At 43.2% G+C, this 144179-nt stretch overlaps 1 protein-coding gene across 1 annotated transcript; it reads right to left on the bottom strand.

Annotated features, from left to right (window-relative positions):
- Nucleotides 1–13061: 13061 nt before the first annotated feature.
- Nucleotides 13062–104650, bottom strand: LOC126199213 (myrosinase 1-like). Its single transcript, XM_049935992.1, has 11 exons — nucleotides 104481–104650; nucleotides 89071–89204; nucleotides 74111–74245; nucleotides 68875–68997; nucleotides 68612–68795; nucleotides 55619–55713; nucleotides 50659–50806; nucleotides 49074–49189; nucleotides 35976–36110; nucleotides 35776–35882; nucleotides 13062–13264 (listed from the first exon to the last, which is right to left on the bottom strand). Exons 1-11 carry the CDS (start codon nucleotides 104614–104616, stop codon nucleotides 13138–13140), a joined length of 1440 nt encoding a protein of 479 aa, XP_049791949.1. The 5' UTR covers nucleotides 104617–104650; the 3' UTR covers nucleotides 13062–13137.
- Nucleotides 104651–144179: the final 39529 nt, after the last annotated feature.

A 144179-nucleotide genomic window follows, 5' to 3' on the forward strand; every position in this document is an offset into this window, starting at 1 on the left:
GATAGATACTGCCTACAGGAAAATTAAAGAGACCTTTGGAGAGAAGAGAACCACTTGCATGAATATCAAGAGCTCAGATGGAAACCCAGTTCTAAGCAAAGAAGGGAAGGTAGAAAGGTGGAAGGAGTATATAGAGGGTTTATACAAGGGAGATGTACTTGAGGACAATATTATGGAAATGGAAGAGGATGTAGATGAAGACGAAATGGGAGATAAGATACTGCGTGAAGAGTTTGACAGAGCACTGAAAGACCTGAGTCGAAACAAGGCCCCGGGAGTAGACAACATTCCACTAGAACTACTGATGGCCTCGGGAGAGCCAGTCATGACAAAACTCTACCATCTGGTGAGCACGATGTATGAGACAGGCGAAATACCCTCAGACTTCAAGAAGAATATAATAATTCCAATCCCAAAGAAAGCAGGTGTTGACAAATGTGAAAATTACCGAACTATCAGTTTAATAAGTCACAGCTGCAAAATACTAACACGAATTCTTTACAGACGAATGGAAAAACTGGTAGAAGCTGACCTCGGGGAAGATCAGTTTGGAATCCGTAGGAATGTTGGAACACGTGAGGCAATACTGACCTTAAGACTTATCTTGGAAGAAAGATTAAGAAAAGGCAAACCTACGTTTCTAGCATTTGTAGACTTAGAGAAAGCTTTTGACAATGTTGACTGGAATACTCTCTTTCAAATTCTGAAGGTGGCAGGGGTAAAATACAGGGAGCGAAAGGCTATTTACAATTTGTACAGAAACCAGATGGCAGTTATAAGAGTCGAGGGGCATGAAAGGGAAGCAGTGGTTGGGAAAGGAGTGAGACAGGGTTGTAGCCTCTCCCCGATGTTATTCAATCTGTATATTGAGAAAGCAGTAAAGGAAACAAAAGAAAAATTCGGAGTAGGTATTAAAATTCATGGAGAAGAAGTAAAAACTTTGAGGTTCGCCGATGACATTGTAATTCTGTCAGAGACAGCAAAGGACTTGGAAGAGCAGTTGAACGGAATGGACAGTGTCTTGAAAGGAGGATATAAGATGAACATCAACAAAAGCAAAACGAGGATAATGGAATGTAGTCAAATTAAGTCGGGTGATGCTGAGGGAATTAGATTAGGAAATGAGACACTTAAAGTAGTAAAGGAGTTTTGCTATTTAGGGAGTAAAATAACCGATGATGGTCGAAGTAGAGAGGATATAAAATGTAGACTGGCAATGGCAAGGAAAGCGTTTCTCAAGAAGAGAAATTTGTTAACATCGAGTATAGATTTAGGTGTCAGGAAGTCGTTTCTGAAAGTATTTGTATGGAGTGTAGCCATGTATGGAAGTGAGACATGGACGATAACTAGTTTGGACAAGAAGAGAATAGAAGCTTTCGAAATGTGGTGCTACAGAAGAATGCTGAAGATAAGGTGGGTAGATCACGTAACTAATGAGGAGGTATTGAATAGGATTGGAGAGAAGAGAAGTTTGTGGCACAACTTGACTAGAAGAAGGGATCGGTTGGTAGGACATGTTTTGAGGCATCAAGGGATCACAAATTTAGCATTGGAGGGCAGCGTGGAGGGTAAAAATCGTAGAGGGAGACCAAGAGATCAATACACTAAGCAGATTCAGAAGGATGTAGGTTGCAGTAGGTACTGGGAGATGAAGAAGCTTGCACAGGATAGAGTAGCATGGAGAGCTGCATCAAACCAGTCTCAGGACTGAAGACCACAACAACAACACAGGTGATGGCTGATTGTGAATTATCACACACATTAGATAGTGTGTTAGTTAAGGTCGTGAGAAACGTACACTGGCTTTTCAGATCTCTGGTAGAAATGCCGTCTGGAAATTGGAATCAAGTCCTTCCATTCAACCAAATACCCGTGCTGTGTTCTACTTAGAAGTCTCTTAATGATTACAGCCACTAGTGAATCGTATTCGTGGCACTCACATATCTGGAAAAGAGTCACCTTTTTCGCTGTTAAGTAAAATTCCAACGTGTTTTTAGACAGTCCCTGTGCATCTTTTAACTGCTCCTCAGACTCTGCCTGGCCATCCCTGCAGCTTTGGGCATGTCATCGAGCCAATTTAAGGTGTACCTCAGCAGAAGCCAGAGAGAGCTATATCTACCACATTCTGCAATCCATGTAGAAACAGAATGAGCTGAGTTAATGCTATAGGACCAGGTTTTGCCCACTTGTTGACAATGGGAACGTGTTGTCGTAGCTCTGCCAAACGTATGCGATGTGTGAGGTCAGCGCTAAGCGAAGTCTGCTCCTGAAACACGATGTACCAACAGTTATGGTGGTGTTTGTTATCGGGAAAATTAGGACGACTCACCATCATATAGGTACTGTAATCAAAAGCAGATCTGCGTCCCTCAGGGTCCATTCACATCTATCAGTCAAACATTCTATCATCGTTATTTTGTACCATCCCACAAAGAAAAATCTCGAAGTATAACAAAATGGTTCAAATGGCTCTGAGCACTATGGGACTTAACAGCTGAGGTCATCAGTCCCCTAGAACTTAGAACTAGTTAAACCTAACTAACCTAAGGACATCACACATATCCATGCCCGAGGCATCATTCGAACCTGCGACCGTAGCAGTCGCGCGGGTCCAGACTGATGCGCCTAGAACCGTTCGGGCACTACGGCCGGCGAACTATAACAGCTCCGCTAAGTTCACCTGATGGATTTTTGCTACATCATTTTAAGTTACTTTTTTCATTCATGTATACATATGTTTTGCAGAATGAGACAAGGTCTCAGATAGGAGAAACTCTAAGAAAACACATTTATAGTATGTATCAACTTTCAACCTTTAGAAAACTGTTGTACTCGGCTATTTCTCGACAGGGTATAAAAATCAAGATAATTCAGCTGACAGATAAAAAGCATTACATTGAGAGAACTTGTAGCTTTCCCACAATGACTGAGCAAACAGTGCTTGCTTGTTACGAGTCTGATACGAGTGTGTCAGAAGATAACAGTTATCTGCTTCCTGTACGAATAATGAAATGACTTGAAAATGGACTGACATAACAAGAGACCTTTGCACATTTGTTTTCAACTTATGGATTTCCCAATATCTTGTCATAGGTCGTCAGATAGATTGTTAAGAACATTTGCACACTCATCTTCTCTGAAACTTCGTTTAGAAAGGAAGAAGAGAATGAGCTTCTTTGAAGAGTCTACTGGAATACTTGCAGTCATGCATTTTACTTAACGTTTCTATTGCACGCCTATAACAGAATAAATACTTTTTCTGGGTTCATCTGCAGTGTCACATATTATAATTCGGTTTTCCAATACAGACTGAAGTTAAGCAAAATGAGCTAGTGTTTTGTCTGGTCCTAAAAAACAATAAAAGGTACTGATTTATTAGTGAAGAATATTCTAAACCGAGATTCCAGATCACTTCGTCATTTTATATTTCCATTTTATTCACAATGATACTAAGAAAAATGGCCGTTGACGTCTGTCATTGATTAATACAGAAAATTTTCATTTGCTAGAAACTGCACAATATAAATTCGTATTACATTAAGTCCAACACTATTTACTGTGTAGCAGAGCGGTGTAGCCGCGCAGTCTTAGGCGCCTTGCACGGTCCGTTCGTCTCCCCACGTCAGAGGTTCGAGTCCTCCCTCAGGCATGGGTGTATGTATTGTCCATGGCGTAAGTTAGTTTAAGTTAGATTAAGTAGTGTGTAGGCTTAGAGACCGATGACCTCAGCAGTTTGGCCCCATAAGACCTTACCACAAATTTCCAAAAAATTTACTGTGTGAGAGGTATAAATTTATTCTGTTGTCTTCTCCTATAAACAAGATGTTGATTTTCCAGTAATCATGTTCACTATGTCTTTTATAACTGATACTGAATCATTGATTAAAAACTATTACATTGCGTTATTTGAATCACACCCCATCGATCGCACAGAAAGAAGAATTTGGGACGTAAATATGTAAGGCATGCAATGCCTTGAAATCTCGGAAGATTAAGGTATTACGATGTTAATATGAGTTTCGTTATAGTTAAATACAGCTACATCTATATACATACATACATACTCCTCATGCGACTATACGGTGCGTGGTGGAGGATGCCCTGTATCATTGTTTGCCGTTCCCTTTTGTTTTCCATTCGCAAATGGAGCGAGCCATAAACGACTCTCTTCATACACCAGTACGAGCCCTGATTTCATTTGCCTCGTCTCCGCAGTTCTTGCGCGAGACGTACTTTGGTATCAGCAGGATAGTTCTGCAGTGTGTCGCCAGTGCCGGTTCTTTGAACATTTTCAGCAGTGTATCACGAAAAGGAATTCTTCACTACGGGTATTCTCGTCTGAGCTCACGGAACATACCTTAACGCTCGAGTGTTGACCGAAACTATCGGTATCAAATGTAGCTTCGATGTCTGCCTTTATTCCGAGCTGGTGGGCATATCAGGCACTGGAGCGGTATTCCAGAATGGGTCGCACAAGTGTTCTGCTGGCAGTCTCCTTTATAGATGAACGACGCTTCCTAGAGTGCTTGCAATAAATCAAAGTCGCCTTCCGTACAACTGACATTAAGTCGCCGTTCCACTTAGGTCACTTTACAACGTTATTCCCAGATGTGTGGTAAATGTGACTGTGTCAAGCAATCTGAGAAGCTGCTCTATGTGTTCGGACATCCCTTCAGAGGGGCTCTCATGAATCAGAGCAAAAGTTTGAATTTTCAATTTATTTTTTATCTAGTAGTAATACTCATTGACAAAACTGCCTCAAGGGCGCAAAAGTACACCGGACTGAGAACTGATGAAAGCGATGAAGGTACAATAAACACGACAAGCTCCCTATAGGGTGAACGGGCGGTACCTTGAGAGTTCAGTGGCTGACACACTTTCACCAGGTGCCCAGTGAGCCAAAGGCACGTATTCAAATGGCGGCCTGCTCTTGTGATTCCCACACAGTAACCGTTATTGTTGTTGTTGTTGTGCTCTTCAGTCCTGAGACTGGTTTGATGCAGCTCTCCATGCTACTCTATCCTGTGCAAGCTTCATCATCTCCCAGTGCCTACTGCAACTTACATCCTTCTGAATCTGCTTAGTGCATTCATCTCTTGTTCTCCCTCTACGATTTTTAGATTTTACGCTCCACGCTGCCCTCCAATGCTAAGTTTCTGATCCCTTGATGCCTCAGAACATGCCCTACCAACCGGTCCCTTCTACTTGTCAAGTTGTGCCACAAACTCCTCCTCTCCCCAGTTCTATTCAATACCTCTTCGTTAGTTATGTAATCTACCCATCCAATCTTCAGCATTCTTCTGTAGCACCACATTTCGAAAGTTTCTGTTCTGTTCTTGTCCAAACTATTTATCGTCCACGTTTCACTTCCATACTTTCAGAAATGATTTCCTAACACTTAAATCTATACATCTACATCTACATTTACACTCCGCAAGCCACCTAACGGTGTGTGGCGGAGGGCACTTTACGTGGCACTTACCTCCCTTTTCTGTTCCAGTCGCGTATGGTTCGCGGGAAGAACGACTGTCTCAAAGCCTCCGTGCGCGCTCGAATCTCTCTAATTAATTTTACATTCGTGATCTCCTCGGGAGGTATAAGTAGGGGGAAGCTCGATGTTAACAAATTTCTCTTCTTCAGAAACGCTTTCCTTGCCATTGCCAGTCTACATTTTATATCCCTGTCTACTTCGACCATCATCAGTTATTTTGCTCCCCAAATAGCAAAACTCCTTTACCACTTTAAGTGTATCATTTCCTAATTTAATTACCTCAGCATCACCCGACTTAATTCGACTACATTCCATTATCCTCGTTTGGCTTTTGTTGATGTTCATCTTATATTCTCCTTTCAAGACACTGTCCATTCCGTTCAACTGCTCTTCCAAGTCCTTTGCTGTCTCTGACAGAATTACAATGTCATCGGCGAACCTCAAAGTTTTTATTTCTTCTCCGTGGATTTTAATACCTACTCCGAATTTTTCTTTTGTTTCCTTTACTGCTTGCTCAATATACATACTGAATAACATCGGGGGTAGGCTACAACCCTATCACATTCCCTTCCCAACTGCTGCTTCCCTTTCATGCCCCTCGACTCTTATAACTGCCACCTGGTTTCTGTACAAATTACAAATAGCCTTTCGCTCCCTGTATTTTATCCCTGCCACCTTTAGAATCTGAGAGTATTCCGGTCAACATTGTCAAAAGCTTTCTCTAAGTCTACAAATGCTAGAAAGGTAGGTTTGCCTTTCCTTAATCTATTTTCTAAGGTAAGTCGTAGGGTCAGTATTGCCTCTCGTGTTCCAACATTTCTACACAATCCAAACTGATCTTCCCTGAGGTCGGCTTCCACCAGTTTTTCCATTCGTCTGTAAAGAATTCGCGTTAGTATTTTGCAGCTCTGACTTATTAAACTGATAGTTCAGTAATTTTCACATCTGTCAACACCTGCTTTCTTTGGGATTGGAATTATTATATTCTTCTTGAAGTCTGAGGGTATTTCACCTGTCTCATACATCCTGCTCACCAGATGGTAGAGTTTTGTCAGGACTGGCTCTCCCAAGGCCGTCAGTAGTTCTAATGGAATGTTGTCTACTCCCGGGGCCTTGTTTCGACTCAGGTCTTTCAGTGCTCTGTCGAACGCTTCACGCAGTATCATATCTCAGATTTCATCTTTATCTTCATCCTCTTCCATTTCCATAATATTGTCCTCAAGAATGTCGCCCCTGTATAGACCCTCTATATACTCCTTCCACCTTTCTGCTTTCCCTTCTTTGCTTAGAACTGGGATTCCATCTGAGCTCTTGATATTCATACAAGTTGTTCTCTTTTCTCCAAATGTCTCTTTAATTTTCCTGTAGGCAGTATCTATCTTACCCCTAGTGATATATGCCTCTACATCCTTACATTTATCCTCTAGCCATGCCTGCTTAGCCATTTTGCACTTCCTGTCGATCTCATTTTTGAGACGTTTGTATTCCGTTTTGCCTGCTTCATTTACTGCATTTTTATATTTTCTTCTTTCATCAGTTCAATATTTCTTCTGTTGCCCAAGGATTTCTACTAGCCCTCGTCTTTTTACGTACTTGATCCTCTGCTGCCTTCACTACTTCATCCCTCAGAGCTACCCATTCTTCTTCTGCTGTACTTCTTTCCCTCATTCCTATCAATTGTTCCCTTATGCTCTCCCTGAAACTCTGTACAACCTCTGGTTTAGTCAGTTTACCCAGGTCCCATCTTCTTAAATTCCCACCTTTTTGCAGTTTCTTCAGTTTTAATCTACAGTTCATAACCAATGGATAACCGTTATTATACTTCTACATTTGATGTTGAAGAACATAAATTATGAATTATTAACTATGAATTAAATATATGAATTAACTAGGAATGAATTAAACATGAAATTTCCGGCAGAGGCTCCACTTCGGACCTTTGCTTTTCGCTGTCTGGCACACAGTCGGAACCTGCTAGAAAGTTTCAAATCAACAGAGTGAAAAATTTAAAGGAGGCGGAGATAATAAAACATTGAGACATATCTGCAAATTCTGCTGAGAGTGGGAAATATATCGTGCAGTTATAATTATTTTGCTAACGGAGGTGCCCATTTATTCTTTTCACGCTTTTAATTGATCTTTAATAGTTGAGCCGACATTGTTTTGTACACTAAAGGTTGCGAGAACTGGAAATTCCAAGTAGCGTAGATGTAGCTGAAATTAAATTTATGTTACAGTTTAGTTGCCTGGCATTACACAAATGGTAAGGAGTGATGAACCCTACATGGCCTCCGACGTTGAGAATTCACATTCGTGGGAAACAATGAGAGCCATTGAGTGTGACATGGAGAGGTTAGCAAGGTTACTGCCTCTGTGCTATTTTGCAAGCGAATCAAGACGTAGCCGACATCGTTCGCTGGAGAATCGTAATGTACAGGCTGCCGAGCAAACAGATGCCTTCCACGGTCAGCAGAAGCAGAATCGTCACCTACATCGTAACATCATCCACTTAATTTTCATATTTTTGTATATTATATACACTGACATAAATCGTATTTCACTTACATTTATACTCATTAGTTTCCCATTTCAGTATTAAAACACAGTTTATATTTTTATTTTTCCTGGGCAAGGGAACAGTAACGTTGGTAGACGGGTGTAACGTATTACTATCTTTACGACGTTTCTCGTCGAGCCATATACGTTATCTTGCATTTATAGCTGCTTCCCACACACAAATAATGATAAAAATTCAGAAACACAGGGTCGCCACCATCCCAAGCCCTTCCTAACCATTTAGAAAAAAAGGGAGCTGGAAAATTATTAGTTTAATTACTTTAATAATTTAATTACAAGTACGCAAATTTCTTTAAGCAGCCAGATAAATAGTACTCCATGTCGTGCATGAAGCAACTTGATTAATTCAGGACTGGAAATCGGAGTAAGGGGGTAAGATCGACACCAAAGAATTTATCTTTCACACAGATTATTTATTGTAACTAAATATTTAGTTGCACATCCTAACTACACTTAACTGGTGCCTGACTCGAAATATTTAAGTAAGAATTACGTGAGAATGAAACAGAGCACAATTTAACTAAAGCAAGAAGAAACACAGAAGACGGGGGTGGGAGACAGTTGAACTATATCTCCTTTGCATTAATACCATAAAAATCACTCCGGGAGATTTGCTTTACCATTCTACGCATGCACTATTCTGGACAGAGGTTTAACCAATACACAAGGCTGTGCGATAACATACTGAGTCTGCTGCTTGCAGACGGCCGAACTAGAGCACGTGGTGCATTCTGACTCAACTGTTGTGCTGCTTTGTAGAAAGCGCACGAAAGAACAGATATTCTTGCAGAAATTGTAGCTCATTAAACAAGCAAACTGTTGAAATAAAGCCTACTGCGGTGCCGTGGTGGACCAGAGGGGTCGTTGATTGCCAAACACGTGGCACAAAATCGACACACAAAGACAAAAGCAACTTCCACAAAATATAAGATTAAAAATCATTAAAAAAATAACTCGCTTCACACGCTTCAGTTAAGCTGAAGTTCTTAAGTATTTCACAAGTTAAATATAACGAAGTCCTAACTCAACCTGATTCCTATAACCTGAAACCCACCTTAAGGGCTACGATCCGTACTCAGCAAGCGTTCATCGAAGAGTGCCCCTTTCTCTTACGAGATTGCCTAGCTCCCCGTGCAGCGGAAGCTACAGAGAGGTAGCCATCAGTCACCATCCTCACGCACAAAAACAGCCTTTGACACAGCCCTCGACTAAGATGGGTAAACCTCTCTGTTCAGGTATTGGACAGTTGGTCATCCTGTACTCTCCTTCGAACGAGAAGCAACATCGTCTGCTCCCAGCAGACGATGACCAATTCAGCGATTCCCACAAAACAAAACCGAAACCCCACATTAAAACACACATGTAATAATCAATAGGCCTTATTTCAGTGCTCAATATTTCTGGAAGAGTTCATGAATTGAGCTAAAATCAGGTAGTAAAGTGAATAAGTTGTACCGAATTCGACAAGCGTCTTATGAAACGACTTCACAGATACGTTTCAGGGGATCGAAACCTTATTGAACATAGGACTTCCTCCTGTCACTTACGTGCTTTGTGTGTGTTACTCTGTGGCTCCTATTCAGTAGTACAGCGCATTTAGTCTCATTAGGCGATAGACCAGTTGAAAGAAGCCAGGTGCATAAGCTCGCCAGAAAAAGAATTAGTCACCGCCTTAAAAGTCGACACCAGTCGCTTTGGAGCACTGCAACTGTTGCAGACCGGCTCCAAGCGGGCATGTTACCCTTCACTGATCACCTGAGACATACCGTTCCTCATGGTCCTCGTTGTCGCGGACTCTGGATTCGTATTCTGCCTGAACTTAGGTTGAAATTACAATACATAGTTTTACCTGTTTTCTAGTTTCTTCTTGGCAGCAAAGATCCGGTCAGGCTCTGCTCTTTGTTGGTGCAAAAAACTTGAATTTAATCTCGCATGTGATTCGTCATGTTAGTCGTTAATAAATAAAGCTAATTTTTTCAGTCACTCGGTTTATTTGCATTGCCGCAGATGGTTCTTCGCCTGCCGCTAGTACACAAAGATACGTCCCTGTGCTTCAGAAGGCGAATGCCAAAGGGCGAGCGCTTCGTAAGAAGCTTCATTTGTTTATGAAACAAGTTAATTCTCAAATTCTTAGAGAATAATATTAATATCACAGCCAGAGGCTGCTCTGATCGTGTGGCTGCATCACTGTATAATTTAAGAGTTTCATCGCCTAGGTACGTTACACGGTGAAGTAGTATGACAGGAAATGATCGTATGGGAGGTCCCAGTCGGGTTCGGCAGCCAATTGCAAATCTTATTTCATTCGGCGCCACATTGGGCGACCTGCGGCCGATGACGAGGATGAAATTATGGTGAGGACAACACAACACCCAGTCCCCGAGCGGAGAAAATCTCCAACTCGGCCGGGAAGCGAACCCGGGCCCAGTTCATCGGAGGCGTTCACGTTACCACCCAGCTAAGCCGGCGGACGGTGAACTGCTGTATACGTGTTAGCCTTTTGAATGGAATCAGGATACTAAGATACGGTAGATGGGGAGACGTGGAACACAGGCAGAAATGAAACGTCGTATTTGAACATGGCCATGACCACACCGCAAATGAATTTGTGCGATTTGTCGGTGAATTATCGCGGACTGTCAACCGTGGTTTACGAAGACTGGTGTGCCGCTCACAGACATGTATCATGGGATCAGGACAATCGTTGTGGAAGAATGCTAACAGACAAGGAGATGAGTGCCAGTGATATTTGGTTTCGCTCCAGACAGGGATTTCTGCTGTCTGTGAACACTAACTTCGGAGCCAATATTGCGAATGGAACTGGATGCAATGGATGTTTGGAATCGCGTATCTCACAAAAGGCAATTGCTCGCAACAGCTCATCAAGAAAGACTTCAGTCGCCCAAACAGTGCCGAAACTAGACACTACCTGACTCGACACCTGTAAAGTGGCCCACAAGTCGCGATTTTGCCTCTTTTCAAACGATGCAAGGTGGCGTGGGCTCCGACTACCCAATGAAGCGTTCAGTGCAGATTGTAGATCTGCCCGGGGTGGATGTGCTACGTTGTGGAAATGTTTTGTGTACCATTACGTGGGCAGAAACATACAGGTTGCTGCCGGCCGCGGTGGGCGTGCGGTTCTAGCGCTGCAGTCCGGAACCGCGGGACTGCTACGGTCGCAGTTTCGAATCCTGCCTCGGGCATGGATGTGTGTGATGTCCTTAGGTTAGTTAGGTTTAAGTAGTTCTAAGTTCTAGGGGACTGATGACCTAAGATGTTAAGTCCCATAGTGCTCAGAGCCATTTGAGCCATACAGGTTGCCAATATTAACCAGGAGTTTATTTCAACATTCTCGTTGACAAGCTGTTGCGTTTTCTTCCACATCTTCATGACGACTATGACGTGGACTCTCCTGTCTTCCAAGATGACAACCAGCTTGTTCGCAGGGTTGCACATATACACGCATTTCTGGTTTGTAGAACAATCGGGAACGCTGTCGCACTTCGGGTGGCCCTACTGAATCACCCGATCTTAACGTCATATCTGGGCCTATTCGGAACAAGAAGCTATATGTAGCAACCAACACCACTGAAATTCTAAAGGTAGCAGGGGCAAAACACAGGGAGCGAAAAATTTTCTATAACTTTTACGGGAACCAGACCGTCGTTATAGAAGCCGAAGAACACTGAAGGAAAGCAGCAGTCCACAAGGGAGTGAGACAGGGTTCTAGGCTCTCCAAGGTGTTATTTCATTTATGCATTCAGTAAGCGGTAAAAGAAACCGAGCAGAATTTTGGACATTAAAGATCAGGAAAAAATACGAACTTTAAGGTTTGCGAGTGACATTGTAATTCGGTCATAGACTTGCAAGAGCAATTGAAAGAATGGATGATATTTTAAAACGAGATTATGAAATCAACATCAACAAAACTAAAACAAAGGTAATGAAATGTAGCCGAATAAAATCAGACGATGCTGGGGAAATCAGATTCGGAGATGATGCACCAAATGTAGTAGAGGACTTTTGTTACTGGGGCAATAAAATAACAGACAATGATTAAAGTGGAGAGGATATAAAAAGCAATCTTAATAACATAAAAGAGTTTCTGAGAAAAAGAAGCATGTAGTAGTCTTTGCTGAAGGTGTTCGTATGGAATGCAGCCTTTCTACGAAAATGAAACGTGGACAATAAGCAGTTCAAAGTAGAAGAGAACAGAAACTTTTGAAATGCAATGCTACGGAAGAATGCTGAAGGTTAGATGGAAAGATGGAATAAGTAATGAAGAGTTACTAAATCGAATCAGCGAAATCAGTAATTTATGGCAGAAGATGGCTAAAAGAAGGGACCGCTTGACACAGAACACATCGAGGCATCGAGGAATCGTCAATTTGGTGATTATCAAGTCCAGAGGCGATGCCTGCAAAGGAGGTGTGTGAAATCCTTATGATTAATATTATCTATTACAGAATAAATTAATTGCACCCTTCTCTAATGGTCTCGTTGTCGGTGAGGTATTGAACTATAGTTTTCCTTTCAATTGCATTTTGTAGTACGATGTGATGTAACATAACTTTCAATTAATTACTGACTTCTTAATTTTTTGATTTATTAGTAATTTTTTTCTCGTATATTTTACTTGTTTCCTTCTTCACCATGTGTTTCGTTCTTTTTTTTATCCTCTTCTTTTTTTGTTGCAATATAACATCTCACGAGCCACTGAGCATCGTTTTCACAGACGGCAGAGCCGCAAAGGAGTCGTAACCTAGACGCACACATACCTGTTCGTCAAGGATGTAGATTGTGAAAACCTCGGGCAACAAGCTCAGTGTGTGGCGTGCGATGAAGTGCTTCACGGTCTCTATGACATGTTTTGCTTTTTGAAGCTGCATTAGGTTGTTCAGTATCAAGAAATCTGTATAATTAAACACGTCCCAAACGTTATAGTCGTTCTAAAGGCTACAAAAAATGTTAGGATTTGGGAAAGAACCAACACTTTGCTAATTGTCAGAGGATATTTATTTTAACAGCACATTGACCAAGACAAGCTGCAGTAAAGTGTCCAGACGGCTTCACCAGAAGTACTCCTGAGGCACCTCTCTGCTCTCGTAGATCTGCGATATGACGCCGGCGGAGGCCTTCGGAGTCCTCGTCCTGTTCGGGCTGTCGAAGTCCACCTCGTACAGACCAAATTTGACACTGCAAAAGAAAGTCACGTCCTTGTATTACTGACGTCCATCCAGTAGTTACTTTCACTTTAACGGTATTTAACATACAAAATCACTGTTCATACGGACGGCTACCATCATGAAATACCTGACTGAACATTATTGATACTCTAGTGAACAGCTGCCAATGACTTTTACGGAAACCAGACTGTCGTTATAAGAGCCGAAGGACACGAAACGAGAGCAGCACTCGAGAAGGGAGTAAGACAGGCTCTTTGACTCTCCGTGATGTAATTCTAGCTGTGCATTCAGTAAGCATTTAACGACACGGAAAGGGATTAAAGTTTGGGAGAAAAACACGAACTTTGCAGGATGCCGGTGACATTATAATGCGGCCGAGAGTTGTAAGCGAAACTGAAACGAAGAGATAATTTTTTTTTAAATTAAGCTGATGAACATCAACAAAAGTAAAAAAAATAGGTAATGGAATGTAGTCGAATGGACATTTTGAAATCAATGGGCATTTGTAATTAAAATATTCATAGCATAGTATACTAATAGATAACAAATTTTTATTTTCCGATTTTGATAAAAAAGTTATGACCCACACGACTGTCTGGTCCAAGACAAACTTACACATTTCTGTCCCTCCTTACAGTGACATTTACGAAGTTGTTAATGTATTTTGATAAACACAAATAAATGTTACACTACACACCTATTGTTCTTGTCCTCTTCTTGCAGTTGTTTTGCCTACTGCTTTGAGCAGTATGAAAACGAACAGTAGACCAGTGCCAAAATCAATGTAGCCTCTTTATCATACAATGGTGCATTTACTGATTTATGTATTTTGTTTCGCGGCTGTTACTTGTAATTGACCTGAAGTTGTATAAGTTAGCACTTTACCAGTGACCTTTCCACAATATCTGAAGTATTTTTCTTTCGTACTTTAGTGGGTTTGCATTGTATCCAGACACTGACACTACTGAAATCAAGTAAAAGAATAAAACTTTTAAACTTCACTTTTTCGTCTTGAAGCAAGTCCTGTAGGCACAAAGGTCAGCTCCCCCCATAAATTAGCTGTACCTCATTACAGCTGCAGAACATGGCACTGATGTGTACTTCTTTCCTGTTTTTATTGCATTTTCAAACATTGTTTACTTGGTCACAACCTGTAGAAGTGGAGGCAAGTGTAACAGCCTTTGAGCCTTTCCTCTGGATAACGACTATTTCATTATCGTCCCTGCTGGACTCTTTCAGGTTTTTTCTTCTGCCAGGTGAACAGGTTTTAAACGTTTTTCGATTTCATGGCTGATCCTTCCAGACTACATTGAAGAAGCTGTTGCAATAATGGCAAAGTTGTGAGGTATCTGTCGAAATACAGCCTTTCACCTGGTGGTAACGTTTGAGCCAATCCAAGTATTATAGATCACTGAGATGTTTGAGGTCTTCGTTGAGGATTCTACCCACTTTGTTACCTAGTAAAGTTGTCCTGAACTTCTGGATAAACCAGTCCTGTTAGAGATGTATTTTTGAGATTTTACTCTTCATCGTAAAATTAAGAGATTTTTCCCGGCCTGCGTTTGTTTGTTGGAGCATTCCAACTTGCTTCTGACGATGCATCACTTTCGCTGAAGTAATTTATTTTAAATTCATGTAATAAAGTTAGAATTTCCTCACAAGTAAGAAACAAACGGTCTGTGGCAATGAAGTGCTAATCTACCGTACTATTCTCCGAATTCTAACCTCAGGCATCGACTGAAAACAAGCAGACGCCAGTAACATTGTCCCAATACGACAGTTGTGTGTTTGGGTGTCACAGTCACTGTTGCTATGAAGGTATTTGAAACTTCTTAGGCGGACGAGTCTTTAATTGCTTCTGTAGCCCCTTCGGAATCTCAGACATATTTTTTCAAATGACAAATCGCGATCAATAATATACAATTAAGACTTTTCTCGAGACAGATGTCTCCGACCCGCCCGAAATTTTAAAATTGTTAAGACAAGGTACCTTTTACACAAAGGAGCGATTCTTGCACAATTTTTCTCTAAATACTCTACTGCATAGCACAATAATATGGCGCTACAACGCAAATAAAACGAACCCACACAACTGTGTGTGCATGGTTCCAAAGGGTTTAAGGACCACTGGGGTCTCCGACTTCCAATGGAATGCTTCTGGTAACCGGGTTTGATTCCAGTCACTGATTTTCAACACAAATAATCAGTTAGGATGGTCAGAAATTTCCAGTATGCGAAATCATCTTCATTCTGCCAACGGCCTTTTAAAAAGATGGTGGAAGTGTAGATTAATTTTCAACGAAGCACGTTGCTCCTGGAACGGAAAGCTGTTGCTAAAGGTGGAAGTATCAGCAATGATCAGCGGTATGAGGATGCAGATGGCATTGAAAATTAATGCTTTAAGACATAATCAGCTGTGTACAGAGACATACTGTCTTGAAAGGTAATATGAAGATGTAACTAATTCTAGGATCTAAACTTGTCGCTCGTTCGCATTTCCGTGGCGGCGCTGATCCGGTGGGCGTTTTCACGACGCAGATGAATGCAACTAAAACTGAGGTGTCAAACGTTAGATTTTTAATTGTTTTATAGAAGCAGGAGAATCTGAAAATATCTATATCTTGGCTAAAGTGGGGCTCAGTAGTGATTAGCGAAGAGAAATAAGTAGAGGGAAGATATTTCTGGTCATATGATTATAGGGTGATAAAAACAGATTCTAAAGGTGGCACGATAAAATACAGGAAGCGAAAGGCTATTTACAATTTGTACAGAAACCAGATCGCAGTTTAAGAGTCGAGGGGTACGAAAGGGAAGCAGTGGTTGAGAAGGGAGTGAAACAGGTCTGTAGCCTATCCCCGATTTTATTCAATCTGTGTATTGAGCAAGCAGTAAAGGAAATAAAAATAACATTTGGAGTAGGAATTGAAATTCATGGAGAAGAAATAAAAACTTTATGGTTAGTCGACGACATTGTAATTTTGTCAGAGACAGCAAAGGACCAGGAAGAGCAGCTAGTTGGAATAGTGTCTTCAAAAGTGGATATAAGATGAATATCAACAAAAGCAAAACGTGCATAGTGAAATGTAGTCGAACTGAATCAGTTGATGCTGAGGGTATTAGATTAGGAAATGAGACACTTAAAGTAATAAATGAGTTTTGTTATTTGGGGAGCAAAATAACTGATGATGGTCGAAGTAGAGAGGATATAAAATGTAGACCGGCAATTGCAAGGGAAGCGTTTCTGACGAAATTTGTTAACATCGAGTATCGATTAAAGTGACAGAAGTCTTTTCTGAAAGTATTTGTATGGAGTGTAGCCATGTATGGACGTAAAACTTGGACGATAAACAGTTCAGAGAAGAAGAGAATAGAAGCTTTCGAAATTAGTGCTACAGAAGAATGGTGAAGATTAGATAGGTAGTCACGTAACTAATGAGGTACTGAATAGAATTGAGGAGAACGGGAATTTGTGGTAGAACTTGACAAGAAGGAGGGATCGTTTGGTAGGACACGTTCTGAGGCATCAAGGGATCAGAATTTTGTAATGGAGGGCAGCGTGGAGGGTAAACATTGTAGAGGGAGACCAAGAGATGAATACACCAAGCAGATTCAGAAGGATGTAGATTGCAGCACGTACTTGGAGATGAATAGAGTAGCATGAAGAGCTGCATCAAACCAATAACCGGATACAAAAAAAAAAAAAAAAAAAAAGAGTTGGTGAAAGCTGTTGCGTCTTTACGCATAGGAAGGTAGGTAGCAGGCAGGTAGCAGGATGAGTTAGTACGAGCAATTCAGTGAGCAGGTACTTCTTCTGAGGTGTTAAACTGAGACAGCAGCAGCCACAGCTGTGGAAACTTAAAATACCACGTCTCAAGACGATGAGGAGGAAACGGAATAAATGAGGAACAGGGTAACATAAACTTTTAAGCGGCTGGAACGGTATCATAGGGCAGAGAAGGGAAGATAGGTTTACTGAAGAATGTAGGCTGCGGGGGGGGGATCAGAAGAAGGAAGGGAAGCTTCTAGTGCTCGTTATAGTTTTCTACATCCTCCTCTATAATCCGCAAGCCACATATTACGGTGTGTGGCGGAGGATAGTGTTGTTAAGGAGTGACACCACAATAGCGTGGCATGAGATGTAACACCAAAGGACCCTGGACGTCCGTGACGTACCGTTCTGCTGCCAGTGTCCCTCAGTTCACAAGAAGCCGCGACCCCTGACGTCATACCAGATGGCTCCCAACACGATGAGGCCAGCAGCAACACAGCTGTGCCCCTACAAAAAAACTGGAGTAATGGAACCTCTCCCCAGGTTTTCACCATAATAGCCGACGATTGTCGTCCAGGGTAGGGTAGAATCGCGATTCATCGCTAAACACCGTGGGGTATCACTCCGAACGCAGCCGTTAGTGTCGTCGTGTTAACGTCAGCCTGTGCGTGGAACTGTAATTTCACGGTCCGGTGCCGCTGGTCTCCGAGCAATGGTTCAGGACGTCACGGAGTGCTTCACGGAGTCCGTTACTCGTTCTTGGATGGCAGGCACAGATGTGTATGGGTTACGATGTGCTTGCTGCGCAATACTGCGATCCTTCCGCGTGGTGGTCAACTTGCTCGGCCTGAATCTTGACAAATATTCTATTATGGTTTACTGTACAATGTATGGAAGGTTTAGACTGCACCAGGGAATAGTTTACATCCGCCAAAAACATTGCTGCTGTGAACTGCGCAGTTAAAATTTACAATTATTGAGATCTCATTATGTATAGAGATCAGAGTGAATATTTTACTCCTATAACGTATTTGATTCTGATCATTAACCTCTCTGAATATACAGGGTGACTCAAAAAGAATACCACAACTTTAAAAATGTGTATTTAATGAAAGAAACATAATATAACCTTCTGTTATACATCATTACACAGAGTATTTAAAAAGGTTTTTTTCACTCAAAAACAAGTTCAGAGATGTTCAATATGGCCCCCTCCAGACACACGAGCAATATCAACCCGATACTCCAACTCGTTCCACACTCTCTGTAGCATATCAGGCGTAACAGTTTGGATAGCTGCTCTTATTTCTCGTTTCAAATCATCAATGGTGGCTGGGAGAGGTGGCCGAAACACCATATCCTTAACATACCCCCATAAGAAAAAATTGCAGGGGGTAAGATCAGGGCTTCTTGGAGGCCAGTGATGAAGTGCTCTGTCACGGGCTGCCTGGCGGCCGATCCATCGCCTCGGGTAGTTGACGTTCAGGTAGTTACGGACAGATAAGTGCCAATGTGGTGGCGCTCCATCCTGCTGAAATATGAATTGTTGTGCTTCTTGTTCGAGCTGAGGGAACAGCCAATTCTATAACATCTACACTCCTGGAAATTGAAATAAGAACACCGTGAATTCATTGTCCCAGGAAGGGGAAACTTTATTGACACATTCCTGGGGTCAGATACATCACATGATCACACTGACAGAACCACAGGCACATAGACACAGGCAACAGAGCATGCACAATGTCGGCACTAGTACAGTGTATATCCACCTTTCGCAGCAATGCAGGCTGCTATTCTCCCATGGAGACGATCGTAGAGATGCTGGATGTAGTCCTGTGGAACGGCTTGCCATGCCATTTCCACCTGGCGCCTCAGTTGGACCAGCGTTCGTGCTGGACGTGCAGACCGCGTGAGACGACGCTTCATCCAGTCCCAAACATGCTCAATGGGGGACAGATCCGGAGATCTTGCTGGCCAGGGTAGTTGACTTACACCTTCTAGAGCACGTTGGGTGGCACGGGATACATGCGGACGTGCATTGTCCTGTTGGAACAGCAAGTTCCCTTGCCGGTCTAGGAATGGTAGAACGATGGGTTCGATGACGGTTTGGATGTACCGTGCACTATTCAGTGTCCCCTCGACGATCACCAGTGGTGTACGGCCAGTGTAGGAGATCGCTCCCCACACCATGATGCCGGGTGTTGGCCCTGTGTGCCTCGGTCGTTTGCAGTCCTGATTGTGGCGCTCACCTGCACGGCGCCATACACGCATACGACCATCATTGGCACCAAGGCAGAAGCGACTCTCATCGCTGAAGACGACACGTCTCCATTCGTCCCTCCATTCACGCCTGTCGCGACACCACTGGAGGCGGGCTGCACGATGTTGGGGCGTGAGCGGAAGACGGCCTAACGGTGTGCGGGACCGTAGCCCAGCTTCATGGAGACGGTTGCGAATGGTCCTCGCCGATACCCCAGGAGCAACAGTGTCCCTAATTTGCTGGGAAGTGGCGGTGCGATCCCCTACGGCACTGCGTAGGATCCTACGGTCTTGGCGTGCATCCGTGCGTCGCTGCGGTCCGGTCCCAGGTCGACGGACACGTGCACCTTCCGCCGACCACTGGCGACAACATCGATGTACTGTGGAGACCTCACGCCCCACGTGTTGAGCAATTCGGCGGTACGTCCACCCGGCCTCCCGCATGCCCACTATACGCCCTCGCTCAAAGTCCGTCAACTGCACATACGGTTCACGTCCACGCTGTCGCGGCATGCTACCAGTGTTAAAGACTGCGATGGAGCTCCGTATGCCACGGCAAACTGGCTGACACTGACGGCGGCGGTGCACAAATGCTGCGCAGCTAGTGCCATTCGACGGCCAACACCGCGGTTCCTGGTGTGTCCGCTGTGCCGTGCGTGTGATCATTGCTTGTACAGCCCTCTCGCAGTGTCCGGAGCAAGTATGGTGGGTCTGACACACCGGTGTCAATGTGTTCTTTTTTCCATTTCCAGGAGTGTAGATACTGTAGTCCAGTTACAGTAGCACCTTGGAAGAAAAAGGGACCAAAAACTTTATTGGCTGAAATGGCGAACAAATGTACAACTAAATGAAACTTTATAGCTGCCTTAATTCGCCGACAGATAGTGCTTAGCTCTGCCTTTTGTCGTTGCAGAGTTTTAAATTCCTAAAGTTGTGGTATTCTTTTTGAATCACCATGTACAATGTCTCTCACACATGCGCCTTTCGTGTAAGCACATGGTACAAAAAATTAATCTCGCCGAGGTAGCGTAACAGTAATGTCGTGTAACTCGCCAAAAAGCCTTGATAACGGTCTGAGTGAGTCCACAAGTTGCTTAACGTGTTCTGCCTCCAGCTGCAGCCACTCATTCGTGAGTACGTCGTGTAGAACAGCTCATGTTCCCACCCGCGGATAGCCGAACACCTGCAGGCGGCAGAAGACGGGGGTGGGCAGCCACATCACTGGAATGTAGCCAAGTGATTGCCCAGAGGCTAGCTCGAGCGGAGAACGTCTGCGACAAGGCCAGCTGCCAGGTGAATTGTACAACTAGCGCCTACCCTCAACCGAGCTCACAGGTACTAGTGGGCGCCCCTGCCTCATGGGGCAGCGTTGTAATAGCCTGCGGTCGAGCCACCACGTTACAGCTATGATCACTGACATGTTTCACCCGCTTTTCCAGACAGCTGATCGTTAACATCTCTGAATATACAATGTCTCTCGCACATGCGACTATCGTGTAAGCACGTGGGACGAAAAATTAATCTCCCCGAGGAAAATAACAGTGATGTTACTTAAATTCAGTGATTTATCGGGACAACCGAGGTGCGCAAGCGTGCCTTAGAGTTCGTCAGACCAGGGACGTACGTGTGCTGCATTGTGAACACGTTCCCATGTAGTCCAGCATCTTGCCCCTGTCACATCCGAATGCCGCACAAACCTGTACATTTCACGATTCCAGCCAAATGCAGATCCACGGTGAGGCTACTTTCCGATTCTGTCACGTGCTAATAACGCTCACGCGACTGCGTAACATCTCCTTCTCCCTGATAATTCAAGATCAAACTTTGCCACACCAGTTATGTACCCTACCAGTCCTGCTAGCAACACTGAACACGAAAAACACATGTGAACTCTGATGGCTGTTCCCTTGTCGCAGAGAATTGCAATTCTAATCACTAACATGCACGCCGATGGTGTTTTGTTAGGCAGCGTAGATTCTTGCAAACGAACATTTTGTGTTGGGCATCATGCCAGTGTGGGCGTGGAGGGGCTCTATCTCTTTAAAAAAGTAAAATAAAGTGTGTAACAGAATTATTCATAGAATTGAAAAATATTTCATTGTAACCGTTTGTCTCTACATCTGCAATTACATCTACGTGATTACTCTGCATTTCACAATTAAGTGCGTGGCAGAGGTTTCATCGAACCACCTTCAAGTTATTTCTCTACCGTTCCACTCTCTAACGGCACGCGGGAAAACGAGCACTTAAATCTTTCCAACCGAGCTCTGATTTCCCTTATTTTATTATGATGATCATTCCTCCCTATGTAACTGGCCGCCAACAAAATATTTTTACCCTCTGAGGGGAAAGTTAGTGACCGAAATTTCATGAGAAGATCCAGCCGCAACGAAAAGCCTCTGATTTAATGGCTGCCACCCCAATTCGCATATCATATACGTGGCGCTCTCTCCACTGTTTCGTGATAGTACAAAACGAGCTGCCCTTCTTTGAATTTTTTCGATGTCCTCCTTCGATTCTGTCTGATGCGGATCCAACACCGCTGAGCAACACTCCAAAGGAGGAAAAAGCGTAGATTAGGCAGTCTCTCTAGTAAACCTGTTGCATTTTCTCAATCATCTATCAATAAAACGTGTTGTTTGGTTTACTTTACCCACAACATTATCGTGATCGTTTTAACTTCAGTTATTCGTAGCTGTATTGCGTAAGTGCTTAGTCGAATTTGCAGTCTTTAGATTTGCGCGATTTATCGTATTACGGACGTTTAACGGATTAATATTGGTACTCATGAGGATGGCTTCACACTTAGGAGACAATCTGAGTAGCACTCTTAGATTTTTTGTAGATGATGCTGTCATTTACCGTCATATAAAGTCATCACATGGTCAAACCAAATTGCAAAATGACTTAGAAACGATATTTGTATGATACTAAAAGTGACAATTGACTTCAAATGATGATCAGGAACAGCAGAGAGCCTGTATCAGATGTCCCAGATATTAATTATGTTTTACTCGACGACCTTCCGTCAATTACTACTACGACCTTTCTGACAGGAAGTCACGAATCCAGTCGCATACCTGAGACGATAGTCCATAGGCACGCAATTTTATTAGAAGTAGCTTGTGAGATACGGTGTCGGAAGCGCTCTTGAAATCTAATTATCAAATCAATTTGACATCCCCTGTCAATAGCATTAATTACTTCGTGAGAATAAAGAGCTAGTTGTGTTCCACAAGAACGAAATTTTCTGAATCTGTGTTGGCTGTTTGACAATAAATCATTTTTTCGTGATAACTCATAATGTTGGAACACGGTATATGTCCCAAAATCCTATTGTAGCTCCACGTTAGCGTAATTCAGCGGGCTGCTTCTACTGTATTTCCTTGCCTTTCTTGATTTAAGCTGCTTTGCTACACCGAGGATATCTACTTTCTAAGTTACTCATGTTGGTAGTTGTTCTCGGTTCGAATTCCGGAACATTTACTTCGTTTTCTTTGGTGAAGCAATTTCACAAAAGAGTATGTAGTATCTCTGCTTCAGAGGTACTCTCTTCAGTAACATCAATATTGCTGTCGCATAGTGAAGGTATTGATTGTGACTTTCCATTTGTTTACTTTACATATGACCACAATCTCTTTGGATTTTCTGTCAGATTTCGAGACACACTTCCGTTTTCGAAAGTATTAAAAGCAACTCGCATTGAAATTCGTGCTACATTCTGAGCTTCTGTAAAACACGCCAATGTTGAGCGTTTTGCGTTCTTTTATTTGGTATGCTTTATTTCCTTGCTTCTACAACAGTGTTCTGACCTGTTAAGTGTACTACGTGGGACCAGTACCATCTGTCAATAATTTATTTAGTATGTATATGTCTCTCAATAGCCGGCGATACTATTTCTTTGAATGTAAACCACATATGGTCTACGCCTACACATTCAGATTGGAAGTTGACTCTTAGGAAGGCTTCAAGCGAATTTTTATCTGCTTTTTTAAAAAAAATGTTATTTGCCCTTATTTTTGGTGAGTCTGGATGTTACGGTAGTCAGTCTCGCTACAACAACCTCGTGGTCACTAATCCCTGTATCCATCACGATGTTCCCTGATTCCCCAGGATCAAGTGTGGTCAAGTGTGGTTTAGCAAACATTTACGCTTCGAGTGGACTCCTGAGCTAATTGTTCAAAATAATTTTGCCAAGAATGCACTCAGAACCATTGCGGACGACGTTTTTTGCCCACAACAGACTTCAAATACGTATTTTCGCCAACATATCGAGGGTATGTCTTTGGAGAAGAAGAACTGCTTAGTAAAGATCACTAGAAATACTTTATTGTAGGTAACCGGTTTCGGTAAAACAAAGTTACCATCTTCAGATCTTCATGAATGTTATTACAAACATCTTGTGCCAGCTACACACAAAATCTTTCCATTGAATTTTCAAGTACATAAAATGATCGACGCGTCAGCACATCAAAATTAAAAGTATTATGTACATCACCAATTCGCTTAAACATCGTTCCCATAGCATAACACGCCATGCCTATCAGGGAGCCACAAGACTAACTGTCAAAAGCGATCTTGTCTAAGTTCTTCTCCTAACTAATCACTACAGATCGAACCTAACAAAGCACAAAATGAGTAACCTAATAAATAATATCAAGGGTAGACTAAAGTCACCACCAACTATAGTTGTATGAGTAGGGTAGATGGGCACTTATTTGAAATGAAAGTCAAGTTTCAATTGAACTGTTCAGCAATTGCATCACCTGAGCCGGGAGTCGGTAAACGGAATCAATTATTAATTTATTATTATTACCCATACAAACTCACAGGAACTATGTACCTCGACTCCACTGCAAGGTAAACTACTTCCGATAGGTAGGGGTAGGACGTCAAACAAGACGTTCTTGGAGCAGGAGAGGCACCACAGGATATTTTAATTTCCACTGTCTATACTTTTACAAATAAATTCATAAAACTTTGTCAGCATGACCAGGAAGGATTCAGAATTCACACTCATAGGAGTGGAAGTTCGAAAACATAACGAAATGATTTTTTTACATGTGAAATTTCATCATTTTTTTCACTTACTAATGGCAGTATTTGTTGCTATAGGTACACTTTTCTTCATAAGTAAGAGAGATTCTTCGATGAATTTTGCACAACATACAAACCATACTTAAAGGTGTATGAAACTCTACAATTTTCCAAATCTATTAAAAACTGTGGTAAAAATTGAGGTAATTAACTATAAAATTTGTGTTTTTTATAAACATGAAGTTTAAAATATAACAGTTCATTCGTTTTTTCACAAATTAAATAAATTCTAGAGTTTCATACACCTGTGAGTATGGTATGTATGCTGTGCAAAATGCATCGAAGAATCTCCGTAACTTATGAAGAAAAGTGTACCTATAGCAACAAATGCAGCCATTAGCAAGTGAAAAAATGATGAAATTTCGCACGTAAAAAAAAAAAAATATTTTGTTATGTTCTCGAACTTCCACTGCAATGAGTGTGAATCCTGAATCCTTCCTGGTGTTGCTGACAAAGTTTTATGAATTTATTTGTAAAATTATAGACACTGGAAATTAAAATGTCCTGTGATGCCTCTCCTGCTCCAAGTCGGCCCGTTTGATGTCCTACCTCCCATAAGTCCCTTGCAAAAATTTCTGTTGAATTTATCTCCAGCTTCAGACAGCTTCCCATATGTGTAATGTTTATATTAGCGCTTGAAGCTCTGGTACTTTCCCAATAGAGCTAAGACAATTTACAACTGTTATACCGACGGTTCCTGTACCTATGTTCTTCCTGTGTTCGACCTGCATCCTTTGAGACTGAAGCCCTTTCTACAGTTTCCAAGACCATCTAACCCAAAGCCGCCCCTTCACATAGCCCTCGCTACCAGTGTAGCCGCTTCCTGGGTGTAGTGGACTTCTGATTTATTTATCGGAGCCCGCAAACCCACTACCCTATGGCGCAAGTAGAGGAATCTGCAGACCGTATGGTCTCAGAACCGACTGAGCCTCTGATTCAGACCCTCTACTCGGATCCTCACCAAAGGCCTACACTCGGTTGTGTCAACGATGCCACAGATGTTGAGGTCCGCCTTCGTCTCACAAGCAAGCTGTCTGCCTGTACTAATTTAGCAGCCGCACGAAATCAGAGAGAATCTCTTCCAATGCAAAGCGACACAACAGTTCGTACCGACATCTGCAGGAACTGAAGAAAAAGCTACAAGAGGTGAAAACCTCACAGCCCGCACCAGCAACACCAACACTGCCATCCTTTGCCACAGTAGTTCAAGCGGAGCCAAAGACAAATTCAGAGGTCATCAGTCCCCTAGAACTTAGAACTACTTAAACCTAACTAACCTAAGGACATCACACACATCCATGCAAGAGGCAGGATTCGAACCTGCGATCGTAGCAGTCACGCGGTTCCGGACTGAAGTGCCTAGAACCGCTCGGCCAATGCGGCCGGCGCAAAAAGGACACTAAAAATTGAACAGGTCAAGGCAAAACAAACGACAACACTTGTCATCACTTCGACAAAAAAAAGACCCAAAAACAGTACGAGAAAGCCTCACACATAAACTTGAACCCAGAAAAGACAAAATTAAAATCAAAGCCGTCAAAACCGCAGCATCAACAGTCATAGTCGAAACTGCAACGCAGGACGACTGTAAAAAGTCGCTTGATTCAGCCAAGAACATCAACACAATTACGTGTGAGCCGCCAAGTGAGAGAAAACCGCTAGTGGCCGTTCATCACGTACCTTATACACTTGGCGTCCAGGAATTCTTTAAAAGCCTGTACGATCTATATTTTAGTGAGGAAATTGAGAAGGACGATTTTGTGCAGGAGACGAAGATTAAATTCCGTACTGGACCAAGAGGTAGGAGCTTTGACCATCAGGTAATAGAGGTCACGCCGAAATTACACTAAATTCTAACGAAACGGGACAGAGTATATAGAGACTTTTTGTCCTTAACAGTTAAAAACTTTGCATAACTTCCAACCTGCTACAAGTGATGTGGCATTGGACACACCAAAAATCTGTGTAAAGACACAGATATCACCTGTGCCAACTGCCGGAGAAAAGGACATAAAAAACCACAGTGTAGGGCGCAGAAACAAGACAGCTGCATCCCCTGCAAAAACCCTGGAAAACAGTGTGCCAAACTAAAAGGTCGTGTGTGGCAAACCCTCACATTCCTCTAGGCTCGACCACTTTGGAACTTCGACTATGGAAAGTGTGAGTAGTCTGACACTGCCCCAAACTAGGAAGCACAAAACAATGCACAAGTCACCTTCGACCATAAATCGGAATTATCAGAGAGCGGTGACATGGCGCAGGCAGATGGGACTGCTCCCTGATGACTTTACTTGCACACATGACGTTCCATCTCTCCAAGGACGGCAGGCACTGCAAGACAGCTACATAAATACTGCAGAATACATAGATGACATGGCGTTTAAAGGTGCCATACACTATGATGTAGCCAAACAGCTGAAATAAACAGCTGTACTACTGGGTAAATTACCAGCAGGCGTTGCAGGCACTAACTGATGAGCTGGAATTCGAAGTACTACACAAGACACAGAAAGAAAACAGTCACATACAACAACATTGAATACAGGTAAGTCAAACTCGGTGAACACATATACACAACACCAAGGAACAGATGATATACCGAAGATGTATGACACAAATAGATGTAGAGGTTACACTAAATCAGTGAATTTCGTGTCAGGAGGCATAATCAATCCTGCAGCCGCTGCACAACACAATACAACACTACAACACAAGCAACCACAGCAGCGGACTAGAATTAGTGAAACTTAAGAAAAGAGAGTAATACTTCTGTATGCAAAACATAACAGACGAATGCGACAGTGGTGAGGAAAGTGTAGTTGATAATGTCATTAAAAAGAAAAGTGTTAGTGAAAAGAGAAATGCTGCAGCACACGGAACAACACTATCACAGAAGATCCAGCAAGATGCCACACCGTTGATATCTGCTCTGTTGATGGAATTGTACCGTACACAGAAAAAGAAGGGAAAAGACAGTCAAAAACAATGGCATGATGACTACAACAACGTAGAATTAAATTTAAGACTTAGTAGGTCAGAGCATAACGATATATTTGTAACGGCCCAAAGACTGTTTACTACTCCATCCTCCGGGTGGCTATGTCTGCTTTCCGACCACTGGACAATCACACAGGGTGACACTTAAAACGGAGAACATCCCACAGATCCTACAGAACTAGAAAAATTAGTGATACTTGCGTGTAGCACACCAGATCTATAAGCACTAGGTGAGGGCTCACGGCAGAAAAGACTACGACTACTCACAGACAGGTAGTAAATTTTAGGTATATGTGAAGCACTCATGAATATATTACAACTCAATGTTAATAGAAGCACTCTTGTAAGTGCGGAAATTCCGCAGGTTGCGCTGGACTTGCAAGCAGACGTTCTCTGCCTGCAGGAAGCATACGCAACAACCCTTGATAAACTAATCAACCTACCCCGGGACGCTGTCGCAACAACTGACAGCCAAAACTGTAAGGCCACTTTAGTGGTTCTTAATAGAAAATGTAACACCATAGAGATTTCTCAGCTGTGCAACGGTATCCTGGCCACGGCAGAAATAACAAAGGGTAGAGATACGTGGGTGGCCGCATCACTGTACGCACAATATAGCAATATAGAACCATACGTAAAAAGATATAGCGCAGTATTCTAGAAACAGGAAACTAATTATATGTGCATACATTAACGCCCAATCCACACTATGGCACTCTGACAAAACTGATGAAAGTCAACAGTCGATGACGCTATACAGGAGACACGACTACATATTATAAATGAAGATGGACGGGAAGCAGACGGATCCAGTAGCAAAATTGACATTACTCTAATGAACGACAGAGCACTAGGACGGGTAGAAACATGGAATTTTTTTTTAAAATCTTATGGGACTTAACTGCTAAGGTCATCAATCCCTAAGCTTGCACACTACTTAACCTAAATCATCCTAAGGACAAACACACACACCAATGGCCGAGGGAGGACTCGAACCTCCGCCCGGACCAGCCGCACAGTCCATGACTGCAGCGCCCGAGACCTCTCGGCTAATCCCGCTCGGCAGAAATATGGACTGTACATGACTCTTTGACCACAAGTGATCACAATGTAACAGAAATTAAAATCACATGAAATAACAACCACACGATACACAACACATTTGAATTTCAAAAGCACGAACTGGAATAGATTAGTACAAATTGTACAACATGGAAACATATACAACATAAAGGGAATGATGGATTACAGGCCACACACCCGAAACCCGTCGCCTGCAGTTGACTGCGCTCTGTGCTCTTCATGGCACCTGGAAGCACCCTTTCCACCTCCGCAATGACTCCTCCCGGTTCGTACACAGAGCGCACACTGCATATCTCCCCCTCCCTGGTGGCCACATCCCTAAGCGGCCCCACCACGTGCCTAATATTGGAGCTCCCAACTATCAGCAAACCAACCCTGTGTGAATGTCCAGGGCATTTCGAGCCAAGAGGCTTCCTCTGGAACAGGAAGAGCGACTTCACCTAGCTCGGGGACTGTTTAAACAGCACGACGTGACTTAAGTTGCCTCGAGACATATAGATACTAACTCTGCTACTTGAGTTATCGTCTTAAATCTTTTACATAAACTACACAGCAGATTATGACAGCATTTTAAATTTCGGTCAATAATGACACGGAGTATGGAAAATTAAATTTTTGTTACCTGTAGAAGCTGTTAGCTAGGCGACTTGCAACTGAGGCTAGATGATAGTTTCAGCCACTTAGTAATATAAATCTGCTACGGCATCCACGAATAGTTAACTATTCGCTCTAAGGAGCAGTAAAGACCAAATGTAGTTGTATGAGCAAAGGTCAGAATATGCAAAACTGTTTACAGACGATGCTGAGTGCAGTAGAGGTGTACAGCTTAAAAGACTAACACAAGACAGGAAAATATGGACAGTATCAAACCATTCTGATGGCTTAGAACCATTATGAATGGGACAAACAGAATACTACCGAGTATACGTTAACACAGACTTTCCTTTGAAATGAGTTGGAACCAGTTGCACGAAGAATCTCGTCAGCATAGATGTGTAAGTTCTGTTGTTGATAACACCATCGCCGGCCGGAGTGGCCGAGCGGTTCTAGGCGCTACAGTCTGGAACCGCGCGACCGCTACGGTCGCAGGTTCGAATCCTGCCTCGGGCATGGATGTGTGTGATGTCCTTAGGTTAGTTAGGTTTAAGTAGTTCTAAGTTCTAGGGGACTGATGACCTCAGATGTTAAGTCTCATAGTGCTCAGAGCCATTTGAACCATTTGATAACACCATCTCTTGTGAAACCTTACTCGTCAGTCAATAAGTTGTGGTTCACGAAATCTGGTTGGTCATTAACCATCTGTAGCGATCACTGACAATATACGAAATGATGCCTATGATCTTGTGGCTTTAATTATTGCTCAGTGTTCAGATGGTACAGATGAAGATGTTATCAATGAAGAAGACAGATGAGAGATCAACGTGACACCCAAGACGCCTTGTACTCACAGCAGTAAGTGCTTCTACAATTTCAAGAATTTCTTCGTCACGGTACGGAGCATGTCCTGGTCGATCACATGATGCGTAGGTTGTAGCGTTCCTGAGCGTTGGTGAAGTGCTTGAAATACCCGTCTTCCCGGATTGCGTTATTGCAGAAACCTCTCTCGGTATTCCCTTTCAGCCGTTGCCGTATTACCGTTACAGAAACCACAAGCAAAGTGCCTGTCCTGGTGTTCCTCGTTAGTAAACATTCTAGATGTTGAAACACGAATTTTAGCTTAGCACTTAAACGCTGCAGCCGTCTTGTCCAGAAACACACTCATGGCTTAATATAAAAAGCATAATATCAGTAACATCGAACGCTGTAACCAGCTACAAAACTGTAGGCAAATTGCAGCTGAAGAAACTCATACAGTGGCTGGCAACGTGTGATGGTCAATATGGCGTGCAAACTCACCATCTTCCAAACGCTCCTTTTGTCGTGTATGGGGACAACACACATGAATTACAAGAGAAGTCCTTTAATTGAGAAATTAAGGAAAGGGAGTTAAACACGTAACTCCAAAACGGTGACGAATACAGAAAATTTGTTCAAGATTTTTTGTAGCAAATAAGATCCTCTATTATGTGATCAAGAAATGACCTTACCATTTGATACATCCTGTATGTAACAGTCAGGTGCTCTTGTGTTATAGACTACATCTACATCTACATTTATACTCCGCAAGCCACCCAACGGTGTGTGGCGGAGGGCACTTTACGAGCCACTGTCAATACCTCCCTTTCCTGTTCCAGTCGCATACGGTTCGCGGGAAGAACGACTGTCTGAAAGCCTCCGTGAGCGCTCTAATCTCTCTAATTTTACATTCGTGATCTCCTCGGGAGGTATAAGTAGGGGGAAGCAATATATTCGATACCTCATCCAGAAACGCACCCTCTCGAAACCCGGCGAGCAAGCTACACCGCGATGCAGAGCGCCTCTCTTGCAGAGTCTGCCACTTGAGTTTATTAAACATCTCCGTAACGCTATCACGGTTACCAAATAACCCTGCGATGAAACGCGCCGCTCTTCTTTGGATCTTCTCTATCTCCTCCGTCAACCCGATCTGGTACGGATCCCACACTGATGAGCAATACTCAAGTATAGGTCGAACGAGTGTTTTGTAAGCCACCTCCTTTGTTGATGGACTACATTTTCTAAGCACTCTCCCAATGAATCTCAACCTGGTACCCGCCTTACCAACAATTAATTTTATATGATCATTCCACTTCAAATCGTTCCGCACGCATACTCCCAGATATTTTACAGAAGTAACTGCTACCAGTGTTTGTTCCGCTATCATATAATCATACAATAAAGGATCCTTCTTTCTATGTATTCGCAATACATTAGATTTGTCTATGTTAAGGGACAGTTGCCACTCCCTGCACCAAGTGCCTATCCGCTGCAGATCTTCCTGTATTTCGCTACAATTTTCTAATGCTGCAACTTCTCTGTATACTACAGCATCATCCGCGAAAAGCCGCATGGAACTTTCGGCACTATCTACTAGGTCATTTATATATATTGTGAAAAGCAATGGTCCCATAACACTCCCCTGTGGCACGCCAGAGGTTACTTTAACGTGTGTAGACGTCTCTCCATTGATAACAACATGCTGTGTTCTGTTTGCTAAAAACTCTTCAATCCAGCCACACAGCTGGTCTGATATTCCGTAGGCTCTTACTTTGTTTATCAGGCGACAGTGCGGAACTGTATCGAACGCCTTCCGGAAGTCAAGAAAAATAGCATCTACCTGGGAGCCTGTATCTAATATTTTCTGGGTCTCATGAACAAATAACGCGAGTTGGGTCTCACACGATCGCTGTTTCCGGAATCCATGTTGATTCCTACATAGTAGATTCTGGGTTTCCAAAAACGACATGATACTCGAGCAAAAAACATGTTCTAAAATTCTACAACAGATCGACGTCAGAGATATAGGTCTATAGTTTTGCGCATCTGCTCGACGACCCTTCTTGAAGACTAGGACTACCTGTGCTCTTTTCCAATCATTTGGAACCCTCCGTTCCTCTAGAGACTTGCGGTACACGGCTGTTAGTAGGGGGGCAAGTTCTTTCGCGTACTCTGTGTAGAATCGAATTGGTATCCCATCAGGTCCAGTGGACTTTCCTCTGTTGAGTGATTCCAGTTGCTTTTCTATTCCTTGGACACTTATTTCGATGTCAGCCATTTTTTCGTTTGAGCGAGGATTTAGAGAAGGAACTGCAGTGCGGTCTTCCTCTGTGAAACAGCTTTGGAAAATGGTGTTTAGTATTTCAGCTTTACGCGTGTCATCCTCTGTTTCAATGCCATCATCATCCCGGAGTGTCTGGATATGCTGTTTCGAGCCACTTACTGATTTAACGTAAGACCAGAACTTCCTAGGATTTTCTGTCAAGTCGGTACATAGAATTTTACTTTCGAATTCACTGAACGCTTCTCGCATAGCCCTCCTTACGCTAACTTTGACATCGCTTAGCTTCTGTTTGTCTGAGAGGTTTTGGCTGCGTTTAAACTTGGAGTGAAGCTCTCTTTGCTTTCGCAGTAGTTTCCTAACTTTGTTGTTGTACCACGGTGGGTTTTTCCCGTCCCTCATAGCTTTACTCGGCACGTGCCTGTCTAAAACGCATTTTACGATTGCCTTGAACTTTTTCCATAAACACTCAACATTGTCAGTGTCGGAACAGAAATTTTCGTTTTGATCTGTTAGGTAGTCTGAAATCTGCCTTCTATTACTCTTGCTAAACAGATAAACCTTCCTCCCTTTTTTTATATTCCTATTAACTTCCATATTCAGGGATGCTGCAATGGCCTTATGATCACTGATTCCCTGTTCTGCACTTACAGAGTCGAAAAGTTCGGGTCTGTTTGTTATCAGTAGGTCCAAGATGTTATCTCCACGAGTCGGTTCTCTGTTTAATTGCTCGAGGTAATTTTCGGATATTGCACTCAGTATAATGTCACTCGATGCCCTGTCCCTACCACCCGTCCTAAGTCTATATCTGGTAAATTGAAATCTCCACCTAAGACTATAACATGCTGAGGAAATTTATGTGAAATGTATTCCAAATTTTCTCTCAGTTGTTCTGCCACTAACGCTGCTGAGTCGGGAGGTCGGTAAAAGGAGCCAATTATTAACCTAGCTCGGTTGTTGAGTGTAACCTCCACCCATAATAATTCACAGGAACTATCCACTTCTACTTCACTACAGGATAAACTACTACTAACAGCGACGAACACTCCACCACCGGTTGCATGCAATCTATCCTTCCTAAACACCGTCTGTACCTTTGTAAAAATTTCAGCAGAATTTATCTCTGGCTTAAGCCAGCTTTCTGTACCTATAACGATTTCAGCTTCGGTGCTTTCTATCAGCGCTTGAAGTTCCGGTACTTTACCAACGCAGCTTCGACAGTTGACAATTACAATACCGATTGCTGCTTGGTCCCCGCATGTCCTGACTTTACCCCGCACCCGTTGAGGCTGTTGCCCTTTCTGTACTTGCCCAAGGCCATCTAACCTAAAAAAAACGCCCAGCCCACGCCACACAACCCCTGCTACCCGTGTAGCCGCTTGTTGCGTGTAATGGACTCCTGACCTATCCAGCGGAACCCGAAACCCCACCACCCTATGGCGCAAGTCGAGGAATCTGCAGCCCACATGGTCGCAGAACCGTCTCAGCCTCTGATTCAGACCCTCCACTCGGCTCTGTACCAAAGGTCCGCAGTCAGTCCTGTCGACGATGCTGCAGATGGTGAGCTCTGCTTTCATCCCGCTAGCGAGACTGGCAGTCTTCACCAAATCAGATAGCCGCCGGAAGCCAGAGAGGATTTCCTCCGATCCATAGCGACACACATCGTTGGTGCCGACATGAGCGACCACCTGCAGATGGGTGCACCCTGTACCCTTCATGGCGTCCGGAAGGACCCTTTCCACATCTGGAATGACTCCCCCCGGTATGCACACGGAGTGCACATTGGTTTTCTTCCCCTCTCTTGCTGCCATTTCTCTAAGGGGCCCCATTACGCGCCTGACGTTGGAGCTCCCAACTACCAGTAAGCCCACCCTCTGCGACCGCCCGGATCTTGCAGACTGAGGGGCAACCTCTGGAACAGGACAAGCAGCCATGTCAGGCCGAAGATCAGTATCAGCCTGAGACAGAGCCTGAAACCGGTTCGTCAGACAAACTGGAGAGGCCTTCCGTTCAGCCCTCCGGAATGTCTTTCGCCCCCTGCCACACCTTGAGGCGACCTCCCACTCTACCACAGGTGAGGGATCAGCCTCAATGCGGGCAGTATCCCGGGCAACCATAGTCGTAGTCCGATCGGGGGATGCGTGGGACGAGCTGGCCGTCCCCGACAAACTCCCATCCGGACCCCCACAGTGATGCCCATTGGCAACAGCCTCAAGCTGTGTGACCGAAGCCAACGCTGCCTGAAGCTGGTAGCCGAAGGGATGCCAACTCAGCCTGCATCCGAACACAGCAGTTGCAGTCCCTATCCATGCTAAAAACTGTTTTGCAAAGAACGTCTGATCTAATCTACAGAGAGCACAAACAAATCGACAAAATTTAAACGGTTATTAAAATACAAGATTGCCTAGTAAATGCAGTAATGCTGGTACTTGCGCACTGCTGACACACTGCTCGGCGGCGGAAGGAGACTACGCGATTTTACACTATTCAGGTACTAAAACGCGATGCTACAACTCTCAAATACTGTAATACGCCCGAAATTTATGAATTAAACAATGCAAGTACCAAAAACACGCAAAGAAATTAAGAATTAAACTATGTAACAAATGAGTGAGCTAGGAGTATACGACTTGCTGCTGCAGCTGCTTATCCAACGGCGGCAGGGAGCACACTGACTGCGACCAACCGACACTGGCCGTTCAAAACAAAAACAGAAGACAAACGACTACGCGAATTTACACTATTCAGGTACTAAAACGCGATGCTACAACTCTCAAATACTATAATACGCCCGAAATTTATGTATCAAACAATGCAAGTACCAAAAACACGCAAAGAAATTAAGAATTAAACTATGTAAGAAATGAGTGAGCTAGGAGACTGTAGGGAATAACGTTGAAAACATGAAATGTTATTCCAAACTGGCGCAACAAGTTCACTAAGAATATGTTATATAATCTGTTGTAATTACAAAACTTTGGACGACCAGAAGGGCGTACTAGTCGGAATCTGGCACACGAGGATATCTGTGTAACGAAAAGAAGGGATCCCGCCTCCACGCCCAGTGAGATCAGGGTGTACCTGCCACCAGGGAGCACGTGATCTGCACACCGTGAAGCCAACTTGTGACTTATTGCAGGAGCTCAATATTTGTGCAAATGGCGAGTCGATTACAATTCTCATATAAGAAGAGAATGCTCTGATTGCAGCATGGAAACGCTCGTTGTTAGTTACACAGAATGATCATGTAATTTTAAGGCATTTTCTTTAGCAACTGATGAATATTTGTTGTGGCCAATGATGCCGAGTATGCCCCACAGTTAATATTCATTACATTCATTTACACAAAAAGGATACATTTAGGAAACATGATGCTTAAGCTCTTATTTGGCGTCAGTTAGAATCGTTTGCGCCTATCTACGAGTCAAATCAGTAAGTGCAAACATAGATGTCAACATAAAGGTAATACAGTGTTTGAACATTTGCTGTTAATTCATCCAGCAACACCTCTACAAAAACCTTCGTCATTAGTAATAGAAGACTAGCAGCTATTATAGTTAGAAGGCAACTTCGCAGGCAAGTTATTAAAAATTTAGCCATGAACTAAAGCAAAGTAACATAAGAATGCACGAAGACTTACTCGAATCCTCTGTTCCATTCCAGGTTGTCCATGAGGCTCCAGGCGGTGTAGCCGATCACCGGAACTCCATCCGTGTTGACAGCTTGCAGAAGCGCCGTCAGATAAGACTGCGACAAACATTTTAAAATATTCAGTGAATTTCCAAGCTGAAGTTAACATCTAAGTATTAGTGGTGTCTCAAGATGACGAAGCGCACTCACTGTTAAGTAATCGATCCTGTCGGTGTCGTTCAGACCACCAGAGTTTCCGAGGCCATTTTCTGTCACCATTATAGGGTAGCCCGGGTATTCGTTGGCGATCCAGTTCAGCAAGTTTCGGAATCCCCAAGGATATTGCTGGAACGAGAGAAAACGGAGACACATTAACATATGATACCGGAGACTTAGTAACCCCCACTCCCCCTTCCTATATCCTACTCTACAGGATGTCAGTATGAAAAGTGACAACTTTACGAAAAAGAAAGTGCCGCTGCAGTAGCGACATCGAAACACTCTCACAAAATATTATGTCTCATTTATGATTATACCAGAGAAATACTCACCGTCATCACCAACATAATGCTTACCGTCGCTTCAGATAATACGCTTATCCAGTACCCTTCGCTGAGTGACCTGTTCATTGCTCTCCATCCGTTTGCTTTCAGCCTCTTAATTTCTGGATAAAGTTTACTATTAACGGGTCTTACCATATACTAATTCCGGAATGAATCTCCACCCTGCATTGAAGTGTGCACTGATATGAAATTTGTTGGCGGTTTACAGCTGTGTGCTAGATTGGAACTCGAACCTTGGAAATTTACCTTTTGTAGGAAAGTGCTCTGGCGACTGAGCTGTATTTTTCTCAGTACAACTCACTAATTTCCTCAGAACTTTATTTCCGCAAAAGAGTTCTCTCTTACCACCTAAACTTCACAGATACTCTTCTACAAATTCATTCTGAGGAGAATTCTCTAGGCTGTGGCTAAGGCACTTGTGTAATGTAGTATCTTTTAGAGTGAAAGCATTTCGCGTCTAATTTCAGTATGTATAGAGTAAAAATCAACAATAATTTAGAAAAAGTCATTTTCATCTATAACAAATTTGAACAAATCATTTATGTCATTAACATAAATATCGCATGTCCGCTTTCTTGTAAAACACGTGAAATTCTTATTTTAGGAAAAGAAATGTATATGCTGTGGCTACTGTCCCAGTCCTGCTGTCTAATTTATCTAATTTACAGATAAAAGCAGTTAAAACAATTTATTAATACAGTACAGGAAAATGTTCAGTTGTTTTCTTTTAAAACAATTATACTCTTGAGGATACAAAATGTACTCTGTGTGGTGTGCGTACTGTAAGACCTTCGGTACACACACCATCAGATTATTTGACTTGTCGCTCTAACGAAGTAGGCGAGTGTCAGCAATATGGTTCAAATGGTTCTGAGCACTATGGGACTTAACATCTATGGTCATCAGTCCCCTAGAACTTAGAACTACTTAAACCTAACTAACCTAAGGACAGCACACAACACCCAGCCATCACGAGGCAGAGAAAATCCCTGACCTCGCCGGGAATCGAACCCGGGAACCCGGGCGTGGGATGTCAGCAATATGTCTCGTGGTCTTATCGTGGCGTGTTTATCTTCTGCCGTTAGGTCGGACGATAGAAATACCACTTGCACGCTTAGAGTAGCAGATTGTCGGTAACCAACTTTAAACAGAACTTGATTAATTTTCACACACATTTATTAAAATAATAACAAGCATAAAAATTACTTAACTTGGTTCTGGATGCTGTTTACAATTGACAGTCTGAAGTTCCTTTGGTATTGGTACGTTAATCTTATTCTCACATATATCTCTGATACTTGCAAAAAGTGTCTATACATTTCTCTTCATGGCTATGTACAGGAATATGGTAATCTTACAGGGTGTCCAGGAAAGGACTCCCTGATTTCAAAATTAAATATCTCGAAAACAAAGATCGATAGAGGAATGCAGTAAACGGTATGTTTATTGTGAAAGCTGTAAGAAGTTTATACAGTAGTTTGAAAAAATAGTTACAAAAGCTGCTAACAGATGGCGCTGTACGCTGTACAGCTCATATCAGCATACATAAGTGAAATAATCGTATGAAAACAATATTTGCAAACAATCACATCACAATGTTTTCAAAATGTTCACCATTGGCACTACAGAGGTGGCGCAAACGAAGAATGAAATTCGCCATCACATTTCGTTGTGTCTCAACCGAAATGGATTCACATGCCACAGAGATCGCCGATTCAAGCTCGTCCAGCGTGGCGGGATGCTTCGGGTAGACCATGTCTTTCACTGTGCCCCACAAAAAAAGTCACAGTGAGTCAGATCCGGCGAATATGGAGGCCAATCCATACCTATACCAGTAAATTTGGGATATTCCAAAGCAATGACTCGATTCCCGAAGTATTCCTCAAGAAAGCGAAACACTTATTCGGTCCGATGTGGTCGGGCTCCATCTTGCATAAACCATTCAGTACCTGGTCGGTCCTCTAACGCTTGCTGGGTGGCGACAAATTGTTCCAAAACTGCAACGTAACGTGCACCAGTGACCGTTTGTCGAATGGCAAAAGGGCCAATAATGCCTCTGCTGCATTCTGCAGCCCACACAGTAACTTTAGGAGAATACAGGGGTTTCGCTTCACACCAATAGGGCTTTTCGGAACCCCAAAATCGCCATTCAGGTGGAAGTGTGCTTCATCTGTAAACCAGATGCAGCCAACATCAAATCCTTCACTATCAATCATTGTGAGCATCTGATTAGCAAAGGCAATCCTTTGTTGCACAGCTCGTACGGGTATGGCCTGGTGCGTTTGAAATTTGAATGGAAACATGTGTAGGCTCTTTCTCAGTATTTTCTGCGTGTTGGAACGCTTCAAACCAGTCTCAGATGCAATTCTACGGACGGATGACATTGGATTTCGCTGAATAATTCCAGAAACTGTGGCGACATTTTCAGACGTAACTGCGGTTTGCTTGCGGCCAACATGCCCCACTAGATCATTTCGTTAAAATTTTGCGAAGAGCGTGCGAATGGTTTTCGCATCGGGTCCTTTTGGAACATTAAATCGTGCTTGAAAACTTCGCCTTGTTGCCGTAGGACTCTCTTCTAACCTGTGGTACCCTAGCACCAGAAAAACGCGTTGTTCAATGGAGTACACGGTTTTAATCTCTTCCTTCGGTACGCTAACCTCCTTTCACGCTTCAGTAGTGGAACTGATCGCTCTGGGCTTTTGATCACTATTTATACTAGGCATTACGTATGGCGATTACAGCGCCATCTGTTAGCAGATTTTGTAACTATTATTTCAAACTGCTGTATAACCTTATTACAGCTTTCACAATAAACGTACCGTTTACCGCATTCCTCTATCGATCTTTGTTTTCGAGATATTTAATTTTGAAATCAGAGAGTCCTTTTCTGGACACCCTGTATTAGGCGCAGACTGAAACTTGACTATAGACTGGTACAGACAAATGCAGGCTGACTAATCGGAGGTCTGTACACTCGTTATAATACATTGCGCGTTCATGTATCACTGCGCGAGTTTGGTTCCGCGAGGAGAAAAGGTTCTACGTTAGCAGCAATCTCATTGGCTGCGTTACATATTAATACGCGGATCGGCGGAAGCAGAATTTGGTCCGTCTCTAAGACAGCGCCATCTCGTAGTGTGGAGACAGACGAGCGCTGCGTTTGCGCTTTTGTGCTTAGTGGGGCGCGCTCTAGTGGGAAAGTTGTGTACGCGCTGACTACGCGAAACTATGGACACAACATTCTGGTATTGTCTTCAGTTTTTATTTTTCGTGTTCTTAAATTTATTCATTCTTTGCGCAGTGTAAATAACTTGAAGACTGTATTGATAATGGTTAATCTTTCCAACGACATTTGTGCAACGTTGTAGTTCGTTGTAGGGTATTTCAGCACGATAAATAATTTTTAGTTTTCAAAAAATGATAGTTCAGTCGGTAGAGCACATGCCTGAAAGAGGCAAAGATCCCAGGGGCTCAAGTTCCACTTATAATTTGTCAAGAACTTTAATACTAGTTGGAACTGGTTTTGTCTTTTAACTTTTATCCTTCCACTACAGATGGCTATATGTTTTTAATGTGTCTGTTTCTGTGTATTTATGATATTTAATGTCTTTTCATTGTTCCAATACAACACCGAGGTGACAGCAGTCATGGGGCACCTCCTAATACCTTGTCGGACCTCCTTTTGGCTGGCGTAATGGAGCAACTCGACGAGTTATGAACTCAACAAGTCCTTGGAAGTCCCCTGCATAAATATTGAACCATGCTGCCTCTACAGCCGTCCACAATTGCGAATGTGTTGCCAGTGCAGGAGTTTGTGCACCAGATGACATCTCGGTTATGTCCCATAAATGTTCGATGGGATTAATGTTAGGCGATCTGCGTGGCCAAATCAATCGCCCGAGCTGTCCAGAATGTTCTTCAAATCGTTTGTGAACAGCTGAAGCCTGGTGACATGCCACATTATCATCCATAAACATTCCACTTTTGTTTGGGGACATGAAGTCCATTAATGGCTGCAAATGGTTTCTAAGCAGTCGAATATAGCCAGGACTCAGTCTATTCCATGTAAACAAAGCCAAAACCATTATGGAGCCACCGCCAGCTAGCAATGGAAATTTGTGGTAAGGAGTGTGGGACCAAACTGCTGAGGTCATCGGTCCCTAGGCTTACGCACTATTTAATCTAACTTAAACTAACTTACGCTAAGACGACACACACACACCCATGTCCGAATGAGGACTCGAACCTCACCTCCGACGGGGGGGGGGGGGGGGGGGGGAGCCGCGCGAGCCGTGACAAGGAGCCTAAGACCACATGGCTACCCCCGCGGCGCCAGCCAGCACAGTTCGTTGTTGACAACTCGGGTTCATGGCTTCGTAGGGTCTGCGTTACACTCGAATACCGCCATCAGGTCTTAACAACTGAAATCGGAACTCATCTGATCAGGCCACGGTTTCACAGGCGTCTTGGGTCCAACCGATATGGTCAGTACCCACAGAGAGGCGTTGCAGACGATGAGACGCAGTTATCAAAGGCACTCACGTGTGCCGTCTGCTGCCAAGGCCCAAGCGGCAGATATCGCTTCACTGTCCAAAGGGATACGCTCGTCACACGTTCCACGTTGATTTCCGCTGTTACTTCACACAGTGTTGCCTGACGGTTAGCACTGAAAACTCTACGCAAACGCCACTGCTGGTGGTCGTTAAGTGATACGTTGTCCGTGGTGATAGGCAATGCCTGCAATTTGGTATTCTCGGTAAGCTCTTGACACTGTGGCTCTCGGAATGTTAAATTCCCTAACTATTGCCGAAACGGAATGTGCCATGCGTCTGGCCCCAACAACCATTCCCTGTTCAAAGTCTGTTAATTCACGTTGTGTGGCCTTAATCTCGTCGGAAATCTTTTCACACCAGTCACGTGTCTACAAACGACAGCTTCGCCAATGCAACTGTCCTTTTATACCTTGTGTACGCGATACTACCGCCTTCTATATGTGTGCATATCACTGTCCCATGAGTTTCGTCGTCTTAGTGTATGTTCCCTAGAGCTTGAATGTGATCCACAAGTTTGCAACATCATCATATTTGTGTTTTGTTTCTTCGCTGTTCCTCCTGATTCATCCCCCCCCCCCCCCATTTTATATCTATATCATAATCACATGCAACAGCCTACACAGTTAAAAACATCAATTTCCTTTTAATTTTAGAATAATCTTGTCATCTGGTGTACTTCCCGACAAAGTAAGCTCACCGGGCAGAAAGTTAGGCCCTCAGTGCGCAGTCGCAGATGAACCTTTAGACCTTTACAGATGGCGCAGCAATCGAGTCATGTGCTCAACCGCGTGTGCACTACCGCTACGTGAGCATCGGACAGTAACAAAAACTGGAACGTTCATGTTTCAGGCTGAAAATCTATGTAAACATGGGTAAATGTAACGACGTGACAGTGGCAAAAAAGTGCAGTCGTGTTTGACAGTGCCCAAAGCCATACGGTGTGTGAAGTTTCTGGATTTTTTGGTGTTTAGCGGCGGACTGTTCCCGTGTCTACAAGCAGAGGTGTAAGACAGGTAGCAACGAAGCAAGACGCCAGAAATGTGGTCCATAAAATACCCTGACCGAAAGGGTTTGACGGCTTGTGAATCAACGTCTCTTCCAGAAGCGATCGGAATTGCTGCAGGCTGTGAATGAAGGTCCATCGCAACCTATTAGCGAGATAACATTGCCACGGGGACAGCATGTCGTGGAGATTTGGAGTCGGTCAGCCCGCAAGAGACCGTTGCTAACACAGTCACATAAAGACGACAACAGCAATATTCATCGGGCTGGAAGAATTTGTCACGGATTTTCTGAACACTGTCCCACCCCATTACATCTCAACTGGCCAGCAAAATTATCTGATTTGAAATGCCATAGAAAATCTGTGGGACACCTTGGAATAGCTGGTAATATGCCGACAATAGCCTCCCCGGAATCTGGTAGAACTGGATTCGACGTACCTGCGTGACCTTGTGGATTCACTTCGCAATCTAATCCAGGCGTCGATCAAGTACAGAGGCATAATTACACGATATTAGATGACGCTTGTAGTCATTTCTACATGGGTGTTTAATTTCTTGTCAGGGAAGCTTACATAGTTTTCTAAATTCTACTCCGACTTTTCAGAAGATTATATTCTGCTCGGGAAATTTTTACAAGTCCGTCGCCTGTAACATACAGTTATAACAATAACAAATTCAATAAATCTTTAATTCTGCCATCAAATATTAAATATTATTTAAAGTAACTCAGAAAGAAATAAGAGTGCTGAAGAACTGTAATAATAAAGTAGAGCGCCTTGTTATAACATCCCTTGATTGCCATAATTACTGTCGGATTAGGTTTACTGATGCTATATGTATATTAATAGTGCAAATTAGTAATAGTTATTAGGCAGTTATAATATATGTATTACTGTGCAACTGCTCCACATATACGGATTACCGGCCGGGGTGGCCGAGCGGTTCTAGGCGCTACAGTCTGGAACCGCGCTACCGCTACGGTCGCAGGTTCGAATCGTGCCTTGGGCATGGATGTGTATGATTTCCTTAGGTTAGTTAGGTTTAAACAGTTCTAAGTTCTAGGAGACTGATGACCTCAGCAATTAAGTCCCATAGTGCTCAGAGCCATATACGGATTACAGTGACATTACGTATTTCAACTTCATTTCTTCCTACGACTGTCGCTCAATAAGTAACGCAACACATTTTTTTTATGAAAGCAGGCTGGTTTTATTCAGCATTCCAATATGTCATATTATTTCCCAGTCTTTGACTACAAAACCCTGTTTTTCAAAATAACCTCCGTTCAATGCGTCGGCCTTACACCACCTTCCTGGGAGGGCAAGTGTGTTCACTTGGTACTACTCTGCTGGTTAACGTCGGAGCCAAGCTCTTGCTGCATCTTCATTGGGACAAACAGATGGAGGTCGGAAGGCGCGGGATCCACTCTGCAGGCTGGATGAGGAAGAGCAGTCCAATGAAGTTTTGTGAACTCCTCTCGGGTGTGCAGACTTGTGTGACACCTTACGTTGAGAGAAGTTCGCTTGAATTTTTGTGGTGACGAAAACGCTGAAGTCGTTTCTTCGATTTCCTGAGCGTAGCACAATACACTTCAGAGCTGATCGTTGCACCTTGAGGGAGAACATCAAACCGGCTGAGGGTGTGGCTTTGAAAGTTTTCTCCGAAGGCGAGATGGTGTGGCGCCACTTCATGGATTGTTTCTGGTTCGAAGTGAAGAACTCACGTTTCATCGCCCGTGACAAAAAATTGTCACGATCAGCTTCGTAATGCGCAAGCAGTTCTACACAGATGGTCCTTCGTTGCTCCTTATGCTCTTGTGTTTGGCGGCGATCAACCCATCGAGGACACACCTTTGAGTACCTCAACTAGTGGACGAATGTTTCAGCACCACCAACAGAAATGGCCAGTTTAGCAGCGAGGTGTTTATTGTGATCTGTGAAGCACGTCTAGTGAGTGTGTCCGCACGTTCCAAGGTTGTAGGAGTCACTAATCGCTGCCGTGTGCGGCCGGTCGGCAGGCGAGAGATGGACAGATTTGCGCGACCTCGTTGGGATGATGGCAGACGCCTCGCGCAACTGCTCACCGTGCTTTTGTTCGCTGCCAGCTCTTCGTAGACGTTCGGCCCTTTAATATCTGTGATACTTTGGTTTTCCACCAAAAGGAACTAAATGACATCGCTCAGCTTGAAACGTACCTCAGTTACAGACGCCATTTTGAAAGCTACGAAGAGCGCCGCCACCTACCGGCACTTTATTAAATTACAGGGAATGAAACAGGAATATCGCGCAATGGCCAACAACAAATTCCGCATTTTTTCAACCGAAACTGGCCGAAATAAATGTGTTGCGTTACTTATTGAACGTCCCTCGTATTTCCCATTCGTAATTTTCTTTACATCATCGTGTACTACCTGTATTTACATTTACTGCAATTACTATATGGGTATTCATAATGGCCTGGACTATTCTTCCTCGCGCCGCACGTCAAACGGTATGCTACCAATGCATGTGGTTGCAATACGATCGACGCACTGCCCTCAGCAACCCATCTCGCTCACAATTGTACGTCTGTGATGGTCTGCGATAGGCACTGAAGCACAATCAGTGATCATTAGACCTGGTTTAAATTTCACTCGTTAGATTCCACGCGTTAAGTTTCACGCTTGTCTACAAAGCCTAATTGGGTGACGCAGTATCATCTCGCTGTTGGTTAATCCATCCATTGAAGAACGTGTTAGGATCTATTGTTCCTTTGGCGTTACTTGACGTAAGTACGCTACATGCCGGAACCGGGTTTCATCACCTCCTTTCACAAAATCGACGATGTAATGGCGTCATTAGACTCTTTAAGTCATCGTGACCGATATCCCACCTAAAAGTCCCACCTAAATTCTTCTCTTGAGCACTTCGACGATGTTACGGTGTTTTTACAGCCCTCTTAATTCTCCATTTCTTCTTATTCTCCATTACATGTTATTTTCGTCGTATACAGGTCCAAAAATTTTCCTTAGGACTTTTGTTTCGAATATTAACAGTTCTTCATCATATTTCTTTGTAAATATTAATGTTTCACATCCATATAACATCACAGGTATAATGCTCGATTGATATAAGCGGATTTTGAAGTTACTGCTAAGTGATCTTTTTCTTGGACTTTTGATGAAACTAAAAAGTGTCTTGTTTGCTTTTGATAAACGGGCATCTATTTCTATATCTGTTCTATTGTTATTACTAAAAGGACTTCCTAGGTACTTGAAGTGGTCAACAGTCTTGAAATTGAATCCATCTACAGTCAGAGGCGCATCATTTATGGTTTTCTTACTTATGGGCAGGTATTCTGTCTTTTCTTCATTAACATGTAATCCTGTTTTCTCAGCAATTTTATAGTAATTTTGCATCATACTAGCAGTAAAGTGAATAATTTTATCCTGCAGAGTACGGCAACCAGCAGAAAAACAGTTTGCTATTTGATGATGTACGAGTTAGTTCGACAACTTGCCATTTCTCAGTCGGCCATGTCTCTGGCTTTGTTACCAATTGAACATGCCTGGAATATGGGCGGATCATACCAGGTTTACTGCCAGCCCATAACTGACATTTGATGATTAATGCGTCTAGTAGTCTAGTTGTGGGAAGATAGCTGCGACGTTCAGCATGTTCGGCGTATCAGTTCCCATAACGTCCCTACTGAACTTCTCTCTCACTTTCTCGCGGAATGTGGTGCTGTTAAATTTCACAGATGGTCTCACGTTTAGTCCTGATTAGTTACAGTCGGATAGTTGATTTGATAATTGTAGTCCCTCTGGCTCTCGGAGTTGTTCATGGAGACGTTACGAGAGAGGCGTTGTGCATCACGGAGAGATTCACTATTGAAATTTCGGGACAGCACTTTTTAGGATGAGTCAGACAACATATTACTCCCCCCCCCCCCCCCCCCAAACATCTCGCGTATTGACCGCGAGGAGAAAATTAAAAAAATTAAAGAAATTAAAGGCAATACAGAGGCTTGCCGACAATCATTCCTCCCACGCACTATTCGCGAGTGGAACAGGATTACAGGGATCAGATAGTGGTACCGAAAGTACCCTCCGCCACACACCGTTAGGTGGCTTGTGGAGTATGATGTAGATGGAGATCGAATTTGATCTGAGTTAGAGATATAATTCCAATATTAATTATCGGTTATTAAAGCAAAGTCAACAGCGGCACCTAGTAACAGAGTCTTTGACCTTAATCTAAATTAATATCGTGTTAATGCGAGTTTTTGTACGTAAGGCATATTTAAAACAATATAGTTGATTGCTTGCTGATTCCATTCATACCATTCAATGATTCTGAAATTTTATTTTAAGATTCGTATAAGAAGCCGATATTTCGAATGTTGAAACCAGTTAAATTCATCACCTCGCATTAGTGTAGAATCTATAACCACTAAAAACAGTAATACGATAATAAGTTTCGTAGGGGACGACCTACTCGTGTAACCAATACCAAGACTGCATCACGTATTAACAAAGGTAGCGGTGGTGGTGCAATATTAAAATTGAATTAAATGATTGTTTCGAAATGTAAATGTAATTCAACTCATCAGTTGACGGCTGAAGATCATATGTGTAACCCAAACATATCAGCTAAATTAATTTTACTAAAAATAGTCGTATCAAATTTTTCATACTTTCAGAAATATCAGAAGCACAAAACTTAACAACCTGTTTGTAATGACCTCAAATTTTTTCAAGATGAGACATTTTACACAACAATTCGCAGTCGTTTTAAATTTCATAAAAATTATATTTACTTTATTTTGGTAAAATGTCAGAACGCGTCGGAAAGAACTGTAGATCAAGTTTGGTTGTTACCACATTAATATACGTTGCGAAGAATATACAAAGGAAAAAGCTAACACTAATATAAATTAAAATAGCGTTAGCTTTCAGGCAGCTTAATTCTGTTATTTAGATCCCTTAAACTCATGGAGAGAGAGCTGTCTATAAACAGGTCTTACAGAGACGTCAAATGGCAGTTTAGAGCGAGCTGATGTTGAAGTAGGCCGTGGAGACTCATCAGCAGTTTCATTCCTGTGAATACAATCTAAATATAGGTCGGCATCGGTGAGAAAACATGGCCGACGTCTGTTCTTTCTGTAAAATTCTATTGTAACTTGTGTTTATATAATAAATATTATGATATGAATATACGTTTTGACTCATTAGCATTTACATGGCAAGGAATTTACATAGCACAGGTGACCTCTTGGACCTGACCTCTGGAGTGTATTGCAGCCAGTTTAATTCATCACGTGTCAGCAATGAAGTACACATGTCGGATTTGTGGACTCACTGAATGGGAACTGAGACTTTAATATTTGAAGCAGCCCAAGCATAGAAAAGTCCTCAAGTTCAAGATCTCCATAAACGACGACCTACCCACATATAACTACGGGTTATGTGTACCTAACACAGCACATTCCCACCAAGAAAATGTATTTCCCCCAGCAGAGTCAAATCCTGGGTTTTGCTCTGAGTGGCAGGGGAACCGAACTCATAAAAATTTCGTGTCGCCATGCCGTCTCCAAATGCCCTAGAGTAAACGAAGATGTTTTCTTAATCTGTTATAATAGCGTCTACTGCTACATCCTCATCATTCTCCTCGAACCACCTAACGATATATGGTGGGGAAAACTTCTGATGATACCACTAACTGATTCTCCTTTCCTGTCCTACTCGTGGATGCCACGTCAGGAGAATGATTGTCGGTAAGCCTCTGTATTGGCTCTAATTTCTCGAATTTTCTTGAGAGGTACGTGGGAGGAAGCAATATATTGCCCGACATTTCTCAGAAGTGATCTGTCGAAATTTCAATAGAACAACTCAATATGATACACAACGCCTCTCTTGTAGTGTCTGCCACAGCTGAGCGTATGTGTAACGCTCTCGCGCCGACTAAACGATCCCTTGACGAAACGCGCCACACTTCGTTGGGCCTCCTCTGTTTCTTCTACGAGTCCCTCCTGGTAAGGATCGCAGACTGATGAACAATACTCAAGAATCGGTCTTGTAGACTACTTCCTCCGCCGATGAGTTACATTTTCTTCAGATTATTCCTATGAAACTCAGTCTGGCATCTGGTTTTCAAAATAGTTCAAATGGCTCTGAGCACTATGGGAGTCAACTTCTGAGATCATCAGTCCCTAGAATTTAGAACTACTTAAACCTAAGGACATCACACACATCCATGCCCGAGCCAGGATTCGAACCTGCGACCGTAGCGCCTAGAACCGCTCGGCCACCTCGGCATCTGGTTTTCCTGCTACCTTTTATGTGGTCATTCCACTTAAAGTAGTTCTGGATTGTTATTCCTAGATATTTTTCGGTACATGCAGTTTCCAGCAGTTCGTCATCAATAGAGTAGTTGTGCATTAGTGTATTTCTTTTCCTATGTATGCACGATATGTCACGTCTATTCACGTTTAACATTAACTGCGAGTCCTTGCACCATTAGTCAGTCCTCTGCAGGTCGTTCTGCAAAACGATGCTGTCTTCTGGCGTTGCTACCTTTCTATAGACGGCCATGTCATCAGCAGTACTCTTAATGAGCTTCCGACGCTTTCTGTCAGATCATTTGTATACACTGAGCGGTCCTACCTTGGGGTACTCTGGAAATTACCTTTACATCTGTCGAATGTGTTCCGCTAAGGGCGATATGTTGAGTTGTGCCTGTAAGGTCTTGAGGCCAACTACAAGGGCGAGAAAATTTTCGAGAGTGCTGGGACTGAAAGCTATGTTGCATGTTTTTAATTGAGATTAAGAAGAAACAGGTGTAGTTCTGGAGGGAGGAGACGGGGGGGGGGGGGGCAGTTCCACAGGCCGCTCCCACCCCCTTCCCCTTCCCCTGTCATCGTTTCTGACGCCGCCGAATTAACGTACCGTAGAGGAGTGCACCAAAGAGCAGGAGGGGACACAGAGCGTGAATTGAAGCTAAAGTGCTTGGTTCAGAATCTTCTCATTCGTGTTGCCGTTAATCTGTAAAAAATGGAGCGTGGCAAGAACCAGTGGTTTGACGTCAGTGAGTGTCAGATGACAATCGAGTGAAAGCTTTGTCAGAGAAGTTTGTTGATTGTCTCTGCCTCAGTTAATTCAGAGAGGAATCTGGCTGAAAACACTTTGTCGGCCTGCAGTTTACTCACCCCACTACTGACGCTGACAACGCCAGAGTCTCTGGACTTGGACGGAGATATGCCGGCCTCGCCTGACGTCACGATGCTCGTCGAATAGTGATTCAGCCCGAAAAAGTCAGCCGCCCCTGCAACAGAACACAGCTTACGTCAGGTGATTACGTTTACATGTTATTCATTCCGAAATGTGTAGAGAATCTAGAGTTAACTGAAGACCCTGAAATCTCTACGTCTAAGGCATCTTACGTTGTACACATTGTTTCATAGTCAAGCTGTCAACTCTTAGAAGGATGGAAAATATCTCTGAACTTAAGGTAACTGCAAAAAGATCTGCGTTACGCCATTTATTACCATACGTCCATCTGCGTTCTAAACACCTTTTCAATACGATCTCCCGCTTACTTTCTTACAGTTATAAGAGATAACAAAAAATCTATTGAAAGCTTGCTGCCACTTTTTTGATATAGGTGAAAAATATGACCTATGTTACTCATAAAATATAAATCAGAATAGAAAATGAAGATAATGGAATTTCTAGTGGAAACGACAGTAAAAATTATAAGCCACCACAATAAACAGAAAACAGAACAAGTTTAACATATCTCAAATTAATAGAAGAGAGAACTAAAAGGTGGCAATGGGACTGATATCGTAACTGAAACAAGTATTCAGCAAGTGAATGAAATACAGTTATGTGAGAGGAATCGGAACACTGTGGATTATATCGTTGAAATGCAAGTTGACGAAGTGAGGTAAGAGAAATCCTAATCAGGAAATCCCAGCCTGTAATGTGAGGATCATGTAGTCATAACTGAAATTTTTAACCTGAACAAGTATTCAGCAAGTGAATGAAATACAATTAAGTGAGAAGAATGGGAACACTGTGGCTTATATCTTTGAAATGCAAGTAGACGAACTGTGGTAAGTGAAACCCTAATCAGGAAATCTCAGCCTGTAATGTAAGGAACATGTAGTCATAAATGAAATTTTGAACCTGACCGCGATTCCATCCATTTTATTTCAGTGCCTTCAACTCAGCTCCTGTACATCGCTACGGTCGGGTGTGAGTTACCTGCAACTCCGGTGGTTCTATGTCCAGACGGGAAAGCCTCTTATTGTTGCTTGGAAGAAACAGGTGGAAAAACATAAGCGACAGTGAATGTTTGAGTCGTTCCCACAGGGGTTTTCGGGTTATGGTAACTGCTAGTGGTAAGCAAATTATCCAGATTCGAAACAAAACTTTCTATTGACACAACAATATCTTAAACATATAAAGTTGCATCGCATACTTAAGCAAATGGAGTGCTATGCTGAAAGAGTATTTTAATGCACAGAGGATACAGTTAACTACAGTGATCCAGTTAGAGAACCTATGTGTGAATAGAAGTGGAATCCTTAGCGTAAGAGATTTGCATACAAACACAAGGTTGCAGTAAAATGACAACTGTGAGAATCGTGAAGAAGATATAATGTGTCTTGTCTATAACAAGAAGAACTTTCGTTCCAGAACTGATTTTATGTTCAAGAAATAGCGGAATGATGTGCTTTCTACTGACATAGGAGAACGAGAGTAAATATTAGTGTGGCGTAAACTTACCTCTGAGGTACGCAATCTCTTCCTCTGTAAAAGTTGGCAGCCGTGAACGGGGCCGCCCCTCTGCAGCACTGTTGGCGTCCACCCTCTGGCGCACTACTGCCGGGTAATCCCCGTCCTGGCTGTAGATGGGGTGCGCGTAGAGTCCTCCCTGATGAAAGCAGACAAGTATGCTTCTCTTATAATTTGAGCATTTCCGCTTTCCCGCAGCAACACAGAAACTAAATAGGTAAAACAATAATGACTGCTTATAACCATCTCTGTGTGTTAGAATTAGTGTAATCTTATCTCCGCAATCCCTACAGGAGCGACACGCAGGACGTTTTTGTACATTATTAGAGTCCTCTCTTAAAATCGATTCTTGTAACTTTGCAAGTATAGATTCGAGGTACAGTTGGCGTTCGTCCTCAAGAAACTGCCACTTCAAGGTCCCCAGTCTCTCCGTGACACTTCCTGTGAGCAATCGTGTTGCCCGACTCTCTGTCCGCTGTTGGTCCTGTTTGGTATTAGTGCTTCACACTCAAGCAGTATTCTAAGATTGGTCGGAAGAGTGTTTCGAAAGCGTTCTCGTTTATAGACTGTTCACATTTTCCTAGTATTCTACCAGTGAACCAAAGGCTGCCGCCTATGTATGCGATTGTTACTTTTCGTACCTGTACAGACTGTTACACCAAGGTATTTACAATAGTTGACTGATTCCAATTGTGACACACTGATATTGTATTGTAGGATACTACGTTTTTCCTCGTAACGTGGAATGCACAATTTTACATTGTTGAACAGTTAAAGCAACTTGCCAATATTTGCCCCACTTCATATCAAATTACCCATTATAAACTCACCATCTATTTCCACACGCAAGAGGTTGAACTCTTTTTATTCCTTCCCCTGTCGCCTTCCAGAAACAACGACCTAAGGTTTGTATTAATAGCTTCAATTAGTAATCTATACGTAATTGTTTACAGCATGAAGATGAAACCAGCTGTTCAATTTCCCAGCCTAGGGGGGGGGGGGGGGGGTGATCAGGAATTCAGGTTACAAGGCCGCTATTCCTGAAGTTTCGACTGTTATAAAGAAATTAGTTACGCGCGGTAATTCTGATAAATGCCTTTGGAAAATGTGCTAGTTGTAGGTGAGCACAAATGGCGATTCGCCTCTAAAACTGGTCTCACGAAGAAATCCACTCAGTTACTCGATTTCTGTGGGCGAAACATGTAAACAAGGCTGAAATTCTCTGGCAATTGGTAGAGCTTTACAGAGAGACTGTTCTGTGTGCTCATCACGTTGCAGAATGGTGTCGAAAGTTTGCGACCGGCAGAGAAAACGTCACCGACGAGGATCACAGTTGCCAACCCAGCACGGCAACAACAGCTTTGAACACAGTTCGCGTGCCGGAGCTGATTCAGGATAACTTCGGAATCAACTTACAGCGTGTGATGGTAGAACTGGCAGTGCCTTCCGTAAGCGTTCGTCGCGAATTTTACGATATTCTGCAATACTGGGAAGTTTTTACCCAATGGGTTCCACGAAATCTGTCCAACTAACACGAGGAGAAGAGCATGGAGGCAAGCCTGCAACTTTTACGACGGTTCTCCACTGAAGAGAACGGTTTTATTCACAGAACTGTCATGTGTTACGAAACCTGGATCGACCACCGCAACCCCAGCAGAAAGCGGCCGTCAGTGGAGTGGAAACATCCTTCATCTCCAAGGACAAAGTAGGGAAGGTGACGGCCGCAATGTTTTGGGACATACTCGTGCAGTTTTTGGAAAGAGGGAAGACAGTGATCGCTGACCGATACTGCAAGACCTTTACATGACTGCGCAGGACTTATCATCGAGGGCGTCATGTTTCTTGACGACAACGTGCGACCTCGTACTGCCAAGAGGATCACCACTCTGTTGAAACTGTTTCTCTGGGACGTCACTGACCATCATTCCTACAGGCCGGACCTCGCTCCAAGCAACTTTTACCTTTTCCCTCACTTAAAGGAGCAAATAGGAGGCCGAAGATTCACTTCAGAGCCGGCCGAAGTGGCCGTGCGGTTCTAGGCGCTGCAGTCTGGAACCGCGAGACCGCTACGGTCGCAGGTTCGAATCCTGCCTCGGGCATGGATGTGTGTGATGTCCTTAGGATAGTTAGGTTTAACTAGTTCTAAGCTCTAGGGGACTAATGACCTCAGCAGTTGAGTCCCATAGTGCTCAGAGCCATTTGAACCATTTGAGCCATTCACTTCAGACAAGGAGGTGAGACGCTTCGTGGAAATGTGGCTGAACACGATTTTTACCAGAAGGGTATATTCAGAGTCGTTCCACGAAGCGACAAGTGCCTAAACCAATATGGAGACTATGTTGGAAAATAACCTAATGTATTTATTACCAATTGGCTGTAGGGATCGTGTGAATTAAAATGTACACGTTTCAATATATGTCTGATAACTCTAATTCCTGATTGGCCCTCGTACGTTTCCATGTTGACACTCCTTTTGGAAGCAGTTGTGATTGAGGCTGATGACTTTTTCCTTCTCGAGACATCGCATAGCTCTGTTTAATGAGACTTCGTCACTATTGATAGCACTTGCAGGAGCCGCCCACTTGTAGTAAACCCCTAGAAAAGTTTCAATTTGGCCAGTGAGACCGTAGAACATGGTATAAGAGGCACAAAGTAATACTAATCGTAATTTTCCATCCGAATTTTGCGGAGATTAAGTTAATCCGTCCTTGGGCTTTCTTAGGGAGTCGTCGTGTAGGATTCTTTCGATCTGTTTTGCAGAAAAATTCTCGATGTTTATGTCCCTCACACAAGCAGGATCGGCACCGTCAGATTCTCTGTAAAGTGCAATTCTTCTTGCTGTGATTCTGTGTTCAAGCGGAACGGTGTATTATTCGCGACAACGTTCAAAAGGGATGCCATTATCATGTATTTATTTACTTAACACCATAAACCGATAATATCGACACAATTAATAATGATTTAACTGGAAACTGACAGTTTCCTGAGAGCAAGGTCTTACGACAGATCTAGATTGGAAGCCATCCTATCAGCGACTGGCGACTACAGCGCACAGCCTGTACCTCGTACTTACACTCGTGACATTTCGTAGCCGTTTGCTTAATTTTTCATTTATTTATTAAGAAGGTCAATTTCTGGCGTCGTAATATTGTTGTAAGAAAGTTCTTGTGACCTGTAGGTTCATCCTATTATCCGTACGGGAAAAAGTGACTTTCGGTAGCAAATATTTGTTAAATAAGATCACTTGCTTCAGCGCCAGAGTAAAACTGTGCTTTGCCTACGTGCAGTACCTCGCTGCTGACGTAGCCGGCGTTCTCCTCTCTAGCCACAGCGCCTCACACCACCGTCCTCTGGCAACGCCATATGGTCCACCGGCTGCTTCAGCCAGCGTGGGAACCGAAATCTTACTCCCTACGGTGTGCGTTCTGCACTACCGCTATACTTCCTGAATGCTACGTGATATCTGCAGAAGCGGTACAAAATTGTAAAACTGGCAAATAAGGGAACAAAATGTGCCTTGAAGAGGGGGGTTGCCTTAAACACTCTGCTGTTCACTATCCCAGAAGACACTGCTGTAAGAGTCACTCAATTGCTGTCTAATTTCAGTTTAGTAGAAACTATTGGGAATAGATGCTTTGTTTAAAATAATAAATATGGAGACATTCATCTCACGCTACACTCTCCGCGCCGTGTTGGAAGTGTGGTTCAGGCTTTTAGAAAACATCGTTTCCCCTATTCTTAGGATGTGTATGACAAAGTACACGGTTACAGATTTCCGAACTCTGCTGCGTTAATATTTTTATATGCCCTTCTGCAGTTGGATCAAGGTGATCAAAGGCGGTTCGTAGTATGGTTTTCATTCTACCATCATAATGATATCTCTGGTAGTCAGTCAACTTTACACTCTTAGAGGGGGGTACATCATGTTAATCCATTGCAGTAACTATATTATTACCGCGATTTTTTTTTTTTTTTCATCAGTCTGCTGACTGGTTTGATGCGGCCCGCCACGAATTCCTTTCCTGTGCTAGCCTCTTCATCTCAGAGTAGCACTTGCAACCTACGTCCTCAATTATTTGCTTGACGTATGCCAATCTCTGTCTTCCTCTGCAGTTTTTGCCCTCTACAGGTCCCTCTAGTGCCATGGAAGTCATTCCCTCATGTCTTAGCAGATGTCCTATCATCCTGTCCCTTCTCCTTATCAGTGTTTTCCACATATTCCTTTCCTCTCCGATTCTGCATAGAACCTCCTCATTCCTTACCTTATCAGTCCACCTAATTTTCAACATTCGTCTATAGCACCACATCTCAAATGCTTCGATTCTCTTCTGTTCCGGTTTTCCCACAGTCCATGTTTGACTACCATACAATGCTGTACTCCAGACGTACATCCTCAGAAATTTCTTCCTCAAATAAAGACCGGTATTTGATATTAGTAGACTTCTCTTGGCCAGAAATGCCTTTTTTGCCATAGCGAGTCTGCTTTTGATGTCCTCCTTGCTCCGCCCGTCATTGGTTATTTTACTGCCTACGTAGCAGAATTCCTTAACTTCATTGATTTCGTGACCATCAATCCTGACGTTAAGTTTCTCACTGTTCTCATTTCTACTACTTCTCATTACCTTCGTCTTTCTCCGATTTACTCTCAAACCATACTGTGTACTCATTAGACTGTTCATTCCGTTCAGCAGATCATTTAATTCTTATTCGCTTTCACTCAGGATAGCAATGTCATCAGCGAATCGTCTCATTGATATCCTTTCACCTTGTATTTTAATTACACTCCTGAACCTTTCTTTTATTTCCATCATTGCTTCCTCGATGTACAGATTGAAGAGTAGGGGCGAAAGGCTACAGCCTTGTCTTACACCCTTCTTAATACGATAAATTTGTTATCGGATGAAAATAAGTATTTATAAATTACTGAAAATGTAGTATTTATCTTACTCACACTGAACTGAAGATTCCTCTCAGCGGCTTCCAAATCTTCCGTTGAGTTTGAAGCTGGTTCGCTTCCTCCAATGTTCAACGTGATCCCTACGCTACCTGGAACCAATTTTCATTTTGGACATTAACAGTCATGTAGTTAACATCTAGTTAAAGAAAATACATTTCATTGGCAATTTTATATGTTATAGAGTATTTCCGTGCCTTATGAAAACAAAACTGTTCTCGAAATTATTCCGTCATCATGACAGTGAACACTTTCATTGGCTACTCAGAGCTTATAACCACAATTATCATTAACTTTTAGCAACCGTATCAGTATATGCTGTTTCTAAACAATGTCACGCTGACGAAGCGAACTGGCATTGGCTTAAAAAACGATTAGCGTTACTAACTCGAGCCGCTGAGACTGCCTTTTCGGCCGATATTCTGTTGCGTCCAGACTCCTCCTACTTTCCGAGGACAAACGCAAGTACAACTCCAGTGGCCCAACAGCCATAGAGTTCGTTACATTGTAGATGGAGGGGACAGGACAGACCCAATCGCCTTCCACCAATATTTTGACACCGCACATTGGAAGTGTCTGCGCCCGCCCCTGCACCACGACTTACTCGCAAATATGCTGAACCTTGTATTTCATCGTCAAGGTACTGGTTGAGTTGACCGGTCCTTGTGGTATTCTTGTCCTGGCCCATTTTCAGGTATATTGTTTCATAGTTTATTTCATTTCTGTGGCACTCTTGCTGTCGCTTCATAGAACTATAAAAATTAATAAACAAACAAACGAAAGAAAAAATATATAAAAATAGCTACAGTCAACGACGACATGGATAAAATGTGCATATATATAAGTCTAGAGCTGTAATCGGTAGATAGCTTGCTCAAGCCCATTCATTCTTCTTTTTTATTTTCATATGATTGACGGTACCATTACTTCATACATATGTGAAATTGAAATGTAATATATTTTCACGAACATTTACTGATTGCTTTTGGCCTTTTACTGATTTTAATTATTACAGCAGTTGCTATATTAATAGTTATCGACAAGTGAAACAAGAGAACGGAGAAACGGATGAAGTTTCCGTGAACATATATGTTTGTCGTCTGTTGCGAAATTCCTTATAGCGGTTGTTCAAAGAGTCTCTCCGCAGTGCCGTGTGATTGGTAGCCGCGCGTGCCGTATGGTTGTTCGCCTGCCTGGGTTATTTCCCTTCGAGTGGACTCTCCCAACATTCCTCTGTTTCGTTTATCTCAGTCAGCGTCAGTAGTATCGTTGGTGTGTGTCATTATGTGTTGAAGTGAACGTTTAAGTTTAGTTCCTTTGTTCGTTTGTTGCGTTTTTGTCACTGTTAAAATGCTAACCATTCAATAACGTGTGTTTTTAGCCGAACAAGTGTTCAAAGCTGGCGATAAATACGCAGTTTCAGTTCGTCAAACAGTTAATTCAGTTTCGTTGTAGACAACACTCCCACATCGCGATACTGTGCGAGATTTGATTAACAAATTTCGAAGTACGGGTTCAGTAACAGAAGCACCGCGAAGTGGTCGTCCTAGCGTTTTGTCTCAGGATAAACTACTCGATATTTCCGATAAAATGCCCTTGAGTCCGAACAAGTCAGTAAGAAAACTCGCCCAGGAAATCGATGTTAGTGTCGGAACGGCCCACGCAGCTGTAAGAAAAAAATTAGAACTTTTCCTGTTGTGACTTGGCAAGACAGCCAAGCCACTATGAGATAGCCGAAAGGCACGCGTTTAAGCTCACGCAGTTAAAGGAGTCTAGTAAAAAAAGTACGTGGCTTCTGGAATACTTAACTTTAATCCATAATTGGTAAACATCGGTCTGACGCCTTGGTAGGTCGTAGCAAATGACGTAGCTGAAGGCTATGCTAACTATCGTCTCGGGAAATGAGAGCGTAATGTGTCAGTGAACCATCGCTAGCAAAGTCGGCTGTACAACTGGGGCGAGTGCTAGGAAGTCTCTCTAGACCTGCCGTGTGGCGGCGCTCGGTCTGCAATCACTGATAGTGGCGACACGCGGGTCCGACGTATACTAACGGACCGCGGCCGATTTAAAGGCTACCACCTAGCAAGTGTGGTGTCTGGCGGTGACACCACATTTCCCATACAAAGTGACAGTCGTGCAAGAACTGAAAAATACTGATCTTGGCAAGAGACTGCATAATTGTCAATGGTTCAAAAATTTCGTTCAACAAAATGGAACGGATATTCTTAATGAAACGTTTTTCACTGATGAGGCGCCGTTTCATTTATCCGGCTACATGAAATCGCAAAATTCTCATATGGGAGTACTGAAAATCCATTGTGTATTCATGAGGAACCACTTCATTCTGTGAAAATAAAAGTTTGGATTGCAATTTCTAGACGTCGGATTGTGGGTCCCATATTTTTCAACGAAACAATAAGCGCACAACTATACTGCAGTGATGTTCTATACCCATTCTACATCTACATTTACATCCATACTCCGCAAGCCACCTGACGGTGTGTGGCGGAGTGTACCTTGAGTACCTCTATCGGTTCTCCCTTCTATTCCAGTCTCGTATTGTTCGTGGAAAGAAGGATTGTCGGTATGCCTCTGTGTGGGCTCTAATCTCTCTGATTTTATCCTCATGGTCTCTTCGCGAGATATACGCAGGAGGGAGTAATATACTGCTTGACTCCTCGGTGAAGGTATGTTCTCGAAACTTCAACAAAAGCCTGTACCGAGCTACTGAGCGTCTCTCCTGCAGAGTCTTCCACTGGAGTTTATCTATCATCTCCGTAACGCTCTCGCGATTACTAAATGATCCTGTAACGAAGCGCGCGGCTCTCCGTTGGATCTTCTCTCTCTCTTCTATCAACCCTATCTGGTATGGATCCCACACTGCTGAGCAGCATTCAAGCAGCGGGCGAACATGCGTACTGTAACCTACTTCCTTTGTTTTCGGATTGCATTTCCTTAGGATTCTTCCAATGAATCTGTCTCGCATCTGCTTTACCGACGATCAACTTTATATGATCATTCCATTTTAAATCAGTCCTAATGCGTACTCCCACATAATTTATGCCATTAACTGCTTCCAGTTGCTGACCTGCTATATTGTAGCTAAATGATAAGCGATCTTTCTTTCTATGTATTCGCAGCACATTACACTTGTCTACATTGAGATTCAATTGCCATTCCCTGTACCATGCGTCAATTCGCTGCAGATCCTCCTGCATTTCAGTACAATTTTCCATTGTTACAACCTATCGATATACCACAGCATCATCCGCAAAAAGCCTCAGTGAACTTCCGATGTTATCCACAAGGTCATTTATGTATATTGTGGAGAGCAACGGTCCTACGACACTCCCCTGCGGCACACCTGAAATCACTCTTACTTCGGAAGACTTCTCTCCATTGAGAATGACATGCTGCGTTCTGGTATCTAGGAACTCTTCAGTCCAATCACACAATTCGTCTGATAGTCCATATGCTCTTACTTTGTTCATTAAACGACTGTGGGGAACTGTATCGAACGCCTTGCGGAAGTCAAGAAACACGGCATCTACCTGTGAACCCGTGTTTATGGCCCTCTGAGTCTCGTGGGCGAATAGCGCGAGCTGGGTTTCACACGACCGCCTTTTTCGAAACCCATGCTGATTCCTACACAGTAGATTTCTAGTCTCCAGAAAAGTGTTCCAAAATTCTACAACTGATGGACGTTAGAGATATAGGTCTGTAGTTCTGCACATCTGTTCGACGTCCCTTCTTGAAAACGGGGATGCCCTGTGCCCTTTTCCAATCCTTTGGAACGCTACGCTCTTCTAGAGACCTACGGTACACCGCTGCAAGAAGGGGGACAAGTTCCTTCGCGTACTCTGTGTAAAATCGAACTGGTATCGCATCAGGTCCAGCGGCCTTTCCGCTTTTGAGCGATTTTAATTGTTTCTCTATCCCTCTGTCGTCTATTTCTATATCTACCATTTTGTCATCTGTGCGACAATCTAGAGAAGGAACTACAGTGCAGTCTTCCTCTGTGAAACAGCTTTGGAAAAAGACATTTAGTATTTCGGCCTTTAGTCTGTCATCCTCTGTTTCAGTACCATTTTGGTCACAGAGTGTCTGGACATTTTGTTTTGATCCACCTACCGCTTTGACATAAGACCAAAATTTCTTAGAATTTTCTGCCAAGTCAGTACATAGAACTTTACTTTCGAATTCATTGAACGCCTCTCGCATGGCCCTCCTCACACTACATTTCGCTTCGCGTAATTTTTGTTTGTCTGCAAGGCTTTGGCTATGTTTATGTTTGCTGTGAAGTTCCCTTTGCTTCCGTACTTGCAGTTGGGTAAGATACATAGATCTACCTTGTAGACGATCGGTTCGACCTGCAGACACAGATCCTCGCGCATGTGTGAGTTTTTCGAAAATCACAAAATTAACATCTTTGCTGCAAAAATGGAGGCGACTCCCGATTCTTCCACTACTGCGGATGACGAATGTCATGAAGACTCAATGAAAAATGCAGCCCCAAAACGTCAGTCAATAGATGCCTTCGCACACTATGATAATCTTCCTCAAGAAGATAAGAATCATCCACAACGATTTTTGCGGATGCTGTGGCAATGGGAGAATAACATGGTCGGCCTAACGTCGAAATGTTACGAGAAAAGACAGTTACTACTGACGAGGACCTCATCCATTCCTACGGAGTGGCTGAAGAAGAACTATTATGTGAAACTGAAGACTTTTACGACAGTGACTATCATACGTTCATTTTTTCAGTAAAAGATACAAATTTTGTGTTCTCCAAAAATTTCTTACGAACATTCTTCGTTCTTGCAATACTAGTAGGGTCACATCGCTACCCAAGATGGATGCTGAATTGGTCCTGTCTCTGTGTCTGCAGGCTGAACCGTCCAGCTGCAAAGCACTTCTGGATACCTTACCCAAGTACAAGTAACGCATTTTGCATTTTCAGGAAAATTTTATGCATTTGGTTGTTTACTTGTGGATAGTTATAAATATAGTATTTGTCATAATATTTAAAATTAGAAAACAGCCAAATACCATTCTGAATTCAACAAACGTTCATATAAATGCAAGTATTTTTGTGTTATATTACATGTGAAACTTCATAGATATGAAATAATATCACGACTGTTGAAAAACAGATATACATTAAAAACATGAGCGGGACTCGATCCAGTGACCCACCGATTATAGAGCTTGAACGCTAACCACTCTCTTGCATTTCGTTTTTTAGAACTCACATAGCCCTTGCTTCATAATACAGGTGTGAAACATTTTTAATAAAAGTTAATACACATAAATTCCACTATTCTGGGACTCAAAGGAAACACAATTTTTTTCTCTAGCAAGAACGCAATGCGGAAAGGCTCCAGAACAAGGGAAGAGACCCTACAAGTCTCCAGTACTTTGACGATAACGTGGAAGCCTCTGCCATTTCCAATGCGAATTCGTCATATGTTGGTGAAAAATATGGGGTTGGCATTGTCACTCCCTACTGCATAGTCTGTGTAGTGCCCGCGGAACCATACGATCGTCTGAGAGAAGACGTTTAACTGAGATAGCAGCTTCAGATGATCGGATAAGGAAAACCAATTATCGGCGAACCCAGTACCAGTGTTCTCGTCCGCAAGAGAAGAACCTGTGTGGAATTCGTCGAATTTTGGAGAACTTCATGATGTCTCAGGAGCTGTTAATCCTCAATACAGGCAGTCCCAGTGATTTCCCGGCTGCTACTAGATCGTCCCCAGCCATCAATCGCTCTTCCTGCCCTCCCGCCCTTGCAGACTCAGCTCAGTGGAAGGCAACTGATGACTTTCATTCGAGTGACCGCATCCCACTGTGGATCCAGCTACAGGTTGGAGCATTATCTGAACATAAGCCAACGAAATGGATTGTCAGCAGTGCTAAGTGGACACAGTTCAGCCAGCTGGCTGTATTTCAAAACCGCGACAACGTAGCGTCCAAGAATTTGTGGACCACATCACACGAGTAACCCATCGTGCCACTGAGTTATGCATCCCAAAGTCCTCTAGTTGTCTTGCGGTGGGACCTGTACCTTGGTGTACTGATGAGTCCGTTCAGCAAACCGTAAAAGGCGTGTGGCCCTTCGACGGTCCAAATGCCGCCCAGCTGCAGTCAACCTCACAGCCTTCGAGGTTGCGAGTGTCAAGGCTCGACGCGTAATTAAGGACAGCGGGGAAACGTCATGGCAAAGCGTTCCTGACTGAACTCCATCAACAGCCCCACTTGTTTTACATAAGTATGGGAAGCCGTCACTAGGATTTTAGGTAAAAAAAGTCGTTTACCGACAGCAGCAGTGATGAAAAATGTGTGTCTCCAAACAATAACTGCAGATCTCTCTCAGACGATGACAGAACGTTTTTCAAAGACTGTAGCCAATTGCAGCCAGGATCCAGCGTTTCGCTCCTACCGTGTGACTGTAGAGAGGAGCAAGTTGGACTTCAGATCCAACAATTCTGAGTGCTACAACCACCCATTCTCCTAGTGGAATATGGAACCGGCAATGTCTGAGACTCGTGATACTGCCCCCAGACACGACCAAATGCGGTACTGCGTGCTTCGACATTTGCCAGCAACATAAAAGGAAATCCTCTTCGAATGGTTCAAATGGCTCTGAGCACTATGGGACTCAACTTCTGAGGTCATTAGTCCCCTAGAACTTAGAACGACTTAAACCTAATTAACCTAAGGACATCAAACACATCCATGCCCGGGGCAGGATTCGAACCTGCGGCTGTAGCGGTCTCGCGGTTCAAGACTGCAGCGCCTAGAACCGCACGGCTACATCGGCCGGCAAATCCTCTTCGAATGTTTTGATTAGATATGGTAAACAGGCACTTTCCCAAATCTGGGAGGGAGACAATTTTTATCACCCTCCTCACGCTGTCAGATCGTTTTGAGTAAAAGAATGGGGTCCCTCAGGGCAGTGTTTTAAGTGTAAACCTCTTTGCCACGACCATAAACAGTGTCACGTCTACGGTACAGAATCCCGTACAATGTTCCTTATTTGTGAACGATTTTGATGTTTTCTGTTCCTCCTCCAGTATTGCAACAGAGACTCGTCACTTGCAACTTACACTGCGGAGGTTAGTGGAGTGCGATGCAAAGACAGGTTTTTCAGTTTTCTGCAGATGTGTGTCTCCATTTTAATCGTTCTCGTCGTCTTTTTAATTTACCTATCTTGCATAGGTTCTGCTTTTTAAAGACTCAGTGAGTTTTCTGGGCCTCGTTTTTTTTTACTTCAAATTGTTGTGATTGGCACACTTGAGACACTTGAAAGCCAGACGCTGAAGATGATAAAGTACCTAAGCCACAGGTGTTGTGGAACAGAGAGAGCACGTCTGCTCCAGTTTTACAGAGCTTTCGTCCGTTCGGTAGTATATGGATCACCGACGCCTTCTTATCTGAAGATCAACGACGCTGTCGACCATGAGGGAACAGACTTGCCAAGGATGCTTACGGGACCAGCCTCATACCCAGTCTCTGTGCTGAGACTGGTGAACCGCCACTTACAATCCGACGGCAGCTTCTCATGGTGCGTGAGGTATGTAAGGTCCTCACAATTCCGACTTCACCTGCATACCACACCATCTCTGACACACTTTTTGTCCAATCGACCACGAGCAACAAGGGCCTCGGTGATCCACGTGTGGCATATGTAGAGTCACTTGGTATGGAGCATGTACAATCCCAGATCCAGGGTTTTAACCGTCTGCCACCATAGTTATTGCAGAGGCCAAGAGTAATTTTAGATTTACTACAGCGCAGGGGACGTTGTACTCCTACAGATGTTTTTAATACATTATTTAAGAGCACCAAAACTTCATAGCTGTCTTTACAGGTGGGTCAAAACAGGGGGATTCCGTTCGTTGCTCTGTTGTTCTCTGATCGTGTCCTCAAGGTCCGACTGCCTCAGGACTTTACTATCTTCGACGCGAAATTGTATTTGATCTTGCGGACACTGGAGCAGATGAGATGTGTTTCGAGTACTAAATTCCTTATCTGTTGCGAAGCTCTGAGTGCCGTACACTCTCTATAACGCTTTTACGCAACAGTCCAGATTACCCAGGACGCTCTCCTCCTGCTACAACGACTGTGGAAAGAGGCAACCTTCTGCTAGGTGCCACGGCAGATGGGGGAATAAAAGGGCAGGTATAGAAGCGAAAGAGGTGTGCTGCGACCGCCAGTTAGTTTGGTGTGCCACCCCTCTACGTACTATTGCCTCGCTGTTGAGACACAAGATCTTGCGTCGATGGGAGGACGAGTGGCTGGAAATGAAGCTCCGTCTAGTGAAGCCCACAATTTGGTCACGGCGTACCTCCTTCCAGCAACGTCGACGTGACCAGTTCCTCTTCACTCGTCTTCGAGTACGCCAGAGCCCTATTACGCGTGGCTTCTCTCTCTGGCGACCCTCCGATGTGTGGTGCTTGTCGCGTACAGGCGTACACATTTTATTACTGTGTGATTTATTACACATTTTATTACTGTGTGATTTATTTTCAGACCAGAGTATAGCGGCAGATTTGCCGTTGGAGCTGCCCTTTATTTTAAGTGACGTTCTAACGAATGTGGTTAGAGTTTTAACGTTTTGTAAAGCGTCCAACATTTTCCCAAGATTTTAGGGAGATGGTCTTAATGTGTTGATAGGATGATTTGCTATCTCGTGTTTTTTGTAAGTGGTCAGCCGGTCATGTTTGCCCGTGCCGTTATTGTAGATCCTCTGTCGTTTTACTTGTGTTTAATTCCTAGTATAGCACCTTTCACACTATCACCGTTGTTTTAAGGCGTATGAGATGGAATTATTGTGTGAATGAGTTCGAGCGAGGTGGGAGTAAGTGCATGAGTGTCGTTTCATCAACATTCATTTCTTTTGAAATGTATCAGGGCGCTGATAACCACGTCGTTAAGCGCCCGCAAAATCAAAGCGCGCGTGCGCGAACACACACACACACACACACACACACACACACACACACACACGCAGTACATCACGTTGATGCCATACGTCCCGAAGACTAGTCAGACGAAGACCAATGCAATGAATGTGTTCATTGCTCGGGATCAAATTCTGAATGACGCTATACCACGATGAGGCGCCTTCCATCATGGTGATAGGAAGACTAAGCGAAACAACACCATTGTCCAGGATATCAATGGCGCAGCACTTTCAGTAAGGGAAAGGGATGATTGAACTCAAAGTAAAGATCTGGGCCGGCCGGTGTGGCCGTGCGGTTCTAGGCGCTTCAGTCTGGAACCTCGAGACCGCTACGGTCGCAGGTTCGAATCCTGCCTCGGGCATGGATGTGTGTGATGATGGCCTTAGGTTAGTTAGGTTTAAGTAGTCCTAAGTCTAGGGGACTGATGACCTCAGATGTTAAGTCCCATAGTGCTCAGAGCCATTTGAACCAAAGATCTGATGATAAGGTGTGTCACTGATAAAACGTTGGCGACCAGAAAACTTGTTATTACATATGTGCCGGAATTTAGAATTGATCCTGTCAACATCGGCAGGGGGAGCCAGATTGGCCGGTCGAAGACACGTTAATAAATGAGATATAATGGAATGAGTAGCTCGAGTACATGTTAAAACTGTACGTCGTATAAACAGTACTGAAGCCTTTACTTCGATATCGGGAAGTCCCAAGCGGATGCCTTAATTAAGAGCAAGACTAAATTCAAACCAAAGCATGGTATTTCAGCCGGCCGAAGTGGCCGTGCGGTTAAAGGCGCTGCAGTCTGGAACCGCAAGACCGCTACGGTCGCAGGTTCGAATCCTGCCTCGGGCATGGATGTTTGTGATGTCCTTAGGTTAGTTAGGTTTAACTAGTTCTAAGTTCTAGGGGACTAATGACCTCAGCAGTTGAGTCCCATAGTGCTCAGAGCCATGGTATTTCAAACTCTGTGGACCTTGTAAATAAGATGAAAGATACACTATGTCACAGAGTGATAAAATAGTCTCCTTTGATGTCTGCAGTTTGTTTTCCAACATATCAGCAGTGGAATGCATTGATATTCTGAGAGAGTTGATGTACAAGTCTAATGCCAATCCTGTGGAAGTGAATGACTTGAGACTGGCCTCTCAGACGTGCTTGGCACAGAACTATTTCCAGTTCCAAGGTGGCTCTTTATAAACAATAAGATGGTTTAGCTGTGCGTTCCCCTCTTAGTCCACTGTTGGTTTAAATATTTATGAAACATTTTGAACAACATTTTCTGAAAAAGAACCTTTGAGTCCAAATATCTAATAATGGTTTAGATATGTAATGAGGACTGGTACTACAAGACAAGGCAGCACATTTTTGAAAAACCTAAACAGTCAACATAAATACATTCAGTTCACAATGGAAGTTGGCAACAACTCAATAAACTTCTTAGATCTCACCATTAACATCAGTACTTAGACACATTATTTCAAAATTTATAAAAAAAATTCAACCACAGACACAGTAATACCTTCTTGTCCACAACACCCCACAGCTCACAAACACGCAGCTTTCCACTCAATGGTACAGCGTCTCATATCTGTCCACCTGTCCACAGATAATTTTAAAGCAGAGTTAGATGGCCAATGGCTACAATCCTGTCCTTATTGACCACATTTTGCATAGGAACCAAAAACGGAAAATTATACCTCTCCTCCATGCCCCGTCTGCTTCCCCATCCATTGTACAAATGGTGTACATTATCATGTCTGGGAGAGGTATGACAGATTGTACCCAAAGCACTGAAGGCCTGCAAGTATAGGCTTTCCTACTATGTTATGAACACGACAGCCCAGTGTATTTTTAATAGCAAAGATAAGATCCAGTTATTAGCCAGCAGTTCTAATGGCTCTGAGCACTATGGGACTCAACTGCTGAGGTCATTAGTCCCCTAGAACTTAGAACTAGTTAAACCTAACTGACCTAAGGACATCACAAACATCCATGCCCGAGGCAGGATTCGAACCTGCGACCGTAGCGGTCTTGCGATTCCAGACTGCAGCGCCTTTAACCGCACGGCCACTTCGGCCGGCTTAGCCAGCAGTGGGGTATGCAAAATCACCTGTTCTGATGGTAACAAGTTTTACATTGGTCAGTCAGACACAGACATATCAACTAGACAAGCTGAACACGAACGCAGCTGTACGTTGCAGAATTCTGACTCTGCATTTGCTGAGCATGTACTGAGTGAGGGTCACAACTACCAGCCAGTGTCCCATGTACTTCACTTAGCAAACAAAGGCCATAAACTCAACCTACTGGAAGCCCTGGAAATTAACAAACATCTAGCTCACAATCTAGATCTAATCCTAAATGACCAGACACAGCTCAACACTTCCCCTCTCCCAAGCTCCACATAATCATCTCTGTGTTTCATTACTTCCAACACTGTCTGATCCTACATATTCCCGTTTTTCCTATATTCATTAAGTTCTTTCATTTTATTGAAATTGTCTGTGTAATCCATATAAACTGTATGCAGAATGAGATTTACACTCTCCAGCGGAGTGTGCGCTGATATGAAACTTCCTGGCAGATTAAAACTGTGTGCCGGACCGAGACTCGAACTCGGGACATTTGCCTTTCGCGGGCAAGTGCTCTACCAACTGAGCTACCCGAGCACGACTCACGCCCTGTCCTCACAGCTTTACTTCTGCCAGTACCTCGTCTCCTACCTTCCAAACTTTACAGAAGCTGTCCTGCGAAACTTTCAGAACTAGCACTCCTGAAAGAAAGCTTCTGTAAAGTTTGGAAGGTAGGAGACGAGGTACTGGCAGAAGTAAAGTTGGGAGGACGGGGCATGAGTCGTGCTCGGGTAGCTCAGTTGGTTGTTCGGTCAGAGGGTTAGCACCCCTCTGTAATAAAAAAACTGAGCTAATCGATCAACAACGAACTTACACGGATGTCTTACGACGTCCGCCCCGAGCAGATGCAACGAACAAAAGCGAACAAAATGAGATTAAAAAAAAAAAAAAAAAGGTTTGTAGAGCACTTGCCCGCGAAAGGCAAAGGTCCCGAGTTCGAGTCTCGGTCCGGCACACAGTTTTAATCTGCCAAGAAGTTTCATATAAACTGTAGTTTTTATTGTTAAGGCTTTCTTCTAACTGGTTTAATACCTATTGTAGTTGTCTCATGAAATATTGTTTTTTATTTTATTTGGTTCATTTATTTAATTCAAACTGTTATGTAGTCACAGTTTTGAGTATAATGTTAATGTTTTACCTGTTTGCTCCTTTTGTATTTGTGTGTTGTTCAGCCTTTTTCACCTTTTAAAGTGCAGTACCACCACACTCTCAAAGATTGCATTTACAGTATGTCCTCCCACACTCCTCCATTTTCCTGCATTTATTCATTTCTGTTTATCTTATTGCTATTGTTTAAGTTCCTTATAAATTCAGTAGTTACATTGATAATTCTTTCTTCTTTCAATTGGTTTGTGTATCACTCTCCATGTTCTGTACCTCCTGAAGTAGCCTTGTCAAGTACTCAAATGTTCAAATGTGTGTGAAATCTTATGGGGCTTAACTTGTCAAGTACTAATTTATTTCGTTTTATTAGTTTTGTTTATTAATATGTAGGCATGCTGTTCCTATTTTGTGTTAGTTTTTTCCTGTCTTTTCCGTTTTTACTTTTATTATGTACTGTTCAGTTTTTTACTTTTTACATTGCCTTACCACCACACTGTCAAAGATGTTACTTAATGTAGTTTTTTGCTTCAGTGTAGACGTGTAACTTATCTTCGAGTGTTGTTTACACACATTGTAACTTCTTTGGTGACAATACTCAACAAATGTCTGAAGATGGCCTTGCAAGCCGAAAACCGGCTAACATAATAAAAGGAATACCGTAGAACAAAAGCAAACTAGTGCTTTACATTTATCAATATGTTACACTTTTCTTTAAACGCCGCGTTCAGGTTAACAGACTGAGATAATTCGACAGCAAAGTAATGCAAGTAAATTATGAAACGTACCGTTCTGCGTGGCCCTGTACTGTTCGTCGTAGAGGCGGTAGACGAGTCCGTGTGCCCTGAGCAGGGTGTGCGTGGCCAGGTAGTCGCCGATGCCGGAGGCGTTCTGCGACGGCGCCTGACCGCCAGAGGACGCGTAGCCCATCACGAAGACGGACGGCTCGTTGAAGGTGATCCACCACTTCACCTGTGCGACCACGGCGCTCAGACATGTATCGCAATGAGCAAAAATCGGTGCGAGAAACAATGGAGCCACCGGCACTTACTCTGTCTCCAAAGTTTTCGAACAGCACTCTGGCATACTCCACGAAGTAGTCGGCAAGCAGTGGATTCGGCCATCCGCCGATGTACTGCAGCGCCTGTGGTAGGTCCCAGTGGTACATCGTCACCTGCGCCCAATTATAGCTTCATGTTACCAATATCACGTTACTCTGCTCACTCGTAACGCTTTTATATTCATAAAAATAGGTTTTTGTTCTTGAAACGCAGTCTAACTTTCCCCTGCAAATAAACTTAAGTTACGTAACTTTAGCAATACATCGTGGCATTTGTAAGACTTACTTGTACTACAAGCTGTGTATAAAATAGGTAGTCCTTCGGATATATGACTACAGAATTAAAACCAAGATCTAACCTTACAGAATGCTGACAGCGTTACCTTTCTAATAAGAGACTCTTGCTATCAGTATCTGATTTATTTGTGGCAAGTATACGTCCGTATTTCATAAAAATAAAGGGTGAAATAGTTGATACAGCACTAATAGTCCGCAGCTCGTGGTCGTGTGGTAGCGTTCTCGCTTCCCGCGCCCGGGTTCCCGGGTTCGATTCCCGGCGGGGTCAGGGATTCTCTCTGCCTCGTGATGACTGGGTGTTGTGTGATGTCCTTAGGTTAGTTAGGTTTAAGTAGTTCTAAGTTCTAGGGGACTGATGACCGTAGATGTTAAGTCCCATAGTGCTCAGAGCCATTTTGAACCACTAATACTTCAAAGCATCATATATTTTTGTACAAAATGTTGTATCTTATGCGGGAAGACCTATTGTAACGATTTTAAAATGAAGTGCTGCTACTATTTGCTATTTTAATATTGGATTCGAAAGTAAAGTTATCACAGACCTTATTTCAAAAATCGTGCATTTGCCTAAATATACTGATAAAATCAAAAACCACAGAGACGATCATTTCTTCGCCTTATTTTGCCGAAAATATTGCAGAACTGATAACAAAGGCTGCCCGTGTTGAAAAGTTAACCGAAAATCAACTTTTCCTCGATCTGGCTGTTACGACACAGAATAGTAAGGGGTAGAAATCAGAAAAAAATATTTAAACTCACTCACATAGTCTCAGGCAAATTCAAGTCATGCCAGAGAAGCAGGAAGCGAGGCATTATGACGCAAGTGGGTCAGGTCGACGTCACTGTCACCCGAGTAAGGAATAAGTGTTCAGCAGAAAAAGAGGACGGAAAACCAAAGGAAGCGGGAAAAGCATATTCGTTAGCCCGTAAGGCAAGTTGCAAGAAACTGTATGTATTTTGTAAGAGCACATAGTGAGGGACCGACACAGCACTTAACAGCCTGTTCAGTGAATGTAGCAGAATGGAAATGCCTCGCGTCGGGCAGACCGGTCGGCTGCTACAAGTATTTCGATTTGACGCCACTTCGGCGACTTGCGTGTCGATGGGGGATGAAATGAGGATGATAACAGGGTGCAATTTGCGCTTTTACCAGTGGAGGGGATGTCTTAGGGGGTTAGTAGAATTATATATGTTACTAGCTTGGACCGTGGCGTTACGCATGGTTAAACAGCTACTTATAAATAGATGTTAATGCCGAAACTCACTATTCACTATTCATCCCTTGTTATATCTTTAAAAGTACATTATAGGTAAAGCTTATTTACAAAATAATCTATATACAGGTATACGAGGGGAATTCAAAAAGTAGAGGCACATTTGTGAAAGGCTGTACTTATTTTGATGATAGAAAACTGAAACATATTAATAATATTATTAGTAACACTTATTAAAAACTTTCAGTGTTCGGCTCCACAAATTTAAATTATATGTACAGTTTTACTCCAATGCGTGGGAAATAAATATCCCAAGTTGGGATGCATAAACTAAACCCCCCCCCCCCCTGCAAATCGCACACTGGATGATAAGGACAACACAAAACCCAGTCCCTGAGCGGAGACAATCTCCGACCCAGCCGGGAATCGAGCCCGGGCCGTTAGGCACGACATTCCGTCGCGCTGACCACACAGCTACCAGGGACGGATTGTAGCAGAATAAGGGGAGCACATTCGGCCATTGCGAATCGAACTTTGCGTCATAGCCTCACGTTAGCTCAGTTTAAATACTCCAGCTCTTCACCTGCCGTCATGAGTTGAACATTGGAATCGATGGCATTCACAGCACTCGATTCTGTGATTACGATACTGTATTGAATCTATGACCTATATGCTCCAGTACTGTCTGTAAACTAGCGCTGCTCAAGACGATGGTCTTCTTCACTGGATGAACTTCATGCTGCTCACCTCCTGCCATTTATTAATGGAGAAACGACACCACATTTTAGAGTGCTGCCAGTACCGCACTTCAACGCGGAAGCCAGCAACAGGGGCTTTTGGGGTCGACGTTCCTGTTCAACACTCAGACGCCTACGGGCGCTGAAACCGAAGGCGGCTAGGGGGGACAACAACCGACCACACGACTGCCGACAGCAGGTACATTGCGCTTCGGTCATCGAGCGTCATCGTAGAATTCGGACGGAGCGAGCGAAATCACTTCGCGCTGGACAGCCGCCACGCCGCCAGAGTCGCTGACGTCACCACCTGGGCGTGCAGACGCTGAGCTGACTCGAATCCAACACCCGGCTGACTTTGCAACAGCCGAGGCTGCTGCAGGAGAACGACGATTTGTAATCACTGTGAACGTACGTACTGAACCGTAATAACATTTTACTGTGGTCGTTGACGCTTCACTGTTTCCCACCAGCCACCTTGACTTCAGGCAGAGGTTTCTATATGTCCGTCCTTTTGATTGGAGGTCTCGCGGACCACGGCCGTTCACTATTGTAAGAAAATGAAACGCCTACAGCCGCCCTTGTGATCTTATTAATTGTGTAGCTACCAGTTTCTGCGCTTCAGTGCGCCATCTTCCGGTCTTAGTTGATGCTCAAAGGGTTGTCACGATCCATACACAGGGTGATCCATTGATAGTGACCGGGCCAAATATCTCACGAAATAAGCATCAAACGAAAAAACTACAAAGAACGAAACTCGTCTAGTTTGAAGGGGGAAACCAGATGCCGCTATGTTTGGCCCCCTCTAGATGGCGCTGCGATACGTCACACGGATATCAACTGCGTTTTTTTAAATAGGAACCCCCATTTTTTATTACATATTCGTGTAGTACGTAAAAAATATGAATGTTTTAGTTGGACTACTTTTTTCGCTTTGTGATAGATGGCGCTGTAATAGTCACAAACGTGTAAGTACGTGGTATCACGTAACATTCCGCCAGTGCGGACGGTATTTGCTTCGTGATACATTACCCGTGTTAAAATGAACCGTTTACCAATTGCGGAAAAGTTCGATGTCGTGTTGATGTAAGGCTATTGTGATCTAAATGCCCAACGGGCGTGTGCTGTGTATGCTGCTCGGTATCCTGGATGACATCATCCAAGTGTCCGGACTGTTCGCCGGATAGTTACGTTATTTAAGGAAACAGGAAGTGTTCAGCCACATGTGAAACGTCAACCACGACCTGCAACAAATGATGATGCCCAAGTAGGTGTTTTAGCTGCAGTCGCGGCTAATCCGCACATCAGTAGCAGGCAAATTGCGCGAGAAACCGGAATCACACAAACGTCGGGGTTCAGAATGCTACATCAACATCGATTGCACCCGTACCATAATTCTATGCACCAGGAATTGTATAGCTACGTCTCTGAACGTCGTGTACAGTTCTGCTACTGGGCACAAGAGAAATTACGGGACGATGACAGATTTTTTGCACGCGTTCTATTTAGCGACGAAGCGTCATTCACCGACAGCGGTAAAGTAAACCGGCATAATACGCACTATTGGGCAACGGAAAATCCACGATGGCTGCGACAAGTGGAACATCAGCGACCTTGGCCGGTTAACGTATGGTGGGGCATTATGGGAGGAAGGATAATTGGCCCCCATTTTATCGGTGGCAGTCTAAATGGTGCAATGGATGCTGATTTCCTACGTAATGTTCTACCGATGTTACTACAAGATGTTTCACTGCATGACAGAATGGCGATGTACTACCAACATGATGGATGTCCGGCACATTGCTCGCTTGCGGTTGAAGCGGTATTGAATAGCATACTTCATGACAGGTGGATTGGTCGTCGAAGCACCATACCATGGCCCGCTCGTTCACCGGATCTGACGTCCCCGAATTTCTTTCTGTGGGGAAAGGTGAAGGATATTTGCTATCGTGATCGACCGACAACGCCTGACAACATGCGTCAGCGCATTGTCAATGCATGTGCGAACATTACAGAAGGCGAACTACTCGCTGTTGAGAGGAATGTCGTTACACGTAGGCGTAGCCTTAAACTGGCTTCTGCGACCCCAGGTTCCCTACCTCATATTGTTCAGTGGTGCATCCTCTATGTCATGATCAATTTTTGGACGCTCTTACGGAAACACCCTGTGTACCTCATAGATGTTTGAGACTTGAATAGTTCTCTTGCCCACAAGGTTTCATTTGATGCGTGAATATTACTGCAGACCACCTGCATCCCTTCATACTTGATGTCTTCCCCGATGGCGATGGAATCGTCAAACAGGATAACAGTCGGTGTTACAAGGCCTGAATCGTGCTATTGAACCCGGTGAAACACATCTGGAACACTAATGGGCGCAGACCTCACTCCCACAGGATGTCGACCCGTAATTTACGGGAAGTGCGTCACCTGTGCGTAGATATCTGGCGCTGGAGACCCAGCTTTCGTATAACCCATATCACTCAGAATCGTTGCTGTCTTGCGTCCCATATGTGGACCACCGTGCTATTAAGCAGGCGCTCACAATATTTTCGCTTCTCAGTCTATATCGATGAGTGAACATGGACTCATTCCACGAACCGGTTGATCCGGAATTCTTTTCGCAGTTGTCGAGTTCATACGGCGGAACAATATTTCTACATGAACTAGCTTTAGTAATAACGGTGGACATGACACCGAGCTGGAAAAAGCTACTCAGAATAAATAAAAAAAATGTTTGAAAATTGAAAGAAGTAATTTTGTGGCATCAGTAAGTTTATGCAAACAGCGCACATCGATTTAAGAGGAGGGAACATTTTGTCTCACATCCAGCAACCCACTCTACAATAAATTGAGTCCTCCTTTCCGTAACATATTCCGGTAACAGTTTCTTCCGTTGTAGGTGAAGTTTCCAGCATTAGATTGCAACACAAAACAACTAAAAAATTGCACCACCTAAACACACTTGTGTGTGTCTCTTACCACGGGCTGAATTCCGTTCGCGAGCAGCTCGTTGATGAGGTTGTTGTAGTAGTCGATGCCCGGCTGGTTGATGATGTCGAGGTCCCCGGTTGGCAGGATGCGGGCCCACGAGATGGAGAACCGGTACACATCTGCCTGTTCTCGAACAAAAGAGAAATAAAAGTTACTTTAATAACCACTGCGTAGATAATTTTTACAGAACTCATTAGGAGGGTACGACAAGAGCATACAACGGTCGCACAAAGTTAGTCGTAACAGACAAAACACGAAAAGTAAGGCAGGAAAGGGGAGTAACTACTCGAAATCACCGTCAGGGTGCCATGTAAGCCAAACTGTTGCTGTCCGTGCAGGAAACGAGTACATATATACTTCTGATAGGCACGTAATTGACTGATAACGAAAAGCAATTCATCCGTCCCGCAACGCCTCAGGGGGTATAAGGCGAGCTAGCATCCCTTTCTTCACCCAGAGTATCCCAGTCTGTGTCGGCCCGTTTGCTCAAGTAGTGCTTCAGTGTTTGTGTATGGATTGTGTCGCCACCCAGCGGCTGCTTACCTTTTCACAGCTGCTTTCTGTGACGCATTAGTAGCGTGGCGTTATACCAGTCCTGGGGATGTAGCCAATATGGAAGCCCAGCAATCAGATGAAAACAGTAATGGTGTCAATGAAGTTGACACTCTGCATGCTGTTGAGAAAAAGATTGCTACAGGAAATAGCCTCGAAAGTATCGCAGCACAAGATGTTTCCACTCAAAATAACTCTTTAGGTACAGTCTGATGAGAAAAATGTCACTACTGTTATTTGACAGCTCTAGCTAAAAACAACTAGTATAAACCAAATGACTGTGCTCCTTACTGCGTTTGTATTCGAAAGTAACTAAATAATGCTAGCAACATGCATTCAGCGTGTGTTGGAAATTAATAAATTTAAACCATCCAGAAACCAAAGGCAAAATGGTTAATATTACCTCTGCCGGTAAAAACAGGATCGAATTGGAAGTAAGGAAGCACTCACAGCTAACCATTTAGCACAATGAATTTATTAGTAAAGTGCAGTTTAGTGCCTTTCATACTTACTTACATAGGAGGCAGGATGTTATTCGAGGAGCAACTTAAGAATTTGACGAACAGCAAATATTTTTCGAAATCAAAACTGTTCTTAAAGTGGATTCTCTGTCCCACAAGTACGTTTATCTACTTGGGTCTAGGTGTTAAGTGCATCCATCCTTTCCATCCGTCCGTCAATGTAACGAATCCCTCAGACTCAATGCCGTAGTCTCGAGCGCTGTACCATGCAAGGAGGCGCAGTGGCCAGGACACTGGACTCGCATTCGGGAGGTCGACAGTTCAAATCCTGGCGCGGGCATCCAAATGTAGGTTTTTCTGTGATTTCCCTAAATAGCTCCAACTGGTTCCCTTGAAAAGCGCACTGCCGATTTCTTTCCTCAGCCTTTCTTTATTGGTGGGGACGTTAAACTGTAGCGTCTTTCTTAGAGCGCCGTACTACATGTGGCGCAGGAGATTCGTCAACTCAGTGCACGGCTACTAATTTACAGTGCTTGGATTGTGGAGGAGACAACCTGGCTGGATATAAGAACTGTCTCGTCTTGCTCAGGCACCATAACGAGAACAAGTGTTTTACACTCAAAGCATATCGTTCAAAGCCACTTAATTCGGACATAGTGGAAATACACTCAAAAGAATACAAAAAGAACAACACGATGTGAAGGAATTATCCGTATCGGACGGAATTCGGTAGATGTTATATTCGTGTACAGACAAACAAGCGATTGAAGCTTCTGAGAAATTTGATAGTTTTTTCAAGAGAAACAGCTTCACAGACTCAGAAAATCAATAACGAGTTGGCCCACTTCTGGCTCTTGTGCAAGCTATTATTCGGTTCAGCATTGATTCACAGAGTTACTGGATATTATCTGTAGGGTTATAGAGCCAGGGTCTGTCCGACTGATGGGATACATAGTCCAAATGCCGAGATGGTTGAAGGGCTTTGCCCACGATAAAACTTTCTCAGTTCGAGAGCGATCCGGTGATCCTGCAGGACAAGGTAGGGTCTGGAAGCACAAAGAAAATCACTGAACAGTTTTGTTGTGCTTCGAAGAAACTGTAGGAATACAGCGTGTGATTCACTCCACCTTCTTGTTTCTTCTGACGAAAAAAAAAGGCTTATCCTTGACGTCTATGTGAGTGAGAAGGAGATGAACCATAGTTAGTGCGCAATCGTACCAAAGTAGCTACTATCTTCATGCTTGTGTGAAATTTTCGAACCAGAGGTAGCTTGTGATTACTGTCTGCATCGAAGCGTAGTACACAGTGATTGGCAAAAGTCATGGGATTTGCTGTAGAATCATGGAACATATTTTGTGTTCAGACATCATGACCTTTCTATACTCTGAGAAGCTCATCTGCAGAAACCAGCACGGTTTTAGGAAACAGCGGTCATACGAGACACAGCTTGCCCTCATTTTGCGTGATATATAACAGGCTCTAGATACTGGCTCCCCAGTTGATGCCAATTTTTCGACTTTCGAAAGGCGTTCGACTCAGTTCCGCACTGTCGCTTGCTCCAAAAAGGGCGCGCTTACGGTCTATCCGATGACATATGCGGTTGGATAGAAAGTTTACTAACAGACAGGGAGCAGTATGTCGTCCTGAACGGGGTGACTTCAACAGAAACAAGCGTAACTTCAGGTGTGCCCCAGGGCAGCGTAATAGGTCCGCTGCTTTTAACGATTTACATAAACGAGCTGGTTGAAGGTATTGACAGTGGCATTAGACTGTTTGCCGATGATACTGTAGTCTACAGGAAAATAGTATCACACGAAAGTTGTGAACAAATCGGTGAGGAATTGCAGAAAATAAATGCGTGGTGTAATGACTGGCAGTTATCTCTCAATATTAGGCCTAGTAAGTGTAACCTACCGCGTATAACAAGGCGAAAATCCCCATTAATGTACGAGTACAAAATAAATGCCCAGTCTTTGGAAGCGGTAACATCCGTCAAGTACCTGGGTGTGACTACTCGAAATGATCTGTATCGGAATGATCAGTTTACACAAGTAACGGGTAAGGCGAACTCTAGATTGCTGCTTATGGGTACAATCCTGAAGCGATGCAGTCATTCAACAAAGGAAATAGCTTACAATATGTTAGTTCGTCCAGTGTTAGAGTATTGTTCGTGCGTATGGGACCCTTACCAGTTGGGTCTGATTCAAGAGATTGAGAAGGTCCAAAGAAGAGCGGCAAGATTCGTGACTGGTACATTTAGCCATAGAGAGAGCGTTACAGATCTCATAGAAAGTTTGAAGTGGTACACACTTGTAGATAGACGGCGCGCTAAACGGAAGGGGCTGCTCACTAAATTCCGAAATCCGATCTTCGCTGGGGGTGTATAGCATATATTATTAACACCAACTTTCAAATCACACAATGATCACTGTTCAAAGACAAGGGAAATTAGAGATTGTACTGAGGCGTTGAGACAGTCGTTTTTCCCTCGCGCGATCCGCGAGTGGAACAGAGGGAGCGAAATATGACTGGCGCGAATTGTGCCCTCCGCCACACATCGCTTGCGGCTAGCGGAGTATATATGTAGATGTAGATACGCACATATACTGATGACGGTAGTATCGCGTACGCAAGGTATAAATGAGCAGTTTTTTGTACTCAGGTGATTCATGTAAAAAGGTTTCCAACGTGATTGTGGCGACGCGACGGGAATTAAGAGACTTTTAATGCGAAATGGTAGTTCGAACTAGACGCATGGGACATTCCATTTCGGAAATCGTTAGGGAATTCAGTATTCCGAGATCCACAGTGTCAAGAGTGGGCCGAGAACACCACATTTCAGGCATTACCTCTCACCACGGACAATGAAGTGGCCGATGGCTCTCACGTAACGACCGAGAGCAGCGGCGTTTGCAGAGAGCTGTCGTGTTAACAGACAAGCAACAGTATTGTAGAACACTCAGTATAATGTCGTTTATTGTAACTGAACTACACTTCTCGAAATATCACTATATACATACAAAGGAAACAAATAACATGTAGACGACTATTCATTAAGAGCGTCGGTGAGGTCTGTCGTAGCTGGTCTGTACTGCTGCTGCGCTGGCCTTATAAAGCCGGCGGAGGCCGGCGGTGTTCTCTAACTTTCCCTGTGTCTGTGAGGCGACCTCTACAGAAAAAGGTTCGCATTAGTCTCTTGGAAGTTCTGTTTATTTTGAAGAATTGTAATTCCTCTTGGTTGCGCCTGCAAGTGCTTGTGTATGTTATATGGTACACAGGGGTGTCTTGAGTGTAGTCAGCCTAGCAGGGGCCGTCTGTGGCATCACTACATGAAATAATGACAGAAATCAATGTGGGATGTACGACGAACGTATCCATTAAGACAGTGCGGCAAAATATGACGTTAATGCGCTATGGCAGCAGAGGACCGGTGTGAGGGCCCTTACTGACAGCACGACATCGCCTGCAGCGCCTTTTGTGGGCTGCCGGCTGCATCGGCTGGACACTAGACGATCGCAAACGGTGGCCTGGTCATATGAGTCCCGATTTCAGTTGGTAAGAACAGATGGTAGGAATCGAGTGTGACACAGACCCCACGGAACCATGAACCCAAATTGTCAAAACAGCACTGTGTGCCGCTAGTGGCTCATAAAGGTTGTGTTAAGATGGGATGGACTGGGTGCTCTGGTCCAGCCAAACCGACTACTGACTGGCAACAGTAATGTTCGGCTGCTTGGAGACCATTTCCTGCCAAACAGCGATGGAATTTTTGTGGATGGCAATACGCCAGGTCACCGGGCTACTACTGTTTCAATTGGTTTGAAGAACATTCTGGACAGTTCGATCGAATGGTGTGGTCACCAGTTCGCCCGCCCAGAATCCCAACGAACGTTTATGGGATATAATCGAGAGTTCAGTTCATTCACAAAATCATGCATAGGCAACACTTTTCCATTTATTGACGACTGTAGAGGCAGCATGGCTCAATATGTCACCAGCTGAGTTCCAGTGACTTGTTGAGTCCATACCACGTCGAGTTTCCGCACTACTCTGGGGAAAGGAGGTTGGACGCGACGATTTTCGTCTTCTGCATTCATCTCTCAATTTTACGATTTGCTACGCTCAGTTGCACATGTGCTCGTTTAGCCTTTCTTCATGTTAGTAGCAGATGTGAGCACAACTATTGCTACAAATGACCTGCCTTCATCAGAATTAATATTACCATAAAATAACTTCAACAGACAAAGTATTTTCTTCTTTACACGCAATTTTGCAGACAAAATGAAGGTTTTGACTTGCAGACAACTTCCAGGCACGTGTTGCAGTCATGAAGAAATAGAAACTTTGAACTTTAGTGGTTCATGCTACTTGTCGTTAGCTATTAGACCTTAGAAAGCGCAGCTACACCCGTACTGCACACGTCTTTTCCATAAGAAGAGGGCTATTTACACCTGTACGTATAAGCCGCATTACGACGATTGAAGATCCTCGTTGTGGTCTGATTTCCTGTAGTTCATGCTTAAGGCCTCTTTACGTATTAAGTTGCCCTATAGACATTTGCTTTCTACCTGATAGCTTATTATCAGTACTGATATCGCGTTGTTATTCATTCATGGGTCAAATTTTATATAAAAGGGAATATTTTCATGGCATTAATACCAGAATCCTAACTAGTTTGCACTCCTAGGTTAACCTGTAACTGGTTTCATCGTAACTGAGAGAGGTGGTGCGTTGGTTAGCGTAATGGACTCGCATACGACAGAGACAGGGTCAAAACCCCCATGGCCATTCTGATTCAAGTTTTCCTTCATTTCCGTAAGTAGCGAATAAGAAGGTTCTTTAGAAAACGACATGATCAGTTTATTTCCCCATCCTTGTCGTATTCGAGCTTGTGCTCCACCCCTAATGATCTCGTCCTGAACGGAATGTTAAACCTGTCTCTTCTTTCTGTAGCATAATCAGATAATCAACCACTTCAGTAGTAAACAGTTTTATTGGTTTAAAAATACTACCGATTTCAGGCAATCATAAGCCCTTCTTCAGGTGGACGAGACTGCAAAAGGGAAAAAGAAAAAAAGCTATAATAAATGTATAAGAGATAAGGCTTATTGTGGGGATTCACTGCCTAAATACAAATACAGTGACGGAATATTTGCTCCAGAAGTTGGACCATTACGGAATAAGGGGAATATCTCACAATTGGTTCACCTCTTACTTTAGCAACAGGCAGCAAAAGGTCATTATTCACAATGTTGATAACGGCTGTGATGTGGGATCTGAGTGGGGTACTGTCAAGTGGGGGGTGCCCCAGGGATCAGTGTTGGGGCCACTCCTGTTCCTTATTTATATAAATGATATGCCCTCTAGTATTATGGGTAACTCTAAGATATTTCTGTTTGCTGATGACACTAGCTTGGTAGTAAAGGATGTTGTGTGCAACATTGACCCTGTTTCAAGAAGTGCAGTACATGACCTCAGTTCATGGCTTGTAGAAAATAAACTAACAGTAAATCACAGTAAGACTCAGTTTTTACAGTTTCTAACACACAATTCAACAAAACCTGACGTTTTAATCTCACAGAACGGGCATATGATTAGTGAAACTGAACAGTTCAAATTCCTAGGTGTTCAGATAGATAGTAAGCTGTCGTGGAAAGCCCACGTTCAGGATCTTGTTCAAAGACTTAATACTGCCATTTTCACTATTCGAACGGTATCGAAAGTGAGCGATACTTCGACACGTAAATTAGTCTACTTTGCTTATTTTCATTCACTTATGTCGTATGGTATTATGTTTTGGGGTAACTCTTCCCATTCTAGAAGGATATTTTTGGCTCAGAAACGGGCGGTTCGGGTAATAAGTGGTGTGAGTTCACGAACCTTTTGTCGACCTCTGTTCACTAGTCTGGGTATTTTGACATTGGCCTCTCAATATGTATATGCCTTATTGTCGTTTCTTGTTACCAATATTAGTTTATTTCCAACAATAAGCAGCTTTCACTCGGTTAATACTCGGCTGAAATCAAACCTCCATTTGGATCGGACTTCCCTAACTCTTGTGCAAAAAGGTGTGCAGTATACTGCTGCATCCATTTTCAATAAGCTGCCACTCGAATTCAAAAATCTTAGCAGTAATCCACGCGCTTTCAAATCGAAAATGAAGAGTTTCCTCATGGGCCACTCTTTCTATTCTGTCGAGGAGTTCCTTGAAAAATTAAGCTAATTCTTATTGTATTGCTGATAGCGTTTGCTTAAACTTATGGACTGATTTTCTTTCAGGTTCATGATCATTTATTTTTATATGTTATTACTTTTATGTTGTAAGTTCATGTACTGACACGTTCCATGGCCTTAGAGATTTGCTCCTCAATTTGGTCCTACGGAACTTGACATGTAAATAAAATAAAAATAAAATAATAGAATGAGATTTTCACTCTGCAGCGGAGTGTGCGCTGATATGAAACTTCCTGGCAGATTAAAACTGTGTGCCGGACCGAGACTCGAACGCGGGACCTTTGCCTTTCGCGGGCAAGTGCTCTACCAACTGAGCTACCCAAGCACGACCCACGCCCCGTCCTCACAGATTTACTTCTGCCAGTACCTCGTCTCCTACCTTCCAAACTTTACAGACGCCCTCCTGCGAAGCTTGCAGAACTAGCATTCCTGAAAGAAAGGATATTGCGGAGACATGGCTTAGCCACAGCCTGGGGGATGTTTCCAGAATGAGATTTTCACTCTGCAGCGGAGTGTGCGCTGATATGAAACTTCCTGGCAGATTAAAACTGTGTGCCGGACCGAGACTCGAACTCGGGACCTTTGCCTTTCGCGGGCAAGTGCTCTACCAGTTTGGAATGTAGGACACGAGATACTGGCAGAAGTAAAGCTGTGAGGACGGGGCGTGAGTCGTGCTTGGTAGAGCACTTGCCCGCGAAAGGCAAAGGTCCCAATTTCGAGTCTCGGTCCGGCACACAGTTTTAATTTGCCAGGAAGTTTCAGTGACGGAATAAACTATCGCAACACCAAAATATAGTTAATCTAGTGTAATTGCCTAGGTATCAGATTTAAGCTATTAACGTTGAAAGATCACTGGTTAATATAAGCACAAAATAAGGCATTGAAAGTGTGAAATGGTCGTAAAGTAGTAACCGTCATAACCACGAGAATGTCGAATGTCGATGCAAACATGCATGCATTGTGTTGTACAGGTGCGGGATGTCAGTTTGTGGGATGGAGTTCCATGCCTGTTACAGTTGGTCGGTGGACGGTTAATGACACTGGAGTTGTCATCCGATGATGGCCCATATATGCTCGGTTGGAGACAGATCTGGTGATCGCGCAGGCCAACGGAACATGTCGACACATCCTGTTGGAAGACACCCCTTGAAATGCTATTCATGAATGGCAGCTCATGTCGAATCACCAGACTGAAGTACACAGTTGCAGTTAGGGTGCGTGGGATAGCCACGAGAGACTTCCTGCTACCATACGGAATCGCACCTCAGACCACAGGTCCAGGTGTAGGTCCAGTGTGTCAAGCACGCACAAGGTTAGTTGCAGGCCCTCAACTGGTCTCTTTATAAACAAAATACGGCGATCACTGGCACCGAGGCAAAACCAGAAAACACAACAGACCTTCACCCTGCCCTCCAATGAGCTCTCGTTTCACACGAATGAAGTCACAAATGGAGGTGGTTTGGGATCAGCGAAATGCTTGCGACAGGGCGTCTGGCTTGAAGATTTCCTTTAAGTAATCGGTTTGTAACAGTTCGTTGTGTCACTGTAGTGCTAACTGGTGCTCAAATCGCTGTTGCAGATGAGGTACGATGCATCGGAGCGAGACGCCGAACACGATGGTCTTCATTCTCGGTTGCGCTGCGTGGCCGTCCGGAGCCCAGTCCCCTTGCGACCATACATTCTTGAGACCACTGCCGCCAGTAATCACAGACACTGCGAGTATTGCAGAAGAAACTAGTCAAAACTCAGTGAGATGTTGATAAAGGTGTCTTCGTCGAAGGCATTCTTAACTAACATCAAGTCACCACATCTAATCTCAAAGGTAACTAACGCTTACGACCATTACAGCGTGTATTTAAAGCAAACCTGATAAGCATCGTCATTGAGGCGCTGCTAGCGCCATTATAATGCGATTGGCGAGATATTTGAATAGACATAACGTTTCAGATGAAGAAACACGCCTCCTTCTTGGTGTTGCGATTTTTTTCCGTCAGTGTGTGAGGCTGATACCGTCGGATTGGTCAGAGTGAAAGCAACAGTGCCGCACCAAGCTGTCACAAAGTAACCTGAGGAAAGTGAACGGTCAAAGGAATAAAAAGACAGGTAATTACTAAGAGAACTCATCGAACAACGAAAGATCACTCACACGTGGCGAGCATGGCTGACGCACACTGCGAACACTAGGCTGCGGGCAACTGACAGCCGCACGTGAAGCCAAGGCACGGATCGTTGCGGTGCTGAATCTGCTCATGTATTCATCTCTTGGTCTGCCTCTACATTCCCCCCCCCCCCCACACACACACACATACACACTTTCCTCCAGTACTAAATTTGTGATACCTCGATGTCTCAGAATATTTCGTATCAACCGATTCCTTCTTTTGGTCAACACAAATTACTTGTCTCCCCAATTCTATGCAGTATCTCCTCATTAGTTATGTGATCTACCCGTCTAATCTTTAGTGTTTTTCTGTAGAACCACATTTCGAAAGATTCTATTCTCTTTTTATCTAAACTCTTTATCGTCCATGTTTTGCTTCCATGCGTGGCTACACTCCGAACAAATACTTTCAGAAAAGAGTTCCTAACACTTAAATCTATATTCGATGTTAACAGATTTCTCTTCTTCAGAAATCCTTTTCCTGCCATTGCTAGTCTACATTTTATATCCCTTATACTTCGGCCATTACCAGTTACTTTGCTGTTGAAATAGCAAAACTCATCTAATAATTTAAGTATCTCGTTTCCTAATCTGACACCCTTAGCATCACGTGATTTAATTTGACTACATTCCATTATACTTGTGTTTTTTTTTATGTTCATCTTATATTCTCCTTTCGAAACACCGTCCATTCCGTTCAATTGCTCTTTCAATTTCTTCTCCCTGAACTTTAATCCCTATTCCAAACTTCTCTGTCGTTTCCTTTACTGCTTCTCATTGTACAGATAGGGGATAGGCGACAAACTTGCCTCACTCCATTCTCAACCACTGCTTCCCTTTCATGCCCCCCGACTCTTATTACTACCGTGTGGTTCCTGCGCAAGTTGTAAATAGCCGTTCTCCCTGTATTTTGCTCCCGCTACCTTCAGAATTTCAAATAGCGTATTCCAGTCAACACTATGAAAAGCTTTCTCTAAGTCTACAAATTCTATAAAAGTAGGTTTGCCTTTCCTTTACCTATCTTCTAACTCGTAGGGTCAGTATTACCTCGCTTCTACCAATTTTTCCATTGTTCTGTAAAGAATTTGTGTTAGTATCTTGCAGCCATCACTTGCTTACATGATTCGGCAACTTCTGCACCTGTCAGCAACTGCTTTCTTTCGAACTGGAATTACCACATTCTTCTTGAAGTCTGAGGCTATTTTACATGCCTCAAGCATCTTGTACACCAAATGGAGGAGATTTATCATGGCTGGCTCTCCTAAGGTTATCAGTAACTCTGATGGAATATCGTCTACTCCCGAGGCCTTGTTTCGGGTTAGATCTTTCAGAGCTTTGTCCAATTCTTCTCGGAAGATCATATTTCCCATCTCGTCTTCATCTAAGTCCACTTCTTTTTCAATAATAGTGCTTTCAAATTCATGTCCCTTGTATAGTTCCTCTATACACTCCTTCCACCTTTCACCCTTCCCTTCTTGCCTTAGGACTGATTCACCATCTGAGTTCTTCATATTCGTACAGCTGCTTCTCTTTCCCTCAAAGGCCTCTTTAATTTTCATTTAGGAAGTATCTATCTTTCATTTAGTGAAATATGCTTCTAAATCCTGACATTTGTCCTCTAGCCATTCCTGCTTAGACATTTTGCATTTCTTGTCGATCTCATTTTTTAGTCGTTATATTACCTTTCCCCTGCTTCGTTTATTGCATTTTTATATTTTCTCCCTTCATCGATTAAATTAAATATCTCTTGTGTAACCCAAAGCTTTCTACAAGCCCTTGTCTTTTTACCTACTTGGTCCTTTGCTGCCTTCACTATTTCGTCTCTGAAAGCTACCCATTCTCCTTCTACTGTACTCCTTTCCCCTGGTCTTGTCACTCGTTCCCTAATTTTTCCTGTTAAATTCTCAGCAAACTTTAGTTTTTTGAACTTATCCAGGTACCATCTCTGTAATTTCTTACCTTTCTCCAGTTTCTGCAGTTTTAATCTGCAGTTCATAACCAATAAATTGCCATCCGAGTCCACATTTGCCCCTAGAAATTTAAAATCTGGTTTCTAAATCTCTGTCTAACCATTACATAATCAATCTGAAACATTCCGGTGTCTCCAGCTCTTTTACACGTATATAATCATATTTCATGGTTCTTGAACCAAGTGTTGGCGATGATTTAATTATGCTCTGTGAATAACTCCACAAGGTTTCCGTTGCTTCCTTTTCCTACTATCGAATTCCAGTCCCACATTACAATTAAATTTTTATCTCCTTTACTACCTGAATACTTTTTTTTTTTTTTTCGTCAAAGTACATTTCTTCAATCTCTTCATCATCTGCGGAGCTAGTTGGCATGTAAACTTGTACTACTGGAGTAGGCTTGGGCTTCATGTCTGTCTTGGCTACGATAATGCGTTCAGTATACTGTTGATAGTAGCTTACCCGCATTCCTGTTTTCTTATTCATTACTAAAGTCACTCCTCCGTTACCCGAATTTGAGTTTGTAATTATAATGCTATATTCACCTGACCAGAAGTTCTGTTCTACCTGCCACCGGCCTTTACTAATTCGAACTGTATCTAACTTAAACCTATCAGTTTCCATTTTTAAATTTTCTATCCTACCCGCCCGATTAAGGGATCTAAAATTCCACGCTCCGATCCGTTCTGTTTCTGCTAATAACTACAGTCTCCTGAGTAGTCCCCGCCCGGAGATCCGAATGGGGGACTATTTTACCTCCGGAATCTTTTACCCAAGAGGACGCCATCATCATTTAATCATACAGTAAAGCTGCATGTCCTCGGGAAAATTTACGGCTGTAGTTTCCCCTTGCTTTCAGCCGTTCGCAGCACCAGCACAGCAAGGCCGTTTTGGTTAATGTTACAAGGCCAGATCAGTCAATCATCCAGACTGTTGCCCCTGCAACTACTGAAAAGGCTGCTGCCCCTCTTCAGGAACCACACGTTTGTCTGGCCTCTCAACAGATACCCCTCCGTTGTGGTTGCACCTACGGTACGGCCATCTGTATCGCTGAGGCACGCAAGCCTCCCCACCGACGGCAAGGTCCATGGTTTATGATGGGAGGGGGTGAGACGAAATTATGTACTTTCTCATTAATAGTGAGAGTGCCGAACCATCTGTTGCAAATGATGTTAGAGAGAGAATTAAGAAAATAAGATCGTTAACGTCCCGAGGTAGAGCTGTCACACACTGCAAGCACGTAAACGTCGGGACAATTGGTCTGGATACCCATTTCATCGCCATTATGCGTTGACGACAACGAGAAACTCTGATGGATAAGTGAAGATATCAGTTGGCCACAGTCGACGTGTCTGAATTCTATAAAGAATGGCAGCGATGCCATTGTTGCGACGAACTGCGCTTTCTTAGCCGCCAGCAAGAACTTCTTCAGACCCTTTTACAGGAATGTGCAAGAACCACATCCCAAAATAACTACCTAGTAGGAATGCAAGAGTTGCTCCTTTTTAATTAAATATTTTTGTAATCCATACATTCGTTTCAACAAGAAGATTTATACTCTGTTCTGTGTCAAATGTCTTGTGATTAAACTCATTTGTTGGTTGTTGTAAGTTTTTGATTGAGTGTATTTATTTTACTGTGGTGTATGCCATCTAGCACAGTTATCTACAAACTATATTTCATTCTTGATATTTAATTATGTGGTAGTGTTGCTGAAACTGTTTCCATTACAAGTGTTTGGGAACGATATCTGCAGTAGGTATGGCAGTTGGCAACTGGAAGCAACAGTGATGAATGTGAAAGCTGACTATCTTTCCTTTCGCTATAAGGATGTGATTCTTTGATGGGAAGTAAAATGTACTTGGAACGTTACACTGACAGCAGAAATCCCCGCTACTGTACTTACATAGCATTGTCTTAATGAACCGAGGAAGGAGACACAGATGGAATATCCTGCATTTTTTCAGTGAAGTATGTGGTTTTGCACTACAGAGAATGCATGGATGTTAACGTCAGTATTGAACAGTGATTCGGATTTCGCATCCAGCCCAGTTATCGATTAGGAGGAAAGGTGAGCTGTAGTCGGGCTCCCTAGCACGGCTGCAGCTTGCTCCCACGGACGGAGCCGGCGGTGCTGCGTGCATGTCACGCGGGACTGTCCGCTTACATGACAGAGACCATAAACACCGCCGCCATGCACTCGTCCTACATTTATCGCCGTTGTCTGAAGCCATCAGTTCACGCCATTGACAGTCAAGAGGTGGACCTTGCTTGTGTTTACGTTTTTCGATTCACATCGCTCTCTGGACGTATTGCCACAGTTTCGACGCCTTTCGATTTGCTCCAGTCTTTGTTAATGGCTAGGCGTTGACTTCGTGAAGTGAGCTGTCATTCAACCAGAGGAGCCAGATGTTCCACTAGTCTCTGCGTCATTACCAGTGCAAGCGATAATAAACTGTGTTCTACCCACACCAGGCGGGGTAGACAATTAACCTTTCGTACTCAGAGAACGCTAGGAACCTGAACACGAGGCTTTAGCTATAGGTTCGAAGGTACTTTACGAGGGGTGTTCAATAAGCAATGCAACACTTTTTTTTCTGGAAGCAGAGTGGCTTTATTGACGATCCTAGTACATTATTCCCCCTATTTTGGCTACAAAACTCTATGTCTTGAACATAATCTCCGTTCAGTGCGACAGCCTTACGCCACTTTACTGGGAGGACCTTTGTCCCCGCATAGTGCCACGCTTCTGGTCGACGTCAGAGCCCACGTCTTGCTTCATCCATGACCTCCCCATCATCCCATCCCGCGTAGTGCACCCTTCATTGGGCCAAACACATGGAAGTCGGAAGGCGCGACATCCGGGCTGCAGGGCGTGTGAGCAGGAACGGTCCAGTCAAGTTTCGTGAGCTCCTCTGGGGTGTGCAGACTTGTGTGAGGCGTGTATGAATATCTGCGACGTTCTCGTTTCCCCCCAAAAGAAGGTCAAGGACAACTCTCTGCAACACATCTCCGTTTAAGATACCATTTTGAAGTCAACGTATAGCGCCATCACCTATCGGAACTTCATGAAACTATAGGAGCTGAACCGGGAATATTCCACATTGTCCATAAGAGATTCCGCATTTTTTTCAACCAAAATAAAAAGTGTTGCAGTACTTATTGAAGCCCCCCCCCCCGTACTTTCCACTTTCATAAAAAAGACACAGTTTTAAAGAATAAAAGGTAACTACTTTAGTGTCCCTGAAGTTAACATTTCTCATTAGATATGTTCCTGTACTACTGATCCGTGAAATTTCGTATAAAGAAGGACTACTGTAAAAATATTATACCAGTTAGTTGTAGGAAAGGCAAATGGTTGTATGAGTTATTGCGAATTAACACTAAAGCGTCACAGAAGCCAGAAACACATTTTTGCTAGGGCATTAGCTGTTGCAAACAAGAGATATTTTAAAAAATAAGCAGACGATTCCTACCACTCTCAGCACAATCGCCTTTGCTTAGCAACTTGAAGAGTCCTTTAGCACTCGCTCGATTCGTCAGATGAGCTGTGGCAGACAGAATACTCACGTTGAGCGCGCTCAGCATCTGCACGTCCTCCTGATACTTGTGGTACGAGTCGCAGGCCACGTCGCCGTTGTCGCCGTTCGTGCCGTACTCCGGGTGTTCGTGCAGCATGTGGTCCCAGATGTTCTCGCCCTTGCCTGCGTACAAAGCGAATCATTGTTTGATGAAGTGTAGAACATGTTTGCTCGAAACGACAAGAGCTACAAAATAGGTAATTTCTGAGAAATACCTTCCTCATCGCTCCCCCCTGAGATATAATGGTACGATGGACAAGTGGTTAGTCCGTCAAAAACTGAACACAGATCAGGCATGAAAATAGGAACAAGCTGTACTGAAGTGTGAAAAAGCAAAATAGAACCAGTGAATGGTCCAAGATTAACAAGTGGAACATTGCGCACATTCTAGTAGCTAGAGCGTCGTGGTTAAGTGGTTGCGGTGTTGAACTGCTATGTGGATGACCCGGTTTCGAAACTGTTTCACGCAGATTACTTTTTTCTAAATTTATTTTTTCACCAAATTATTAACTGTGCGCCCGGTCACTGAGATGTTTGTTCTCTTTCTGTTGTCTTGGCAGCTCTCATACTATACACTGTTTATAGAATATGAGCCATGTGGTAAGAATACGCTACCGTCCCAAGTCTATGTGATGAATAATGAGAGCAGGCGAGATACCACATATACGTATAGACGTTTCACAGAAATGAATGCAACAAGTAAAATGCTGTGAACTATGTTACAACAAAACAATTCAAGAGCCAAGACTTCCAATATGGAACGCAACTTCAAAAAGGTTTAAAACGTATGTTTTGACGGAGCACAGAGAAACCGTGTGATTGTGAAGCTGTTGCTTTCATTTGTTGCAACTTATGTGACAAACTATTATGTGTTCATCATTTCCTTGGGAGTGATGACATCACATTCATACGAACACCTAAATCGGGGAAGCAGGCATATCTCACTCACATACTGGGCGTATAAATTAGGTACGTACGTCGATAAGAGATTCCTAGCGTATGACACACGTACTGTCACTAGTGCTATTTTACGGAGGAGAATTCGGATGACTTGTCAGCTTGTCATCAAACGTTTGCGATTCCCATTCGAAAGCCACTTCCTTACGGCTGCTAATAGAGTAGTTGTGATGAATAAGCTGTCATTATAGGTCCCTACCTTACACCTCGCTGTTGTAAACGGACGTTGCACCGCGACACACACACAAATTTGAATAAAGGGGACAGACAGGACGGCTTATGGCTCTGAAAAGAGGGCGCCGGGCATTTAGTGCGGCTGCTCCGCCGCCCGTCGAGAAGCAGGCGGAAAGGAGCTTCTGGCAGACGCCCTGCGGTTGCTAAGTAGGCGGCGTCCGAGACGACGCTGAAAGCAGAAGGTCGTAGAAGTGTCACCTTACAAACGCCGCCACCGGCCTTATTTAGCACAGAGGAATTTATGAGGAATTTGTCAAACGCCAACGCGTATTTCCACAAAAAGACAGAGAAAAGTATCTTGCTGGCTGACTTGTAGATGGAGGAGGGGTCAGTTTGTTATAGAAATTTCTACCGAGCTATGTATGAGGTGAATGCAGTTAGGTGACAACTTCATGACTCGCAGAGTGGGAGACATTCCGTTTCTAACGGGCGTGGTGATCGTCCGCAAGGAGAGTTCACGCTAACGAGCTGAGGTTTGTTCTCAACTGGGCACTGCGCGGCGAGGGGATCTCTGGCAGGTGTTGGTAGGACACACTTCGCTGGGTAGCGTTTTGAGACTTTGCTGGCAAGATGTAAGTGAACAGTCTCACCATTAGGTTCTAAAGTGCTGATTTCGCCTCTAGGAATGGCAGCATTCGTTTCTCTGCGAGCAGAGACACTAAGATGTGATTCTTCGTGAAGACTGAGGTATTACGAAGTGCTTCTTCACGACCGCACACTTAAGTCTCTGCTCCTGGCTTATGAACAAGCAGAATTCTTGGTCTGTGTCCGGCGTTGCACGGAAGTAGCTTCGAAACTAGGAGTTTGCGGACGCTGTTTCGTGTCCTCTGTGCAGTCACAATATTTTTAGCTACGCAGCGCACGTTCTCGGCACCGAGCAGCTCGGCGCTGGTGAACTGCTCTTCACAGCAGTGAATTCGGTGATGTACGTGTTGTGGCGTAACAAGCTAGCTACGCCACACTGAAGTAGCCGAAAGGGCACGCGTCAACTCACGCCGTCTTGCGTTAAGTCTGAAACAGGATACTCTATGAATGCTATAAAGAAAAGAACGGATCTTCTCGTATACTTAACTTTATTCCCTCTTGTGGTACATCGCTATGGTTAATACAAGTGAGACTCTCTCCAGATATGGTTAACTTCGCCTTGCTAGGTCGTAGCCATGGACTTAGCTGAAGGCTATTCTAACTGTCTCTCGGCAATTGAGAGAAAGGCTTCGTACGTGTAGTCGCTAGCAATGTCGTCCGTACAACTGGGGCGAGTGCTAGTAAGTCTCTCGAGACCTACCTTGTGGTGGCGCTCGGTCTGCGATCCTGACAGTGGCGACACGCGGGTCCGACATGTACTAATGGACCGCGGCCGATTTAAAGCTACCACCTAGCAAGTGTGGTGTCTGGCGGTGACACCACAGTACGCACCACGGCCAGCAAGATAGGGAATTTTTAACAGTAGCTATATTAAGATCCAGTTGCTTGATCACAGTGCTCTTTATCGTCAGTGCCACACAGGGTGGAGGTTTCCTTTATTTCGATGCTAAATAGTATCAACTATTTCCGTTGATTAAACAGTGAGGCGACTTCTAGTCAAGTTATACATGTTTTGCCAATCTCATATTTAGATTAATGGCTAAGAGTTAAAGATCTATGTCTGTCGTTTTTCAATTTGAATATTTTTCTTTGAAAGTTGTTTTCATAAAAAAAATATAGTATCAGTGCCTAGTTGTTCTACTTCTCCTAGGGTTAAACTCCAAGTACTGATTCTGATTAAGTTATGGTGGAATACTGTTACTACTTAGGTAATGACTCCACATGATATTCTCAGTTGCGGGTTGTCAATGGCAGGGCTAATTTAATTCATCTTTTAGGCGGGACCACAGAATAGCGAATACGACATTGACAGCGTTCGAACACACACACTCAACCGATGTAGCACTGGAAGCTTACAGCTGCTTCAGGAACCAATGTTACTCGATAATTATGTATTGGTGGCTCACGTATGTCCGTCAGTATGTGAGCTGTCCAACACTGTGACTCATTATCGGCGGTGAAGAGACAGACCACTTGATAGTGGAATCAGCAACAATGACATTGGGCCATGAATGAGTGCAAGAATGTGCTGTTAACTGATGAGTCTGTCGCGCTTCGGTCAGCAGGTGGAGGAATGTAAAATTATTGGGGCCTCGTGGAAATAGGCCAACGTGTTAGTGGCATGGTCTTAGTCTTGGGAGCTGTGACAGTGGATACAGGATTCAGTGATATGAATATTTTCATTCGTGACCATACAGCTTGCTGTGTGATATTACACTTATAGATGCTGCTATACTTTTTGCAAGAATTAGTGGTAAGACCGAGGGGGATAACAAATGCTCTTGATTTTTCTTAACTAACTTCTTCAACGTCGATAAATCATATGTACGTGTTTTTTATTTTCTTAAGTCTTGCTTCCATCATCAATCCCAACATCAGAACTGCGTTTATTGATTCGAATCCAAAACTGATCGTCCTCTAACAGATCCTCAACTGTCTTTTCCATTCTTCTATAACTTGGACGCTTGAGCCCTTAGGCTGATTGTGCGATAGGTCTCACAAATACGGACTACGTGAAATTTATTGCAAACCGCCTGGATCCCATCGTACTTTACGTTTTGCCGAATGGCGATAGGATCTTCCAGCAGGATAACTGTGTTACATGCAGTATCGATGTTTCTGTCAACCACTCACATCTACATGCCCTCAGGGGCTCAGCATTCGTTTTCTGAGTATGGGCTTCGCGACCCCAGGGTTCATGAGCTGTAGACTGGTACGCGCTACCTGTCCTCGGTCACTGTAAGCTGTGGTCATGCTTCAGTTCTCACTGTACAGTACAGCGGTGGAATGTTGTGTGCCACAGGAAAAGGGGATCTTGGATTGACCACCCGGATCACGAGGATTCTAATAACCTCTGTAATAAACGCCTAAATCTCAAGTTGTGCTACGCGCCGATGAGTTGCACGCAACAGTTGTTAGTGGGCAATATCTGGGGAATCTACGGCACCTTAGTGGTATGAGGATTACGCAGGCAGGTGGGACTCTGTCGAGGTTGACTTTTACTTCCTTATCTGCTCGTGGGGTCGAGGTGAAACCCTCGAAATTTCCTCATAGTAGACTGGGTGGGCCCCTGGTGGGTGCCAACAACCAGCATAACAAGAAGGCTAATGTAGCCAGTCCTCTTGACTCAGAGACTATACAGAGTTCTTCCGTACATAGTAACAGAAGGCATCCTGCTGTTCAGAATGTATGTTCGATTGCGAAGCGAAAAGAGGGCAGCAGTGACAACGTTTCGCTTTCTTATGTTCAAAAAAGTTTAGAGAACATCGCAAATACTCTGAAATTAGTCTAGCTAGTGTCTAACGAAACAATGTTGTTTGAAACTGTTAGTTCACAACAAGTAATGAATCTATGGAAAGCTGAAAGCCTTGGGGGATATGCCTTAGAAACGGAGCCCCACAACACCTTGATCTATAGCGAAGGTGCTGCGTCACATAGAGATCTGTTTGACATTCCTAAGAAGGAACCGAAGAATGAGTGGGCGCATGAACAGATCGTTGATGTGCAAAATATATGAAAATGATGTATGGGGAGCTCGTATAATCTGACTCCCTCATCGTTACACTGAATAGCACGAAACTAACCTAAGCGTATGGCTCTTTGCCCCGAGACCAGTGCACTGTTTTAAAAGCAAGAGCTCTGGCACACGTTAGAATGAAAGGCTGTAGCCACTTGGTGAAAAAGAGGCAAGGGCGCCCATGATGGAGCTGGATGCTTCTCTCCGAAGTATGTAACTTGCTCTTGTGATCACCCTGCTGGAGTAGGGACTGCAGTGTGTTTCTTGAAGAAGGAAGACACAGGAGATTACAACATCGAAACGCATCCTGTATGATAAGACCAAGAAGATGTATAAGGCCATTGAGCCTCCCACATTCACTACATCTTTTTCCTTCCGCCATTAAAAAGCCTATTTCGACAGCCAACGCTTCTACACAAACAGAGGTTCCTAGTGTCAGCTCTAGTACCTCTACCTATGTTTGTCAGTGCACTTGTCAAGCTGCAGTTTTTTCAGAGCCCATAGCCCTCTCAAGAACATCAGATGGAGCCATTGTTGCCACAACGCCCAGAGACACCGGTCAGCCGATGGCAGAGAATTTTACAGCGACTACTGCCAATGTCAGCCAGGATCTAGTGATTCGCCAATACCATGTGTGGTGTCACCGCAAGGCACCACACTTGCTATGTTGTAGGCTTCAAATCGGCCGCGGTCCGTCAGTACACATCGGACCCGCGAGTCGCCACTGTCGACGCTAGCAGACCGAGCGCCGCCATACGGCTGGTTTTACGAGAAAAGCTAGCGCACTGACCAGTTCTACAGCCGACTTTAATAGGAATGGTTCACTTGTTATTGCTTCAGAGATGTCATTTGCAGAGACGCTAGTTAGCATAGCCTTCAGCTAAGTCAGTAGCTACGAGCTAGCCCGGTGCCACGTACAGTTTATGGATTGACAATTTATCTATATGAGTGAAGCAATGAGAATTGTAAAGAAGTATTCGCAGTTCAGTCTATAACTGCACTTGTAAATATTATTGTACAAAGTCAAGATCGACGTTCACCGCTGAAGCTGAATTAATGCTAAGTATTTAGTTGTATTCCTGTCTACTAACTTTCTAATCGCCTAAGATGTTCCAGATAAATCCCGTGAAGTATAGTTCATTGATACTCACGTCAGCCTACGTGATCAACGCGTGCAATTAATGGCCACATCTTGTGATCAGACTAAGAGTCAAATTGTGTGACTCAGACGGGTCACCCTTCTTCCATGAGGCCCGTAGTTCCGCCTCATACATAACACCATGCAACTGTGGAGAGGGGCAAGTTGGACTTCAGAGCCAACAATCCTGAATCTTACAACGGCCCGTTCTCCGTGTGGGAGCTGGAATCGACACTGTCTGAGACTCGTGATACTGCACCCGGTCACGACCAAGTCCGGTAATGCATGCTTCGACATTTACCTACAGGATCAAAGAAAATCGTTCTCGCATGTTTTAATTTGACATGGCCGACAGGTAAGTTCCCTAACTCGTGGAGATAGTTATTTTTGACACCTCTCCTCAAACTATGGAAGGACCGCACATGTGCCAGTAGTTACGAGAGTATCACTTAACGAGCTGTGTCGGAAAGACCCTAAAGTGAATGGTTAACCGTCGTTTGGTCTGGTTGTTGGATACCAGGCAACTCCTTATTGTGGATTCCGGAGACTCCGGTCCACTGTCGACAACCTGACCAAGCTGGAGGCGGCTGTTCAGCAGGCTTTCCTATGCCAATATCTTTGACATCAGTAAGGCGTACGATACTACTGGAAGACATAGTATTCTAGAGCAACTTCATCAGTTAGGATTTCTTGGCCACCTACCCATCTCGATATCGTCTTTCCAGTCTGAGCAGTTTTTTACATTCCACGTTGGTGGAACGCTGTCGAATCATTTTGAGCCAGAGAATGGTGCCCCTCAGGGCAGTGTTTTAAGTGTTACCCGATTTGCCATAGCCATAAATAGTATCATGCCTACTTTACAGGGACCTGTACAATGTTTATTATTTGTGGACGATTTTGTTTTTCTGTTCCTCCTGCAGTCTTGCAACTGCTAGCCGTCAGTTGCAGCTGACAGTGCAGAGGTAAGAGGAGTGGGCTGTAAAGATAGGTTTACAGTTTTCTGCAGATAAGTGTGTTCTTGTTCATTTTAATTATTCCCGTCGTATTTTTAATTTACCTGACTTTCATGTGAAAGATACCATTCTACACTCAGCGTGGTCGCTGGGCCTCGTTTCCCACTTCGACCTATTGTGGATTTAGTGCAGTACACCTCCGAGACCTGTAAGCCAGAACACAGAAGGCACTGAATATCATAGACTGCCTTAGCTATAGCTTTTGGGGAGCAGACAGGGCACATCTGCTCCAGTTTTGTAGGGCTTTCACGTGTTTGCAACCAGACTATGGGTGCACAGTGTACGGGTCAGCGAGGCCTTCCTATGTAAAGATTATTGACGCTATCCATCATGAGGAGATTAGGCTGACCACCAGTTCTTACAGGATCAGCCCCATCCATGGTCTCTGTGCAGACGCAGGGGAACCACCATTCACCATCCTGTGGAGGCACCTGATACTGCTTCAGGCATGTAGGTTCCTCGCAGCTCGGACTTCACCTGTATACCGCCCTGTTGCTCGTCCACCTCTGGAACGGCTGTTCTCCAATCGTCCACAAGCAACAACGCCATTTGGGGTCCACGAGCAACATGTACTAGAGTCACTTGGTGTGCAACATGTACAACCCGAAATCCAATGTTGTAACTGCCTGCCACCCTGGTTACTGCAGAGCCCCAGAGTAATTTTGGATTTAATGCAGTACATCACAAAAGTTGGGAAGGAAAACATAGGTATAAAGAAGGTAGCTGCGAAGATACCGTGGGTAACAGAAGAAATACTTCAGTTGATTGATGAAAGGAGGAAGTACAAACATGTTCCGGGAAAATCAGGAATACAGAAATAAAAGTCGCTGAGGAATGAAATAAATAGGAAGTGCAGGGAAGCTAAGACGAAATGGCCGCAGGAAAAATGTGAAGACATCGAAAAAGATATGATTGTCGGAAGGACAGGCTCAGCATACAGGAAAGTCAAAACAACCTTTGGTGACATTAAAAGCAACGGTGGTAACATTAAGAGTGCAACGGGAATTCCACTGTTAAATGTAGAGGAGAGAGCAGATAGGTGGAAAGAATACATTGAAAGCCTCTATGAGGGTGAAGATTTGTCTGATGTGACAGAAGAAGAAACAGGAGTCGATTTAGAAGAGATAGGGGATCCAGTATTAGAATCGGAATTTAAAAGAGCTTTGGAGGACTTACGATCAAATAAGGCAGAAGGGATAGATAACATTCCATCAGAATTTCTAAAATCATTAGGGGAAGTGGCAACAAAACGACTATTCACATTGGTGTGTAGAATATATGAGTCTGGCGACATACCATCTGACTTTCGGAAAAGCATCATCCACACAATTCCGAAAACGGCAAGAGCTGACAAGTGCGAGAATTATCGCACAATCAGCTTAACAGCTCATGCATCGAAGCTGCTTACAAGAATAATATACAGAAGAATGGAAAAGAAAATTGAGAATGCGCTAGGTGACGATTAGTTTGGCTTTAGGAAAAGTAAAGGGACGAGAGAGGCAATTCTGACGTTACGGCTAATAATGGAAGCAAGACTAAAGAAAAATCAAGACACTTTCATAGGATTTGTCGACCTGGAAAAAGCGTTCGACAATATAAAATGGTGCAAGCTGTTCGAGATTCTGAAAAAAGTAGGGGTAAGCTATAGGGAGAGACGGGTCATATACAATATGTACAACAACCAAGAGGGAATAATAAGAGTGGACGATCAAGAACGAAGTGCTCGTATTAAGAAGGGTGTAAGACAAGGCTGTAGCCTTTCGCCCCTACTCTTCAATCTGTACATCGAGGAAGCAATGATGGAAATAAAAGAAAGGTTCAGGAGTGGAATTAAAATACAAGGTGAAAGGATATCAATGATACGATTCGCTGATGACATTGCTATCCTGAGTGAAAGTGAAGAAGAATTAAATGATCTGCTGAACGGAATGAACAGTCTAATGAGTACACAGTATGGTTTGAGAGTAAATCGGAGAAAGACGAAGGTAATGAGAAGTAGTAGAAACGAGAACAGCGAGAAACTTAACATTAGGATTGATGGTCACGAAGTCAATGAAATTAAGGAATTCTGCTACCTAGGCAGTAAAATAACCAATGACGGACGGAGCAAGGAGGACATCAAAAGCAGACTCGTTATGGCAAAAAAGGCATTTCTGGCCAAGCGAAGTCTACTAATATCAAATACCGGCCTTAATTTGAGGAAGAAATTTCTGAGGATGTACGTCTGGAGTACAGCATTGTATGGTAGTGAAACATGGACTGTGGGAAAACCGGAACAGAAGAGAATCGAAGCATTTGAGATGTGGTGCTATAGACGAATGTTGAAAATTAGGTGGACTGATAAGGTAAGGAATGAGGAGGTTCTACGCAGAATCGGAGAGGAAAGGAATATGTGGAAAACACTGATAAGGAGAAGGGACAGGATGATAGGACATCTGCTAAGACATGAGGGAATGACTTCCAGTGTATTAGAGGGAGCTGTAGAGGGCTAAAACTGTAGAGGAAGACAGAGATTGGAATACGTCAAGCCAATAATTGAGGACGTAGGTTGCAATTGCTACTCTGAGATGAAGAGGTTAGCACAGGAAAGGAATTCGTGGCAGGCCGCATCAAACCAGTCAATAGACTGATGACCAAAAAAAAAAAAAAAAAAAAAAAAGAAGCGGGAGACATTGCACTCTTGCATTTCTTAAAGGTTATTTTACTCCACAGCCGTGTAGTTTACGGATGGAACGAAACGCCGGCCGCGGTGGTCTCGCGGTTCTAGGCGCGCAGTCAGGAACCGTGCGACTGCTACGGTCGCAGGTTCGAATGCTGCCTCGGGCATGGATGTGTGTGTTGTCCTTAGGTTAGTTAGGTTTAAGTAGTTCTAAGTTCTAGGGGACTAATGACCACAGCAGTTGAGTCCCATAGTGCTCAGAGCCATTTGAACCATTTGGAACGAAACAGAGGTACTCCGTTGGTTGGCCTGCTCCCATTATCGTGTCCTCAACATCTTGCGGGCATTGCAGCAGCTGAGACGTGCGTCAAACGCTAAATTTCTCTGAGTGCCCTTCACTCTCTACAATGCTTGTGCTCAGCAGATAAAATAGTCCATAATATTGAAGAGGTCCTCCTCCAAATACAACTGCTGGGGAAGGCGGTGTCCCTCTGATATGTATCAGAGCACACGAGTATTGTGGGGAATGAAAGGATGGATGTAACAGCCAAGGAGGCAGTCGCGATAGTTATTTCAGTGTCCTATCCCTCTGCATGGTATCACTTCGCTGTTGAGGTACAGAGTCATGTGCCTCTGGGTGGAAGATTGGCTGGAAGTGACGTATCAAAAGCTGTGCCCCGTGAAGCTGACTACGCAGCTGTGGCGTACCTCTCAGCCACGAAGGCGGGATGAGGTCCTCCCTACTCGTCTTCGCACAGGCTGCAGTCCTCTGACATTTCTTCTTGCTCTGGCGACAGGGCTCTCTAGTACATGCAGCTTGCGGCCTACAGGTCACTGCGCATCACAGACTAGAGGGCAGCGGCAGGTTTGCTGGCAGATATACCATCTCTTTTAAGTGACATTGAAACGAATGTGGTTAGAGTTTCAAAGTTCTGCGATCTGTCCAGCTTCTTTCCAAACGTTTCAGGGAGATGTCCGCTGATGTTTTAGCTCCTCTGTCGCTTTACTTCTGTTTTTATCTCTGCTGTAGCACCGTTCACTATTTCTCCTATCTTTTACGACCTGTGGTGTGGAGTGATTGTGTGGCTCGACGCGAGTGACATGGGAGTGACTGAGTGTGCCAACGTTTTTAGCCCTTTTACCCATAGTCGTTTCTTTTAATATTTGTTAGGGCGCTCATAAGCTGTCAGCTGAGCGCCCGTACACCCAAAAAAGCAACAAGATCAACGATACCGATACAGATGAGCCGGAAACATACGCACTCGCTCCAGCTAGGGTTGTTATCACATGAGCTAGGCTCCTATCACGTAGTCGGCTGCGGTAATGCTACTTGGTGCCACAGTACGCAGCAGTCCCATGCAGTCCATGTAGTGAGAGGATGTGACCGTACATCCACGCAATCTCTTATTATAAAATTTTTGATGTTGCTGAACAGCAGTCATACAGTAGAATGAGATTTTCACTCTGCAGCGGAGTGTGCGTTGATATGAAACTTCCTGGTAGATTAAAACTGTGTGCCCAATCGAGACTTGAACTCGGGACCTTTGTCCTTCGCGGGAAAGTGCTCCACCATCTGAGCTACCCAAGCACGACTCGCGCCCCATTCTCACAGCTTTACTTCTGCCAGTACCTCGTCTCCTACTTTCCAAACTTAACAGAAGCCCTCCTGCGATCCTTGCAGAACTAGCACTCCTGAAAGAAAGGATATTGCGGAGATATGGCTTAGCCACAGCCTCGCGGATGCTTCCAGAATGAGATTTTCACTCAGAAGTAAAGCTGTGAGGACGGGGCGTGAGTAGTGCTTGGGTAGAACAGATGGTAGAGCACTTGCCCGTGAAATGCAAAGGTCCCGAGTTCGAGTCTCGGTCCGGCACACGGTTTTAATCTGACAGTCATAAAATAATTTTTAAATAAACACACCGCCATTTGACTGTATTGTTGTTTATTTAATTACGACCCAGCTTTTGGCCTTTCAAATTATTGGGGAAACAGAAAATGGGAAAGAGTGGAAAAGATAAACTGAACCTTTAAAAATAGATAATAACAGTGAAGAATATATCATGAACCTTGTTATTAAGTATGGAGACAGATCCTATACGTAAAGCACACATCGATCAACATAAATATGTACTGTAAGACAATTTGTCGTATGTCCAGGAAATCTGTGCGTTAGAAACATTTATATAAAATTACATACATTCTGGTTTCGTTACTATAGTTTTATTCACTCATTGTTAAGTCATGTGGAAGAATATGATTTTTGTTTTCTGTTAAAAACTTGTCAGGTTGCAGTTCAGGGAAACTAGATGAAAGTACTTTAAGAAAGAAAAATCAATATTTAAGAATGAAAATTTAACTGATAAAGTGAAAATGCAGTAAGAAAGTTTACGTAGTAGTATTGTGTACACATCTGTACTTTTTGTTGGATGATTAAAAGTATGCGCCGAACCGGGACTCGAACGTGGCCACTTTGCGTATTCTGGAGAAGTGCTCCACCGACGGAGCTGCCCACGCGGCACTCACAGCTTTAGTTCCGCCGGCGCCTCCCTTTCACTCTACAAACTTCATTGTTCACCTCGCAGTGGCTAAGCCGTTTCTCCGCAGCATCCTTTATATCTGGAGCGGTAGCATCGCAAGTTGTGCAGGGGAACTTAGGTGAAGTTTATAGTGTAGGAGAGCACAGGCAGATGTCCCTAGTTCGAGACCCCGTCGCCCGGCACACAAATTTAATCTGCCAGAGAGTTTCAAACCAGTGTACACTTCGCTGAAGATAGAAAATTCATTCTGCAATTATAGGATTTGATTCCAAGCCAATTTTGTCACCTAGATTCATATTTTTCAAGACTGTGTTGTCTGACTGTGATTGTATGCCAAGTTCGTTCGTTGATGCCATCTGTTGCATGTTTCTAATCGATTATTACTAATTTGGGAAGGCGCACGCTTCTGATAACCACAATTTAGACAAGAATTCAAATGACGCGAAAATAAGACACATGGGTAGGAAAGAATCTTAACTAAGGTACTTGTAGAACAAGTAGACCGTACAAATAACCTGCGATTTGAATTCTGAGATTGCGTATTACACTACTGGGCACTAAAATTGCTATACCAAGAAGAAATGCAGATGATAAACGGGTATTCTTCAGAAAGAAGAGAAATTTGTTAACATCGAGTATAGATTTAAGTGTCAGGAAGTCGTTTCTGAAAATATTTGTTTGGAGTGTAGCCATGTATGGAAGTGAAACATGGACGATAAATAGTTTGGACAGGAAGAGAATAGAAGCTTTCGAAATTTGGTGCTACAGAAGAATGCTGAAGATTAAATGGGTAGATCACATAACTAATGAGGAGGTATTGAATAGAATTGGGGAGAAGAGGAGTTTGTGGCACAACTTGACGAGAAGAAGGGACCGGTTGGTAGGACATGTTCTGAGGCATCAAGGGATCACAAATTTAGCATTGGAGGGCAGCATGGAGGGTAAAAATCGTAGAGGGAGACCAAGAGATGAATATAATAATCAGATTCAAAAGGATGTAGGTTGCAGTAGCTACTGGGAGATGAAGAAACTTGTACAGGATAGAGTAGCATGGAGAGCTGCATCAAACCAGTCTCAGGACTGAAGACCACCACAACAACAAACGGGTATTCATTGGACAAATATATTATACTAGAACTGACATGTGATTACATTTTCACACAATTTGGGTGCATAGAACCTGAGAAATCAGCACCTCTGGCCGTAATAACGGCTTTGATACGTCTGGGCATTGAGTCAAACAGAGCTTGGATGGCGTGTACAGGTACAGCTGCCCATGCAGCTACAAAACGATACAACAGTTCATCAAGAGTAGTGACTGGCTTATTGTGACGAGCAAGTTGCTCGGCCACCATTGAATAGACGTTTACAATTGGTGAGAGATCTGGAGAATTTGCTGGCCAGGGCAGATTATCCAGAAAGGCCCATACAGGACCTGCAACATGCGGTCGTGCATTTTCGTGCTGAAATGTAGGGTTTCGTAGGGATCGAATGAAGGGTAGAGCCACGGGTCGTAACACATCTGAAATGTAACGTCCACTGTTCAAAGTGCCGTCAATGCGAACAAGAGGTACCGAGACGTGTAACTAGTGGCACCCCATACCATCACGCCGGGTGATACGCCAGTATGGCGATGACGAATACAAGCTTCCAATGTGCGCTCACCGCGATGTCGCCAAACACGGATGTGACCATCATGGTGCTGTAAAAAGAACATGCATTCATCCGAAAAAAATGACGTTTTGCCATTCGTGCACCCAGGTTCGTCGTTGAGTACATCATCGCAGGCGCTCCTGTCTGTGATGCAGCGTCAAGGGTAACCGCAGCCATGGTCTCCGACCTGATAGTTCATGCTGCTGCAAACGTCGTCGAACTGTTCGTGCAGATGATTGTTCTCTTGAAAACGTCCTCATCTCTTGACGCAGGGATCGAGAAGTGGCAGCAATGTCGCGATACGATAAACCGCAATCGCGATAGGCTACAATCCGACCTTTATCAAAGTCGGAAACGTGAAGGTAGGCTACGGTATATTGATAATTTTCACTTATGGACCGTCTGACAGCAACTGAATAAAACACAATTTTAGTGCCATACGCGTTTCGCCTTTATTTTCTGCAAGGCATCATCAGTGGCCTGGAATATGTACATATGTTAGCTATTTTATTTACATTTTTGTCACTGTGCCTATAGGTTATAAACAGTTCTTGTGGTTGGTATTTCCTATTAAGTAGTAATGTTTTGAACTGTACTTACAGGTTGCGTAGACAGTTTCTTACATATTACGCTCCTGTTGCATTTTTGGTGTTGTTCTTCTTCCTATGAGAGCCAATTTGCTGTTTTTTCCACATTCCACAGCACTATGCACTGAACGCTTGTTTTAATGCAATGTTTTGGTTTCTGTTGCCGACTGTCAAATGTTTTTGCCATAGATCGAATATTACTGCCAAACTTATGAGTGTAACTATTGAAGTATCTGTGGTCTGTTCGTGTATGCATTTGTGTGTGCGTTTGTGTGTGTGTGTGTGTGTGTGTGTGTGTGTGTGAGTGTGTGAGTGTTTTTTGGTGTGGTATTAATTTAATTTAATTTTATTGTATTTATTTATTTATTTTTGTTTTTGTCCTGTGCATGTGTGTGTGTGTTTTGGTGTGATATGTATTTTTTTGTGCTGTGTGTGTGTGTCTGTCTGTATTTTGGTGTTATGTAATTTTTTATTTTTTATTTATTTATTTATTTATTTTTTATTTTTTTTATTTTTTTATTTTTTGGAGGGGGGTCAATAAGTGAAAATTATAATTATATACCGTAGTATTACGCGCAACTGAGGAGGACAGGACAACAAAAGTTGGTGATGGTAGGCATTTCTCCTCCTTACACGAGGCATGACAACAACGTTTCACCAGGCAACGCCGGTCAACTGCTGTTTGTGTATGACGAATCGGTTGGCAACTTTCCTCATGTCAGCACGTTGTAGGTGTCGCCACCGGCGCCAACCTTGTGTAAACGCTCTGAAAAGCTAATCATTTGCATATCACAGCATCTCCTTCCTGTCGGTTAAATTTCGCGTCTGTAGCACGTCATCTTCGTGGTGTAGCAATTTTAATGGCCAGTAGTGTATGATGTAGTTAAAGTAAGCACTGTATTTCAGAAGAAAAGTTGAGATGACGCAAATCAGTTACCATAGATACGTTTTTCGAAAATGCGCGCAATACACTTTGAACGTCTGCGAACAGAGCAGATGGTTTTGCGGGCATGAACTCACCATCCTCATTCCACGCTCCCTCGATCTGGTAGGACGCCGTGGCGGTCCCCAAAAGGAAACCTTCCGGGAACTGGTTAACAGCTGTTTGTGCCGTAGCGACACCGAGCAGGGCTGCCAACAGAATCGGCGTCAACATTGTGTACGGACAACAATTAAACGCGGTAATTGGATTCCGTATATATACGTTCTGTGATACTCCACAATATTACTCAGCATCTTTATGCGGTGGACAAACAAAGTAATACGTGAAGGTTATCGCTGATTCTAATCTGGCAATAGCGATATCAAGTCGTTCTCGCTTTTGAAAAGATTTTCGGTACGTGGTGAGGTGTGATTTGTCGATTACCAAGGACGGAAAGAGGGCAAAAACCAGTACAGCGAAGCATGAAAATCGCTTATAGATCAGGAAAGTGACCGTGGTTAATGCTGTTACAGATGTAGTTGCAAGTCCAGAATAGGATGTATATCTGAGATTTCTGCAAAGCCTTTGGTACAGTTGACTACTTAATTTTACTTTCCAAGATTTGTAAAGTAATTTCTTATGCAAATGCCACAGAAGTGTTTCACTTCAGCCTGACCCCCTTCCTAAGTCGTGAAACTATAATTACATACAAAGTAAATATGGTGACAGGCAGACTCTTTCCTTTCTACCTCAAATAATGCACATCTTCTGACGTCTTCCAGTCACATTTCAGAGTGAACGAAAAATCAGTTTGAGAACGGCTACAGGAAATGTAGATACGCACTCAAGCGTATTATGGGAATAGATACAGAATAAGAGGCTAAACCTCAATTATTCCCAAGCCTAAGCAATTCTGTGACGTTGTTCAGGTCCGAAAGTTCGTAAAACCATATTATCTTTGGGCCTAAACAGTTGTAGCATCATCAACTCTGTGTCCATTACAAAAATGAACACAAAAATGTACTAGTCATATATATCATATATAAGGAGGTTAAAAATTCCGCTCCAGAGACGCACAAGAACTGACTAATGGCACGTAGACAATGGATAATACTGCAACCTAAAACGGTTTGAAGTCCGCAGTTTCGAGACATTTAAAATTTCTTCGAGTGAACTCTGTACTCCGTTTCGTTAATGACTGACAAGTCTTTCCTTATGAGTGTAATCTTATCTATTTCTGTCTTCTGACGTGGCGCTCTCAATGTGCGTTAGATTTCAGCACCTTAACAAGATGAGGTCTTTGTGTCACGTATCTGCCACTTCTCAGAGGTTGTCGACATTTGGCTCTTGCGTAGGAAAACACATCACCGAGCAAACCTTAATAAATTTACATACTTACACTACTGGCCATTAAAATTGCTACACCAAGAAGAAATGCAGATGATAAACGGGTATTCATTGGACAAATATATTATACTAGAACTGACATGTGATTACAAAAATGGTTCAAATGGCTCTGAGCACTATGGGACTAAACATCTATGGTCATCAGTCCCCTAGAACTTAGAACTACTTAAACCTAACTAACCTAAGGCCATCACACAACACCCAGTCATCACGAGGTAGAGAAAATCTCTGACCCCGCCGGGAATCGAACCCGGGAACCCGGACGTGGGAAGCGAGACCGCTACCGCACGACCACGAGCTGCGGACCATGTGATTACATTTTCACACAATTTGGGTGCATAGATCCTGAGAAATCAGTACCCAGAACAACCACCTCTGGCCGTAATAACGGCCTTGATACGCCTGGGCATTGAGTCAAACAGAGCTTGGATGGCGTGTACAGGTACAGCTGCCCATGCAGCTTCAACACGATACCACAGCTCATCAAGAGTAGTGACTGGCATATTGTGACGAGCCAGTTGCTCGGCCACCATTGACTAGACGTTTACAATTGGTGAGAGATCTGGAGAATTTGCTGATCGGGGCAGGTTATCCAGAAAGGCCCATACAGGACCTGCAACATGCGGTCGTGCATTATCCTGCTGAAATGTAGGGTTTCGCAGGGATCGAATGAAGGGTAACGTCCACTGTTCAAAGTGCCGTCAGTGCGAACAAGAGGCGACCGAGACGTGTAACTAATGGCACCCCATACCATCACGCCGGGTGATACGCCAGTATGGCGATAAGGAATACACGCTTCCAATGTGCGTTCACCGCGATGTCGCCAAACACGGATGCAACCATCATGATGCTGTAAACAGAGCCTGCATTCATCCGAAAAAATGACGTTTTGCCATTCGCGCACCCAGGTTCGTCGTTGAGTACACCATCGCAGGCGCTCCTGTCTGTGATGCAGCGTCAAGGGTAACCGCAGCCATGGTCTCCGAGCTGATAGTCCATGCTGCTGCAAACGTCGTCCAACTGTTCGTGCAGATGGTTGTTGTCTTGTAAACGTCCTCATCTGTTGACCCAGGGATCGAGACGTGGCTGCACGATCCGTTACAGCCTTGCGGATAAGATGCGTGTCATCTCGACTGATAGTGATACGAGGCTGTTGAGATCCAGCGCAGCTCTCCGTATTACCCTCCTGAACCCACCGATTCCATATTCTGCTAACAGTCATTGGATCTCAATCAACGCGAGCAGTAGTGTCGCGATACGATAAACCGCAATCGCGATAGGCTACAATCCGACCTTTATCTAAGTGGGAAACGTAATGGTACGTATTTTTCCTCCTTACACGAGGCATCACAATAACGTTTCACCAGGCAACGCCGGTCAACTGCTGTTTGTGTATGAGAAATCGGTTGGAAACTTTCCTCATGTCAGCACGTTGCAGATGTCGCCACAGGCCCCAACCTTGTGTGAATGCTCTGAAAAGCTAATCATTTGCATATCACAGCATCTTCTTCCTGCCGGTTAAATTTCGCGTCTGTAGCACGTCATCTTCGTAGTGTAACAATTTTAATGGCCAGTGGTGTATATCAGTTTTACTGTGCAACGCAGACGAGGAGTAACGTTAGGAAACTGTGCGGAACTGTATCGAACGCCTTCCGGAAGTCAAGGAAAATGGCATCTAACTGGGAGCCTGTATATAATATTTTCTGGGTGTCATGAACAAATGAATCTTAACCTGGCACCCGCCTTACCAACAATTAATTTTATATCATCATTCCACTTCAAATCGTTCCGTACGCGTACTCCCAGATATTTTACAGAAGTAACTGCTACCAGTGTTTCCTCCGCTGTCATATAATCATACAATAAAGGATCCTTCTTTCTATGTATTCGCATTACATTACATTTGTCTATGTTAAGGGTCAGTTGCCACTCCCTGCACCAAGTGCCTATCCGCTGCAGATCTTCCTGCATTTCTCTGCAATTTTCTAATACTGCAACTTCTCTGTATACTACAGCATCATTCGTGAAAAGCCGCATGGAACTTCTGACACTGTCTACTAGGTCATTTATATACATTGTGAAAAGCAGTGGTCTCATAACACTCCCCTGTGGCACGCCAGAGGTTACTTTAACGTCTGTAGACATCTCTCCATTGAGAACAACATGCTGTGTTCTGTTTGCTAAAAACTCTTCAATCCAGTCACACAGCTGGTCTGATATTCCGTAGGCTCTTACTTTGTTTATCAGGCAACAGTGCGGAACTGTATCGAACGCCTTCCGGAAGTCAAGGAAAATGGCATCTACCTGGGAGCCTGTATATAATATTTTCTGGGTCTCATGAACAAATGAATCTTAACCTGGCACCCGCCTTACCAACAATTAATTTTATATCATCATTCCACTTCAAATCGTTCCGTACGCGTACTCCCAGATATTTTACAGAAGTAACTGCTACCAGTGTTTGTTCCGCTATCATATAATCATACAGTAAAAGATCCTTCTTTCTATGTAATCGCAATACATTACATTTGTTATGATGGATCAGAATGATTCAAACAGACTGACACCAAACCGTTTTACTTTGTGAACCACCTCTACCATTCCCTCAGCGTAGGATAGCTGCATCAATAAAACCACCGCCAAATGTAGACGCAGAGCAGAATGAATGTTGCGCATTTGCGGGCAATGGAATCGTAAACATAATAGGTGACAGTAAAGCCTGAGGGACTTCAATCCGCGCGTGGGCTATGGGCTGCTGGCATGGCTACAATAGAGGGCAGCCTCTCAGTCGCTACGGCGCTAGGATGCGGAAAGGTTTTGCTCATCTTTCGCAGGATTGTAGCAGATACATAGATGTAACAAATGCTGATCTAGAACGATAGCTTCCCATTAGTTTTCTAGAAATAGCGGTTCGAAGTCTTGCGCTTCTGTTTGTGGTATCCTCCAGAGATCGCGGTGCCACAACAGAAGTTGGCAACGCATACCGATACAACGGAGGTTAGCGAGGGCTTGTTGATGTCCGCAGCGACATGTGGGAGGAGCTGGAGAGGACTACAGCTCCCACCTCAGCAACAGCAGCGCTCTCGTGCTGAGCACGGAGGAGCTCTGCCCCGGTACGTCACCTCAGCTTCAGCAATCAACATCATCGTGTAGGACGGTGACAGCTGAAGTTTCCGAAGCAATGTACTTTTGTAAATGTTGCATTTTGTACTGCAAGAGAACACTTTGTTAATCTGTGTAACAGGTGATGCTTTCACACTCAATGAAACTTGTAAATTATCACACAGTCCTCTGGCGAGGAACTGTGGCAAAGTTAAGTAAATCTTGTATTCATTAATGTAACAAGGTGAACTAACATTTTATGTGTTTTAGTTTGATGAGCATTCCCCCAGAACACTCAAAGAACCCACATCCATGGTCGGACGACAGTAGCTTCCACTGGCCATAGCACTGTTCAACACTGATCGAAAGCGACAGCCTTCGAACAGCGACTAAAGCGCAGTCGGCTAGACGGCTGTCAACAACCATACTGTCGGCCGAGCGGTTCTAGGCGCTTCAGTCTGGAATCGCGCGACCGCTACGGTCGCAGGTTCGAATCCTGCCTCGGGCATGGATGTGTGTGATGTCCTTAGGTTAGTTAGGTTTAAGTAGTTCTAAGTTATAGGAGACTGATGACCTCAATGTTAAGTTTTTTATAGTGCTCAGAGCCATTTGAACCATTTAGCCAATATTTCTCTTTGGCCCTGTGAAAATATAGAGACGGCCTGCAGTCGCTTCAGGAAATTTTTGATCGTGTGCGCTAATGCCTCAAAATAATGGCTGGCGTTCCCATTGTTACTCAACGGGCTGCAAAAATTTTGAACCACGGTTTCTCCAAAGTGCTTGAGATGCGCATCTTACTAGAGCAGCATTTGTTGCAACCAAGTATGTACTACAAATCTGCAGTCATGTGAAAGATGGACGCAATCTATAATTCGTTAGATGTATGTCGATGCAACGGTGAATGCTCACTGTGAGTTCATAGCTTCATATCCACACGAGGGAGAGATAGTTTCTTGTATAAGTTCACAGATAACCATGTGTATATGTATCAACGACGGGCACAAGACATAAGACAAGTATTCTTTTTGAGACACCATGAATCTTGCAGGGCTACCCATAAATCCGTAATACTTACGTCCCAGTTGAGGGCTACGATATGTGGACTACACATTCGTTATCTGGCCTCACGGTGAAGTGGAATTGTGAAACTTCCTCCAGCACTTAAATAGGCTGCACAAAAATATAAAGTTCACACATTTCTGGACGTGGAAGTATACAGAGCTGCCGAAGGTAAACTGGGACACAAAGTGTACCGGAAACCAACGCACACTAATCGGTACCTGCACGCAGAGAGCCACCACCATCCAGCTCAAAAGTATTCTCTCCTGCATACGTTAACTGCCCGAGCCTACCGGATAAGCGATGGAAATAGCATCAAAGTATAAGGTGTCAGGCAAATCCAACACCTTCCATGAAAACCCTGACATGATAAGCAAATCCAGTAGTATGTCACATAGCTCCGAATAAATCGTGACATTAAATTAACCAAAGTAATACGAGTAACGAGTGAGCAAATGGAATACCACAGACTAACACAAGAATGCCTAAATGCATGTCATACCCTCCCACCGTGGGACAGACGCAGTTCCGAGGGGAGAAACGAGAACAGAAGCCGAGAGCAGAACCGTGTTAAGCTGGAAGGCCCTACGATAACGGACGGACACCCACGTCGCCAGCTAACCGCTACGACCACACCACCCGCAAGTTTTTAGCGTGAGACTTTTTTCGCCTCTCTGTTACGTTAGGACCATCCCCCAGCCCATGTTAAAAGCTAGAGCCCTCAGGAAGAACAGTATAGATCTTACGATAACACAAAAAGGGCCACACCACCCGCAAGTTTTAGCGTGAGACTTTTTCGCCTCTCTGTTACGTTAGGACCACCCCCCAGCCCATGTTAAAAGATAGAGCCCTCCAGAAGAACAGTATAGGTCTTACGATTACGCTAAAAGGACCACACCAGCTGCAAGTTTTAGCGTGAGACTTTTTCGCGTCTCTGTTACGTTGCAAACTTTAAAAACATTGCCCCACCACGAAAAGTATAACGTTTCTCATTGGATAAACATAATTTTTGTAGGCAGAGCTTAAGGTTAACATTGAGACCCTGATTGGTCAGATGAAAACACAGCCAGATAGTTTTTTTTTTAAACCAACTTCGGTAAATGGTAGAAAGGAGAAGTTAGGAAAAAGAAGAGTTCCTTCCGAGACGGCGAGGTGAGCGGAGCTGTGCTGTCCACCGCCCCCTGACGAACACCGACAAGGTAATGAACGCACGCGATGCCGCATAACAGCGCATAAAGCTTCACTCAGAACTGCAGAAGTCTCATCTGTTACATCCCTTTTCTGCGTAATACTGGTGTCGATCGTCAATTAAAGCTCATGGTGTTCAGATTTGCCACTTGAAGTAAAGATCTGAAACGCAATGATTTTTCTGTTATATAGTTATTGAGAAGCCACATCAGCCACTGTAATTTACGACAAGTTAGATAAGTAATTAAAGATAATTGAGGGTCACTGTAGACCATTTTGATAGTTTTCTCTTATGGGAAACTTAATTTAAACCTAGATTATAGATGTGATATGGCATAGGTCATCCTTCGATCCTTTGTGGAACTTGGAAACCCATTCAGGGAATATTCGTTCACACTTTTGTTGAACGCAGTCGGTTTTTACCATCCAGTATTAAAACATTTCCTTTTATCAATAGTGTAATTTATAAACAACGTTTTGTGAGTAGAATAAAATTTCCAATGGTAAACGTAACTGCTTTTTCGACGTTATTTTACCAGCTAACTAAAAATAGGAAAGCATTGAACCCCTTCCACTAAATTTAGTTAGTATTAAGATTCTTTTACAGGGAGTGCAGTGGAACTGACGCTGAAATCATTAAGTATTTAGTTATATCATCGCTAGTCTCGCTGACCTCTTCTGAATACTACATGTCATGTGTGGTCTGGCGTCTCCTTACCAGCAACAGGTCCCAGGTTCAAACTAGTCAATTCCCTAAAAAACACGCTCAGAGTGTCATTGTGCGAAAGTGGTAGGGAGACATGATATAGAACAAACACACACCATGCAGAATGTTTACAAAATGGCGACCCTGCCAGGATGGTAAAATACCATGATTGAAGGACGACCACATGCCTAAGTAGGTCAGAAAAATATCCTGTTGAAAAATTTTTGTAAAAAATTTTTTTCCGTGAAGTTATAAATAGTCGGGAACAGTAGCTGCGGCGATAGATAGTAAAAGTATTCAATAGAAAGTGAGTCTGGCAGAGAATAGCATAATTAAGTTATGAATTTTAATATTGTTAGAATTAAGTTTTCTCTCCAATGCAAGCGCAAAGGTGGCGGATGCATCGTTGACAAGCTGGTTCTGACCCAACAAGTAAGTGAATGGATTGTCAGTCTTGGTAGTGTCAAGTCGTGTGTGTAAAAAGTTTATGAAAAGCGTGAGATCATATGAGCGCATGTTGACGTGAAGTAGGGCGCGTGAATTGCTTTTAAAACAGAAAATAAGGGATTCGGAAAGATTAGCAATGGCAGATCGAGACCTTGACCGAACTGAGGTAGAGACCCAGCATGAAAATGGACAGAGAATACAGTACAACAGACGATGCAGTATCGCGAGAAATAGGACAGATAACGCACCATAACGAGGATAATGTACGTCAAGGCATAGGAAACATAAGTCAGCATACGACAGAGGAGCAGGAAAGTAGAGAGACAGTCGATGAGGATTCTAACTTCTTGAATACATAGAACCCATAGTACAAGTAATCAGAGCTTCCTCACCACAGAGTACGAGGAATGCGAGCAGAAACGTGTCACAGCACAGTTCAATGCAATCGGTTGCAAACCAACACTTGGGCGAAAACACAGAGTGTAGGACGCCGGAAGAAAATGCAATAGGACCCACCAATCTGCCAGAATTATTACAACAAATTACGGAAACCATGACAAGGCAAAATAAAGGCATAGCGAACCAAATTCAAATTCAGAATGCAGAAACCACGAGACAAATGCGTGAGATTAAAGAACAAAACAAAAATTTCAGTTACACCTATGTCATATTGAAGACGAGGCAAAAGAATCTCGAGAAGTGATAGGAAACTTAATAACAGGTCACAATCAGTTGAGAACAGACATTGACAAGGTACAAGTGGACGTACAAACATTGCGTAATGACATTCAGGACGAGATCAAAACATTACGTAATAACACCCAGGGAGAAGTCAAGAAACTAGAGAAGCAGATAAACGTAATTACTAGACAAGCAGCAGATACAGCGCGTAAATGTTACCTCTTTCGTGCCAAGGTCAAAAGATCGAAGCCAACTTCGTGATTATACCAAAACTAACTGTAGATTTTATTATAGGTGCAGAGTTTTTAAATGAGAGACGAGCAATAATAGATATGGGGAAAGGTAGCGTAACATTCGGGAATGTCACACTTCTCTTTGAGCAAAAGCTAAAATTAGAGGAAATACCAGTTATAAACAAACAATTAAGAATGATGCGAGAAAAAGAGGATGAAGAATTAGAATGGTATGCACAAAAGGAGGAATCGCCTCAACTCATGTTAGAAGTCCATAAAGAAATCGACAAAATAATTGCAAGAAGTTCAAGGTATTTCGGAACACAGTAAAAGAGAATTAGAGGGTATTTTACGAGATAAAGCAGAGGTATTTTTACCTAAGACTGGCAGTATTAAACACTTTCAGTACAAGTTTGAAGATTAATTTTATTACTGGTAAATAATCAGCACAATATTTCAAGATTATGTTGCAGATAAGATCGTCAGGAGAAAGAAGAATGAAGAGAGAGAAAGGTGGGAAAAAGAAAGTAGTTTCAATAAAAACAAAAACAAAAATAACATCAATAGTACCTTAGATTAAGGTGAAGGGATAAAGCGTAGATAGTTTAACAGCATGAAATACTAAAATGCTATACACCACGACACAAAATAAAAATAAAAAACGAATTTGAGGTTTCTTGTATAAGTTAAGACTCAAAATATCTTAGAATTGTAACATGGAAAGGGCGCCGAAATTTGTAAAGTTTTTAAAAAGGCGCAAAATAATGTAGGTACTAGACATATTTTAGATGACTATAAGTAAAACTTTTTGTAAGAACCATTGTAAAAACTCCAGCAAGGACGAGATGCAATGACCCCCAAGTTGCAACGTGAGAAATATCAAGAAAGAAAAGGACGTAATTAGCAAGACACGATTCCTACAAGGCAGAAGCGTCGAGAGAAGGGAAAGGACAGCGAGGCCAACAGAAGGCCCTTGTAACTGAAGTGGGCAATAAATTTGACCGCTAGGTGGAACCCTGCTGCTGAGACGGAACACGGAGCCGCACAGTGACAGAACCCTGCAGAGACGCGACGGCACACGGAACGCCGAACGCCGGAAGGGTCTCCGAGTGCCCCCACTCAGTGGAGCGAGCAAAAAACGTCCCGACGAGAAGACGGCTTGGGCAAACCACCACTGGCTAAAAATATGTGTAAAAGTCACACTACCACTATTAAACAGCACGCTGATGCATGAAAATGAAAACGTCCACAAAGTAGAAACGACATGTCCATTTATCAAACTGTTACTAGGAGGAGAACTTCAAAGCGACTAGTTATCAATAAATATTTCCATATCCTGCCCAGAGAAGAACCAAGAATCAAGTAAGAAGCAGAGAAAAAGCAGGATGAACAGAAGTTGAAGATTCGCAAGATTGAGACCAAGAAAGAAGATGGGTGAAGAATAGACGACATATCTTCCCAAATCCCTGTCCTACTGTAAACTAGTCGTCTGCGAAGTATTACAACGAAAAACTACCGCTTTCAGCGATACATAACGATGACTTTCACACATACAAAGCCAGTAAACCACGAGATTCTGCACTCACAGCTCCATTCCATTATGGGATCTCCACAACAGCAACAGACACTTGCAAAGCCAACAAGGAATGACGAACGAAGCTGTACATCAAATACTTGCCCACATCCATCTCGCTCAAGTCCACCACCTTCGTGCAAAAACATTCGCCAACCTCATGCTTAAACATTCATAGGATTGTGTGAATGTGTGAAATCAAATTATGTGATGTAGGAATTGTGCAAAAGAAACGTGTGAAAAACTAAATAAGTTAAGCACACCAGACAGCTAATAAACTACAAAATAACAGTCATTGACTATGGACTTAAGCAAAAAAATAGACTATCGATAAAAATAAGTCATTAGTTCTGAAATGGACAGTATATAAAGAACAAAAGTAAGGCATAGTAAACAATAAAAGTATATGCCACTTATTTTCTCCTCATAAAAATAAATGAATAACTATATTATACTTATTTTCTCCTTATAAAAACAAAGAATAAAAAATTATCTTGTTGGATGTTTTCCCTTTTTTTTAACATTTGTACCATTTGTTAGGATAATATCTCAATACTTGTGTATGTATATTTTTTTTGCCATAGCAATTCTTGGAAATAATTCTTATTTGTTAGTGTAACAATGTTGAAATGAGTGTCTAGAAACAAAAAATTTTACTTGTACATGATATTTAGAAAATGTGTTAGGAATAGATTTTACTTAATAGCTACATTTATAAAAAAAATATACTTCTAAGAAAATCGATATGAAAGACTCCTCACTTTCGATAACAAACTTCTTAAAAAAGAAACTACACACTTAAATAAAGAAAGAAAATAATTAAAAATTAATAATAGAGTAAAAATATTCTTCTCTTGTCATTTTTGAGAATAATTTGGAAGAATATAAAAATATAAATTAGTAATACAAACTAGCATAGAACCAGAATAACGTGGCTGAACAGTAGGCAACAAAATTTAGATAAAGAAATAATTTTTGACTGACTCAGACAACGATTCAATCATTGCCTAACAAGTGCAAAAATTAAGTTCAAAGAGTGGTGATATGTAAGGTGTCAGGCAAATCCAACACCTTCCATGAAAACCCTGACATGATAAGCAAATCCAGTAGTATGTCACATAGCTCCGAATAAATCGTGACATTAAATTAACCAAAGTAATACGAGTAACGAGTGAACAAATGGAATACCACAGACTAACACAAGAATGCCTAAATGCATGTCATACCTTCCCACCGTGGGACAGACGCAGTTCCGAGGGGAGAAACGAGAACAGAAGCCGAGAGCAGAACCGTGTTAAGCTGGAAGGCCCTACGATAAGGGACGGACGGACACCCACGTCGCCAGCTAACCGCTAGGACCACACCACCCGCAAGTTTTTAGCGTGAGACTTTTTTAGCGTATCTGTTACGTTAGGACCACCCCCCCATCCCATGTTAAAAGCTAGAGCCCTCCAGAAGAACAGTATAGATCTTACGATAACACAAAAAGGGCCACACCACCCGCAAGTTTTAGCGTGAGACTTTTTCGCCTCTCTGTTACGTTAGGACCACCCCCCAGCCCATGTTAAAAGATAGAGCCCTCCAAAAGAACAGTATAGGTCTTACGATTACGCTAAAAGGACCACACCAGCTGCAAGTTTTAGCGTGAGACTTTTTCGCGTCTCTGTTACGTTGCAAACTTTAAAAACATTGCCCCACCACGAAAAGTATAACGTTTCTCATTGGATATACAGAATTTTTGTAGGCGGAGCTTAAGGTTAACATTGAGACCCTGATTGGTCAGATGAAAACACAGCCAGATAGTTTTTTTTTAACCAACTTCGGTAAATGGTAGTAAGGAGAAGTTAGGAAAAAGAAGAGTTCCTTCCGAGACGGCGAGATGAGAGGAGCTGTGCTGCCCGCTGCCCCCTGACGAACACCGACGAGGTAATGAACGCACGCGATGCCGCATAACAGCGCATAAAGCTTCACTCAGAACTGCAGAAGTCTCATCTGTTACATCCCTTTTCTGCGTAATACTGGTGTAGATCGTCAATTAAAGCTCATGGTGTTCAGATTTGCCACTTGAAGTAAAGATCTGAAACGCAATGATTTTTCTGTTATATAGTTATTGAGAAGCCACATCAGCCACTGTAATTTACGACAAGTTAGATAAGTAATTAAAGATAATTGAGGGTCACTGTAGACCATTTTGATAGTTTTCTCTTATGTGAAACTTAATTTAAACCTAGATTATAGATGTGATATGGCATAGGTCATCCTTCGATCCATTGTGGAACTTGGAAACCCATTCAGGGAATATTCGTTCACACTTTTGTTGAACGCAGTCGGTTTTTACCATCCAGTATTAAAACATTTCCTTTTATCAATAGTGTAATTTATAAACAACGTTTTGTGAGTAGAATAAAATTTCCAATGGTAAACGTAACTGCTTTTTCGACGTTATTTTACCAGCTAACTAAAAATAGGAAAGCCTTGAACCCCCTCCACTAAATTTAGTTAGTATTAAGATTCTTTTACAGGGAGTGCAGTGGAGCTGATGCTGAAATCATTAAGTATTTGGTTATATCATCGCTAGTCTCACTGACCTCTTCTGAATACTACATGTCATGTGTGGTCTGGCGTCTCCTTACCAGCAACAGGTCCCAGGTTCAAACTAGTCAATTCCCTAAAAAACACGCTCAGAGCGTCATAGCGCGAAAGTGGTAGGGAGACACGATATAGAACAAACAGACACTATGCAGAATGTTTAGAAATGAAGAATTAAAGGAGCTACAACACACGTTTCGTGCCAACGGCTATGATGACAACATCATAAGAAAGGTAGCTAAAACCAAAGGGAGCAGAACACGAGAAGAAGGCAAAGAAGGGAAGCTTCCACTGGTACACTTACCATATGTAAAAGGCGTCAGTGAACGGCTAGCCAACGTTCTCCGCCGACCAGGTTTCAAACCGATTTTTCGAAGCAGTGACAGGATCCACGAAATGATAGGTTCTACCTAGGATGTAGTCAACGTTCTTAACACTGCAGGTGTTTACAAACTACGGTCTGAGTGCGGAGCTGCCTACATAGGAGGAACAGCGAGACCTGTAAGCTTACGAGTAGCAGAACACGAACGCTACGTACGATTTCCACAACATGATGAATCTGCGATACCGGAACACCACCGTCACTTTGGACAACCTATCAGGTTCCATGAAGCCCGAGTACTGGCGAAAGAATTATAGATGCGAGAACGCAAAATACGGGAGGCGATCGAAATTATTAAACAGTCTGACAACATCAACAGAGTCCCGGCGGGGTCAGGGATTTTCTCTGCCTCGTGATGACTGGGTGTTGTGTGATGTTCTTAGTTAGGTTTAAGTAGTTCTAAGTTCTAGGGGACTGATGACCATAGATGTTAAGTCCCATAGTGCTCAGAGCCAGTCACATCAACAGAGGAGATGGCTACAAACTCCCGGCGTCTTGGCTGCCGGCCATCCCAGTCCAACGGGCCGCGAGCTGCCGCGGGGCAGAAGCTACACGGGACATGGACGTATCTGCACAAACAGCTGTAGAGCAACTGTCAGTCCACTTCCGCGCACACAAGGAGGATAACTTGCCGACCAGAAGCCGAACGCTGATTGGCGGACAGCTACCAATCGTTGACGACATGGACATCCACGAATAGCCTCTTTCCTTCGATCTTGCCTGACGTCATAACTAGCCAATCATATTAGAGGGCCAATTAAAAGTTTTACAAAAGTGACGTCAGACATCGATAGTCTGTAATAAATGGAAGCAACCATCCCCATGCAAAACCAGTCGTGTCCTGAGGAAGGCCGTTGCAATTCGGCCGAAACGTCGGTTTTAGTTTATTATTGTTGTAATTTAGCAATGACGCGGCATATTACCCAGAAGAATTTTAATCACTATGACACCGGTCGCGGAAGCCTACGTTTTTATAACACGTTTCCAGTCATCAACAGTCCAATGTCGGTGTTGACGGTCCCAGGCGATGCGTAAAGCTTTGTGTCGTGCAGTGATCAAGGGTACGCGATTGGGCCTTCGCCTCCGAAAACCCTATCGATTATATTTCCTTAACCGGTGGCACGCTGACACGAGTTGACGGCCCAGCATTGAAATTTGCAGCAATTTGCGGAAGGGTTGCACTTCTGTCACGTTGAAGGATTCCATTCAGTCGTCGTTGGTCCCATTCCATTAGGACCTTTTCCCGGCCGCAGCGATGTCGGAGATTTGATGTTTCACGCAACTCCTCATACTCACGGCACACTCGTGAAATGATCGCAGGGAAAATCCACCGCTACCTCGGAAATGCTGTGTCCCATCGCTCCGCCGACTATAACACCACGTAAAAACTCAGTTAAATCCTGATAATCTGCCATTGTAGCAGCAGTAACTGGTAACAACTGCGCCAGACACTTGTCGTCTTATATAGGCGCTGCCGACCGTAGCGCCGTAATCTGCCATTTTACGTATGTCTGTATTTGAATACGCATGCCTATACCAGTTTCCTTGGCGCTTCAGTGTGTATATTCTTTGCTCACCAACTATTTAAATGACGCTGGTATTCAGCTTTGACATACAAGTTGCGTGCGTGTTGTCCTCCCATGGAACCAGTCCGTAGCGAAAAGTGGGACGTTTTTTTCTGTTTTTTTTCTTTGAATTAAGAACTTAAATTTTCTAAACGACGGCGTTGTAACAGCTTGGAATTATAAGTTGCTGTGTATATCATTCTCCAATTGAACCAACAAAGCTCGAAACCAGGGTCGTAATTGTGTGCTTTTAACTTATGTTATGAACTTATCTTTCTACTTCACACTGCTATCAGTGTTTTATTGTGAAAACTGCACTAATGTTAACTTGGTACTATTGTAACTACTACTGGCTGTAAGGCACTCATTTTTTTATTGTTTTTGTTTTCCATTAAGTACTTAGGTTTGTGCGTCAAACTCTTTTTATTGAACTACTATGGAAATGACAACTACGTTAACATGGCGCTTGTGTAATTACTGTTGACTGTATTAACATTGCTGCACAAAGCCAAAATAAATTAAAATTTGCATTTGACTAGTCAGTTGTGAACAATCGTGTTACGTAACGGGCGTACGATAAAAGTATGACAACGTTGTTGTCTTACAAATCACAGTGGAGCAACACTTCTAAATCAATTGTGCAAAAAGTTCTCCAGAACATTTCGAATGAGAGAGATACGTATGCATAATTTGTCTTTTACACCTGCACTCCGGAACAAACACAACGACGCATGTACGCCTTCTGCGACTTGATTGAAATGCAAAATGGGGACAGTCTTTTTTTTTTTTTTTTTTTTTGAAAGAATAATCCCACGTGACGAGGTCTGGTGTTATCAATACGAACCTAACACAAAACGACATAGTTCAGAAATTCACGTGACGTTTCAACGCTTTGACGACGTACTCGGCTTCCAAGCCAATATCCCATAAAATGACTTTTCTGATAGTTTGATATTGTTGTATGAACGTTTTGTGAGCCGTACTCAAGTGAAGGGAGACCATGTGCAACACCCGAGTAATTAAAACCACCATTTTAAATTCTACAATTTTTGTTAATCCAGTCTCGAAACTTTTTGGATGACGGAGTATGCGAAAGCATAGTTCTAGTTAGTGTACTGTTTCGTTATAAGCTTGAGGGACGTATCATATAATACGACAAAATTCCATGTCTGGTATGGGAGGATGAACGGGTGAAATGAAATACATGCATTGCACAACCGACCTGAACTGACATCCTGGAGGACGGCGTTTCAAACCCACGTCCGGCCATCCTGATTTAGATTTACCGTGATTTCCCTAAATCGCTTCAGGCAAACGCCGGGATGCTTCCTTCGAAAGGGCACGGCCGGCTACCTTCCCCATTCTCCCCTAATTCTAGCTTGTGCTTCGTCTCTAATGACCTCGTTGTTGACGGCTCGTTAAACACTAATCTTCTCCTCTTCTTGCTTTGCGCATTTTGTAGGACGCTGTAGTTACCAACAACAACAGTTGGGTAAATAAAAGTTTGTAATAAATGCAATAAGATCATCCGCTGAGCTGTGCAGTTGCACATCAAATTGGATCACCCATCGTTAGATCTTTTAAAATTTGTTAGGGAAGTTGCAGCGTTTTGTGTTGTTTTCCTCCAGTTCCAGGAACGCTGCTTAATGTGACAAGTACTCTAAGGCTTGGTTCTTTCCATTGTCAAGTTCACAACGATAAAATTATCGGAGATAAATTTAATTGCTACTTCTGTTTCGTTATCGCGATGACCTTCCATCAACGAAAGTCAAGAAGCTACTGAAGTTATTCGTTACATAAGTAAGATGTTAACACTAAAGACTATTGTTTACAAGTAAACCTTAGGCCTAGATGACAGTGGAGGCCTTGGATATTGTATCACATGGTGTGGTTAAGGGTTTGCAATGCGGTCCACGCTTTCCACTTTACACCCAGAACTTCATCGATGCAATGTGGCAGACCCAGAGCTTCATCGATGTTATGTGGCAGAAGCGCATGAAAATGTCTGTTGTCTGTATCATCCGTGATATTTGGTACTTACTGTATTCATCATCATATCCATTTTTGGTTTAGACATCCCTACTTGTTCCAATTTCAAGCAGAATGGAGCTGACCTTCCATCTCTTCTTAGAACACTCAACATTTCTTTTCCCCGTGATGTATGTATTTGTATATTAATTTCGGTATTCGTTCATCTGATATCCTTTTAGTGTTTACAACTGTTCAACTGAGTGTGAATTCCTAAGGGACCAAACTGCTGAGGTCATCGGTCCCTAGACTTACACACTACTTAAAATAACATATGCTAAGAACAACAGACACACCCATGCCCGAGGGAGGAGTCGAACCTCCGGCGAGAGGTGGGGCGCAGTCCGTGACATGGCGCCTCCAACCTCACGGCCACTTCGCGCGGCTTAGTGTGTTCGTATGACTCCTTTCGGCGCTCCTCTGTTTTCTGAAGTATCCTTTAGGCGTCCAGTTCATTTCTGATTTCACTATTTCTCATCACATCTTCTCGTTAGTAACCAGCTATTGGTCTTGGGAGGCTCATCTCAGCTGCCTCAATCCTCCTACGTTGACTGACGGTTAGAGTCCAAGTCTCTGATCCATACATTACAACTGCATCCCTCCTCGCACGTGTTTCAAGGTATTTTTTTGTTCTTGCAGTTTATTTTGAGTTATTGGTGTCGCTCTTAGATGCTCCTTACGCCATTGTCTTAGTTTTAGCTTTTGCAACGACCAAATTGTTCTCTGTGGTTTATCTTCAGCGTCCACTAATATTATTTGATCATCTGAAAACAGGAGTGTATTTATAATTGTATGTTGCTTGTAACAGTAACGTACTTTATTCTGCCATGTCTTTACGACGTCGTTCATAAAGACATTAAATAATGTCAGTGATAAAGGACGCCTTTGTCTCACTCGTTGAGATACTTTTCTCGCAAACGGATTTCCTTTTTGTACTTTGGTTTTTTTGTCTGCATATGTACTTTGTACTATACTTGTTAGATTCCGACACTCAGACCTGCAGATGTCAGACACTCAAATCGGTACCGAACGTTACATGTCGGTAGAGTATCATCAAAACGCCGATTTAGTTCGTGCTGTCTAACATGCGTAACGCGTAATCAAAAGTAACACCAGAACTATGTAGCAAAGGAAAAGTGTGTCTGTGAGTAACTACTGGTTAGGCCTTTCGTGGGTGAGTTGGTAGAGAGTGAGGTCGTCATATCCAAGGTCCGGCGTTCAAACCCCGGGATGACCATTTTTGTTTAACTGTTTACGCGTGAAACTTTTCGGAGTTCGTAGCAATGTTCTTTTGGCAGCCTGCTTGCGCTTGGTTAGTTGAAAGTAGCAAATCTGTAGAGTACATTTGTATAGAAAGGTGCGGTGTTCTGTCAGACATGTGCTACAGAACAGACACAACACGTAATGAAGCATCTAGTGCATTTGTAGTTTCACAGAATAAACATAAAAAATCGGAGAGTAGGATAAAGAAACAATTGCATCACATGCGGAAGAATTAATAATAATAATAATGATACAAATAATACTCTAATGTTCTTCGTGACATGCGCCTACAAAATAACCTACCAGAAGACAGAATCACAATTCACACAATTTCAGCAAACACAAGCTGTATTGTCAACCTCTATTATTATTATTACTTCCGCACGTGTGATGCATATTTTCCTTTATTTTTCTGTTCTGATTATATATTCTGTGAAGCTACAAATATGCTCTATAGGTTCACTGCCTAAAAAGAAACGAAGCGAAATCAGACTGCCAAGAGAAAATTGCTGTAAACTCAAACCGCCCTTTTACATGTCATAAGCATGTTTTCCCGTTATAACACATTCACCCATAAAACAGTAAAAAAGTCGTCCATGCGACAATCTAATGTTCTACCAATTTCCCCACGGAAGCCATATACATTAGTTATTCACAGTTATGCTTTCCCTGTGCTCCGTAGTTCTGGTGTCACTTTTAATTAAGGTTTAGCCCATTCTGCTGGACGAGAGCACATAGTACGAACTAAATCAGAGTTTTGCTTCAAAACACACGTTTGGTACCGATCTGAGTGGCATCTGGAGGTTTGGGTATGAGGTATACCATTATTTTATAAACATTCGCATAATCTAATTCCTTTAACTTTATCAAAAACTTCCCCGTAGTCGATGTTGTTGTTGTGGTCTTCAGTCCCGAGACTGGTTTGATGCAGCTCTCCATGCTACTCTATCCTGTGCAAGCTACTTCATCTCCCAGTACCTACTGCAACCTACATCCTTCTGAATCTGCTTAGTGTATTCATCTCTTGGTCTCTCCCTACGATTTTTACCCTCCACGCTGCCCTCCAATACTAAATTGGTGATCCCTTGATGCCTCAGAACATGTCCTACCAACCGATCCCTTCTTCTGGTCAAGTTGTGCCACAAACTCCTCTTCTCCCCAATCCTATTCAGTACCTCCTCATTAGTTATGTGATCTACCCATCTAATCTTCAGCATTCTTCTGTAGCACCACATTTCGAAAGCTTCTATTCTCTTCTTGTCCAAACTATTTACCGTCCATGTTTCACTCCCATACATGGCTACACTCCATACAAATACTTTCAGAAATGACTTCCTGACACTTAAATCTATATTCGATGTTAACAAATTTCTCTTCTTCAGAAACGCTTTCCTTGCCATTGCCAGTCTACATTTTATATCCTCTCTACTTCTTCCTTCATCAGTTATTTTGCTCCCCAAATAGCAAAACTCCTTTACTACTTTAAGTGTCTCATTTCCTAATCTAATACCCTCAACATCACCCGAGTTAATTCGACTACATACCATTATCCTCGTTTTGCTTTTGTTGGTGTTCATCTTATATCCTCCCTTCAAGACACCATCCATTCCGTTCAACTGTTCTTCCAAGTCCTTTGCTGTCTCTGACAGAATTACAATGTCATCGGCGAACCTCAAGGTTTTTATTTCTTCTCCGTGGATTTTAATACTTATTCCGAATTTTTCTTTTGTTTACTTTACTGCTTGCTCAATATACAGATTGAATAACATCGGGGAGAAGCTACAACCCTGTCTTACTCCCTTCCCAATCACTGCTTCCCTTTCATGTCCCTCGACTCTTATAACTGCCATCTGGTTTCTGTACAAATTGTAAATAGTCTTTCGCTCCCTGTATTTTACCCCAGCCACCCGTAGTCGATAAAGACTGTTATATTGTATTGTATTGAACCGGGGACCTAGAAACGACGGAGAGGCTTCGTCCTGCCGTATCCCTCAGTGGTTCACAACATCGTAACAGGCTACAGCAGTCCACCCACCCAACCGGCGCCTCACACCGAACCAATGGTTATTGTGCGGTTCGGCCACCAGTGGACACCCCCCCCCCTCCCCCCTCTGTTTCAAATGGTTCAAATGGCTCTGAGCACTATGGGACTTAACATCTATGGTCATCAGTCCCCTAGAACTTAGAACTACTTAAACCTAACTAACCTAAGGACAGCACACAACACCCAGCCATCACGAGGCAGAGAAAATCCCTGAGCCCGCCGGGAATCGAACCCGGGAACCCGGGCGTGGGAAGCGAGAACGCTACCGCACGAACACGAGATGCGGGCTCCCCCCTCTGGGTACGTCGCATACCAGACGAGTGTAGCCCCAAATATTTGCGTGGAAGAGTAATTAGTGTACGCGTACGTGGAAACGGTGTTTGCGGAGCAATTGCCGACAGAGTGTAACTGAAACGGAATAAGGGGAACCAGCCCGCATTCGCCGAGGCAGATGGAAAACCGCCTTAAAAACCACCCACAGGGTGGCCGGGACACCGGACCCCGACACTACTCCGCCGGGCGGATTCGTGCCGGTTCGGGAAGCAGCGCGTGAGACAGCGCGGATAGATGGGCGGGCTCGATAAAGGCTAAGTATGTGGCCTAATTGTATTTTCCGTGTTTTTCAGTAGCTTGACAGACTGTAAAAACACTACCTAGGCAAAATCTTTTCATCCGAACCAATTCTATTTGTACGAAACGTTTCTGGAAGTATCGTTACTATATTTATTGTTAGTTTCGGATATCTCTTATGTCAAGAGCTCAAAAGATTAATATCTCGCTAACTGTCACGCATCCTGCCGTCCCCCTTTTTAAATAATCGAATAACAACTGCAGATTGACAGTCTACTGGTATGTCCCTGTATTTACAACAAATATTCACTAACTGTAATAGCTTTCAGAGTATTCTGAAGTATATAATTCCACATTAAGATTTCCTGGGGATTTTCTGTTTTTCAATGTCTTTAACACAGACTATAATTCTTGCATTACCGCAAGTTCAACATGCTCTTCATTAACTGCAGTTCTTTCATTTTACTCATCACCTCCTGCCGCGCGGGGTAGCCGTGCGATCTAGGCGCCTTGTCACGGTTCGCTCAGCCCCCCCTTTCAGAGGTTCGAGTCTTCCTCGGGCATGGGTGTGTGTGTTGTCCTTAGCGTAAGTTGAAGTTAGATTAATTAGTGAATAAACTTTGGGACCGATGACCTCAGCAGTTTGGTCCCATAAGACCTTACCTCAAATTTCCAATTTTTTGTTCCACCACCTGTCCATGAACTTTTGAAATAATCCAGGCACCCATTTACTGAAACGAGATTAATTGAAGCACATCTTTTACTTCTTTGTTGTTTCAGCATCTTACGCGTTTTAGCTTGTTGCCCATGTAGATTACGCTCCATTTCATTCAGGAATGGTCGCCTTTAGAGTTTTTGTTATTTTCTGCATGTGGCCCACTATTCCTTTATTGGTAGAATTACCTATCCTTGCATTGAAATGCCAGCAATTATTTTTCTTGTTATTTTTGTGACCACTGTCGTGTGCAAGTATTACTCGATATTGTCTTGTTGTTTCCTAGATTTCGAGTATTTCTGGTAGGCGTGGTTCTTACATTTTATGCTGTCTGCTAGACTATGGTTCCAGTTTGGGAGTCTCCTTTTGTTTTTATACTTCATGCTTTTCCCTAAAGCTTCACCAGTAGATAGTTGTTATATTCTTACTACGACTAATTTACTCCACTCTTCATTAATACTCTGTTTTCATAGCATGTTTTTTAGTATTTCAGCTAAACGTTTTCTGTATAATTTTTGGACCTTATAGCAAACGTATTCGATGAACATCTACTTGTGCTTGCTTTTTGTTAGTGCTTTTATTGCTATACAGTGGGATTCCTAGTTTTGACATTACAAGAGAATGGTAAGTACTAGAATCGTATTCGCAGCAGACTGTCGTGTCTGCTGTTGATGGAATGGCTTTCCCATTTGAAATAACATAATTTACTACACCACAAAGAGATAAAAGTAACGAGAAGTAGCGGAAATGAGAATAGCGAGAAATGTAGCATTAGAAGTAGTGGCCACCTTCAAAGAAAAATAACCAGTGGAGAACAAATCGAGGAGGGCATAAAAAGCAGACTGACGCAAGCAAAGACGGCATTCCTGCCTACAGCCTTAACTTGAGGAAGGAATTTCTGAGAACGTACGTTCAGAGCATAGCATCGTGTGGTAGTGAATCATGGACAGTGGGAAAATCGAAACGGAAGAGAATCGCAACGTTTGAGACGTGATGCTGCGGAAGAATGTTGAAAATCACGAAATGGATAGATTCTACGCAGAATCTACGGTGAAAAGTATATATGGGAAACACTCACAAGTTTGGTTTGTGGGGCGCTAAGGAAACATTGACAGGAATAAGGCACAGGATGATAGGATACGTATTAAAGCATCAGGGAATGACCAGGAAATGTAGAGGGTAAAAAATGCAGCGGAAGACGTTAACTGGAATACAGCCAGTGTATAACTGAGGCCGTAGGCAGCAAGTGCTACTCTGAGATGAAGAGGTTGGCGCAAGGCAGGAATTAGGGGCGGGCCGCATCAAACCAGTCAGAAGACTGAAGACTGAAAAAAGAGTGTATTATACAGGGCGTTCCGAGACTACTCAGGTTGACAACATCAAAACCAATATACACTCCTGGAAATGGAAAAAAGAACACATTGACACCGGTGTGTCAGACCCACCATACTTGCACCGGACACTGCGAGAGGGCTGTACAAGCAATGATCACACGCACGGCACAGCGGACACACCAGGAACCGCGGTGTTGGCCGTCGAATGGCGCTAGCTGCGCAGCATTTGTGCACCGCCGCCGTCAGTGTCAGCCAGTTTGCCGTGGCATACGGAGCTCCATCGCAGTCTTTAACACTGGTAGCATGCCGCGACAGCGTGGACGTGAACCGTATGTGCAGTTGACGGACTTTGAGCGAGGGCGTATAGTGGGCATGCGGGAGGCTGGGTGGACGTACCGCCGAATTGCTCAACACGTGGGGCGTGAGGTCTCCACAGTACATCGATGTTGTCGCCAGTGGTCGGCGGAAGGTGCACGTGCCCGTCGACCTGGGACCGGACCGCAGCGACGCACGGATGCACGCCAAGACCGTAGGACCCTACGCAGTGCCGTAGGGGACCGCACCGCCACTTCCCAGCAAATTAGGGACACTGTTGCTCCTGGGGTATCGGCGAGGACCATTCGCAACCGTCTCCATGAAGCTGGGCTACGGTCCCGCACACCGTTAGGCCGTCTTCCGCTCACGCCCCAACATCGTGCAGCCCGCCTCCAGTGGTGTCGCGACAGGCGTGAATGGAGGGACGAATAGAGACGTGTCGTCTTCAGCGATGAGAGTCGCTTCTGCCTTGGTGCCAATGATGGTCGTATGCGTGTTTGGCGCCGTGCAGGTGAGCGCCACAATCAGGACTGCATACGACCGAGGCACACAGGGCCAACACCCGGCATCATGGTGTGGGGAGCGATCTCCTACACTGGCCGTACACCACTGGTGATCGTCGAGGGGACACTGAATAGTGCACGGTACATCCAAACCGTCATCGAACCCATCGTTCTACCATTCCTAGACCGGCAAGGGAACTTGCTGTTCCAACAGGACAATGCACGTCCGCATGTATCCCGTGCCACCCAACGTGCTCTAGAAGGTGTAAGTCAACTACCCTGGCCAGCAAGATCTCCGGATCTGTCCCCCATTGAGCATGTTTGGGACTGGATGAAGCGTCGTCTCACGCGGTCTGCACGTCCAGCACGAACGCTGGTCCAACTGAGGCGCCAGGTGGAAATGGCATGGCAAGCCGTTCCACAGGACTACATCCAGCATCTCTACGATCGTCTCCATGGGAGAATAGCAGCCTGCATTGCTGCGAAAGGTGGATATACACTGTACTAGTGCCGACATTGTGCATGCTCTGTTGCCTGTGTCTATGTGCCTGTGGTTCTGTCAGTGTGATCATGTGATGTATCTGACCCCAGGAATGTGTCAATAAAGTTTCCCCTTCCTGGGACAATGAATTCACGGTGTTCTTATTTCAATTTCCAGGAGTGTACTTAGATAAGAGACATATGGTCTCTGAAGTTAACTTGTAATGTTAGCGACCATTTTGTTAGTGGTGCTGAGTTAAGCTGTTGTGTCGGTGTCGCTGGCTGGGGATGTGTCCTGACACTCAAAACTGCTCCCTATACGCGTGGCTGGCTGTGCTGGTTGGATGTACCTCTAAATCTTAGACGAGGGATGTACTTCCTGCACGATGGGGCGCCAGCCTACTTCAGCACTGATGCGAAGAATCACCTGAGAGCCATCTTCGGGAATCGACGATTCGGCCGAGGTGTTCCACTGGCCCGGCGACCCAGGTCACATAATCTCACGTGCCAGTATTTCTTCCTCTGGAGGCATTTGAAGCAGCTTGCGTAGGGAACCATTGTGGAAGCAGTAGTAGAACAATCAATTGTGCGACGAAGTACTACGTGCATACATGCCAATGGTCGCGCATTACAGCAGGTCCTGGGAATGGCACTGCTGTAATTAACATGCTAAACTACCATCTGTGAAAGTTTTCCCTAGCATCTGAAACCGCTGTCACTGAACTTATATACCTTAACTAAATATATTTCTTTAATAATTTTTTCATAACGCGGGGCCACAGTCATAATATATTACTTTAAAGTCAGTACCGCCAGTAGACTGTTGTTTATTTACAGTGTTACATTTACACTTACACAATCACGATTTCGGCTTCAAAGTGTCATTATCAAGTGTTTTCTGAAAGCAGGTAACAATGAAATACATAACAAGTGATATAACCGTATAACAATCCATATTTGTAATGCTTACAAGTGTTATAAATTTCCTGGGATGGCATACTGTCGTATTAAAATACACTGTTAGACACGCTGCCAGAAATATCTACTCTTAGACAATGTGTCTAATAGTGTATTTTAATACTACAGTATGCCATCCCAGGCAATTTATAACACTTGCAAGTAAGCATTACAAATATGGAGTGTTATACGGTTATATCACTTGTTATGTATTTCATTGTTATTGTCTAACCTGCTTTCAGAAAACACTTGATAATGGCACTTTCAAGCCGAAATTATGATTGTGTAAGTGTAAATACAACACTCTAAATAAACGACAGTCTAATGGCGGTACTGACTTTAAAGAAATATATTTGTTTTGATGGTCTCTAGCTCCTTTATTAATCTGAACGAATAGTTCCAAAACACTCCGTAGACCTAGTACTCCCAGTACTCCATGTAAATTTATGACTACCTCCTTGGTGGAAAACTATTTATTATTGCTAAGTGACTCAAGGCAGAAAAATCTCTTAACTGGTTTCCATTATAGATTTCAGTGATTCCCCTCCCCCCCCCCCCCAATTATTTTTCTGGTAGACTTATCTATCCTTGTTTTGAAATCCCAAGGAATTATTAAACACTCTGCTTTAGGAATTCCTTTAATCGTCACTTCATGGATTCGTGGGTTGCTTGGGTTTCCTCTCGTTTTTGCGTCGTTTGGAGTTTATACACCTATTATAATGGCAGACTTCCAATATATCTTTAACTTTACATGTACTGGTCTTTCATTTATGAATGTACACTACTGGCCGTTAAAATTGCTACACCAAGAAGAAATGCAGATGATAAACGGGTATTCATTGGACAAATATATTATACTAGAACTGACATGTGATTGTATTTTCACGCAATTTGGGTACATGGATCCTGAGAAATCAGTACCCAGAACAACCACTTCTGGCCGTAATAGTGGCCTTGATACGCCTGGGCATTGAGTCAAGCAGAGCTTGGATGGCGTATACAGGTACAGCTGCCCATGCAGCTTCAACACGATACCACAGTTCATCAAGAGTAGTGACTGGAGTATTTTGACGAGCCAGTTGATCGGCCATCATTGACCAGACGTTTTCAACTGGTGACAGATCTGGAGAATGTGCTGGCCAGGGCAGCAGTCGAACATTTTCTGTATCCAGACCTGCAACATGCGGCCGTGCATTATCCTGCTGAAATGTAGGGTTTCGCAGGGATCGAATGAAGGGTAGAGCCACGGGTCGTAACATATCTGAAATGTAACGTCCACTGTTCAAAGCGCCGTCAATGCGAACAAGAGGTGACGTGACCGAGACGTGTAACCAATGGCACCCCATACCATCACGCCGGGTGATACGCCAGTATAGCGATAAGGAATACACGCTTCCAGTGTGCGTTCATCGCGATGTCGCCAAACACGGATGCGACCATCATGATGCTGTTAACAGAACCTGGATTCATCCGAAAGAATGACGTTTTGCCATTCGTGCACCCAGGTTCGTCGTTGAGTACACCATCGCAGGCGCTCCTGTCTGTGATGCAGCGTCAAAGGTAACCGCAGCCATGGTCTCCGAGCTGATAGTCCATGCTGCTGCAAACGTCGTCCAACTGTTCGTCCTCATCTGTTGACTCAGGGATCGAGACGTGGCTGCACGATCCGTTAGAGCCATGCGGATAAGATGTCTGTCATCACGACTGCTAGTAATACGAGGTCGTTGGGATCGAGCACGGCGTTCCGTATTACCCTCCTGAACCCACCGATTCCATATTCTGCTAACAGTCATTGGATCTCGACCAACGCGAGCAGCAATGTCGCGTTACGATAAACCGTAATCGCGATAGGCTACAATCCGACCTTTATCAAAGTCAGAAACGTGATGGTACGCATCTATCCTCCTTACACGAGGCATCACAACAATGTTTCACCAGGCAATGCCGGTCAACTGCTGTTTGTGTATGAGAAATCGGTTGGAAACTTTTCTTATGTCAGCACGTTGTAGGTGTCGCCACCGGCACCAACCTTGTGTGAATGCTCTGAAAAGCTAATCATTTGCATATCACAGCATCTTCTTCCTGTTGCCGCGCGGGATTAGCCGAGTGGTCTAGGGCGCTGCAGTCATTGACTGTGCGGCTGGTCGCGGCGGAGGTTCGAGTCCTCCCTCGGGCATGGGTGTGTGTGTTTGTCCTCAGGATAATTTAGGTTAAGTAGTGTGTAAGCTTAGCGACTGATGACCTTAGCAGTTAAGTTCCATAAGATTTCACACACACTTCTTCCTGTCGGTTAAATTTGGCGTGTGCAGCACATCATCTTCGTGGTGTAACAATTTTAATGGCCAGTAGTGTATATGATTGCAACAGTTTTCAGTGGATACCTTCGCTCATAACTCTTCCCTTCAGTTCTACTTACGTCACTATACATCTCAACGTAACCATTCATCATTTAGAACACTTTAGTTTGTTCTTTGGTTTTGATATTACAGCTATATTCTTTTCGTCAGTGCTTCTTTATTGCTCATTCCTCTAACATTTCATGTGATCGTTTTCAAAGTTTCCCGTCCTTTTATTCTCAAACTTTTTCCACGTTTTAGTCTTTATCAAAAATCAGTCCGTTCTTATACTTGATTTCCTGAGTAACTATATAATTCACCCGTTACAGGATACCGACCTGTTGCTGGGGTAGCTACGTGATGAGGTTTCCACCTTTAGGTATCCCGTAACACCTTTTTTTTTTTTTTTTTTTTTTTTTTTTGCTGGATTGTCTCCCTTACATGCTTGGTTTCACTACAGCAATGGATGAATATCTTCACGTTTCGCAGAATGACATCCCTGTTTTATAAGACTGTCTTCTCTAGGATGGCCGGCTTCCGTATGTCTTAGAGTCCCTCATGTTCATATTGACAAATCTTTGGTACGATTTCACGGGCGTCACATTTGTTCAGAGTGTTATTTATTTTTTCTTTCCTATCAATCTTCTGACTGGTTTAATGCATCCCTCAACGAATTTCTTCCCTGCATCAACTTCTTCGTCTCAGAGTAGCACTTGCGCCCTACATCTTCAATTTTATTTATTTATTTACACGTCAAGTTCCGTAGGACCAAACTGAGGAGCAAATCTCCAGGGAACGTGTCAGTACATGAAATTACAACATAAAAGAAATAACAGATAAAAATGAACTGTTCATGAACCCTAAAAAAGTCAAGCCGTAAGTTTAAGCAAACGCAATCAACAATACAAAAAGAATCAGCTTAATTTTTTGAGGAACTCCTAGACAGAATAGAAGGAGTGACCCATGAGGAAACTCTTCAGTTTAGATTTGAGAGCGCGTAGATTACTGCTGAGATTATTGAATTCTTGTGGTAGGTTCTTGAAAATGGATGCAGCAGTATACTGCACACCTTTCTGCACAAGAGTTGAGGACGCCCGATCCAAATGCAGGTTTGATTTCTGCTGAGTATTAACTGAGTAAAAGCTGCTTAAACTTGGGAATAAGCTAATATTTTTAACAAGAAATGACAGTATGGAATATGTATATTGAGAGGCCAATGTCAAAATACCCAGACTCGTGAAGAGGGGTCGACGTGAGGTTCGTGAACTTACACCACTTATTACCCGAACCGCCCGCTTCTGAGCCACAAATATCCTTTTAGAATTGGAAGAGTTACCCCAAAATATAATACCATACCACATAAGCGAATGAAAATAAGCAGACTAATTTTCGTGTCGAACGATCACTCACTTCAGTAAAAATGGCAGCATCAAGTCTTTGAACAAGATCCTGAACGTGGGCTTCCCACGGCAGTTTATCATCTATCTGAACACCTAGAAATTTGAACTGTTCAATTTCACTAATCATTTGCCCATACTGTGAAATTAACACGTTAGGTTTTGTTGAATTCAGTGTTATAAACTATAAAAACCGAGTCTTATTGTGACTAAGCGTTAGTTTATTTTCTACAAGCCATGAACTTATGTCATGAACTGCACTATTTGGAACCGAGCCAAAGTTGCACACAATATCCTTTCCTACCAAGCTAGCGTCATCAGCAAACAGAAATTTTTCAGAGTTACCCGTAATACTAGACAGCATATCATCTATCAACGTCCTTGTTATTGCACCATCGTAATAACTAATTTCTGGTACTTCATATAAAGGGAATCAAGAACCCGCTCTAGCTTGTGCAGAAATTCTCTGAAGTCAGAGTTAGGGGACCTATAAAGAACAACAATTAGAAGCCTAGTTTCACTAAATTCTGCTGTCATTGCAAAACATTCAAATATCTATTCAGTGCAGTGCCGTGATACGTCTATGGACTCAAATGGATTACTGTTTCTTACGTACATGGCCACTCCCCCACTCCGCAAGGAACTGCTTGAAAAACAGCCAGCTAATCTGCATCCTGTTAAAGGAAGCCTCTGAATTGCCAAATAATTTAAGCGGCGATCCGATGTACCAATAATTTCAGATTCAACATCTATAAGCAGTTCACTAACTTTATTTCGAATACCTCTTATATTTTGATGAAATGTGCGAATTTCTTCTCTGCTTGGATACATTACGTCCTCTGAAGGTGAGCCCTTATTTAGGGGGACTTCCTTTAGACTTCAGTCTAAAAATGGTGCAGCTCCAACACCAATTACTACAGGAATTTTTCCATGAGTGACTTCACCACCACCCACAACACTTTCACCTATAAGCTTTGCCAGCTTCCCTTTCCTGTACCTACTGAGACGCATGACATGCCTAGTGAAACCCAATCAATTGATAGACTCAGCTGGCACCACTGCAGTGTGACCCATACCCTCTGCGACCAGTGCTCTCTCCAGCCCCATGTTGACGCGCCTAACAGCCGCATTAAGATGAGGCCGATTATGACGCTGAAACAGTTGCACGAAATGCACATTACTGCCACCAGTTTGAGAAGTTATCTTTACCAGGTCACCACCAACATGAAGGCTGTTCCATGCTCCACCCACTATCACTATCTGATTCTCCTTCGTAAAATTCCTACAAAACTCCGCTATGCTGTCAGTCACCTGAGCCAACCCTGCACTAGACTTCACAACGCTGATGACCTGGTACTCACTCCCCAACACTTCCTGCAACTGCTGGTCCACGCTTCAATCATTTTTCGAATATACACTATAAGATCAAAAGTATCCGGACACCAGGCTGAAAATGACTTACAAGTTCGTGGCGCCCTCCATCAGTAACGCTGGAATATGGTGTTGGTCCATCGTTATCCTTGATGACAGCTTCCACTTTCGCAGCGGGCCGCGGTGGTCTAGCGTTCCTAGGCGCTCAGTCCGGAACCGCGCGACTGCTACGGTCGCAGGTTCGAATCCTGCCTCGGGCATGGATGTGTGTGATGTCCTTAGGTTAGTTAGGTTTAAGTAGTTCTAAGTTCTAGGGGACTGATGACCACAGATGTTAAGTCCCATAGTGCTCAGAGCCAGCCACTTTCGCAGGCATACGCTCAATCAGGTGCTGGAAAGTTTCTTGGGGAATGGCAGCCCATTCTGCACTGAGGAGAGGTATAGATGTCGGTCGGTGAGGCCTGGCACGAAGTCGGCGTTCCAAAACATCTCAAAGGTGTTCTGTAGAATTCAGGTCAGGCCTCTGTGCAGGCCAGTCCATTACAGGGATGTTATTGTCGTGTAACCACTCCGCCACAGGCCGTGTATTATGAACAGGGGCTCGCTCTTGTTGAAAGATGCAACCGTCATTCCAAAGTGGGAAGCAAGAAGGAGCTTAATACCGCAATGTAGGCCAGTGCTTTGACAGTGCTACGCAAAACAAGGGGTCCAAGCCACCTTTATGAAAAACAGGACCACGCCATAATACCACTGCCTCCGAATTTTACTGCTGGCACTACACACGCTGGCAGATGATGTTCACCGGGCATTCGCCATACCCACACCCTGCCATCGGCTCGCCACATTGTGTACCATGATTAGTCTGTCCACACAACGTTTTTCCACTCTTCAGTCGTCCAATATTTACATTCCTTACACCAAGCGAGGCGTCGTTTAGCATTCACTGACGCGATGTGTGGCTTATGAGCAGCCTCTCGACCATGAAATCCAAGTTGTCTTACCTCCCGTGTAACTGTCATAGTTCTTGCAGTGGATCCTGATGCAGTCTGGATAGATGTCTGCCTATTACACATTACGACCCTCTTCAACTGTCGGCGGTCTCTGTCAGTCAACAGACGAGGTCGGCCAGTACGCTTTTGTGTTGTACGTGTCCCTTCACGTTTCCACTTCACTATCACATCTGAAACAGTGGACCTATGGATGTTTAAGGGTATACAGAATGAGTTTTTCGATGAAAAAAATCGATTTTTTGGGTAAATGCATTTTCGAAAAATTTAGACTGTCCCGTTTAATACCATGTATAAAATATTTGGATGACGTGAATAGAACTAATTTAAATAATTTTTTAAAATAATTTCGACACACGATGTTCCGCACCTTGTATATGAGACGCGAAATATACCTGATATGGACAGCCTTGCCAGAGATATAATTGAGCACAAGAGAGTTAGCTTTTCTGTTGGCTACACTGCTAGACAGTTGACAACAGATTCTGCACCATTTGTATTGTTTCCTTTGTGAGTACATCCATGTCATTGTTGTGAAAGTCGTATGTGGAGAAGTCATTGAGTTTTCTTTCCTTCAACATGCCAAGACCTAGTCTGAAGGTATTTAGAAAGCGTGTACATGGGCGCAAGAAAGTAAAGTGTACTAAAAATTCGTCTGATTCATCTTCATCAGTATCTGATGTCCCAGTAGCGACTAACCTCAACACTGGTAGTGATACATTGAGTGATGCTGCTGCCACTACACCGGAAAGTGCTTCAAGAAGAAAACTAGCTGGAATTGAAGAAGAATACAAGAAACTAAATGCTGGGACTACAAAATATTATTATCAGACGTTTTGGAGAACAATGTGTGCTGCAAACAATGTGGAAAATGTGGTGTTTCATTGAAAACAAACTTACATGTAGGACTTGCTTGTGAATTAGAGTTGATGTGCAGTTATTGCAAACACAGTGTTACTTTCTTCAATTCCTCACATGTTACTGCAGATACAGGTAAACTATACGATATGAACATTAGACTGGTTTATGGATTACGGTGTATAGGAAAGGGAGGGCTGCAGGTGCCATGTTGTGTGGTGTGATGAACCTCCCTCCTCCACCTTCAAAATTTAACAAACACATAATTGCAATAGGCTCTGCTGTAGAAGATGAGGTACAGGAAAACATGAAAGATGCTGTTGAGGAAGCAGTTGTTGAAAATAATAATAGCAGAGACTTGTCCATAGCTTTTGATGGAAGCTGGCAGAAGAGAGGCCACACATCTCTGAATGGTGTAGTAACAGCTACAAGTGTGGACACTGGTAAGGTAGTTGATGTGACAATACTTTCCAAGCATTGCAGATGCAAGGAGAAAATGAAAACTAAACATGAAGAGGAGTGCATGGCAAATTACTATGGGTCAAGTGGTGGTATGGAAGTTGCTGGTGTAAGAAGTATTTATCAACGCTCAGTAAAATGGTACAACGTTAGATACATAAATTATCTTGGTGACTCAAAGGCTTTCAAAGAAATTGAGGAACTGAGACCCTATGTGATCTAGAGGACAAGATAACTTCCCTGACTCATGGCACCAACGTACACGTTGTTGAGCTGTTCCGGCGTCATGATCGGCCACAGCTTGATGGAGCTGTGAGGCGAATCAATGTGGGGTTAGGGATGGCTCTGAGGACAGCCAACTTTGCTCACGTTTCTCTGGTGCCCATCGGGACTATCGACAGATGGGGTTTCACTACGCATGGCCTGCACCTAAACAGGACTGGGAAGGGAAGATTGGTACAGCTGATTCATGAAAGTATAGGGGTTGGATCTCGGGCCACAAGTCATAAGTAGAAAAAGTAGGTCTTTTTAGTATAAATACAAACAACAGGTTCCCCTGCCTAAAGAGTATCTCCAGCACTTTACAAAATACTGAAACAATCACTCACATATTTTAACACCTCAAATATCACATATACCAGATGTCACAAAGAGAAACAAGCCATTTCACAGACTTAACAATCCGCCATCAAAACATCAATCAATAAAAAATAAAATACAACTATTAGAAGTTGAGCTCCAATCTTTGAACTGCACAGTAGTTTGTATTAATGAGCACTGGTATAGAGATACAGAAATCCAACATGAAGTATTATCATTGCATTAAAAGGCAAACTCTTACTGCAGAACTACTTCAAGGGGTGGAGGATCATGCATTTATATCGGAAAAGGAACACGGTTCAAATGAAGACATGCCCTCAGTACAGTAAGTGAAGACAAACACTTTGAAATATCAGCTATTGAATTAACAAGGCTTGATACTCCAAAGAAATTAATCATTTTGTGTGTGTATAGATCTCCCAGTGGTAGTGTGGACCCTTTTTTCAATAAGTTAACAGAAGTTCTAGATAAAGTCTCAAGTACAAAGGTCAACATGATTCTGTGTAAGGACATTAACATCAACACTAACATCATAAATGAATCCAGCAGCACCTTCATAAACCTTCTTCCAAGTTTTGACTTGTCCCTATTGGTCGATAGTGCAACAAGGGTTACTACAATGACTTCATCAGTAATTGACCATGTGGCCACAAATATGGACAGGGAAAAATATGATGTAGCTGTAAAAGATATCGGACTATCAGACCATCTCTGTCAAATAACAACAGTAAAATCAGGTATCGAATCATTCCCTAAACTACAAGTCTACAAACAACATCTATCAGAAACCAAACTAAAAGGTTTTACAAAAGAACTAGAAAAACAAAGATGGGATGAAGAGTATAAAGAAACCAATGTGAATATGAAATTCTCTAAATTTTCCACATTGTTTAAATTGAACTTTGAAAAGGCATTTCCAAAAGTGTGTATATCTGTATCAACATCTCGTGAAAACATATGGATAACAGCAGGTATTATGAAGTCCTCCCAAACATTTAAACACCTCAGTTCCATGAAAAAGAGTCGCAATGATCCAGAATATTTAAATTTCTATCATAGATACAAAAAGATCTATAGCGAGTAGCTGACCACTGCAAATAGTTATTTAATGACAAAATAATATATAATGCAGAGAATAAAAGCAAAGGAGTCTGGGATGTTACAAAAAAGGAAACGGGGAGAGGCAAACAAATGCAGAATAACATACGGCTAAGGGAGGGGAATAAAGTAATAAATGACCAACAATACTTAGCAAATACTTAAACACCTCAGTTCCATGAGAAAGAGTCGCAATGATCCAGAATACTTAAATTTCTATCATAGATGCAAAAAGATCAATAGGAAGGAGCTGACCGCTGCAAAAAGTTATTTAATAACAAAATAATATATAATGCAGAAAATAAAAGCAGTCTGGGATGTTACAAAAAAGGAAACGGGGAGAAGCAAACAAATGCAGAATAACATACGGCTAAGGGAGGGGAATAAAGTGATAAATGACCAACAATACTTAGCAAATACTTAAACACCTCAGTTCCATGAGAAAGAGTCGCAATGATCCAGAATACTTAAATTTCTATCATAGATACAAAAAGATCAATAGGAAGGAGCTGACCGCTGCAAAAAGTTATTTAATGACAAAAAATATATAATGCAGAAAATAAAAGCAAAGCAGTCTGGGATGTTACAAAAAAGGAAACGGGGAGACGCAAATAAATGCAGAATAACATACGGCTAAGGGAGGGGAATAAAGTAATAAATGACTCACAAGACTTAGCAAACTATGTAAATGAACATTTTTCAAGTATTGCAGAGAAGTTACAGCAAAAATTCCTCAAAACAAATATAACACCTGTAAGTAATGTTGCACTAAATACAATGATGTTACATCCAACCAAAGAGAATGAAGTCAATAAAACTGTTCAAAAACTAAATAATAAAAAGCTAGTAGGCTTAGATGAAGCACCAATGTGTGTGCTGAAACAGTGCATAGGGAGTATATAAGGCCCCTTAACAAATATAATAAATGAATCTTTCACATCAGGTACATTTCCAGATCAGTTAAAACAGTCACGAGTTGTACCTATGCTTAAAAAAGGTAATGCAGAAGTCATAGAAAATTACTGGCCATTTCCCTGCTGTCACCATGCTCAAAAATAATAGAAGCAATTATGAAAGGCAGATTAATGAATTACCTGGATAAATACAATCTTTTAAATGAATCATAGCTTGATTTCCAAAGTGACAAAAATACGGAGTCAGCCATAGTAGAATTCACTAGATGTACTCGATGCTCTTGATAAAGATGAGTGTGTCACAGGCATATTTTTGGATCTTTCTAAGGCGTCTGATACTGTCGACCACAAGATTCTATAAAAAAAATTATAAGCGTTAGGAATAAGAGGGGCCGGCCGGTGTGGCCGAGCGGTTCTAGGCGCTACAGTCTGGAACCGCGCGACCGCTACGGTGGCAGGTTCGAATCCTGCCTCGCGCATGGGTGTGTGTGATGGCCTTAGGTTAGTTAGGTTTAAGTAGTTCTAAGTTCTAGGGGACTGATGACCTCAGAAGTTAAGTCCCATAATGCTCAGAGCCATTTGAACCATTTTTGAATAAGAGGGGTAGCTAATGACTGGTTTCGATCACACCTAACAGGTAGGGTACAAAGAGTAGAGATAACACATACTTCAAATAGATCTAAACATTTAGTAAAACACTTATCAGAACAAAAATACATTAATATAGGAGTTCCACAAGGTAGCATATTAGGACAAATACTGTTCCTGATATACATCAATGACTTTCCCAGTGGCGTTACTCATGGTGCTGATGACAGCACTATTATAGTCACTGAGAAAATAAGAGAAATACTTGTGGAGAAAGCAAATGGAACTCTCAAGGAAGTTTATGATTGGTAAATAAGCAACAAAGTGACACTGAACATAAAGAAAACTAATGCCATGAATTTCAGTTTAAAGAGGAAAAATGACAATGTTAAATTAAATGTAGATGGCACAACTATACACTGTGTAACAAATGCAGAATTTCTAGGAATGTTGATTCTCAGTTGAAGTGGTGTGAACACACAAAGGTACTTGCAACCAGAATTTCGTCAGCATCATATGCCCTTAGAATCCTATCATCAGTGTGTAACATGCAATGTTTTTTAGTTACACATTATTCATATGTATAATCAATTCTTAGCTATGGTATTCTTTTTTGGGGAACAAATGCATAAAATATGAACACAATTTTCAAAGTCCAGAAAGTAGCCATAAGAATAATAACCAATAATAGTAGTCGTGCTCATTGTAATGATCTGTTCAAAACACTGAGGATTTTAACTGCTCCATGTGAATACATTTACCAGTCGGTTGAACACATCAAAAACAACATTGGTAATTACTGCACAAACAGCTCTGTCTATGACCATGCAACAAGAGATAGACTCAACTTACAGTTACCAAGAAAAAATAAACATAGAACTCAAAACAGCATTTTCTACCAAGGGATAAAACTGTACATTAAATTACCAAAAGAGAGTAAAGAAATTTCAAAAATACGCTTATTTAAAAAGGCAGCTAAAAGGTATCTATTATGCAATACATTTTATACATTGAAGGATTACTTAGCTAAAACACAGTAGGGGTTTGATAAAAAATGTAATACAAATAAATAATAATAATGATTATAAAATATCCAACATTCCAGATAACATCTTCACTTTATGTTTTTTACCATCCTTTTCCCTTTCTGGAAATACCTACCCCCAAGCTATGCATAGCACAATACTAATACCTCTTCCTCTTTCTGAGTTCAATATCTCACTCATTATGGAGGGATGTTGACTCAGTTTTTCAGGAGAGCAAATGGGAAGTTGCGGTACACAAAATGGCCCAGATATCTCCAGTGTGTGTGTGTGTGTGTGTGTGTGTGTGTGTGTGTGTGTGTGTAGTGAGTGAAGTCTTTTTAAAAAAATGTGTGTATATTGTGTGCAGTGACTGATAGTGAGATAGGAGTGAACAGTGTGGTATTACATTATTTAATAAGTTATTTGTAAAAAAAGTATTGTATACCAGGAGTAAATCTAATGAGTGTCTCTAACTAGAAGTCTTTAAATATACATGTATACGAACTAGCTTATTTCAAATTGATCTAAATTTGTAAATACTTTGACACGTCCTATATCCTTTTAAAAAGAGTTCTACGGATGAATAAAGCTACTACTACTACTACTACTGCTACTTAATGACTTTTAATCTGCCCCTCTCTGAGCGTTGATTCCGTTCTAAATTGATTCTGGGTGCATGCAGCCCTCTGCGGTATCTGTCAGGAATATTTTTTTGCAAGATTTCCTCGACATGCAATCGTCTTAATGTTTGACTATCATTCTAATTTCCAATCGAAGTTCCTCAATTAAGTAGATCGCAAGCTTACCATTGATACCTTTGACATTCACCGTCATCACCTTCGTGAACTGTGAAGAATGACCTCCACCGGCGTGCCTGGTCATCCGGTGGGAAGCAAACAACTTTCGTTTGACTCAGGACTTGTTATCTCATCCTGTTCGCCATTCATCTGCACCATGTACTTGAAAGCCTGTAGCTGCTTCTCGTTATGATCTAACATGCAATTAAATTTATATACATTTTCTGATCTGATGTGTAATTAAAAATATTAACATTTTCTATGATCGTGACACTGAGGTGTGCGTGGCTCGTGTTCCTGCCATCATGTATTTTACACCCTGTTTTTAACGTACTTCCACCTCACTACGTTAATTTAAATTACTACTGTCACTGAGTTGTTGCTTTGCCTTACCGCGACTGGCGCTAGCAGCGCATATCGATATATCCCCTCTCGTATTATCTTTGCTCAACTGCTATTACTTCCTGGTCGTTGTCTGTTGTAAACCAGTTCAGACTGCGAGTTCGCGCTGTCAGTTGGAACGCGTCTGGAGCGCAGTCCGGACCTGCCAGTCAGGGAGTTGCAGTGTGGCACTGGTGGAGTTAGCTTGGAGCAGCAGTCAGGTCTGTGGCAGCATGGCTCGCCTGACCATTGCCGCCACGCATCACTTGAGCTGGGCCACGGTCTCGGTGGATCGTCGGTCGGTCGTTTTACCGGACAAGGCGTTTTGGCTCTCCGATAGTTCATGAGTTGGCTGTGTATTTATGCATCAACTCCCGATTTGTCTTAATGCATGCTTAGTTACTGTTGGGTATCGTTCAGGTCTTCGTGTTTGTCAGGTTGTATGTGTATTTGGCGTTATTTCCACTGACGACTATTTTAAATGTTGTCGGCATTCTGAGGGCAGTCGGTCGGTTGGTGCGGACCAGGGAGGATATCTCCGTGTGGTGCAGTCGGCTGGGTCCGTTGGCGGTCCCTGTGCAGTGTCGGAGCGTGTGTGTCCAGTCGCTACCAGCCGAACTTGATGGCTCACCGACGCAGGACGTCAAAGTTGAGTGGTGTTTTAATTACCCAAGCCACGTCCATTCATGTTGTGTGGTTCGTTTCGGTGGTTCGCTGTTTGGGAGGTTTTCCTATGAGCAACACTGAGTGTTTGTATTGCTGAAATTTAGCCGCCATGTGGTGGAATTAACTATATTGGTCGACTACAATTAAAGTGCTCCAGCAGAATTTTCTGCCTTGTGGCCGTTAGTGTTCCGGTTACCTGCCCTGGCCACTAACGTAATTTCAGGCAGTGTCCTTTCCTCACATGTTGTTGCTGTCCAACATGGTGTGTAGTTTTGAGAGCTTAATAGATATACATATTTGATTGTGTATAATTACGTCCATAACATTTTGTGTTTGAGTTCTCATGGACTGATTAGTGGCAAACAAGTCGTTATTTCGGTCGGTCTGTGGCTGTCCCTTGGTTGGGTTCCGACAGATCAAGTGTAGTTTGGCTCACTACCTGTCTCACCTAAGTGAACGAGGGGAGACCGACCCCCCCCCCCCTGGAGGCTTCTGAATGCTGTTGTCTTTACTGTCTTTCTCACCGGTGCTTAATTATCTGTTTATAATAGCCAATCAATGCCAATGCAAAATATAAAAATCTTGGTTTTATTATGTTTTATTTAAGTAAGTTTGAATTCCGGCAAGTGGGTATTTGCTGAAAGGTTATTGTCGGTGTGTTGTGTTTTCTTTAGTCCGGTTTCAGCTACTTTAAACTTAAAGGCTTATGGATGTCTTTTTTTTAATTTTGGAAAATTAATTGTGGGCCTTCAGCCGTGGAACCTTATTCTTAAAATTACCTTTAAAACATAAACAATGCAGCCTTGGAATCATATTCTTAAAATTACCTTTGAAGCTTAAACATTGCGCCCTTTTGCCTTTGTAATGTTATGGTCATTTATTTTAATTTTATTGTGGGCCTGAAGGCTGAAGCCGTCTGTATTGCATTGTGTTTAGGTTTGTCTATCGACCCTTGCCTTGAGGCTTTCAGGCTAGCTGGCACACACACACACACACACACACACACACACACACACACACACACACATATGTATTTGTAATTGTAACTGCATGTTTCAGTCACTTGAAAATTACCTTGTTGATTTTTAAGATTTCTTGTTTGGAGGACTTCAGTCGTAAAAGATTTGGAGTTTGAAACTCGTAGTTTCAAAAGTTCGAC

Source organism: Schistocerca nitens, chromosome 8, assembly GCF_023898315.1.
Source record: "Schistocerca nitens isolate TAMUIC-IGC-003100 chromosome 8, iqSchNite1.1, whole genome shotgun sequence".
NCBI classification, from domain to species: Eukaryota; Metazoa; Arthropoda; class Insecta; order Orthoptera; family Acrididae; genus Schistocerca; species Schistocerca nitens.

Bases quoted from the DNA above. Each gene is read 5' to 3' on its own strand.
- LOC126199213 (XM_049935992.1), bottom strand. From the start codon at position 104,616: ATGTTGACGCCGATTCTGTTGGCAGCCCTGCTCGGTGTCGCTACGGCA. The intron at 36,111-49,073 runs GTGAGTAAACTG...CTCTCGTTCCAG, and splicing joins TTGTCAGCGTCAGTAGTGGG to CAATATCCTTGGGGATTCCG. The intron at 35,883-35,975 runs GTGAGTGCGCTT...TGTTTGTCGCAG, and splicing joins ACAGGATCGATTACTTAACA to TCTTATCTGACGGCGCTTCT.